The following is a 144179-nucleotide window of genomic DNA, read 5'->3' as shown; positions in this document are numbered from 1 at the left end:
TTAGTGTTACTGTAGCTGTTGGGTAAATAGAGTTGTATCAGACCCAATAAACAGCCTCAACATGTCAAGGTGTGCAGCAGATGCCTGGATCACTGTGTAAAATTATGTGAATTGTTTACCTAGGCAAGACAAAAGTGTGTCAGGCCAGGATTTGGGAGCAGAAGCCTGGAAGAGCCTGCAGAACATGGAGGGCACCATGGTGTTGCACCATGGTGTTTGGAGGAGTAAGTACAACTCCTCCAAAACAAGGTCTCAGTTTTCAGTAATCTGTATCTTGGGGATGCTTCTCTTTTTACTTAATAGCCTGGTGGTTTTCACTCTCCTATCAAGTAGTCCAGCCGCTTGGGGATGTCTGTAAGTCCCAGTGCCCCATGGCAAGGATTTCCAAAGCTTGATTGATGTGATGAATGCCTGTTGGAAAGGGTAAGCAGGGGACACACGCACCACCTTGGTCGTGCCACTGCTTTGCTATTCCTTGGGATCTCAAAGGTTAGGCAAAGCCTGTTCTTTCATTTCTCCAAGTGGCATGAAGGACCTTGTAGGTCCCTCCTAGCAAACCCTTCTCCACTTTTCCCCAGACTAAAGAGACCTTGCTTTTCTAGTAACCCCTTAGGCAGGTGCTGTCTACCCGTGATCATCTGTTTTTCTCCTTCTAGCTTATTCTGTTTGCACACAGGTCCAGAATTACATGCAGCATCAAAACATTTCTGTCCCACGGATCTGTGCTGAGGCATATCACTCTTCCCTGGTTTTGGTCACTATCCTTTTTCTTAAGCAACACAGTTTCAGGAAGTTAAGGCTTCTGACCACCATATAAATTACTGACTTGAGGTAAAAGCAATGGGAACAGGACTCTTTGTAACATCACAGCTATCATACTGTCTTCCCACAGGCTGAGTATTAAAATGTCTTATGTTGCTACCTGTCTTTATGTTGAATCATGTAAATTCTCTAAAAATTAGTGAAGCTTCAGATACTATACCTGTATCTAACAGATATTATAAATTATTTAAATATTTTATTGTTACACCCTGTGAATGTAAAAGTTGATATTAGAGGGGCAATATGAGCCTTCTTTTTAGTCTTAAAATATAAAGAGAAATTGCTACTCTTTGAACAACCATGTGGGTTTTTTGTACAAGTTCAATTTTCAGCTCAGAATCACCACAAAATAAAACCACACCATCTTAACAGCAACAAACTCCTTATCTGTGCATAATATTCTATCTCCTGGGTGTAAATAGCTATTAATTAATAAAAAAAATTATGTTTCTTCCCATTCAAAATAAACAAAATGTTATATGAGTTAAGCAAAGACATTATATTTTGAATGTCTACACAAACGAAAACCTGGACTGTTCGTTTTGATGTAGCAGTTACCAATCAAAAGGAGAATTTAGGACATGTTAAATTATATGCAATTGTTTTAAATAGATATTATTTTATAAGTGCAGTATCAGATAAAAGTGCTTTCTAGCTTCAGGCATAAAATAAAATTCCTAATATCAGTTTCCCTTCTCTCTGTACATGCTATCAGCATTCAGGGATGCAGTAAAACTTGCCTTCTATTTGAAAGGGCTGTTTTGATGTATGTTATCTCCAGGGGAAATTGCAGAAATCCTCAATGTTTCATGAGGCATCTTAACTTGCTACCAATATTGTAGGTACACCATAGATTTTAATTTTCTTTGGAGATTTCTTAGTTTGTAAATTTTTACATGGATTTTTTTTCCCTAATGGAAACTGTTGGTCTGAACTTCAGTATAAAAACAAATATTTATCCCATAGTTATTTTATTCCAGTTTTAGTGGACTATTCACAGATTATGGATATTTTGTAGCATTTACAAGGGACATGGAGTGGATATGAAGTGAAAGAATTGAGAAAGAATAATTACGGGAATAGGGAAAATACTGTAAAACATCAGTACATTTTAATGCCTGCAACTCTTACTTATTAACTTTCCTGCACAAAACTACCCTCTGCAGAAACTTTCAAAAATCTATCGCTAGAAGTACCAACAACTGCATCCATCAGTTTTAGTATCCCCCAGATACTAAAATCTGTGGGTCCGCATTCTCCTTGATGTCCAAGATTTGGCGCTTTTTGTTTTGCTTTGTTTCTTAAAATTAAGCCAATGCATTGTCTGCCATCACGCCTGTATAAAGTTTGTGTGATCTTGTAGGGTACATTCTGTGAGTAGTCAGGAGCGTCACTGTGTCTCCTGCAGACCCCGTCCTGATGTAACGCTGACTGCCTGCAGGGAGGTGTTAGCTGTAACATTACAAGGCAAGGCACAGGCTTCCTCCTGTTCCCTGTGCCAGGAGAACATGTCTTCAGCTCATTTTTTTGGCCAGCTGTTAGTATTTTCCTGGCACAACTGTCAAGGAACTGGTTTGAAGTTAGCAATGACATGAATTATCACACCCTACCCCTGGTATGAACACCCTAAAATAAAGCTTACACTCAATTTTTCAGAGAGAATGTTTTCGTTGAGTGCTTTCTGGGTGAACTGATGCAAGTCTACCTCCTGGCAAATAAGGCACTCTGCTTGATGATGATAATACATAATACTAGATAGTGTTAAAGTCATTAGTGGCAGTGGGTTGTCTTTGATAATGGTGACTCCTGTGGAACATCTTTACTGCATTATGAAAAGCTTTCAATATAATTGTTTATGCTTTTGGATATTCAAGAAAAAAAAAAATTTCAATCTGGTAGTATTCATAGTTTAGCTCTTTCATGCCTTAGAGGTAACTTGTCAAACAGAAATCAAAAAATGCTTTACAAAGAACTATGATAAGAAACAGATTCTATTCTTGTTCTGTGCTCAGGTCTGGGCCTGTCTCTTTACTATAATCTGATAACACTGATTCAACCCTTATGCAGAACACAGCCAGCTTGCTGGATTTCTGTTGTGAGCATGATTCAGCATTTGTGAGCTGCAACAGCCCAAATGATCAATAATACTTGTAGCAAAAATGCTGTCCTCTTTTATGTAACTTTGATATATCTGAGTTTGAATGTTAGCTTTACAGTTTTCATATAAATATGTTTTCAAGAAAATATGTTGTTTTGACAATGCAAACTCCAGATGTGTTTTCATCTTCTGAGTCTCTTGCCACTCCTTAAACAAAATATGCAGAGGTTCTAAACAGAAAAACACAATTTTAAATACAATTGGAGTTTATGAAAATGTTAATATTGGGTTTTTTTGAGTTCTCTTACTCCCATTATTTCTGTATAAGAAAAATGACAAAATTGTGATGAAACTATTACTTTTCTTCATAATTCTCTTAGAAGTTAGTGTTAGCTCTTCTTTTCTGGTTACCAGGGTGTTTTTTTTGCTATTGTCACTTTTAATAGTATCACCCAAAGTAAACCAAACTGAAGTTATGAACCTGCTTTGGTACATCAGGCTTACTTCAGAACATTTAACCTGTTTAGTTGATGAAGAAGCAGGAAATACTTTTAACTATTTTCTGAGTCAGAAACATCTTTCTTGGGTGTCTTTCCTGTCACCAGTTGGGCACACTGATTGCCATTTCATTTCTCCCACTCAACAAAACAGATTTTGGGCTTGAATGCCATTGTGCTTTCCTAAAAATGAAATTTTTCTTGTATTCAGTGTGAGGCGCTTGAAGGAAAGTCTTTCTTGAATATATTAATAACATACACTGGGAGTCTATGTGAATAGCAAATATAACTAATATGATTTTGGAATTCTCTTATAGATTGTTCTTTAAAGAAAAAAGTATTTTAGAACAGTTTTAAGTAATTTCTTAGATCTCGAAGTTCCTTGTGAAGTCATGGTAGAGCTCTATCTACTGATTTGCAATAACTAAAGGTTTGCATTTTTATTTAAAGCTTTTTATTTACTAATTTTAAAGAACTATTTTATTCCTCAAGATATTTTCTTTCAACCCAAATCTCCCAATGGAGTTGAAAGTAACTTCACAACATGACTGTGACAGAGCTAACTAGCCCAAAGGCCAGAGTCCCAGATGAGTGGGAGGGAAGTTGAGGTCATCCCCTTAATCTTCCTGGGAAGAGTTAAACTGCCACATTGCTGTATATTATTTAAATTCTCTTTGTAGGCAAATCTGAAAGAAAATATGCTGTCTCAGCTGCAACTGCTTAACATGTGTTAGTTTTTGATCATTTTTTTAGTCATAGGACTTTTAACAAATGCAGAGTTTTATGCCCACTTTGCGGTCAAAAAGGTACAGGGGTCATTCCCTATGGAAGAGTCCTGAATAGTGAGGAATATCTAAGCAGACCTTTTCACACTCCCTTCTCTTGCAAACTCCCTGCTGCTCTACTCTCCTGTGCCATCCATGCAGGAAAGCTGTTGTAGTCACGGGGAGCCTGTCTTCCTGTGGCAGAGAAGTGAGCTGGATTTGTTTTCAATCTTTATTTTTTTTACTTCAGAGGAAGCAGTAGAGGCAGACATGGAGCTGAAGATGATTCCTCTAAATTGGTGTTTATTTTAAAAGTCTTGTTGAATTCCTCACTGAATTTGCTTTTCTTATGTGTATTCTTTCATGTTATCAGACTTCTGTATTCCTTCCACTATCCACTTTTACTCTCATTGCAGAAGTTTTATGTGTCTTTTTCCCAGTAAAAAGTGTCCGTTCAGCAGCCTTTGAGCTTGTCATCACAGATTTAAAAGGAGAAATTTACTGGCTTGTTTTCTCTTTACTCTTTGGCATTGTCCTTGTGCAGCTGGTTTCTGCAGATGTTTTCTGAACAGAGCTAGAAACCTTGCAAATATCATCAGTGTTACAAGTTTCTACTTTGCTTGGAGCTGCATCATACCAGATATATATGTCCTTTGCAAGATCTGGCTGTACTCCTTGCCTTAAATATAACCTTCACCTCGTTGTCAATATGTGTTTTCTCACAGCAGTAGAGTAAGTAAATGTGTATTTGTTATTGATGCTGGAATCCCCTGTCTAATGTGGAAACCATGTTTTCAAATGAGCTGTATGTTCCATTCACAGACTAAACATGCTTGGTCCAATTACCTTTGTGTAATTTTATACTGCATTGATTTGCAGCTGAAGTTCTCATTAACTATTTTTTTTTAGTTTTAATTCTTCTTTACCTTCTGCATCCTTTTGTGTTATTCCTTGTTGTCTATTTCTTTCCTCAGCTTTCTCCATTTAATTCCCTTCAAATGAAGAACACTTCTGCACATGAATATGTTTCATGTGTCCTTTCTTCTTCTGACTCTGAGAATTCCCACCTTCTGTAAAGGATTTTTTGCACACCACATCTGCCAAGTGCTTTACCATTTGAGCTTTTGAAGGAAAATATATTAGAAAAATGGAAATGCTCCTGACAAAACCCCTTTATTCTGTTACACCTGCTCATTTGTGAGTGGCTGATTACGGTATAGGGAACAGAGGTCATTTATTCAGTAGCTGGTATCTGTGTAGGCAACTTTGTGTCTATTTCTAGACATTGTAAAGCAAATAGTAGAGAGTGGAGTTTGGTTCTTGTTCTTGTCTGTGAAGAACTTGACTGGCTGGAGTATGCATCCTAAGGGGAGGGGCTGATGTATTGCCTAATCTTGTATGGTGTAAAATCCCCAAAAGTTAGAGCATTTGTTTTTCATTATTTGGGTTTTGTTTTGAAATAGTGAGGCTCTTGCTAGTGATGACAGGCTGTATCTCCTAGTTTTAGAACAGAACTATTCTATCACTGGTGGTCCATTAAAAAAAAAAAAAAAAAAAAAGTCATGGGAAGCCAGCCTAGAGCCCATTGCTCCCTTACATTTCAAAAATTCTTACCTTTGGGGGAGGCTGTTTGACCTAAATTTTACAGGAAAGAAAAGGCATTTCAAATGCTGACTTGAAAGTGTCCCACGAAAGAGCGAAGATGCCACTGGTGAAAGGAGACAATTCTGGCAGCTTCAGTCTTTGATCCCAAATGTAGAGAAGCCAATGCTACCTTCAGAAATCAATTCTTTCTTCAGTCTGACCGCTCTTATGATTTCATAAGAGGGAGAGAAGGACATTTGATTTGTTACTAGTTGTGGTTGGGTTTTGTTTTGTACTTTTATAATATAGCAGGTACCTTCAAAAAGTCTTATGAAGAAATCTCCAGTGGTTTTTGTAATTGGTTAAATATTTTCTTGTAGAAAAATATGTAATTTTCAGAGAGGGAAATATGGCAGGGATAACATGAAACAAGCAAGGAAAAGGAAGACACAAGTCTGCTTTATATTCTTTTATTTTGGGAAACTGCTCCTAGGTGAGATGCTGCAAGGGCACTGTATCTCAATAGCACCAATTGTATTAGAGATTGTGATGCTCCCAGAGTGTGGAGAGCTCTGCTCAGAGTAACTATGTTATAACTCTTGAGCTATTCCATATGGGATTTGCCTGATTTGGATTTTGTAATTTGTAAAAATGGTATTTTAAATTGCTTTCTTTACTTCTAGAAGCATGGATTTTAAGAGGGTGCTTACAACTAATCTAGGATTTGATATGACAGATATTTATATTTGATGCAGAGCAAAACACAAAATACACTTAACCTTTATTCAGTTGCATTGTAAATGTATTCTATTTTCTTTCAACTGAAGTGAATTATATTAATAATTTGTTATTGTTAAAATGTCAAGAGTATTTTCTTTCTCTTTGAATTATCATTTCTTTGCTCAGGGTATTGAGTTTTACTTATCGCTCCTGACATGGAAAGGAAGAAATGTAATCTTACGTGAAACGTTCAGACTTCTCCTGAATAGGTAGGTTATTTCTTTTAGATTAGCTCAAGTAATAGTTACAGAGCTGACATATGGAATGTGGAAGGAGACAGGAACCAGACAATGCACTGAAACTGAAACGCTTCCTCGCTTAAAGACAGTCTCCCTGGGACTAATAGAGTGATGAGCACAACATGTCAGGCATTGCTGTATGTGGCACTTCTTTTTGTTTTCACCAAGCTGATTTCGAGCATGGTAGCTTTTATTTTACTGTGACATTATCAAAACAATTTACATTCACCTCGCAGAGTTGAAGTATACCTGTTTGGGGATGAAATCAGAGAAGTTCAGGAAGAAGAAACATACCACAGGGAGTTTTGAATTTCACTCCATCTCTGCAGCTGAAAATAAGTATCCATTGTAAAGTATCTGGTTAATCAGATTGATTTTAAATGGTTCTCCCCTCTAACCACTTCAGAAACAAGTCATTCTGCCTCTTAAAGGAAAGCGACAATATGGGAAATATGTTAATCCACTGCTAGTCTGGAGGGGTTGAGGACTGGGTGGATTTTGTGCTCAAGAGAACTTTCCCACCTAACTTAAAAAGTGAAGTGAAGAAATGTGAAGTTAAATCTTTGAATAGTGGTATTGTTCATAATCAGAAATATATGAGATACTCCTTCTAATGGGTTTAGTCCAGCAAGTCAAAACAAGTTCAAATAGCTGTCTTCATCACAAACTCTCTTTGTTTCAAAGATGGATGAAAGGTTGCACTTAAATTATTGTCCTTCCTTCCAGCTTCATAGAAAATAGTACAGCTTTATATTTCATCAACAACGACAACCTGGATACGATGCTGGCAAAATTTTCCTTCCAGCAGAGTTGGTTTAAGCCAACATGTGTATATTTTTACATCCTTGTTTTCAAATTACTTTAAGTTTCCCAACAGCTGCTACTGATTAATTTATAAAACTATCGGTGAAAAAGCAAGGTCAAGGATAACCTTTATTCTGTGCATTTGTCTTTAAAGTAAACATTTGGCCCAAGAGCGACGGTATGGCCCAATTTTGCCCATTAGCAATAGTATTGTTTTCCAGATGGAGTGCTTTGTTTAAATATTTATTAGCTATTTTTATAAATTTATTAAATTGAATTACAGTGTACTAGACCTGGGTCATGGCAATCCCAGACACACCCACCGGTTGGGTGGAGAAGGGATTGAGAGCAGCCCTATGGGGAAAGACTCGGAGATGATGGTTGATGGAAAACTCAACATGACCTGGCCATGAGCACTCCCAGCCCAGAAAGCCAAACGTGTCCTGGGCTGCATCCAAAGCAGCGTGGGCAGCAGGGGAGGGAGGGGATTCTGCTGCTCTGCTCTGCTCTGCTCTGCTCTGGTGAGAGCCCACCTGGAACCCTGCATCCAGCTCTGGGGTCCCAGCACAGGAAGGACATGGACCTGTTGGAACAAGTCCAGAGGAGGCCACAGAGTTGCTCAGAGGGCTGGAGCACATCCCAGAGCCAGGCTGGGAAAGCTGGGGCTGTTCAGCCTGGAGAGAAGAAGGTAGCATGGTGACCTCACAGAAACCTTCCAGTAACAGAGAGGGGCATGCAGGGCAGCTGGAGAAAGACTCTTCACCAGGACCTGCAGTGACAGGATGAGAAATAATGGGTACTAATTAACACAGGCTAGATGTTAGGAAGAAATTCTTCACTGTGAGGCTGGTGAGGCACTGGAATAGGTTGTCCGGGACGTTGTGGATGTCCCAGCCCTGGCAGAGTTCAAGGGAGGTTGGATAAGGCTTTAAAATCAACCTGTTCTAGTGGGAGATATTCCTGCCCTTCACAGTGGGGGTTGGGACTATATGATCTTAATGGTCCTTTCCAACTCTTAACATTCCATAATTTTGGCAATGAAAGGAATGTAAAAGTAAATCTTACTTTTAGTATCTAGATCCTACAGTGATGCCAGAAATTTTCATGTGCTGTCCTACTTATAAGAAGTTTCCATGCACTATAACACTACTGGTGTGATATCTTTTGTGAATTTAAATTCCAAAGAAATATCATTGTCCTGTCTAATGTCAATTTCAGCTCTTATTTTTAATTTTTATGACCTTATATCTTCAAAATTAAAACTGTAACTGGGAACACCATTGAGAGATGGGGAAAGCACCACTCAAACCTCATGCTGACCCACCCACAGAAAAAAAACAAGTAAACAAACAGCAAACAAAGGAAATGAAAAAGTTATCTTTTATTTTAAAATCACTGTCATGTATTGTTCTGCGCCAGAGAAGGAGGTTAGACCAAAACCTGGGTTCCGATATTGCAGAGTCTGGGTGAAGTTCTGAGGGTAATCTCATTTGTGAACTTCCAGGCATGCTTCCTGTTTCTTAAACAGAAGTGCTAAAATACGAAATCAATTTACTTTGCAGAAAATTTATCCTGGCTGTCTGACATTTGCAAATTTTACTGGATTCCTGTGGGATGGAGAACATATTGCAGAGAGTCCTTGTTTTAAAATATTGTCCATTGTCAATGAGAGATTTTTTTAAAGTGCACTCACAATTTATCTCCCCTACCCAGCCCATGGAAAGGAGTGAACTGAATATGTTTTGGAGACTGTTGTTCTTTGTGTGACTGAAAGGGATAATAAGAAGCATTTTACTAGTTCTTAAACCATATTCCAGAGAACAATTACTTATCATTGGATGTGTCTGGAAGAACAGAAACTGCTTCCATCATCTTGTCTTGTAATACTGCAGCTACAAACAGCACCTCCCCTTAGTGGTGAGCCAGTTTGAAGGACAAATTAGTCTTGAGCTTTGTGCTTCCCCAAGAGCCTCCCAAATGAATGGGCCAAGATGTTATTATGGGCAAATTTATACTGTGTTTAAATCCTCTTTAAAATGGCATAATTTGAAGTTAAGGATTGTTAATGAGTTGGATTTTTTTCCTAAGATCAAGTGCTTGCATGAATATAAACACAGAAAAATCCTGCATTCTTCTTTCCACCCAATAAAAAACATAATTATTTGAGCTGAAAAATAAAGAGAAAACAAATAGGTATATTCCTGTAATGGTTTGTAAATAAAAACAAGCTTCCATCTCTTATCTACTTAAAAGCACTATCCTTTTTGTTTTTATTGTGTTTATTCTTATTTAATGTCCTAGAAAAAATAATTTGCTTGTGGGGTAGATAGAACTGCTGGAGGAAAATTCTTATTTAATCTGCCAGAAAATGTCTTAATGAGTTGTTAGGAGGCCCAAAACAGTGCAATTTTGCTTTGTAAAAATGTATACATTGTATAAAAATCGGTTGTGGAATGAACAGCTGTCTAGACATTTCACATATTAAATGGTAAAGAACTGAAGACCTGGATTTATTTAATACAACTGCTTGAGTGGAAAATCTTGTATTTTATATATGGGGCCAAGAACCATGAAACCCTGGACTCTGGTCCCCTTTTTGATGTTGAGTGACCTTAATAATTCTTTGCTCTTACCTAGCACTTGGCAAACATTATTAATTTAAACTTCACAGAGTCCCTGTGAGGTACAGAGGTGTAATTATCTGGCTTTTCCAAGTGTGAGAATTGAGACTTGTAGAGGTTATGCTCTGCAATAAAACAAGTTGAGAAAGAGGGTGGAAACCCAGGTCGCTTGGCACTTACTCCTGCTCCTAATCTGCTGGAGTTCTGCTAAAAGCCTCAGCTCCTTAGCCTAGCACATGGGGTTAATGCTGCTTCCCAGGCTGCAGATGCTCATGCTTAACTGTGTGCGGAGATAAGGAAGATACACATCTGTGACATCTGTCTTCCAGAAGGTACCACTGACTGGCTTTGAATTTCCTCAGAAATTCCTTGCAGGCAAGGATAGGCAATTCTAGCCCAGAAGAAGGCAATGAAAGGTTCTTTTATTTTGACAGATATTGAAAATCCAAGAGAGGATGCCACAAATGCACTTGAAGTGGATGCAGAGCAGGGCAGTAGATTGATTGCACAAGCAGGACCTAAGGCTGTCTTGGTTACAAACTTCATGAGTCTGAGCCAGGCACTTGTCCTTTTTGATTTTTTTTTGCATGTTCTTAATTTGCTTTTAAGCCATGCTGTGCTGCCAAAACATGAGGTTAGGAAACGTTGGATTTTAATGTGGTGTTTTATGGTTTTCAGATTAATCTGACTGAATTTCTAATGCAGAAGCTTTTTCCTAAGGCTTTCACTTATTTGTTTGCTGTTCCTAGGGCCAAATTGCTGAAATCAGAAGACAAGATGACATGATGTGAGTGTATAACCAATTTTTTTTGCCAGCATTTACATCTGCTGGAGGTGCCTATGGGTGGTCAATTTGCAGGAGGGACAACATAGGAAGCCTATCTGGGCCTTCCAGCTCATACACCATGAGGTTTTCCATTCCTGAGCTTCATTCAAAGGCACTGTGGAAAGAAGAAATTTTAATTTACCTTTCTGACAGATCCTGAGTGCCAGCTACGGAACAACAGGTGCAATGGTACTTTTAATTTATCATAATACCAGCCTGCCAAAGTACCCTTAGTGCAGCATTCTAAAGTTATGTGTCTTTTCCTTGCAATGTACCTGGATCATGGTGTTTCCCCTACTCAAACAACATTTTGCATTTTTGTGGATAAATTTTACAATAACAAAATATGCTACCCCCTTTGCAGGATTCAATAAAACGCTTCTGTTTATTCCTGTGATTTATTTTTTTCACCTTATATTTTTGTTTTTTCTCATTTTGTTATTTTGGGGGTTTGTTTTGTTTTTCCCCCAATTAACAGTATTTCCTTTTGTGAAGGTGGTTTTATTTGCTAGTCATCCCAACACTTCTTATATATCACCTATTCATAATAATTTTGATATAGTGAATTATTTTTTATGCAAGTGTGTGTTTCTTTGTATTTTTCAGAGTCTTCTGTTCTCTTGGTTTTTCAGTAAATTATTATTTTCTCTGTATTACTTTACATGCTATAATTGCTTTGTTATCTATAAAATAAAGGTAGGCCTAGTTTACTTCTTTCATCACTGCCAGAACCTCAGTGAATGAACTGCAGTTCCTCTCATTACCATAGCTTTGTTCTGCTTTGTTCTAGTGATAATTGCCCTTGTCATCCTCTTGTAACATTTGCTGTGAAAACTTGTGTTTAAAAACAGAGAGAAAGTAATAGGTGGTGTTGGAGAGGGATTAATTAGGCAGAATAGTTTGCAAAATGAGTTGATAAAGAAATGTTTGGATTTCACATCGTTAAATAACTGAGTCAGAATTGATTATGTAAACAGCAGCAGACATGAAGGAGAGGCTAAGCTGCTTTCCTGCAGCAGATACAGTAAGAATATGTCTGAGACAGTTTGCACTGTTGATTCATAGTGTATTTTTGGTCAAGTGAAGACAAATGAAAATTTTCAAATGTCTGTCTTTAAAATTGTTTTTTTTCTCTCTCTGGTGTCCTTGGCTTTTCTTTCTTACAGCCTAATCTCCCTGTTTTTACACTTAAGAGTTATTTTTGTAAGGTGGTTATACTGCTTTTTAAACCATGTCTTTATGAATCCCTTTCCCAAATGCAAAGAAAGAAATGCGTTTTGCTCACAATGACCAAATTAGTGAGCAAGTTTGAAGTTAAGATCTGTTTTGTGCTGCTGGGGGTGGGGTCACAAACACTGTCAAAACCAGTTTCTGGGAGCTTGCGGCCACAAAATTTAGGTGAAGCCACTAAGACAAGAAATGAAATAAATTTTTTTTGAGAAATAGGTGTGAAGTGACCAATAGAAAATACAAATAATAAAAATATAAATAAAATAAAAGATTCAGCTTCATTGATATGTATACATTGTTTCCCTAGTTCTGGAATGTTTAGTCAAACTACAGTTTTTTATAATATCCTTCAGTAAACACAGACTTCACTGCTCCTCATTCAGCATTATTTGTGTCCTGGGAGTCTTCCAAAGGAAACTAAAGATTTGGCAAGGCCTGGAAGCTTATGCAGCAGACTGTTTATTGTAGGGGAGTTTGGAAGATAAACTTGTCATCAAGGAAACTAAGGTTACCAGGTGAAAATGTAAGATAATGTTTCTGTATAAAAGGACCCGTGAGGGAGGAGTTCCAAAATTGGAACCAGTCTGGGAAAATGCCTGAGACAGAAGCCAGAGAGATAGTTCCAAGGGCAGTGGGTGTGTGTTGCTCTGGTTCTGTGTCTCTAATGTCATTGTGATGGAGCCACCCTGTGTCTGAGGTGTAAATCTGTGCTCTTTAACACGTGGGTGTATCTCCTCCTCGGCACTTTTCAATTAAACACAGATCAATGCACTTTTAGGGGACCCGGTTGCTGAAATTCAGTCCTCTCTTCAACACCTGTAAGTATAGTGGAGCTGATACAAGTCCTTATTGTGAGCACAGCCACAGTGCAAATGTAAAGGTGATCTGTTCTTGGAGGACAGCACAACAGTTTTTCACAAGACTCACATCAGGCTGTTGGTAGAGCAAGGGAATGTGCATTGGAAGATGTAAAAATTCTACAGACCACAGATGTGGTCCTGTCTCCAGCAGTGTTTCCAAGCCTATATCCATTACAACAGAGAGCAGCAGCTGCTGTCACCACAGGGTGCTTGCTCACTTCATATGGAGAGGCGTGGAAATCCACAGCATATTTTTTCGTCTTGCTCCCTCCAATGGAAGGTGTGCTCAAATGGAGAGAGATATTTAGTGATTGCATTCATCTGTTGAATACTGATAATTACATATTCATGATATACCATCGAACTGCACAAAAATCAAGCTGAAAAGTCAACCCTGTTGATTTTGGAGGCTGTTTATGTGTGTGGTATGTGATGCAGAAGAGGAAGGAAAGCACTCTGTGCTGTGAAACAGCTGCCAACTGCACTCCGGTGCTCTGGAGCTGTGGTGTCTGGCCTGTGACCTAATTGCCATGAATAAAATGAATATATCCCAGTATTTTCATAATTTTAAAAGAGCCTTTGGTTAGATACATAAAGTCTCATAGAATTCAGTAAATGAGAATAAACATCTACATTTAAATTTTAAGGAATGGGTAAACTAATTGTGATTGACTGTTACAAATGTACTCATTTTTTACCAAAAACATAATTAAAATACTCTGAATTAAATCAGAACATTTGACCATTGATAAAGAAAAAAGCACAGAAAAACCTTGGAAAGACAGGGCAAAATATCAAATAAGTGGAATGGCTTCCCTGTATATAGTTATGATTTAAGGTCCAGTATGGCTCCAACTAACTTACATTTCAACTGAGGAAGGAAATATTTTTTTCAGTTGATTATAAAGGCAATTGATTTTTTCCTAATAGATTGTATACCCTGGTATTTGTCACAGCAATGAGAAGTGGATCAACTGAGAAGCTTCTAAAGCCTGTTAATTAGGAATGGACTGGATACAGCCCTGTGCATCTGCCCATAATCTCTGAGAACCAGGCTAACAATATTCTCTCTGTAGATGGAGTTCAAGTCAAGTTAATAGTGTTTGTCTTTCTCTATATTTTTATTTGCTCAGTCTGCTTCAGTTCTTTGGCACTTGCTAAAGAGCTATTGAAAATGTTGACCTAATACTCATATCAAAGTTTATTTTCTTTTTTCCCCCCCTGTGTTTAAGCATTACATCTCAATTCAGTGATGGTTTTCTTATCAGAGAGGTAAGTGCTTTTCATGTAAGAATCTTTATATCCAGTAGGAATTCCTCATGCACATAAGCATTTGATGAACCATTAACAGGGTGTGTTTGTGCAGGGAGACTACAGGATGTTTATGAGACCACAGATTTTACCCTCACATGCTTTAGCTTTCCATGTGTTTCCTCCCTTGCTCTTTTATTTTCATAGGATAATTTTTTTTCTTATGAACATTTCCTTTTCACTACTTTGCATTTTGTTTAACAAGAAGGAAAAAAAAAAAGCATGTTTGTTTATATTTAAAATGAAGAAAGGTTTATGATGCAGATAAGTGATGCAGATGAATAATACAGAAATGAAAAATGGTCTGACCTCTCTGTTTTGATTTGTAGTCTTTGTGAATTACATAACTGTCCCCTAATAATGCTGATCTCCAAGAAGAAACTCCTGCCAGTAGGAGTAATTTTTGATATGAAATGCAATGTCTTCTTAATTTTACTACAAAAAGAAATGAACATATTTTTTGGCTCCCTCTAGAAGCCCCATTATTTTTAAGAGGGACTGAATCTAATTATCACAGAGGGTCTCTTGAACCACTTAAGGATATCAGTACAAGAGTATAGCAAGCAGTCCCTTGACCTGTAGGTAATAATTTCTAGCTGTGCTATTGTAATAGATTTAAGATTCTTCTCCTGGAAGCAAGCTGAGTATAAGTTCTATCAAATTGTTCAGCTTTTTTTTTTTTAATGCAACTATTAGTAGGAAAGAATGCAAATCACAGTTTGAACCAGGAATATTTCTGCATTACCATCAAGTAAGTAGTCTGTTACCACCATGTAAAAGCATAATCACATAAGTTTTTCCTTCTCTGAGGAGGTGAAAAAACTAAAGAAAAATTCTGCAAAGTCTTGCCTTTAATGATATTGTTTATAGCTAAAATGTTAGAAGATGAAGAATTGGAAAAAGCCCTTTATTAAGCATACAAGTTTGTGGAAAGCAAAAACATGTACATTTGTTAAAGGCATCAGAAAGAACCAATGTACTGCTGAGAAAAGCTGTTGTAGTCTTGTTGACACCAGCCAACAATGTATTTCTGCTAAAGCCCTTTTCTGGGCTTTTTTAAGATTTCCATATTTATTTTCATGGACAATTGTATACCTTTCATGGTTTTATCACTTTTTTTTGGTCTTGCTGATGATGGGAAACACCTCTAAACTGATTTTGGATAGTGATTTATTTTATTCATTATTTGCAATATCCTTTTTAAACCCACTTCTATTTTTCATTTGTGATATCATCTTAGCTGTGGCATGTTTGTTCCTTCAAGTCATCAAGGGTATTTAAATATGTGATCTGGGATAAATATATAGCGTTATGATCTCTTTCCATACATAGTTTTAATTTATTCTTATTAATTTTGCAATAAGTCTACATTTATGGCATTACTTGTATTGCATAATTATGCTATTTTGTAGCTTTAATTTTGATTATAGCTGGACCCATGTCACCAAAATTTAATTTAAATTATTTTTTAATATTGTTTGAAAATATTTTCCCTCTATAACTATTTTTTCACAGCCTAGAGAAATAGAGTAATTCTTTCTTCAGCTGTATAGAAGAGCATTTTATTGCTATGGCTTAAATGTTAATTCCCCTCCCCTATCAAGAACTTAATATTTTAAAGAAGCAATTCAGCTTTTAAACTGAACTATATTCCTACCTGTGTTTCTGTGAAGGATTTCTCAATCCTTTTGCTTTATAATCTGAAGAAGCTGATGTATTCTCTTGTATCTCTTTCACCGATTATAAAAGTAGCACTGTGAGGCAAGAGTGTTCAGTTTTTTGATTTATGCAAATAACTCAGTACATAAGTTAGGAGTTCCTTCCCTGATGGCTACATATTACCTTTAACATACTCCGGAGGACTGGGCTCATTGCAGCTGTATTTTTAAAGTCTAAAACTACTAAAGAACAATAGTTTTACTGGTGCATAAAGCCACGAATAGCAAATGCTCGGAAAGTGAAAACTAGGAGCAGCAGTAGTAGCAGATTAGCTGAGAGAGAAAAGAAAGAAAGAAAGGAGAAACCTCTTCCGATAAGCCGGCTGTAATTTTATATCTAACTATATCTATTGACAAAATGGGGGCTTAACCAAAGGTGGAACAGAGGAATTACTGTAATATTTAAGTGGCTGTTAGTGAGTACCCTCTGTCTTTTCTGTAGCAGTATCCAAAAAATATTTCTGAAATCACTAGGAAAAGTATACCAAAGATTGTAGGTTATTTGCTAAAGCCAGCATCAATATCCAAGAAATTATCCATTATGAAGTTATTGTGAGAGATATTTTCTGAATTAGGGCACTAGAAAGAGCTATTTATAAGAATTCCTTCATTTTTAATTCTATGTTTGTAAGACAAAAGTGGGAATTTTCAGTAGTAGTAAAGGGTAGTATTTAATTTGTCTGAGTGAGACGGTAAAGTCAAAATTCTGGCTGAAGAATTGAGTAAAATAACTGAAATCTGTATTAACAATTACTAATAATTTTAAATATCTAGAGACCTCAGTGTCTGGAATTACTGAGGAATTTGGCAAGTCTCTTTTCATGTCTGCACATAAAATCTGTCACAGAGAGGAAGCATTGAAGTGATTTCCAAAGTGCTTGGAAAGGTTAAACCAAAGGCTATGTAAATGGTGTCATTCTCATATGTCTACCTCCACAATTGAGTCTCCTGTGAAATTATTTGTCCCCTGAAGTCCTTCGGCCTTGTTGACCTTCAAGGGGTAAAATATTTTTTTCAATGGCTTCTCATGGTTGTGGTTTGAATATTAATATTATGCATAAGTCAGGCTTGCTCTCGTAAGGAAAGGCTACATTCTTCAGCTGTTCCTCAGCTGGGTAATGATGCTATGCTCCAAGGTCCTGTTGCTTCACAGTGGTAGTAAAGGTGACATAAAATCACTGACAAAGGGCTTGGCTGAGAGGCTTGGATGCTTTTGAGGAGAGTAATGATTCTGTAACTTCCATAATTTAGGCTTGGGATGATTTGAGTACTTTTGCTCTGACTCTTGGAATCATTTTCTTTTTACAGAGTGCAATATAGTAGCCCATTTTTTTTAAGGAAAGGGTTTTTTCATATAGCATGAAGTGATGATATTAGTCATACATCATATATGGATGTCACTAGATACACTGAGTGAAATAGAGCTTGGATTTCTGTATGTGACCTGAAAAATTTATGTCAGAAGTAATGGGACTTGCGGAGAAATTTCAGAGAGATTGAGGAGGGTTTTCCCTGCTTGGTTTCCATTGGAAATTCACAGTTATCAGTGCTTTTCCATGGATTTCAGCAAACCAATGCAATTATGCAATCATATTAACTTGAACAATGTCTGTTGAACTTGATTGATCTTTAAGTTGTTAGCTTCATTTGCAACATTCTTCTATTGATTTTTATGCTCTTTCCCACTGCCTGTTGAGGTGTTTTCAGTGTCCTTGCAGTATTTTCCCTCCTGCTGTTATGTATACAGCTCCCACCTGGTTAGTTAAGCTGACAACAAGGTGTAGCTAAATATTTGCAGAGAAAGGCTATTTTGTTACTCTGATCTTCCACCACCTGTGCTCTTTGTTCATGTATGTTTTATCTTAGGCTAACCTTGCTTTTGGCATCTGTGGTTTTACAGCTCTGAATTTACTTACATTCGTTGGTAGAAACTGGGCCTTTGGCCTGACTTCAGGAATAGTAGTTTTGAGTATTTTGAGTGAATACAGAAAAACAAAATGTTTCCAATGAAGGAAAAAATATCTTTCAGAAAAATATTTTTCAGAAAAATATTCTGGAAAATAAGTAGCAAGTTTCTTGAAGAATGCAGAATTTTAGACTAAAACAACAATACAATTGTGTCCTGTTGGATTTTTTCTTTTTTTTTTTTTTAATATGACTATTTCTGCTAGCAAATTGCATAAAGGTGTGATGGGGACCCGACAAACAGATGGATTTGAACAGGAATGATGCTGAAAGGGAGACTATACAAATGTCACAGTAAGGGAGAATTAATTAGCCTGATAAATGTGATGGGCACAGCTGTCCTTTTTGTCCAGCAGACCACTCTAGGTCTGGAAATAAATGACAAAAATCCAAATAACTCATTTGTGAAAGGAAGTTTAAATTTATATCTTTCTCCACAAAAACATTGCAGAAAATTGCAAAGCGCAGTGATTACCTTTCCAAGGACCCTTGACTGAGTATAAACAACCATATATCAGGGGCAAATTGTGAGGAGTGTGGGACCTCAAAGGCACTCCCTATCTGATTCCAAGCAGGGGAAGTCCCTGTGTCTCAGTTTATTGGGAAATAAAAAAGAAATATGTCCTTTCTTCCCCATGATTTCCAGGCTTCAGTTTTGAATTTATTTTGCTGAGACAAAATGGGAGAAGCAAAAATGAGGAAAAAATTACACTCTTTGAGGTGATGATTCAAAGCAGGTGCTCTGTAGTAGGAGCAGGAATGAATGGAAGGTTTGTAGGAAAGCTTAACTACAAGAACTTACCATTTATAGCCATTCAGCCCCAGGCCTAGCTCTTACTATGTTTTTCCAGGAGTTGAGATAATGTGACTCTGTGAAATACTGCAAGGGAATCAGATTCAGTTTCAATAAATGTATTTAAAACACTATTAGGCATATATCATTTTTATATCCACTAGTAGAAACATGTAGGAAAATGAGGACAGATGTACTCTGCTCAGGTTTATTCTAGACTTCAGTGGGTCATCCAGAGTGCAGGGAAAAAGTATTTAAGAAAACTTGCACTCAGAAAGATGAACATCTACTGAAAATCATTGCACTTATTTACAAATGAGATCATTGTAACGTTAAATGATGCTTCTTTTTCTCTCTCATTTTTTCTTAGACCTGAAAGCCTCTGCTCTTTTACTTTTAATTGTATGCTGAATTCTGAACCTGAAGAATTTTCTTGAAAAAAGACTTCTTGAAGAGAAGGAAATTAGATAACCAGCAGACAATTTGAAGCAGTGATGGGAGGGATGGTGAGTCATTGCTTTGTAATTCCCTTGCAAATGGCAATGAGGTTTACTGCACAACAACAGAAATACTAAAGAATATCTGGACTTGCAAGCATGCATGAGATTACAAAAAGGAGGCATTTTTTGCCACTAATCCAGTGCATCTGGTTGAAGAAAAGAAGCTTGGGGCCAGAGCTTTAAAAACTGGACAAACATCTGATAAGGGATATCCCTTATTTTTATTGTCCTTTTTCTTCATTCCTGAATGCTGTTTTATATTTTAAGTAGAGTGCAAAACTCTTGCTCATGACAAATCTGTTGGAGAATAGCCTCTTTCATCATATATATTGAAACAGAGATTTTGGCTAAATTGTTTACCCCAATTTCTTTTTCATTTCTTTTCCTAAGTCAAAGGAAAAATGCTGTTTCCTACAGCAAGTGCTCTGCTTCCAATTTTCATGCTAAAGGCTATATTGACTCTAATCATCATCAGTAAAAAAAAAAAAAAAAAATAGACCTGAACATGCCTGTATTATTTCTGGGTAACGTTCTCCTGCTTCTGTTTGATGTGAAGGCTACAAACACTGAATGAAAGATAAAATATCGAAGTTTTGTTGACATATAGTGGGCAAAAGTATGCCTTATTATCACTGGAATTGTTACTCTACTTGTGCATAAATTGCAGGAATTTCATGGGTTTCCACAAAAATACTGGAAGAGCTAGATCCAAGTAATTTTGGCTCTTTTGACTTAGAGCTAGTTGGTTTTGGTTGTGGGTTTTGGTTTTTTTCGTTTTTTCCCTTTTTTTTTTGTTTTAGGGTTAGAAGGAATGCAAGTACTGATATCACCTTTTACTTGTTCTTCTCTAAACTGTTTGATCCATACACTTTTGAATACAATATACATATATATGTTACCTTTTTTCATTCATCATTTTTCTGAATTTATTTGATAGTTTCGTTTGCACCTGAACATTGGAGGTGCTTATATTATAACCTTTCACTGGCTAAAAGTCAGAATTTGTTTCAGAGATTTTCAGTGTTTCTTTTTCTGATGGTGAATGGCAACTAAATGGAAATAATATTGATGTTAAAGGAAAAAGCTGTTCTAATTTAGTGGGTTTTATGCATAGAGAATATTTTCTGTTGAGAATAACAATGTAATTTTATGTTGCACACATATCTATGGCAGTTCTGGAGGATTTTTAGATTTCATTTACCTAAAAAATTAAGATTTATTTGAATGACTGGTTTGACTAACAGAAGTGGTTGTCAATGTTAGAGAAATTGCTCCAGATTTTGAAGATGTGGTGTATTTTGTTTTGGAAGGTTAAAGTCATTAACTGTAAGTCTTTTTCAAATGATCCCATTTGAAGGACAGCCAAAATGCAAAGAAGCATATGTTCATATGAATGAGGAAAGTAGAAGATAAAAGTGCGTAATGTACATGCTCTGCAGGATTTGAAATAAGGTATGTGGGAATATTAGAGTGTGCAGCTTTATGTGAAATATGCTCTAAGGCAGGTGCAGAGATTAACAGAAATTCCAGGATTCTTTTCACCTGCACAAATCCTTCTAGAGGCGTTGACATCAGTCTTCATTGTTGTTTTTCTGTCATACTTAATAATGAGAAAAATGGTGTGAAAATGACACCCCTTCCTCTCTAGCATTTTGGTAGAGGGCATGAAAGCAGCTTCATTCTGCTTTTTGGAACTATTTTGCTTTTACTGAAGATGCCAAAGTGGGGAGTATAGCTGGACGTGCATTTGTTGGTAGGAAGTGATTGTCATAGAGTTGAAATGTTAAGGCTCATTCATTAAAAAGAATCTCCAAACATTTTGATGGGTTAGAAGCTACGAAGAAATATTTCATGAAGATACCATGGTACTTGGGTGCAAGAATAAACTTTAGTCAGGGCTTTTTATATCCTCTTCCATTCTGTTTAATTCTCCTGCTCACTGCTCCAAACTTACTTTCTAAAAAACAACCATCCAAACCACCTTTCTTCTTTTTTTCTTTTTTTTTACTTCTGTTATGACTATGTCCCAGACTGTGGTGCAGTACACTGATCCCATCTGGGCAGCTTAATACAAACTCAAAATCTAACTGCAGTCACGTGAAGGTCTGTCAGCAGATTCATCCAATGGGTACATTTCGGGGGCTACAATGTCTAGATTGGAAACACATACTATTAATATTTTATCTCCAACATCTTTTTGGAGAAGCAGGATAAACTGGTTGTCTGTCGGCCCAAAAAACAGCTTTAGCATATCCTTTATTACCCCAAGCACGGATAAAAATTAAAGTGTCTGTTGATAACTTACACCTGGTTGGAAGCATTGAGCTTCATCTGTCTGCCAATTCACTTATGATTTGTAGAGGAAACAGGGAATTCTTTTGCACTGTGTGAAAGGCTGTTGTGGAAAACAGGCAATGAGTGCATTGAAAACCAAACTCAGAATACCATGTCCTCATGCAGCTCTTAAAATAGGAGTAAGAGACAAAGCAAGAATCAGTGGATAGAATCAGCATGCACTCTTGTTCTTAGAATATTTTCCTCTTGCTAATTTTAGGTATTTAGATTCTCCAGTTGCTTGTTCATTACATGAAGCCTTAAACTAATCTTCCTTAAACTTGCCTTGTTCAGAGGTCATGTTGGAAGATTGGATGCCGAAACAACATGATAAATTTAATGATAAAGTGGCTTAGATACTCATGGTCAAATGTAAAATAATACATTCATAACAAATCAAACTGGACTTAACTCTTTGGGTGCTTTGTTTTTGTTTGGTTGCTTGGTTTTTGGTTATTTTATTTTTGGTTTTTGTGGTTTTCTGTTGTTTTTTTGGGTTTTTTTTAATTTTCCCCCATGTATTTGAACCCTTGTCTACTTATGGGCTATAATTTTATGGAATTTCAGTTTTCAGTGCATGGAAATAAATGTTCTACATGGTACAGTGCCTCAGACAACCCACATCTCTGTGTCTGTTGAGATTCAGAATATTTATGAAAAGTGCTGGAAATCTGTATCCATCAATATGAGAAAAGTCATATCAGTGATCATTTTGATGAAAAGATGAATCATTTTCTACACAGCTGGTCCATGCAAACAAAAATCAGTGACATTTCACTTCTAATGCAAATTAAGGAGAATAAAATTCAGATGTCAATTTTTACACCTGTTATGCATGCTGCAATTAGTGAGATTCAAAAATATCAGTTCATAATGAATAAATTTAGGAGGACATGATATGATGTACATATTTTCCATTTGTTTTCTGACCAATGAATGAGACCTTGTTCTTAAACCATTATCATGATTGGGCATCAGCATTATTTAGACACATTTGTTGTCTTGCTGCCACATGCTGATTTTATGTCAATAGAATAGTAGCCCAACAATAAATAGCTAATTTGAGTTAAACTTGTCCTGCTGTATGCGTATATCTGCTTGTCTTAACATAACAATGACAAGTGACATGGATATAATTCAAAAAACCCTTCCCTGTACAGGTTGCTCAGAGCCCTGCTTTAGCTCAGCCTAAACAAGAATGTTTTCAGGAATGGAGCCTGAATATATCTCTCTGGACAACCTGTGCCAGTGTTCCACCACCCACAGTATTATTTTTTCCTTTATTTCTAGACTAAATCTACCTTATTTTGGTTTAAAACTGTTACCCCTTATCCTATTACTATAAGCCCTGCTAAAAGTTTGTCCCTATCTTCCTTATAAACCCTCCTTAAGTACTGAAATGTGCTATAAGTTCTCCCTGAAACTGCTTTCTCTCCAATCTTGACAGCCCCCAACTGTCTCAGTCTTTTCTCATAGATGTGGTGTTCTATGCCTTTAATCACCTTCAATGCACTTCACCTAAATGTCTTAAGTAATTTCAACTTGTCCTTTCATTTTTCTATATGTATTTGATTTCTATTATTTTTTTATTGGTTGATTTGATAATCAGAATTTTCAATGGGCTAAATATTCCTCGTGCATTAAGCTTTTGTAGTGTGGAGCAAATGTGGGGTTTCACCTTCTTGGAAATGAGATCCTGGCAGTTGCAAATGAGAGTGTCTTGGAGCATGAAGTTTTTATGTCTTCTGTATTTCATGTCTTCTGTGTTGAGACAAAGGCATCCAGCTACCAATACCTGTCACACAGATGAACTGACTTATGCAGTGAACAGTCAGGGGAATAAAATAATTGAATTCAGCTGCTAATTTTTTCTAAATACTCCAGGTATTAGAAAAATCCAGGAATTCTTCCCAAACTGCCTTCCTTATGTAGAAAACTGCAGTTTAGGTTTTTCTTTTCAAGTTTCAATATAATTCAGACCTGGCAGCTTGGCCTGTCTCTCATTCCAGAGAGAGGGTGAAAACTCTCTGGACATGTGAGTTTTCCAACACTCTGTTTTTTGATCCTACAAGCACTGTCAATTAAATATTTTTTACCTAGTCTTCTCGTAGCAGCACTTGAAAAAAAAAAAAAAAGGGATATGTGAAAAAAATAGGCAATATCTTCTGTTTAGAATTGCACCCAGAGTGATGTTAATACATCAATTCTGCCTGCCCAGTCTTCCCAACTGTCTTGTGTGTTTGATATAGTCTCACAGCAGAGTCTTTTTCACTCTTCAAACATCAAAATTTGTACCATAATATCTAGCACATGTCATTATTCTTTGGAATGTCACTCTATTCCCACCCTCCTTCTTCCTGGCCACTAAATGATAGATTTGGCATTTTTATAAACATAGGAAGTTTACAATAGGCTCTCAGATTTTACTATAGGAAATTCAATTTACATTACTTATAACTTTTCTGTTTCCAGTATTTGTCTCTTGTAAAGTTGACAAAATTTAAATTTGTGAGAGTGAATACAAAAGAAAACCAGCCAATTTTTAAGGAGTCACTCTGGAGGCAGGCAAATATGAGACAGTTATGACTGGCTTATATTGATTGATGGTGTTGTACTTTTTAAAATACTTTGCTTGTGCTGATGCAATGATTCATTATCCCTTATATTGTCTTCTGTTTGGACTTTATAGATAAAATTTTTACTACTCCTGTTAGTACTGGTACTGGTTTTCAAGATGCAAACATCTGTCCTCTGGGAATGGGCTTAGACTTGGAGCTATCAAACAGCTGTCAGTTGAGAATTATTTTAGTAAGGAAATCTCCTCTTCTACAGAAAGACCTTTAAAACATATTGAAGTCTGGTTCTTTGAATTCAATTTCCAATACTGTAATACTGGCCCATAAATACCAATCATGTATAATCTTGTTTTAGTTACAGATATTTCCACATTTGAGAAGCATTTGTAGCAAGAAAAATGCCTTTTAACCAAACTAATTTGATTGAGGCAATGTAGTATTTTGAATTGCTGGAAAACAAAGAAAACCCATCAATTTATGACTGGCAAAATGTTTCAGGAACTTTATTGTCTGGTCTTTTTCTAATTTAAAAAATATTAACTCACATCATTCCATCAGAATAGTGTTCAAGGAAAGATATCCAAGCCAAAGATGGGTTTATAGACTATCAATTGAATTTGATTCTTCAAAAAATTATTAATGCTGTAGCCTTAATTTAGCTGACTCTCTTAAATGAGGCTGAGGGAATACTTTCACTTGCATTTTTGGTAATGGAACTTCTTACAGATGCAGGTCTCCCACCATCCTCCCCCTCCCTCCACCCCCCCCCCCAAAAAAAAAAAGCCAACCCCAAACAACAAAACTAAAACCAACAAACCAACCAACCAACCAAAAAATCCCCAAACCAAATTAACCCCAAACCAAACAAAAAAACCCTTCAGGACTGAAGAATAATTCAGGACTTTAAATCATCTTTTGGCATGACCTACAATAGTACTATTCTGCCCACCACCTCCTGTAAATTACTGAGCTGTCAGTCTTCCATGTTTCTGCCTGAGTAAAAATAATTATAATTGAATGAAATATGGGACAAGTGAAATGGCAGTAGAATGATTCCTGTCTCAGATTTACTACAGTTTTGTAGTGGGAAAACTGAATATTTTCTTATCTGAATAGCATAAGTGTGAGTTTTCTAGGTAGATTTTAACTGCACGTGAAACCTCCTTAAAATGTGTAGAAAACACTGCATTTTCCTCTTCTCCAACACCCCACTCCTAGGCTAGATCAGTAAAGCAGAACACTGCAGAGCATTCAGGAGAAGTGTTTGTCATGTGTGATCATCAGCCTCGTCTTGAGCAGCAAAAAGCAGGGTCCTCAAAACTTGTGGGAGTCTGACTGGAGGTTTAGTAAAACTAATTTCACAAGCAAGTAAATTCTCTGTGTCCAGCAGAGTGAGGCTGGGCAGATATGGTCATGTCTTACTTTCACCAGTACTGAATTGCCCTCCAACATAAATATTAAACAAAAATGTTAGCAATAGAAATTCACAGTGAATATCAATGCAATTACACATGCTTACTTCCTTTATTTTCACTTTTCTTACTATATGTCTGCTCCAACCAGACATTGCACACTAAATCAAGAATTCTGTGAAAAAAACATTTGTTTGCTGAAATAGCTATTTAGTCTGAAATTTGTCTGTGCTGGAGTGGGAGGGCAGAAAGAGCTGGAAAGACAAAGAAATTAAGTAGATGGAAAATAAAATTGACTTCTTAATACAGAGGGAAGAATACAATGCTTTCCTCCTTTGCTCTAATGTATAAAAATCATTTAATACATTTCCAAGCACTGGGATTGAATAAATTGATTATAAATAATTTCCATTCTGAATTTGTCTTCCTTCATTATCAGCGAACTGTCAACTAGAAGTTTGTCTATTTCTTGCTGTTTTCAAGGGCAGTTGTCAGGGGAAACCATTTTGCCATGCAAAATGAGCAGGCATTGTGCCATATATCCTCAGCATCAGCTACAATCTTCTTATCAGTTAGCAACCATAAAGAAGCAGACTGTGGAATGTTTCTCTACAGTTTTCATAACTTAGGTCACTTGTTAAATAACTTCTGCAAATGCATACCAATTACTTTTTAGCATCTCATTTTTGGGTGTACAAAACTCAATGTCAGCATTGATGAGTTCCAATTTCTCATATATATGTCATTATTCTCCAAATCATGTGTAATAGGAATAACAGAGTTGATAAACTAGAGAATCCCCTCTGTCATGGTTTGACCCCAGCCAGCAGCCACCCAGGCAGCCACTTGCTCATCCCTAACCAACAGAATTTAATCTAAAAGTATATATGTCTGTCTGCAGAACAAAGAGAATGATTCTATAACTTTGCAGTCATAGAAAATAACAAAGTCCATAAATGTGTTCATTAGAATTATTTAAAAATTGCTTGCATTTTAACTAATAGCAACTTATGGGTTCTAGTTTCCAGTGAAGTGCCATTACAAAGTGTGCTCTATGCCTCAAATGAAAATATTGAATGAAATTGTCAATTTTTTGCATGATTAGAAAGGAAATAATTGATATTTGCAAACTTTATTTGTCTGTTTTCTCCAAAGATTAAGATTTTTACTGATTCTGCATGTAAAACATTGTATTTGAGTTTCAGAAGAAAGCCATAATAAAAAAAAAGTAAAATTTGGTGGTTTTTTTTTTTTTTTAAAAGACTGTTTAGAGAAAATTATTTACTTCAACTTTATTATTTTTTTCGGGACCCTTTGTTTTGGCTGTACTGGGCTAGGATATACTGTCCATTTTCTATGTAATTTCAATTTCAGATGTTTTGATATAGGACAATTTTAGTGGAGAAATTTATACGTATAGTCTTGTTATAGATTAAATGACACAAAATGTGATGTAATCTCCTAGTTATTTTGACTTATGGTAACTGTTGGTACACGATTTAGTGAGAGGAAGCAAGACTGCAGCTTTTAAATACAAACAGAGGTTGCCTGTGTTTGTGCTACCTGGGAGGCTTGTGGAGGTCTATATTTGGAGTGTAAATTTTTCGGGGTAAGTCAAAGTCTGCCAAGAGCATTGCCCATTCAGATGGGAGTTGACTCATAGTCTGGAATGTGGAACCATAACACACAGTTATTTGGATAGGATGAAAATTATTTTGCAACTGGTGCTCACAGCAAACTTTTAAAGGCCTAAAATAGCACAAAGTGGCTAACCAGGGGAAAACTGTTGAAAGTATTTGTGTTTTCCAGGGGCTGATTGCTGAAATCTCCTCAGCACCAACAATTCCACAAATGCTTATCTTAAAAGCCCTTGTTGTCTGTATTGTCCCACCACATTTTTGGGATAAAAAAGACTGCTGAAGTCCAGGACATACAGACCACAGTGAGAGAACAGTCAAAGAAATGGTTGCTTAGTTACATTAATGCCACACAGACTTCCAAGAAAGCACTTGGGGTTTCTCTGTCACAGTGACTTGTACTGGAACTAGACGTGCTTTCTGGACCATATGGCAAGACAATCACTTTTTTTAGTCTGCCAACCACTCTTACTTGTAATGGAACAGATTTGATTTTTTTTTTAATGCATTTCTATACTTCTGTGAAGGTAAGCCTGACTCTAGCAACAAATAAGAAATGAACACATAATGCTGATCTAGAAAAGAAGATGCAGAAGAGATAATTTCCAGTACGTACATATCCACTAGCCCACAAACGTGATACTCTGAACATTGAGAAAAAACAATATTATTTTGTGACACGATGAAAATAGTTTACATCCCTAGCTATTTGTAATCTAGACATCCTGATTCAGTAGGTTGACTTATTGTGTCAGCAACTACAGGGCACACACTAATAAATGAGGAGAGAATGTCAGCTATGTTGGCAGGAAATGGCCAGTCATACAGCTGACAGCCAGTCTTGGCAAGGAATATATCTAATGGCTTGGTACTGCAAGCTGTTCGTAGTTAGCATTACCAAAGCTGCCAGCCAATTGCCTCATAAGGTCTGCTGACAGGCAGTAATCTAATCTGGCCTCCCATTTGTTATTTCTTTTTATCTGCTAAACACGACTTCATCTTTCCCGTGGTTGAATTGTATGCTGTTTGAAATCTGAACATTGCGTTTAATTTTGTGGACGTGAGAATAGCAGAGGTGTTATAATCAAAATCATATAGAACTGGGCCTCTGGAAACAATTTTTCATGAAGATGTGCTCAGATTTCAAAATAAACTTACTATAAAACAGGAAAGAATGTGGTTGCATTATTTTACCCGTATATGTCCTCTTTCAAGCTGAAGTTTTAACACAGGGATTTTTACATCATAAGGAATTCTAAAATAGATATCAGGGATAGACTGGACGGAGGATTGCAGGGACAGTGGAGAACAGATTCAAGGTTGTTGGCTTGATCAAAGCACAGAAATAAGTAGCATGCATTGTGCTCAAACAGGGTAGCTTACCTGTAAAATAAGTGAGGTTGAGCAAGATATGTTCAAATTTGCTGGTTTTATTTCATGTTATTGATTGAAAAGCTGTTGGCTTAAGATTCATCACTGAGGAGTTAATGTGTTCTTGCCTTGATTAATGAAATGTTATGTGCCTTGAGTTAATGTGCCTTGATTGACATGAAAACTATTATTTCAGGTACAAAAGTACTACTCTACTGTGTCTGTTCATATAAAGTCAGAGCGGCCTAGTGGGAGTGGTGCTAAATTGGTGACATTTCTTTGCTCCTCCAGAAGCTCCCTGTGTTGTTGATGGCATATTTGACTAGGACTGGCTCAAGAAAAGTGTTGTGCATCAAAAAGTGTTGCTAATAAATATTGACTGCCTCTGCCTAGCAATTCATTTCTCAAAGCAGCCAGTTTAGTAGAGCAGAGCCTCGCAAGTGCCAGTACTTTCAGATGTAAATTTCCAGTGACTCAGTTCTGCTGGCCCTGTGCTTGTGCCCAGGTGTGACTTGCTCTGGTCAGCATGTAGCAGCTTGGCGTTCGTGGCAGCATCCTGCTGGTATTCCAGACCAGGTGTTGCATGGGTCTTCCATGCAAAGTGAAATGAGCCCATCTGGTTTATCGTGCTTACCTCTGGCCAACTGATGTTGGTGAGGAAGATGTAACCCCAGGAGATGCAGGGTCGTTTCTGTTCCATGGTGAAGCCAACTGACTCTGGATTTTCTTTGTTGGCTTCCCTTTCCTCCAGTGTGGTGTTATAAGACCCACTCTGAAGTGCTCTTTGGAAACCTTGTTTGGGGCCATGCCTTCCTTCCACCCTGGTCTTCCTGCCTTTCTTTCCTAATACCATAAAATCAGTGGATAGGAGTGTTCTGTCTTACATGAGCTCTTGTGAAAAAAAATTGTGAAAAATTGATGTCTTCAAGAGTAGATGCCTGCTTGCCAGAATATACCTTGGTTTTCATTGTCTACATTCCTCAAGTTTGGCAGCACACTTCATACTCTTGAAAGAACACAGATGATAAAGGTGTTCAAGCTTGGGAATTGTTTTTTCTGTAGTGTCAGATGGGTTGCTAAAAAATCTGAAACTGTTACCCAGAATCAGCAATTTTTAAAGCACTGCTGGTAGCACAGCTTATGACAAAGTTCTGTTTCCTGACCTGGAAATATTAGGAATCAGCTGGGTGAAGCCTCTGGGCATCAAGGAAAAAGTCTTTATCTGACAGCACAAATCTTCAGAGATCAAAAATAAATTTTCCAAAACCCCATTAATATGTGCCAAAGTTAATCTCTAAAATAAATATTAAGAACAATTTATATATTAGAATATAATTTACATATATCATATGTTATACACCTGTATAATATATTTTTATATCATCTATGCATCAGAACATAAATTATAAAATAACCTAATTTTAACAAGTAAAATAGAATGAAAAATTACCAGTATGGGTCATTGCCTGTTGCCAATCTATTACTATTTACTACTCAGTAAGAAAATATGCAACAATTTAATGCAAATAACAAATGAATATCCACTTTTTCCCCCTCTAATTATTTAGTGCCAGGTGTCACACAGACATTTAAGGAACTAAGTATATATACAGAATGAAATGCTGAGGAAGAAGGTGCAGTCAGCTCTAGATAAATGTGAGGCTTTTTCACTCACTGATAGGAAAAGAAGTGGGGATTGATGCTTGAGAGAGGGGAGCAAAAACTGAGGCCATTGACATGTGTTCTCACGGAAGACAGTCTTATTCAGAATAAAGAGGATTTTTTTTAATGCAAACTCCATTAGAAGTCTCCTGTTTTGCAATTTTCTTACAGTAGTGGGAGAATAATTAGATGGGCAATTGACACAATACCATTTGATCTATTTACACGATTTCTTTTTATTTCCTACAGCTTTTCCCTTTTCCTTCCTAATACAGGTGGTGTTTGATCTTTCTTGAAAGGGCAAGATGTAGCTCCCCACTTCAATGAAATGCCTGCAATTTCTGCTGCACCTGCTGAAGTCTTCCCCTGCTGTCTCCATATTCTAACAAGATCTCAAGAAAATCAGGCATTGATAAGGAGATTTGCCTGCAATAGACAGAGTTCCACTTTCTAGGAGCCTCTCAAATACATAGAAACCTCTTTTGTATAATCTGAAACATATATTCCCCTATAAGAACTATTTCTTTTCAGAATTTATCCCTCTTTTCTTAGCTCAAAGGGAAAAGCAAGCATCACCAGGCTCAAAAAAATTACTGAAGCCCAAAAGAATTTGCCCAGACCACAGATCTATTTTTCAAAGTACATCAGAAATTTGCAATAGTAAAATACCAGAAAAGACAACTAAGATGAAGTATGGATACCAGTGTGTCCTTGTTCCTTTGTGCCTGTAACTTCTTTTTCCCAATCAATAAAAATGTCAATGATAAAAGTGTATGTGTTAGACTGGAGAAATATGGGAGGTTTTAATGGTTAAAGAAGCATTACAGGAACTTTTTAAGATTCTGTCAGTTTTCCTGGCTAGAAAGGAATTCCAAGTCAACACAGCTGTTTTGGCTTAATATTTGTAAACTTAAATGTTTTTGAAAAATGCCAGCATTCTCTCTTGAATGTACCATGTCCTTGCATGACAACCAGGCGAATTGCACATGGAAAACAAGAGACAGAAGGGGCAGAGAGGAAAGAAAGAAAGGTCTACCAAAGTAAAAAAATTGTATCTTTACTGATTAGTGGTCTGGTTTGCATCTACTTAAATTTTTCTCAACGTATTTGGGGCTACAACAGCTATGAACTGACATGATGTAAAACCCCAGTGGGGAAGACACTTTTGGGATGAAATCTTTCAACAAACAGACTTCAAAAGGCACAGTCACATTGTTCTTCCCATACTTTGAGCTCATAGGAAAAAACTGGACCCCACATCAGTCAAAATGTAATTAATCATGAAAATGAATTATAAATTTCAAGGGAATAAGCTTCTCTTTACCACTACATGAAAACCAGAATGGGTTGTATCTAAAAAGCATTGAGTAATTCTTCCAAGCAATGCAGGGCAATGCTTATTTTTGGGGTTTGACTGAAGTAAAATTTTATTTGTGATCTTGTCCAGATTATATTATTATAATATAATTTATATATTTTGTTTTTCTGACCATGATGATGATGACCATGGAGTCATTCTCCAAAATGCCACTACAAATACAGGCTCCAGTAGAAGGCAAAAGGTCAGGGGTAGTTGCTTTAACTAGGAATATGCTGAACGTGATCAATCTCTATTGATGATTGCTGTAGGGATAGTGGAATTCATACTAGGGGCCACAATCCATAATATATAATCTCATTGTTCTGAATTATTCTTTGCATAGTATTAATAACACTCTTTACTCTTAATTTCCATACAGTGAAGTGACTGCAAACTTTTATATACTTGTATTAAAATTTGTTTGTGCAGAGATAAATTTGAATATGATGTTTTAAGTGATCAAAATACTCTTATGTCTCACCTTGAAAGTGAAAAAATGAATAATTGCAGGTTTTAGGCTTCTCAAATTCTAAAATGGCTAATCATTTAAAAGAAGAACAGGAGGAGAAGAGAAGTTTTTGAAACAATTCAAATTTTGAAGCACATTGTGACAGACTAAGATGATGAGCTTCAGAGAGTGATTCAAATAATTGCCCCACTCATTGTGTGATTTTCACATCCTATTTGGCTATCACTTTGTCCAGCATTTGTTGCTAGCTTCAAGCCTGAGTGAGACCTTTGTCATCAAAGTCCTGCTTTAACTTATGATCTCCTCCAGCCTTAGGTATTAAAGCATTTTACCTATAAATAAAGAATGAGATGAGAGGTCTGGGAGGAGGTTTTAGTTTTTCAAGATGAATTCAGTAATTGTGACAGAAGTTATTTTTCATAGTTCCAGAAGAACATGAAATATGAATTCAGAGCTGACTAAAAATTCTCTTTTAATGGTAACATTAAATTGTTGAATTAAAACCCATTTAAGTCCTTCCCTTCCCTTTCCTTCCCTTTCCTTCCCTTCCCTTCCCTTCCCTTCCCGAAACCTTCCCGAAACCTTCCCGAAACCTTCCCGAAACCTTCCCGAAACCTTCCCGAAACCTTCCCGAAACCTTCCCTTCCCTTCCCGAAACCTTCCCTTCCCTTCCCTTCCCTTCCCTTCCCGAAACCTTCCCTTCCCTTCCCTTCCCTTCCCTTCCCTTCCCTTCCCTTCCCTTCCCTTCCCTTCCCTTCCCTTCCCTTCCCTTCCCTTCCCTTCCCTTCCCTTCCCTTCCCTTCCCTTCCCTTCCCTTCCCTTCCCTTCCCTTCCCTTCCCTTCCCTTCCCTTCCCTTCCCTTCCCTTCCCTTCCCTTCCCTTCCCTTCCCTTCCCTTCCCTTCCCTTCCCTTCCCTTCCCTTCCCTTCCCTTCCCTTCCCTTCCCTTCCCTTCCTTCCCTTCCCTTCCCTTCCCTTCCCTTCCCTTCCCTTCCCTTCCCTTCCCTTCCCTTCCCTTCCCTTCCCTTCCCTTCCCTTCCCTTCCCTTCCCTTCCCTTCCCTTCCCTTCCCTTCCCTTCCCTTCCCTTCCCTTCCCTTCCCTTCCCTTCCCTTCCCTTCCCTTCCCTTCCCTTCCCTTCCCTTCCCTTCCCTTCCCTTCCCTTCCCTTCCCTTCCCTTCCCTTCCCTTCCCTTCCCTTCCCTTCCCTTCCCTTCCCTTCCCTTCCCTTCCCTTCCCTTCCCTTCCCTTCCCTTCCCTTCCCTTCCCTTCCCTTCCCTTCCCTTCCCTTCCCTTCCCTTCCCTTCCCTTCCCTTCCCTTCCCTTCCCTTCCCTTCCCTTCCCTTCCCTTCCCTTCCCTTCCCTTCCCTTCCCTTCCCTTCCCTTCCCTTCCCTTCCCTTCCCTTCCCTTCCCTTCCCTTCCCTTCCCTTCCCTTCCCTTCCCTTCCCTTCCCTTCCCTTCCCTTCCCTTCCCTTCCCTTCCCTTCCCTTCCCTTCCCTTCCCTTCCCTTCCCTTCCCTTCCCTTCCCTTCCCTTCCCTTCCCTTCCCTTCCCTTCCCTTCCCTTCCCTTCCCTTCCCTTCCCTTCCCTTCCCTTCCCTTCCCTTCCCTTCCCTTCCCTTCCCTTCCCTTCCCTTCCCTTCCCTTCCCTTCCCTTCCCTTCCCTTCCCTTCCCTTCCCTTCCCTTCCCTTCCCTTCCCTTCCCTTCCCTTCCCTTCCCTTCCCTTCCCTTCCCTTCCCGAAACCTTCCCGAAACCTTCCCGAAACCTTCCCGAAACCTTCCCGAAACCTTCCCGACCGAAACCTTCCCGAAACCTTCCCGAAACCTTCCCGAAACCTTCCCGAAACCTTCCCGAAACCTTCCCGAAACCTTCCCGAAACCTTCCCTTCCCTTCCCGAAACCTTCCCTTCCCTTCCCTTCCCGAAACCTTCCCTTCCCTTCCCTTCCCTTCCCTTCCCTTCCCTTCCCTTCCCTTCCCTTCCCTTCCCTTCCCTTCCCTTCCCTTCCCTTCCCTTCCCTTCCCTTCCCTTCCCTTCCCTTCCCTTCCCTTCCCTTCCCTTCCCTTCCCTTCCCTTCCCTTCCCTTCCCTTCCCTTCCCTTCCCTTCCCTTCCCTTCCCTTCCCTTCCCTTCCCTTCCCTTCCCTTCCCTTCCCTTCCCTTCCCTTCCCTTCCCTTCCCTTCCCTTCCCTTCCCTTCCCTTCCCTTCCCTTCCCTTCCCTTCCCTTCCCTTCCCTTCCCTTCCCTTCCCTTCCCTTCCCTTCCCGAAACCTTCCCTTCCCTTCCCTTCCCGAAACCTTCCCTTCCCTTCCCTTCCCTTCCCTTCCCTTCCCTTCCCGAAACCTTCCCTTCCCTTCCCTTCCCTTCCCTTCCCTTCCCTTCCCTTCCCTTCCCTTCCCTTCCCTTCCCGAAACCTTCCCTTCCCTTCCCTTCCCTTCCCTTCCCTTCCCTTCCCTTCCCTTCCCTTCCCTTCCCTTCCCTTCCCTTCCCTTCCCTTCCCTTCCCTTCCCTTCCCTTCCCTTCCCTTCCCTTCCCTTCCCTTCCCTTCCCTTCCCTTCCCTTCCCTTCCCTTCCCTTCCCTTCCCTTCCCTTCCCTTCCCTTCCCTTCCCTTCCCTTCCCTTCCCTTCCCTTCCCTTCCCTTCCCTTCCCTTCCCTTCCCTTCCCTTCCCTTCCCTTCCCTTCCCTTCCCTTCCCTTCCCTTCCCTTCCCTTCCCTTCCCTTCCCTTCCCTTCCCTTCCCTTCCCTTCCCTTCCCTTCCCTTCCCTTCCCTTCCCTTCCCTTCCCTTCCCTTCCCTTCCCTTCCCTTCCCTTCCCTTCCCTTCCCTTCCCTTCCCTTCCCTTCCCTTCCCTTCCCTTCCCTTCCCTTCCCTTCCCTTCCCTTCCCTTCCCTTCCCTTCCCTTCCCTTCCCTTCCCTTCCCTTCCCTTCCCTTCCCTTCCCTTCCCTTCCCTTCCCTTCCCTTCCCTTCCCTTCCCTTCCCTTCCCTTCCCTTCCCTTCCCTTCCCTTCCCTTCCCTTCCCTTCCCTTCCCTTCCCTTCCCTTCCCTTCCCTTCCCTTCCCTTCCCTTCCCGAAACCTTCCCTTCCCTTCCCTTCCCGAAACCTTCCCTTCCCGAAACCTTCCCGAAACCTTCCCGAAACCTTCCCGAAACCTTCCCGAAACCTTCCCTTCCCTTCCCGAAACCTTCCCTTCCCTTCCCTTCCCTTCCCGAAACCTTCCCGAAACCTTCCCGAAACCTTCCCGAAACCTTCCCGAAACCTTCCCTTCCCTTCCCGAAACCTTCCCTTCCCTTCCCTTCCCGAAACCTTCCCTTCCCTTCCCTTCCCGAAACCTTCCCTTCCCGAAACCTTCCCTTCCCGAAACCTTCCCTTCCCGAAACCTTCCCTTCCCTTCCCGAAACCTTCCCTTCCCGAAACCTTCCCTTCCCGAAACCTTCCCGAAACCTTCCCTTCCCGAAACCTTCCCGAAACCTTCCCTTCCCGAAACCTTCCCTTCCCGAAACCTTCCCGAAACCTTCCCTTCCCTTCCCGAAACCTTCCCTTCCCTTCCCTTCCCGAAACCTTCCCTTCCCGAAACCTTCCCTTCCCTTCCCGAAACCTTCCCGAAACCTTCCCTTCCCGAAACCTTCCCGAAACCTTCCCTTCCCTTCCCGAAACCTTCCCGAAACCTTCCCTTCCTGAAACCTTCCCGAAACCTTCCCAAAACCTTCCCAAAACCTTCCCAAAACCTAACCTTTCCAAGGAAATTTTGGAGAGAGCAAATAGATCCCAAGTGTGAATAGGAAGCAATAAGATATTACATATGTATTTCATATGTTGTAAATAGGTTCAAAATTAAGAAAAAAAATGGATTTATATGCATTATTTCTTTCATGTTTTGGGTACTTTTTTTTTCTCTGACTTAGGCACTATAGTTCAACCATCTCCATGACATTCTTACTTCTGACAGGATTTACATTTATTAGGTTTATCTTGACTTAACATTAAACTAGTACAGATGAATATCCTGGAGATAGTGATAAAAGCATAGTGCTCAGCACAAAGGACAGGTGAAATATTTGTGGTAGTTTGTATTTCGTTGGAACTGAAGGTATTCCAAGGATACTTTTGATATCTTCCACTGGGAGTGTGTTTACTTTACACAGCAATAGCTTTATTTATTATACTCATTAGGTATGATGATTAGATATGGGATTAGATTAGGATCCTATACAGTTAGTAGCAGGGGATAAATGAACATTCACTTATGATTTTTTCACTATACTGGGAGGGAAAATGAGAGAATTTTTATTGTTGGTTAGGTAATTTAGAGTGGAACTAGAGTACTAGAATTTAGAGTACAGTATTGGTAGCAATTTACTGACATTTTAAGTGTTTCTAATTAAACATTAACCTTGAAATTATTTCCTCAGAATATCACATAAGGTAAGCAGGCAGTAACTGTTGGATCTGTTTCCATCACTGGCTATGAGTTTTATTCCTTTAAAAGTTGATGTTTTGCATGGCAGTAAGTAAAGAGCTGCAAAATAAAAGTATTTTTCTTTAGTTTGCAAATGTCTGAAGGCAGTTCTCATTAGTTCTGGATTCTTTTGAACCTCCATCATTAGGAACAGCTCAGAACTTTAACTCAGTCATTTGTGATAGAACATCAAACAATCAAATGGAAATACATGAAAAACACATGTTTGTAAAAAGCACCCACATGTGCAAAAAACTCCTTTAATGGTGCTCATCATGTCTTATGTAAATTCAAATGAAACTTACATTTTTAATGCTTTTCCACTGCACTATCATATTCAAATCTGATGGTAACAGATTGATCAAGAATAAAAAATTTAATAAAGCAATGTATTGAACATGACATACTCTATTAATTTAGAAATTCAGTTTTTATTGACTTCGGTTTTCTGCTTCCTCTTTTTCCCCCAGCTGAACTTTGAAAAGGGCACTTTTGACCTTTCTTTTGTGCCCATTCAACACTTCTCTGTAAATTAGTTGCATATGTACGTTTCTGTGTGCTTTTTGCATGTAGATGATGGAATGTAAAAGTGGGAGAGTTCTCTCATGTCTTCATGAGGATGGGGTCTTAGAAATGCAGCCTTGGTACAGGAAATATATTTGACTGCAAACTGTTTGATTTATTTATATAGAACTTGGAGGAAATGCTTATAAAATCAGGTATTGATTCTGTATTGAAAAACTGTACAAAAAAACGCTGATAACTTATTTGCCCCAAGTTATTTTGGAGAGACTTGCTTCTTTACTTTATTCATCTCCTGTAAAGTATATCTTTTATTGTGCAGATAGGGGAGCAGGTAAGGGAAAATTGCGTCATTTGCAAAATTAGAACCTGCATCCTGAAAATTCTTTGTCTTGTTCTTTTTCTTTCCCCTCTGCAGTTAATTGAAAATATCCTTGGTTTTATCATCTAACTGAAGTTTACAACCGTAATCTTGGAGTCTGTGATTTGGACTCCTGTTGTGGGGATGTGGAAATGCTGCAGGGTCTGTGTTGTGCTGTTTTTCTGTCCCCTTGCTCTTCTCCTCTCAAATGTTTGGAAAGCAAGAATGCAGAGAGCTTTAAGACTTACTGTGATTTTGAACATCTCAAGCTCTATTGAAACTTCCATGAAAATAAAGCATGCCATTATTAGATTTTTTTTAAAATTATCTTCTCCCTTAGTTCACTTAAAGGCATTTAAAAAGTAATATTTTAACCACGAAGTCATATAGTCAGGTATTAGAAAAGACTAGTCTGAGTCTCATGTACAGATACATCCTTAAGTTTATTCAAATTTTTTGTGTTTTATAACAAGACGTTTTTCATATTTGTCTGAAAAATTGTTGGGTTTTAGCATTAGAAACATTTTAAGAGTGGATGTTATAGTTTCAGTGCACAAAAACTTGTTAGTGAAAATGCAGAATAGAGGAGCTAACTGAAGTTGTTTGAATGAAATTCATTTGTAGACATAAAAGGTGCCATGGATATCCACTGCAGCTCTTTGTGGGATTAAATCAATGCAAGTTAGCGTGCTGTATGTTCACTGATGGCAATAGAATGTTATTGCTTTCTGGATATGTCTGTTTTATGTGAATCTGACTGCCAGGCAGCAAGAAAATCCTGCCGTATTCTCTGGATGTCTGTTTTGTGTTAAAAAGAATTTAAAATATTAACTTAAGCAAAAAAATTCAAAATACAGAAAGAAAACAACAGTTTCGTTTTTTTTTAGAAAACTATTTTTTTCAGAAAAAAGAACTATAATATTTTATAGAAATTTATGACTTTGTTTGATCATGCAAAATTTTAGTCAGGGTTGGTTTTTTTTTTTGCCAAGTCCAAACTATATTTGGCAATAAGGGGGAAACTAATTTGATTTGCATTATGCTTTTTTGTGTTGGGTGAAACTGGAGATTTAGAATGAGATTCAAAGTAAATTTACTACTCTTTTCTTTCCTTTTTTTTTTTCCTCTCTTTTTAAAAAAAAATTCATTCTTCCAGAGGAAATACATGCAATTTTCCCACCAGAAAAAAAAAAAAAAGGTAGAGTTTTTTTCTTAAGATCAAAACAGCCTCATTATATATTTTAAAAAAGATTAAACAAAGACATTTTCCTTCTTTTGCAGCTGCTAATTCATCACACCTTATCTTTACACACAAGCTTTTACCATAAAAATAGTCATTTCCTTTATCCATCATGTCATATTTTAAGACATGCTAAAAATAACACAATGAAAGGCAGGATATTGCCACAGTTGAAAACGTCTTGTGTTTTCCACATTTGGATTATATTAACCTTGTGGTCTCCTTTCATTGCAAAGGTGTAATGTTGGTTTCCCTAACCTCAGAACTGTGTTAGAAGAACTGCATCCAAGCTTGATTGCCAGAATAATGTAAATATTACTTCATGTCCTTGGAATTTCTTATTGCAATTGCTGTTACTTCATATGTCTACTGTGTTGGGCTTTCATTTTTTTTTGCGATAGTGAGCACTGATTGGTTTGCACTAGAAAGTCCCTGTGTTTCACTCTGAACTGCTTATTGCTATGCTATATACAAAAAGACAGCTTTATTTATTTTTTTTTTTAATGTGGGTGCATGGCAGCAGAAACGTCTCAACAGCCTTTTGTAAAAGTCCTGAGACTCACTGTATTATTGTGAAACAAATACGGAGTAGAAAGATTCGGAGTAGACAGAAAGGAAACTTGTCGAGAAACAAGACTTCTTCCTTCTTGGTTACATTCTGAAAATCACACTGAGTTGTGCTGGCTGTGATTCTGTATCAGTAGAGGTGCTGAACACGTTGTGCATTTGGTCACAACCTCAGCTTTGGTTTTGCTGACAGTCACATCACAGAAGTCACTTACTGCTTGCTGTCTATTAGAGCTGCCTATTGCACGCCTCTGAAAGGCAACCAGGGCTCTCTTGCAGCTTTATTAGACACAATGGAGGTTTGCACTTTAGTCTCTGACTCTCAAAGAATACTAAAGCTTCTCTGTGCATCTGTACAAAGGAATTTTTGTTTGTGCTAATTTAACACAATGCTGTAGATGCCAAATAACTAAGTGAACTTGAATATTTTTTCCCAGTGCATCACTAGTATGGAGTGAATTTTTGCCACCTCTGTGCAATTGTCCATGGTGTTAATAATGCCAAGGTCATGGGTTTGACCCCCATATGGGACATTTACTTAAGGGTGAGACTCAATTATCCTTGTGGGTCCCTTCCAACTCAGAGTATTCCATAGTTCTGTGAATCTCTTGCAAGAAGGTTAGCTATGATTGCCTATGTCATGCATCAGGAAGGAGGTACTGACATGCCCAAAATGTCATCTAGACCTCTGAACAAAAATATATAAATTGAGAAATATAGAAATAAATCATAGTGGTGAAGAATTGTAGGGCCAACAAAGCTGTCTAATATTTAAGTGCTGCCAGAATTTGTTCAGCAGCAATCTTGAGCAGAAAGTAACAGACAGTGGATTAAAAGAATTTTCTATGATTCCACTCTAGAAAACATAAAAATTAAGCAATTATTAATTGTGAAGCAATTTTTTCCTCTTCTGCTTGACAATACGACCTGCCATAAATGTGGCAAAACTTTTATCAGACATTTATGAAACATTGTGATCTACTGTCCTGCTTGAAGAAAAGGAGGTGAGACTAAAAGTTGATTATGATCTGGAAGATGAATTAAGCACTAATTGCCTGATTTTTGTGGGAAACTAGAAAAGTAGAGAAAAATATCCCATCCTTTAAAGCTCTATAAAGTTTAGAGTATCTGAAATTAATTTGTATCATGCTTCACATATCACACACATCAAAGAACTTTCTATGTTGTAAAGCCGTGCAGGTTACTCTGTAGCTCCTCATTTCAAGAGAAGCTATTCTTTAACAACTTATTTACACTGTATTTAATGACACACAATGCCTCATACAGGAGTAGATGCAAACAGACAGAAAATTGTAAAAACACACTAAAGTGAAAAAAGAGATACTAAACAGAATTTGTTTTTCTGTAATTAGGACTATGACACCTCTGGATGATCTTTCATCCCAACATATTATGATATGATAGATACACATTACTGTGATTTCTCTAGTGATGCTCACTGTTGCTTTCTTGTTGGCTTTAATAGCAAAACAACAGGACAGGCTAAATTGAAATGATTTATCCTCTCAGAACTTCATAGTCAAAACAGATTATCACAGTAACAGGTTAGGCTTTCTCCTGTATACACAACAGATTTTTCTCTGGAACCATGTCATGCTTCATGGTGTCACTGATACTGCTACGCTTTACAGAATGACTTTCTTGAGGTCACTTCCTCTGCCCTGCACTCTGTCTTCTGCCTCCTCCTCCTTTCTTCTGTTAAACAAGAACAAATGTTATCCTGTATGTTCTCATCCCATTCCTGCTTAAAAAATCTTTTTTAATAGTTGAGCTAATAGTCTAAGTGACCAGATGTTGTCCTTCTGAGTCTGTGAAATAGTTTATCTGGAAAATACAAGACTGTTCTCTGTGTTCACTGAAGGGGAAGAAAGGTATTGTTTGAAGATTGAGAGGAAAGTGCAGAATCTGGGAACAAACTGTTTCACCTCACGCTTTTAGTTTTGAATTCTATCCATGTTATAGTCCTTCTTTTTCTGAAGTTTGTGGAATTTAGTTTCTTAAATTCCACAATATATGCAATTGTAAATTGCATATATTGTGGAATAAGTATATCCAAAATTATATGCATATATTGGATATACTTATTGCAAATAAGTATATCCAATATATGCATATACTTACTGCATATATTACACAGAAGTAACTTTCTGTGATGACTTCTAGCTGCATCAGTGAAATAACAATTAAGCCATGTCAAAATAGTTTGAAAAGGAGGACAGTCTCTCATGGGAGGGATCCTCTCCTGGAGCAGGGGAAGAATCTGATGGATCATATCATGGAAGAGGGAGAATTGCAGCACAAGGAAGCAGAGCAGCAACTCCCCTTCAGCCCAAGGTGATACAGGCTGTCCTGCAGCTCACACATGTTGATGGGGGAGATTCTAATGGAAATATCTTCAAACTGTTGCAACCTGTGTTTTGAGTTGCATATTATGAAAACTACTACAGCAGGAAACCCTTGCTGCAGCCAGACTAAGAGAAAATGTTGAATCCTGTATCCTGATCCAAAGGGATCAGGGGTGAAGAATGTAATGCAATGAGGAATGTAATGGAAATACATCTTGGTTGAAAGCCATGATTTGAGTTGCATGTTACAGGATTGTAACAGGAACAACCTGAGCCAGCGGAGGAGAAGCCTTACAAAAAGGAGTGCAAATTACAGCAAAGACCTGAGATGACCTCAGTGCCCAGGAGCTCCCAGAAACACACCACCTCTCCCATATTGAGAGACCACTTTAATAGGTGGAGCCCAATGACGTGGATTAAATGAACTCAAAAGACACTTTGTGAACATTTGTGGATATTTTATAGACATTTTTTAAGGGTGGTCCATAGATCCAAGGTAATGATATCTGTGTATTATATTAAAGAACAAGAGGAGGGAGCACGGTTAATGATGGTGTATTGAATAGGGTGGGACCTGATCATAACATAAATGGTATGGAATTAGGGTGAGATAAAATGATGGTTTTGTCTACGCAGAGTTAATTTTCCTACAGGGCTGTGTTTTGGACTTGTTGATTAAACAGGAATGTTTTCATTACTGAAGAGCAGAGCTTACACAGAGCCAAGGCCTTTTTGGCTTAAACCCAATCTACCAGTGACGAGGCTGGGAGCAACAGGTTGCTGGGAGGGGACACAGCCAGAGCAGCTGACCACAACTGACCAAAGGAATATTCCAGGCCATATGGTTCATACCTAGCACATAAAGCTGTGGGGACAAGAAAGAAGGAGAGGAGGGAGACATTTGTAGTGATGGTGTTTGTCTATCCAAGTAAGTGCTACACATGATGGGGCCCTACTATCCTGGAGATGGCTGAACACCTGCCTGCATGTGGGGAGCAGTAAAATAATCCCTCGTTTTGCTTTGCTTGTGTGTATGGTTTTTGCTTTCCCTTTTAAACTGACTTTATTTCAACTCTAGGGCTTTCTCAGTTTTACTCTTCTGGTCCTCTCCCCAGTTCCACTGAAGCAGATGGATTAAGCACCTGTGTGATACTTGGTTATTGGTTTGGGATAAATCACGACATGGGAAAAATATTTATTGCTGTGAATTTAAGACAGATGAAGGTGATTCCTGAGTGCCTGATAAAAGTACTGATGAGTGGCAAGAGGTACATTTCAGATGCCCTACCTTAATATTTTACTGTGGTTATCTCAGTCCAGAGCCTGATGGGGATGCTTTTCAGGGGTCTCAACTTCAGTGACTACCAAGCCTCTTGATGATGATGAATAGGAGAGACAGAGTTTGCCATACCTAAGATTAGGGTATTTAGGAGTTAGACATCCAAAAGTTCAGCACTGTGGGCTCCTACTTCTGTAGGTTTCAGACTGGAACATTAGTGAAATCCAATTTATGTGCATCTCTACAGACAGCAGTGTATGACAGCAATTACTGTTCAAGATCAGATAGTTAAGTGGTACAAAGAAATAGTTTGATCATGATAAACATAATGCTGCACAAACCACCTTTGAATCTGAACCCATTTAAACCACTCAAGATACGTCTGTACTTTAAAGTTCTTGAAAGATGATGATCTTGTTTAATTTAATTGCTTACCATTCAGCAGCTTACTTCTGCTTGTGGACAGAAGACTATTTTGGTCTTTATTTATGCTTTCATTTTTAATAGCAGCCATTTACCAATTTCAAACATGTTTACCTAGAATTGTACCCAGAGGGAAATACACCCAGCTAATTGCTATTAGTGTTTGCAATGCATGATTAAGTTATAATAATATATTAGTAAGGCTGTCATTAAATATTAGGATTGACGTAAAGAAAGGAGGGTGGGTGACGTAATTTTAATAAAATCCTAATTATTTGCAAATTGAATGAACGGACAGTGTGAGAATTATTTATTCATTGTAAGTTTTCTGCAATGAGAGACTAAATTCTACTTGATTTTCTACTTTTTGTTTTCATTTATCTCTGGACTAAAGGAGTGCACAAAGCAAAGGCAGAACAGTAGTACACAGTGCATGTATGAATGGCTTGTAAATTTGGTTTGGTATGTGAAATGGGATGAAAAAGTATGTCATGGTGCCTAAGTACGTTTTTGTTTTTATTTTCATAAAACATAATTATTCAGCTATTAATAGTTAATGGGATACTATGTTTATGTACTGGCATCATAAGGGAATTGTTATGTATTTTAACTGAACTTAAGTTTTCCATGTAGAAATTAGTAAGAAGTAAGAAGGAGAAAGATCTGGTAACTAAATGAAATGCATAGCAGCATGTTTTAAGTAGAGGCTGTGTTTGATGAGATAATTGCAATTTTTATTTTATTTACAATGTTATGCTACAATACTGGATCTGTTTCTGTTGTGGCTTGCCACAAAGGTAAAAACCACCTTTCACTACAAATTGGAAAATTTTGTGAATCATGAAGTAATACAATTGAGTTGCACGAAAGAAAAATACATTAGCTTCTCAATAATCAATTCAAAATTTTGTTCTATTTGGGAATAAAGGCTCCTCTGAAAAAATAAAAAAACTATCACCCTGTGAGTATTGTATGCATTTTGTTGGTAATGTGATAATTAACTGTTTTTATTTTCTTGGTTTCAGGGAAACAATTTATATTGGAAAGCCAGTCTGGTAAATGCTCATGAACTGTAGGCTAGTATAAATCATTGAGCAGCCTGATAAATAATATTTTATATGAACTTATCAGGTGAGATTCTGCAAACTTATTGGACATATTTTTTCTTAAATTATGTTAAGCCTCACACTGTGCCAAGTCAAAGTAACTTTCCTAGAAATAATGACTTGCTGTATGAAAATAAATCAGAACTTCATTTTCAGTCAGCACAATTTTGCACCCAGAAAAAGAAATTAAACACAAATAAACAGTTACTTCCCTCCTCCCCGCCCTCCCACCTTCATTTATGGGCTATCCTGACTGAACACACCAGAAACCATTTCCATATTACAAAACAAGACTTTTTTTCTGTGAAATTTTGAAAGATTCAGTATTGTAAACCAGGACTGGGAATATGCATTCCTTAATGATATAAATCAGAGTGGCTTATTTGAAGGCACAGGTTCATTCATGTTGTAATGTCAAACCTGTGATTTTTCAATTATACTCTAAACTTCACTTGCAAGAATGAAACCCCAGAAATTAGATAAGTGCTCTTTGCAGTGTTTCCTTACTTTAGATGATGTGCTACCTCCGTGCAAGTTCTTCTGAGAATTAGTAAAATTAGTGTAGATTTATGACTAGAATGGAAAGAGATGATAATTAGTTTTCTACACCTTAGAACTGATTCTACCTTCTGATATGGCCACAGCTGCCAAACTTGCTGGCAATTTCAGATGGGAAGCCCAGAACTCAATAGAGCAGTCAGGGCAGACACTTCTTCCAGCAGACGATTCCTTCACATCTGGCAGGTGACATACTGGTGAGGAGGAGAGCAGAGGCTGGTAGCACATGTTTTCTGTGTTTAGCAGCAGAGAAAAGTTAATGCTACTTCAGACTGTTACCTTTCTTGGGTTAAATCTGTGGTGACATCTCTGCAGATAGGACCATGTGAAAAAGTGTGGTGGCAATGTGCGGCTCAAAGCAAAATAACTCATCAGAAAATTCATGCAATTGATATTTACACAAATCAGCAAGCATGATGATCAGTTCATAATGAACTTTTAATCATATTAAGGAGTCCACAGTGACTTATCACATGCTTGTCTCACAGTTTGTGAAGAAACAACACCTCAAACCATAATAACCAGATGATCTCAGGATGCAAGAATCCTTCAGATGTTTCTAGAGTCCTCTTAAAACATGCTTGCATTTGGAAAAAGTAGGAAATGTTAATTTCCAGCCCTTTTACATGAGTAGGAATTCCCTGCAAAGGGAATTCTGTTACCCAAGTAAATGCACACTTGAGTGACTCCAGCCAAATTAGTGGCTTATGAGGTTCCCTTTGAGTATATTTACTATAGTGACATCTTAAAAATCAGCTGTTTGAGTTTGTGTGTGAGATAAATCCACTTCTTTACATTTCCAAGATATTTCTGATTTCAGCTCACTCACATCCTTCATATGTGAAATTTAGAAAGCATGCATCTATTCCTTACCCTTCCTTCAGACTCCTTTGTTCTTTTCTCTTCTTCTACCCAAGCATATAACACTCAAATATGTGCCTTTGGCTCATACTATTTCTTTTTTCCAGTGGTAAAAAGAATTATTTTGGCGAATCAGACGAGCGAAATACCTGTATAATTTGCAATAACTCTATTTGCTAGAAGTATTTAAAGGAATTCAACTACAGCTTCTCACAGATTTTCTTTATTTCTGCTAGCTGATGTTTTCCAGGCTGCTTGCTGTATTAAAAACATGTTTTTGCAATGCTAGTAGCCTGCACTTTGTTCCAAGAAAACTGAAAACACATGTAAGAAAGATGACTTAGCATTCTGTAGCTTCTATATGGAACAAAATGGTGAATGTTTGTGTGTGAGCATAGTATAAAAGTTAGTTCATGTGTTTATTTCATAGCAAGGAAATAGTTGCTGAATATTTTCCATACCAATATAACGGAGTAATAAATGTGCTGTGTTTAATTGACGGGAAGTCATTAAAAGTGCTTTGTGGCTGGTAGGAAGTTTTATTCTCAATTCAGCTGTTCCCCCATGCAGCCTATTGTTAAGGACACAATAATACACTCCAACTTTGTAGTCTGGAACCACATGCCTAACTCCACCACCCTCAGAAGTAAAGCAAACAACTTTGGGTATCAGTGGGAGAGCAAATAGTGTCTTACACTTTTCTCATATTTTCAGTCACAAACGTGAAAAGATGAAAGCTGATTTTGATGATTGCAAGCTGGTGGAATATCTTCACGTACAGAACAAACCATGTATTTTTAGTAACAAATCAGGGCCAGATTTTCCAGGGAATATATGCAGACTGTATTCACCAAAAGAATGCATGGGCTCTTCTTCTTCTTTAATGCTTTTTCTTTCTCAAAGCCACAGTCATATTTACAATGACTTGTAATATTTTGGAAAAAAAGGAGATGTGCACATGTGGGGAACAGAGAAAAGAAAAGATGGTTTCCATTAGAAGTTGTCAGAAATGAGTACACTCGCAGTCAAACCAAAACAAAAGCTTTCTACTAAAAAAGGTAATGCATACATTTTCCTATATAAGAAGGCAATATTTTTGAACTATGGCTTTTGTAGGCCTGCATTACTCCCTACACAGGCTTTTTGCTTCCCTAAATCACTTTGAAATTTAAAAGATAATTCTAAGTATAATTGCACAAACTTAATAGTCAGGCCTTTTGATAGTCTATAAATACCAGTTCTTCCCTCCATAGGATTTGCATTATTCTCTGTCCCATAGGTTTGTGTTTTATTGATGTTAGAGTATCTATCCTACAGGTATATATTGTTTTACATATATTTTAGGAAATAGCAAATTCTATTGGCAGTAAAGAAAAATTTCTTAAAAATTACCCCGCTAATTCAGGGTAATTTAAGTTTAATTTAGAAACCCCAACTATCAAACAGTGAACTCCTCCCTTCCCCTCAGAACAATCCAAACTGCATCAACGCTTTGTCTGTCTCCTGTTTTCCAGGTTGATTTAGTGTAGGCCCAGTTAAGCTACACTTCCATTGCAGCAGTGATGTGTTTCTCAGTTAGTTCAGTTCTTCCTCTAACAGACACTGTCAATATTCCTTCACCCAGACTGACTCACAGCATGGTATTTCCTTGGCATTAAGGGGTGCAGGATCTTCATTCCTACAGCTGGGCTCCTCAACTCCTCAACCTTCATCAGTATGGGAGAGAGTGTACATAATTACAATTGCAACCAAGCCAGTAAACCAAGCCTTTCTGCTTCCATTAGGTAGGCCTTGGTTAAAGGATGGAAAATTTGAGTTCTGAATTACCATTCAAATTTGGATTTTTCTTTTACTCTCTGCCTTGTATAGATGGAGAAGTCCTCTGGCCTCGAGTCGTAAAAAGCCTATCAGAGGTGCACAGTAAGTTTTCTTTCGTTACTTTCTTCTCAGGGTGTCAGGTACCTTGAACAAATCATTGACTTCCCCTGACAATAGACTGGTAAATACTTAGGCAGGTTTCCTGTGGCAGATGTGCATCAAAACACACTAAGCTCTAAAGCCCCATGTTTCATGGTGCTGGCAATGCAGTCTAGAATGAGTTCAGCTCCACACTACAAGCAGTATTCATCTGAACAGCATTTTTATTTTGTGAAAAACTTGCATAATTTTGTTCAACCAGCCTGACAAAAGCCTGTGTTAGGGGCTCTACTTTGAGAAGTAACATCAAAATTCGTCAGACAAAAATGCCCACATGAGCAGCACAGCTCATATTTGACTGTTGAGATGCAGTACTAAAAGATATATGTATTAAGAAATTGTGGCCACCAAAAGTTTTACACTTTATAATAAAACTAATATAAACTAATTAAAACTATATAAACTAATTAAAACTAAATAGTATAGGTTGGCAATGTTGCAATTTCCATTTAATGTGCAATAAGTGTTTCATTGTTGAAGCATTATGATAGACTTTCACTGATGTTGCAGTGAACATCACTGTAAATTATATACAATCCTGAAAAGTATTTTGTGAGAACAAAATTTGTTATTGACTGGTTTTGTATAGAAATTGCGTTTGTGAGCTGACTCACTGCACGATCTGCAACATTAATGAAGCACTTACCTCGTGTTCAGTTCAGTATCTGTGCAAAATTTTTTCTGTGAGCTCTGCCACTGAGAGGCCTGGTTGTAGAAGTCACTGTATAATCAAATTTAGGTTCAGGGATCAGAATAAATCCAGTCTGAACTAAAATCTCAAATAGAATGTAAGGTAGATGCTATGTGCTCATGCAATCAGAAATTTTGTGGTAGATATTATAAAATCAAAGGAAAATTAACTTGGACTACTTTTAGTAAAATAGTACAAAATATGCAGTTTAACTTGAACCTGATTTTTCTGGAATTCACAGAGCCTTATAAGAACAGAGAGGCAGCCCAAGAATCATATGAATACAGAACGCAGCTATAATCAGACCGCATATATGAAGGCAGGAGGATTAGTTCAAGGCGGAATGGGATGAAGTCACACAGGATGGAAGGATAGCCTGCTTGAGCCGTCCATATCTGAAATTCAAAACAGACTTGAGAGAAAAATGAATAAAGCACAGATCACTGAACTTAAAGTGAACCGAAACAAATGAGATTCATATGTCTCTAAGAGCCAGCTGATGAAATCTTTAAATACATGAATATTCTTTTAAATGTAAGTGCAGCTGTGACTGCTTAGGAGCATGTGGTTTTGCTAGCTAGCAAGTACTTTGTGCAATGATTGATCTCTACAAATTAATTTGCTAAGAGAAACAAATAATGGAGTAAGTGTTCCCATTTCTCAGGACACAGCCAGTTTCTCCCTGTTGGCTGCTGCCTGAGTCCCTTTCTAATGAATCAGCGCAAGGCTAAGGTTAGTGCTATAATTAGGTGATTACAATCTTTGGCTGTTTAATTAAATATGACTTTGTGCAAATATTTTGTCACCAGGCTGTTGAAACTTGCTAGGTACACATTTTTGGAAAGAGCATCTAAACTTGGGAAATTATAGTCTTTGATCTTTGAGATTTTCTGTTCTTTGAAGTTTTTTTCTGAAGTCAATGCAATACAAGTGTTAATTTAATACAGCAGAGTGGAAAAATAATCTTAAGTCGGGGAGTATTAACATACAAAACATCCTAGCTTTTCATGTGTCTCTTAAATTTAGTAATCCTCCTTTTTCTAAAAAAAGCTCTCCTAGGAGATTTTTTTTTCTGAACTATTAGGAGCTCCACTATAACCAATATTTTTAAATCTGTGTGCTTTAGCTTATTCTTTCATTCTCCATTTTTTTAACCTTTTAGTTCACTTTGAGAGTATGTTTTATTCTATACTTAGAAACATTATTGAAAATATAAATGACTATTTGTTAAAATTCCTTATATCTTTGACAACCACTCCTCTCTTCCTGAAGTTTCCTCTCTGAGACCTCTATTGCCACGATTCCAGAGCTTCTCATGGTGTTTTCAATGATTATTTCCAGAAATACTGTTATGAGTCTAGCAAATATTATTTTTAATGTGTGAAACACAGAAGTAAGAACTCTGAATGCAGGGTTTCCAAAGCCTGAAGTCAGGAACCTCAGAGATATTTCATTGTTGTTTTTTTAAACTCTCCATGTTTGTGATCTTACATGCATTATGTAAATACTTGCTTTTTCTAAAAATATCTCTCATCATCTCCTAATTATATATATGGTAATACTCTAGTAGTTTTTTAACACTAGAAGTTTCTGGGGTATCTCTTGAGCATGGAAAGCTTGTTTTCAAGGGATATGTTTATTTTGTCAAGATTTTGAAAACGCCTGTGGACTTGGGAGGAGGATACAACCTAATCTTTTTCCTATTCTTTACTACCGTGTAAAAGGAATACTGAGTGCACCCCATAATAAAGTGGTGGTAGGGACAGAGATTTTTCTGTAGTTATTTGCTCCAATTCAGATGTTAGAGGTTAATAATTTATGATATGGGTAGAGCAGAGTTAAGCAAATGGAATGTTTAGATTTCAGGGAGACACAATAGTTTCACTTTCAAGGGTATGTGAAAGATATGTTTTTCTTCCTACATAATTCTAAATGGGTCTTTCACTCCTTAACTGTGTCTTGCTGGAACAAAACTTAACTTGCTCATAGCTTAGAACAAATGATTGACTGATGGCTAATGTGATTCAGCAGGCTGCATTACTGAAATAGATCTCCTTGCAGTTCTCTGTGCTGTTTTTCCAGCAGAAAAGTCTCTGTCTTCATGGCACAAGGCATCACACCTCTGTTTCGGAGAAAAATCTGCACTGCTGGGGCTGATGTGCTTTCCTACCACATCCAAACTGCTGCATTTTAAGAAATGTGGCCCTCTAGAGATAGGGGCAACACCTGTTTAGCAGTAAGTCTTCAAAATAGGGTGTGAAGGTATATTCATTTCTGCTTCAGAATAGTAGACTCTAAGTTAAAGAGTAAATATAATTGAGTTGTTGCAAACAAGAGAGCCTGCCTCTTTTATAGGAAGTTCCTTGTATTTGTTCACTGAGTTTTTCCTTCAGACGGATTTTTTTTCCAGAAGTAGCCAGAATTACTTGAGTTTGCCCAGTTTTACTATATGATTATTACATCTTTTTAAAAATTTCCTTCTGCTTAGTGATGTTGAACAGTGTTATCACTTTGTCTTGTAAACTGTATTTTCTAATCTTGCATCAAAATCATGACTGGATTTGAAACTGAACAAACTTTTTACTCATCAACAAATTCTTGTTTCTTTTCTCTTAAAGAAAAGAGATTAGTAAATTGACAGACAGAACGTTTTGGCAGAAACATTCTTCTAAATCTGATTAAATTGCTGTGTTTTGCCATGCGAGTATTACTGAAAGTATTGCATTTTCTGAGTGAGTGCACCAGTGTTATTAGCTATCTTTATGCACTTTCCACATATTTTCATATGAAATGCTGATAAAATCTGTGCAACTGAAGGAAAGGAGGGTTTGGAAACAAAAAGGGATGAAATAAGAAAGAGAGAGAGAGGGGGAAAAAAATCTTTAATTCACCAATTACTTCTATATTCAGGAGCATAGTGGTTAGAAATGCATGAAGCATCCTTCAAAAAAGGTCTCCTTATAGCAAGGCTATTCCCTGCCTGAAATGCCTGACTTTCTGCTGTACTGAAATGCTATTTTGCATCTGAATTAAGCTTTCCGAATGGAAACTCACTCACAGCTCGACATTTTCAAAAAAGCATTTTATTTTAGACAAAGTATTATGTTTCTGAAGTAGAAAATTGCACAACTACTACCTGAATACCTTTACTAACTTGGATTTAAAAATTGCTGACCTGGAGCATAGGCTTTTTTTACCCATATTGGTATCTGAATATTTACAAGCGAAGATTATGTTCACATTTAATGTTCCATCAGGAGATGTTTCAGTCCACTGACATTTACTATATATCTTAAGATGAAACTTTATTGATTACCACTTGCACAATTAGGAGGCAGTGGGATCCTGATAACTTGGTGTTTCTGGTGTACTCAGTACCTGCATTAGCGTGGCTGGCATCTTGGAATGTGGCCAGCAGGACATGGCTGACTATAACGCAATTATGTGAGGAAAGCTTTTTTTTTCCCCTTGATTCCCAATTATTTTTTTTTTAACTTGGTGTATAAATAGTTATATGAGATTAAGAGTGGGGTCCTAACAATTCATGCATCTAATTTTTCTGTTATTTGCAATGTCTCTATATTTTCTGTTTCTTCTATTGTACATTTCACTTTTGCCTGGTGCTAGTGTGGGAATTTCCCCAAGATTTCCTTTAAGCTTTAAGTTACCCACTCTACACAGCATTAAATGCTTTAGACAGCTTTAATTTTAGCTCATATACTATTTTTGAATCATTTAATTGACTGAAATACTGAATGTTTTAAGAATTGAATGGATTTAATATAAAATTCCTTCAACCATGACAGGGAAAGGGTGATTGGTTGGGTAAGAATGGATAACTGAAATTTGTTTCATTACTCTTCAAGCCTTTTGTAATGATGGTTTAGTGAAGTTCAAAAGGCAAAGAGCACAATTTTATTTAAAAACTAAGGATTGTCCCTTTTCAGTAATCACCTTTTTCCCCCTAATATATCTGCTGTGTTTAGAAAAACACATCATTTATTTGGGAGAAATAGAATAGAGATGGTCTCAAGAAGGTGTTTTCCAGACTTCAGGGTTGGAAGATAAAATTTCCCTCTCTGTGTAAGTAATGCCCTTAAATGACAGATTGTGAACCTGGTCACTTCTGAAAAATAGCTAGTCTGACATGCTGAATTCTGATTTTTTATTCACTTGTAGATGCCTACTACTATTTCAGATGCCCACAGTTTTCTGAGGAAACAGTACAGGGAGAACATATAAGACACTAGAACTGTGAAGAAGAGCTTTTCTGGTTGGCATTTGAAGGCTGATAAAATTATACTGGTTTATCTGAAATGGCACCAAACCTGTATGATTGATTTTAAAGGGATCTTCATATCTAAGGTCTTATTTACCGACTGTCATGCTCTTTTATTTTAATGTTTTGAATCGACAGGAAAGTTAATAGCTAGATGGCAGTAAAATTTTTGTCATTTTATCCAGAAGCAACTCTGTACTTTAGACCTCACTGTAGGAAGAAAAATGACTGAGCCATGAGGCTCAACCACAAAGTTCCTAGATCCTACCCATATCTAATACTCTTTTCAAGAGGGACCTGCAGAAAATGTCTATATGGGAGTAAGTGGGGGTTAGAAAATGCAGGTCTTTCTTTCCTTTGACCTTAATTTCTTTTCATAACTCTTCCTTTGAATGCTATCTTATTAGGAACTCATTTTTATGCAGTAGAGGAAAATTATTAAAATATGTTTTATCTTTTCTTTAGAATTTTTATATATATATATATATATATATGTGTGTGTGTGTATATATATATATATATATATATATATATATATATATATATATATATATAGTGTAAATGTGTGATGATGGAGGCCCAGAGCATCACCTGACTTTAAGTGAACAGCAGTTTGCAGCTCAGCAGAGACTGGCAGTCTCCTGGGATCCATACCAGTCAAAAGTGCTAAGGGTAAGAATAGATAAAAAAGTGCTAATGCGGTGCAGAATTAGATCCACTAAAATCTCATCTATATCAGCAGGATATTTTAATGATTACTTTGGGCTTGAGTTCATGTGAATGCAGACATTTAAGGTTTTTTTTCTTCAGGCTGCACCTCGACAGAACAAGATTTTTTCTGCCCAACATTTGAGCAAGAACAAGATTGCATTGGTGGGAAATAGACACTGCAAATGTAACCTTTGCTGGCAATGACAAGGCTTTTTTTCTAGAGCTATTCTTGTTAGCTGTGCTTATCTGAATGTGTTAGCAGTTGACTCATGGAAAGATACTTATTGTTGTCTGCAAAGTAGTTTTTGAAATTGAACATTTAACTCCTAAGGATTTTCTGCCTAAAGGCAAAGGTCATAAAAAGGTCTGTGAGCCCTGAAATCTCTTTTTACTGCCTCAGAATAGGAAGTTGCAGAAATATTGATCTTGGATTTGCAGTCAGATTTCACTCTTTACAGAAATTAATTTAATTCCAGTTCAGAATCTCCCTATGATGTTACAGCATAGCCATACAAGTAATTAAAGTAATGAATTGTGAATGTTGCTGACTCTTCAGGTAGGATTAGATCATCTAACAGTGTAACAGGTTGGAGAAAATCATGAAGATGCCTTAGAATGGAAAGCTGCATAAACATCCCAATTTATAAGAGACAAAGAAAACTCCTGTGGCAATTTAATTTAAGATGCATCAATAGTCCTTGGTGTGTGGACAGGTATCATGTATTCATATCTCAAAGGAGCTGCTTCATAACTCCAAGGAGTTGCTTTCAGCATAGGTGATAATTTCCTTGCACTTTCATTCCCTTCTGGATGAGTCTTACATTCTCTGTAGCAATTGCTCCAAAATACTTTTTTTTTCTTTTTTTTCTGTAGCGAGTTGGGTTTATAAGACACTGATTTATGTTTAAGAGGTTATTTACAATTCTCTATCAATCTGTCCCTGCACCTGAGTCCCCAGCCTTTTAAGTATTGTAGTACTGAATTCAAGGTAAACTGTGACTGCTAAATATTGAAATACCATTGCAAGGAGTAGAACTCCTCTAAGTACTCACATTTCCCAGCTGAAATATACCTGCACCAATGCACACGGTATGGGTAAGAGGAGAAGCTGAAAGCTGTGGTGCAGCAGTAAAGCTGTGGTATAGCTGCCATCATGGAGATGTGGTGTGATCACTTCCACGACTGGAGTTCTGCAATTAAGCTCCTCAGAAGGGACAGGTGAGGCAGGAGGGATGCCTCTGTACACTAGGGAGAGTTTTTGCTATATGGTGATGGAGGTTAGGACAAATGGAGTCAAGGAAAAACAGATTTTGTTTTAGCTGGATTTATGATAAAATGATAAACCAGAGCTGTTTGTTCATATTATCTATCATTACTGTGAGCTCTGTTGCACTTTCCTGTGTAGACTTCTTACTAAGTAAGACTCCATGGCATAGGATGTATTTCAACGAGAGAAATGCTGTCTAAAATGCATTCTCTGAAGACTACATAGACAAGAACTTTAAGATACAGAAGGAGAGCAAAGTGGCATGGCCTCCTTAGATTTTTCTTTTCTTTGAGTTATGTGTTTGGTCTTTTCCCCTATTATTTGGCTATGAAGTTAGTTCTATATGTGAAATAGTTCATGTTTCAAGTTTTCAAGTGTTCAAGTTTTTCAAGATTTCACTGTTTCTCACTTTAAAGAATCCTTATGGAAATCACTTTAAATAAGGTTGCTGACTTTAGGTGGCAAATAATGAGTCTCATGTCTCAAAATACAGTTCTGCATAGTAACTGCAAGTCAATTCACTTGGTTTCCTCAGTTTTAGTTGTCATAAATCTAATCAATAACATAAATAATATATTGCTTTTGATCACTTCTATGTATTGACTCTTATGTGTATATCTGAACGTCCCTTTTGTCAAAACACAGGATACCTATCCTACATGTTTATCATCTGGTATGCATATAGATAAAATTGGCTGAAGGTACACGGTCAAACAGCTCAGCTGAACATAGGCTGTTTTTCACTCTGCATCATATAAATAACAAGCCTGCATCAACATTACAGCATGTATAAAACATATGCATAGTTACTATGCTTCAAGTCCTGACACATTTTTTGGTAGTTCCTACCATGTGTGCCTGCTTCCATGCTCTACTCCTTAGATTGCGTCAGTGCAGGGCGCAGCTGTTGGGACCTTATCTCATTAGCATGAATTTATTATTTGTTTTCTGTGTAATTGTTATCCTGGAACAGTACAAAATTACATTAGATGTTAGAATTTTAGGTGTCAAGATAAAAACTACAGCTTATTTTTTCTTCCACAGTAGCTGATGTTTTCATTGCTTGTCACCTGGATCGGCTGGATAAGCTGAATTATAAAGCTCCTTATGGAAAGGCCAAATGATTTTTAAAGATCTTAAAAAGAAAAGAAAAAGTTGCTCCATTCTATTTATTTCTAAAATTTGTTTTCCTGGTGCTGACTATATGTTGTTTTGGAGAAATTAATTTCACCTTGGACATTTTCAAATTTGTGTTTGATTTTTTGTTGAAATACATTTGAATTTGAATCTTACAAAGATATTGGCAAGTATAATGTCGCAAACATTTGGTTATTGTTTATATTATTGGAAAGGACTACAAGTTTTGATCAGATCATTGGGGAGTGGAGGGGTTGGGGTGCAGTCACTTTCTGATATAACTGCTTTATAGTGTTAGAGTTGTAGAAGCAGAGTAAAATGATCATAAAGAGTGAGAGGTCTATTTTTTGTCAGAAAATTGAAAATTGTGCCCATAGACAATGGAAGGAATATAAATTATGGTAAGTTGTATTTGAAATAACATCTAATCTGGCAGGCAGTGATGTTTTTTGAATACTTGATTGCTCTAAGCATAAAAATATGTAATAAAAATATTTTCAAACATACCAAAAACTGGAAGCCTGCACTTTACTCCATAAGGCTGATGGATGTCTGGCATATAAAAATGGGAACTGAGGTTAATGCTGATAAAATCTAAATGTTTTCTTTATATTTGTGCCCAAATTAGTCTTAAATAGGCACATCATTGGAAAAATATTTTGAGCAAAATATGAGAGTAATGAATTTCAGAGCAAAATATTTCACCCAGGGGGTCTGGAGTGAGTCATTACCAACTTTATGATATAGAACTTGTTGCTTGAATCCTGAAGAGAGTAAGGAAGCAAATGAGAACAAGGTTTCAAGAAGGGCTTCTAAAAGCTATCTGGGGATCTACAGGCCATTACATCTTACTTCTATATCAGTCATACTGGCAGAAACTATAAGAAAGGACAGAATTAGTTAGTCAACTGGGAAATAAATGTGGCAAGTCACATCTTGCATTTCTGCTGCTGAGCTTTAAGATAGACCATCAAACAAAGATGAGGGCAGCTGGCTGACAGAACATTGGATTTGCAGAAAAATGGTGATTAATTACTGAGCTAAAGTAAGGAAACTAGTAATAATTTTCCACTTTGAATGTATGCCGTCATTGGTATTCCTTGATTACCACTGCAGACAACAATCCTATTTGATGCTTATTCTCAGAAAACTTCTAGAAATGGGATGAACAATGAAAAGGCAAGGCTTCAACATTAGAACTCTACTCAAGGTAGGGAAGAATTGCAAAAGATTGTCAATAAACAGTTGAGTGATAAAGTGCCAGCTAATATCTAAAGTCAATAAATATGAAGCAATGCAGTTGCCAAGACAATCTTGACTGTAGACACAATTAATTGTCTTGAAATTAGTAGTCCCCCATTCCTGAGTCAATAACTGAAGTAACTGTGAACAGCACTCTGAAACACTCATTTCATTTCTTCACAGCAGTGAGAAAAGTACATGAGGTGTTTGCAGCAGAGTGGAAATAACAATGTGGCATCACACAACTAGTGCATAGTCTGCAGACATTTTAAAATGAGCATACTACAAGAAATTCAGTTTTAGAAACATTTTAATGGAACTAGGGGGAGTAGAGAATCAAATGGGAAGGATAAAAACTAATCAGATATTTACTTTACAGAGTCTAAGAGAAAAGAGTCTAAGTTTTCTCACTACAGAAAAGAGATGATGGCAGGTGATTTTGATAGATGTTCACATAATCACAAATTGTATAGTCAGAGTGAACAGGGAGCTATCGTTCACTGTTTTTCGTTACAGCATATATACAACATCCAGAGTAGCTACTTTGCATGCAATAAAAAATAAACCGAAGAGACACTACTGAAGTGTGGAATTAATTTCTAAATAAGAGTTTTAAACAGATTTAAAAAGTCATAAGGAAATTTTGTGAAAGAAAATGTCAATCCAAAGGATTGTAGGCTGTAGCTGATGTTTCAAACAGATGATTGAAATGGAGAGGATGTTGTCAGCACAAGATAAACACCATATATCTTTCCCCTAATTTTTTATGCACTGCAATTATTATAAGATAAAAATGAAATTACTTTTCTTGGTATTTTAAAACCTTGTTTTATTATTGTTATTGTTGCTGTTGTTGTTGTTAATTATTATTACAACTAAATAAAGTGTCAGAATATCGTTAGCTCAAGCCCTATATAATAATTGTACTCTTTACCTCTCTGTTGAATAGTCAAAAACACAACTCAAGAGTTGCTGGTGTACCTGTATGTTGCTGACTTTTTAATCTTTAAATACTCACCAGGGTTGGAAAGTGTCTGAAATATTTCCGCAGAATTTGTTAAATACTGTTCAGTATTGTATCATGGTAAGGATCCTTTAAGTATGAAGAAGTTGTATTCCTCTTCTTCCATATTCCTGCCAGGAAGCAGCCATATTCTATTCTATTCTATTTGAAGACAGTTTTTGTGTGATCTGAGGTTTATAGATTTTTGGTTGGGACTAACACCATATGATGAAATCTAACGTAATCTAGCACTCCAGTTTGCTGTGTATGATTGGATTTTGGAACATTACATAATATATATTCCAAAATACCCTTTGGATATCATATATTCTCAATTGAAATATTTCTAGGTATGTCAAGTCAAAATTTCAACACTGCCAAACTTTATTAAAGTTATTCTAGTGCCACAGTGAAATTTAAAAATAATTTTGGTAATGAAAAATTGACCCATATTTTAAGCATCACTATGAACAATATGTTAAAGTAAATGCATTCTTAAAGCAGGTGAAAATATGGGTTTGAAGTTAACATTTTTTTAGTTGAATGGAAAATATTGTGCCTTCTCTTACACCAGCCTTATAGAAGAATGTTCTGCCTAAGTGTGTGTAAACCAGCTTGAACCCTACCCCCCTTGCAAAAGTTACTATCTGGAGAAGTTATCAGATGGAGAAGGGTGGGTCATACTGCTTTTGGTGTTGAAGACTATTGAGACCAGCCTGATTCTTCAATCCCAAATTTATACATTCTGAGGAAGTGAAGAGCAAAGTTTCCTGACAGATTGTGGCAGATGCGGCAGATGAAATACCTGATAAAAGAACCATCTCTTGATAGTAATTGATATCTTATCTGGAGTGGCTGACTGAAAGGCTGCTGAGCTGACAGAGCTGGCTTAGAGACTGATGAGTCACCATCAAACCCAGTCCTACTTTTTAAGAGCAAGATCTAATACACTCTCTTCTAGGGAGATTCCTCCTCGGAGGGAGAACTCAAGTTTGCTCCTTGAGTAAGGGCTATTTTCCCATGGTCATTGTTATGGGTGAGTAATATCCATCTCTACTCAATAATTACTTTAATACCATTGTTTTAATATTACTTTAAAAAAACCTGCATTCAATTACACCTATACATAAACGTTAAGACATAAACCATTGATGAAGTCTGGGGCTAGGATTAGACCCAGCTGCTCCTCTCTGAGAAGAAGTGTAGAAAACACAGTGGTCCTTTCTGCACCTTATGACTCAAAGGAAAAATCTCCCTTATAAAACATGTCCAAAATTTCCATTTTGTCTGCAACAAGCCCCTTATAGAAAGCAATAGATGTTAAATGTAGGTCAAGGATACTCTTAAATTTATTTTTAAGATACGCTAGCAATTAAATTATATACTTGGACTTCTGTGTCGGTTTTGATTATCTGCTGTGTATTCGTGTTCACATATGCCACAGATTTATGTCATACATGCAAGAGACACCTGTACTACCACTCTATGTAGGAGTCAATCAAGTGGATTGACCCTCAGGCACTGGAGGGTGATTAAGGCTCTCAGCCCCAAACAGGCAGCATTTGGTACAGGCTCCAAAGAAGGCAAAGACCTGCACAGTTACAGGAAGAAAAGGAAATAAACTAAATTTTGAGGAACAGATGGAAATTATGTTCATGCAAGCCCTGTACCTGCCAACCTCATGCAAATTAGGAAATTAATAGTGTCTCCAGAGGGCTGGAATGGTGATATTTGGGGTTGTCTTAATGACCATGGTGAAGGAAAAGAAACCTCTTGTTTCCTCAGGTTCCTCTGAATATGGGTATGGACCCATCATTACAGAAGATACACAGATTCCAGTTGGTCGCCAATGACAGTTGATAAAATTTCCAATAGATGCAGGTGCACAATAGTGAAACCCAACTCATGGTACTGAAAAGGTGGTGGTGTGACCCAGACAGAAGGGAATTAAAGTCACTGAAGTAAATGGAGCACATTATTCTTGAAACCACAGAAGTTAATTTATGGCTCTGGGGGCAGAAGCACAAACTCTCTATTTGCTTTGTAATTAATGAACATAAAAATATTTGGGGGCGTGATGTTTTGACTTGGTGCTTTCCAGATGGCACCATGTGGTTCCTCAGTACAAGTGCCAGCCACAGCCCTGGAAGAAACTGTGAGGCTACAGTGCAGATACTACAACCAGTTTCTGTACTGACAATTAAAAAATTACCTATGTTCCATAGTATCTGATTCCTGCCATCTGTGCTGTGGAACAAAATGGATTTTCTGGTGTAATAACAACCTTAGGAAAATGGCACAGTATTTCTATAACCCACTCCCCATACAATTCACGGCCAGTCCAAAATTCATAGGGGAGACAGCACCTACCAAGTGATTACCAGTGCCTTAATGCCATACGTTTCCAGTGATGGCTGCAGTACCCAATATTGCAGCTTACAGCCATACTACAGAAATTGCCCTTTCATCCACTAGAAACAGCCTGTGCAAATCAGAGAACCAGTTAATTCCACAGAAGCATTTCTAGAGGGGATTGCTGCTCCAGAGGGAGTTGCACAAATACCTTTGGTCAGAAAATGGTCTGCCTACTTGACAATTAACCAGAGAACATAAAAGAGTTTCCAAATTGCAGATGACTTTAAATTCAGATCTACTGGCACTACAACAGCTTCATAAATTATCACCAATTTTAAATGCACCTCTCCTTGCCAAAGAAACACCACAGTAAGACATCTGATTCCCTGATACCTCAGCAAAAAGGAAACATAAGTCTGGTGCATGAATCAATGCAGATGGCAAAAAAAAAATAGGAGGTGGTGGATGTAACACATAAGTAGGAGTATAAGAACCAATATTTTGCAGCACCAAATGAAGCAAAAATTATATATGTAAAGTTCTATGCTGTATATGTGGGTTGGTGCCACACAATGACAATGGGAATCACTGAATTGAGAAAGTTATGTCCAGTTTGGAGAAATAAAGCTTGGCAATTGTTACCAAATGTAACCAGGAAAACACCAATCAAGATGAGATATGTGAAAATTCATGGAAAGGACAGTAAAACAGGCTCAAAATGGAGCCAAAATGTAGGTGCATTTACTAAAATTGTGAAAATAAAAATAGGAACTCCTTAAACCCCAAGTGGTATCAGCTGAGAGAACGGCTACACCAAAATTTGTGCCACACAGGTAAAAAAACCCACATTTTTTGTTGCTCAGAGCAGTGTTTGTCCCAGACACAGACACAGAGTTACTGCCTAGTGGGTTTTTCCTTCTTCCTAATAGGGTGACCGGTTAGGATTCTCCCCTACAAAAATGTCTTTATTTTTCCTTGCAACTCTAGAGGATGACAGCCAAAAATTCTGTGTCCATGTTAGTCCAAAGCCTGAGAATGCTGTTTCTCCAAACCAGCGACTGAAGAGCCCTAGAGTGACTATGATCTAAAGCTCATATTAGCTTTAGAACCAGGAGTGTTGGAACACAATCTGATGGGAGAAATTGAAATCTTTCCACAACTACCAATGGCAATCAATGTCTCTGCAATTAAATACCTGCTCACCATTCCTGAATTCACGTTATACAGGATGGTTAGCTGGATACATGGACAAACCCTCTCCTGTCCAAAATTATCCAGGAGTGATGTTTTTAAAAGTACGTAGTACTTCAGTATATAACACATGCCCTATAATTGTGCTGGGATAAAATCACTATCAAAATGTCCTCTATCCATTAGTACATAAATTATGAGCCAAACTAATTGGGAACAAATGACAAACTGTTGGTGTTGATGCATGGGTTCAACGTGAACAACAGGGATTTATTTGAGAAAATAGTTCCACTCACTCCCAAGAGATTTGTCTTGACACTGAACAATGTATTTGTCACTTTAAAATACATCCTTATGAAACCCCTGAGACTGTAGTTGTATTTACTGGAAATGGATGTGTTTGTCTCAGAGCCTTTCATGAATCTATATTTACAGACAGCACCACTGTAGAAATGTGTAATCACTGAAATACCCATAATTGTAATCTTACTGAAATTGTGGCATGTGACTTTAGCTATTGAGCTCCTGTCACAATCTACCAATAGCTACAATCTAAGTATAGATTGTTTCAAATGTTCCTGCCTACCTCCATTGGAATGAAACTCGCTTTTGTAAGATTGCAATTGCAATATGATCACTTGAGTACATTGCTGAAGAGAATCCAGAGCAGCAAAATATCCTGATTAACATCTATCTTCACAAAGTAAAGATACACCATGTCCTAGCAAGACTGGAATGGGATGGAGAACATAATTGGTGGGACATCAGCAAGAGGAACTCTGAATCTAAAACTTCATCCAATTGTGGTTTTGTTAGCTCTAACATTATGCTTATTGCTTAATATAATTTTATATGCAAAAGTCTAGTAAATCATGAAGCAAATGCTCCTTATTCATTACGACAAATTCCCTTATAATATAATTAATCGTAATATTTTATACTAAGAGCTATTCACTTACTTTGGGTCTGCAAGTGTGCAAACATAGTATGTAATTAACATTAATTTTGTCACTTAAATGAAACAGTTTATCATATAATTGGACGCTCACCACTGATCTGCCATGTACTTATGATACAGAGGCAAGATGTAACTGTATGATGCCTTTATTAATCAATTAAGTAGATTGACTATATTCGTGGGTTGGTCTGTGACTTTTGGGCCCCACTCCTTAATAAAACTCAAAATAGTTGGTAAAGGCTCTAAAGGAGGTACAGTCCTGAGTGGGAGCTGGGCCAATAAAACCTCGAAGAAACCTAAAGAGGAACACAGTGACTCTATGATCATCAATGCGCATGAGAATGGGAACACCAATCATACAGTTAAGGGGTGTTTTTTCCAAGATTCCTTTTTAAAGAAGCAAAAAAATAATTGTGGATGTAGGGAGCTTTATTCATACCCTTCCCATTGTAAGCAATTTGAGCATGAGGATACTTTATTCCATAAATAAAATAACCTAAGTGAACCCTTGAGCTCTTCTTGCTGATCACTGGGGCTGGATGGTGATGGTGTCCCCTGGATGGAGCTGGGATAACTCTCAAGGTTGCTCCTCAAGGCAGAGAGACCTTTTGCCAATGATAGATCTTTGGGTGAGCCCAGTCTGAGTTCTCCCTAAATTGCAACTGGACTGCACTCCAGGTGACTCTGCTTGAGCCTCAGAACTGTAGAGATGAGGAAAGGGAAATTTATTTCAGGCTACATCTCACCTGTTGTCACTGGGCGGCTGAATAGCACTAGCCTGAGAGAACTAGAGCACTAGCCTGACTTCTTCAGTAGTTTTGTGGGGCTTCTTTTCTGCCTGAAAGCTATCCCAGGATTTTACAGCATGGGCCAGGTAATGAAATACTCAATGAAACCAGATTCTGAAATCACAGACTTCAGCAACTGGCAGATCAGGTAACAAACAAATGAAATATCTTGGAAATAACTCAGAATTGAACAAAAGGTTTATAATTTCACTTTACAGTGGCACACAAGAATGAGTAAACAGTTAATTTAGATCAATAGCATGTCAATGAATTTAAGGGCAATACTGCAAAGTGTAGTCTGTAGGAGACAAGCATCATGTTTTTCCAAAAGCTACCTCATTAAGTTATTGAATAGACACATTGGGAATGTACATTAAAAACTCCTGCAAGTCAGATATTCGTTTCACCCTTAGAATGAGATTACTTTCTTGGTTTTAGTTATATGTTTTCATCATCTGTCACTGCACTGCATGCAGTATATTAAAATTCATATTACATGGTCCAAAAGATTTTTACATTGTAGGCCTATATACTTGTTATATTCCCTAAAACATGAGTCCTTGTTTGTCCTTTTGCAGCTGTATGAAATACTGCTTCAGATTCATCTCTGTCACGATCTTCAATTATCAAGGCCATATTTCCTTTGCATGAGCAACAAATAGTTCAACACCCTGAAAAGAAAACTGCATCACCTTATTTTTTTTGTGCTTGATTATGATAACAAAAAGTTGGCAGAGTTAAGAGTATGGGTTTTCTGGGCAGAGAGGAGAAATGGTTTGAGCCTCTTCTGAGTCCCTGGGAAACATCTCAATGATACAATTTAATGCATTTTTCTTTCCAAAAGGATGTATGCTGAGGGTTTTTTCTTCTCTTCCAGGGCTTGTGAATAGCTATATAGATCTATGACAAATGAAGGTCCATTTATCTAGCTGCTGTGTTACTTGTCAAAGTAACTTAAAGAAATGAAAAGTAGATTGAAGACAAATAGAATAAGACTAAGATGCTGAAAGTGATGTGATTTTTGAAATGTGCTGCTTTTATGGAAGCCTTCAAACATGCATGTAATTATTTCTGTTTCTTGGATAAAACTGAATGTGCACTTTCCTACACTTTTTATAGCTTTCAAATTTCTAGCATATAAAGTATATTGTAAGAAAAGTAACTTTATTTTTTCTGGGATTTTTTCCAGACACACACTATTTTTTTTTCTATATTATTCTTTTTACTTTCTTATGAATTGGTCAGTGGAAGTTAGAAGACTTTAATGTACATCTACAATGAGAGGAAGACTCTCTGGAAGAATAGACACAACTGTGACGCAACAGCTTTTTTTGCTGCCCAGTTAGTGCAGAGCAGTTGTATCTTCAGGTAAGTGCTGATGACACCCAGTTCAGAAATAACCACCTAACTCATTGGGGTGGTTTAATGTAAGTTTGGTTTTTAGTTGTGGGGGAGAGGGGTCCATGACCTGTGGAAATGGTTCCCTGTGGGGACTTGGTGGAACCAATCAGCTTGTTAATTTTAAAGACCAACACCTGGTTAAACTACTTAAAAGACCAGAATATGCCTCAGTGAAAGCACATTTAAGGATGGGCAAGCCTGCAAAAAGCTCTCTTGCTGCTGGCCTTTGAAGGGGTAACTGGGTGGTGGCTGGGCTGGCCCCGTGTGGCCTGGCAGGGCAGGGCTGGGCTGAGTGTGGCAGGCTCTCCTGCCTGCTGGCTCCTTCCCGGGAAGCCCACCGGGCCCCGTCTTGGCAGTGTGGCTGGAGCCCCTTCCCAGTGATTCTGGGCCCCTTCCTGGTAGCCCCCACCTGTCCTCAGGAGCAACCATGTGGCCGGGACCAGTGCCAGGAGTGGCTCTGCATCAGCGCTGGGAGCGGCCACGTGCTGGGACTGCTCAGCCAAAATCGGCATGGCCAGGGAAACATTGCGCAGCCGTGGCTATCTTGGCATGTCTCACAATGGACTTTGTCTGCTTGGCTGCTTTCGGCCAGCTGTGGAAAGCCAAGGCACCAGGAATATTTCTCTGTCTGCTCTGGGATGTTCTGATCCCCCAGGGAACACTGACTGACCCTCATTCATGGAGAAAGTTTCCTAGACTTCAAGATAGACTAGACTCCACAAAAGTGTGAAATAGTTTACAGAGAGTAGTGTAGGTGTATCACTTAGGTGAGAAATTTAGGTTTTGGGATTTTTAGTATGTTGTGGATGGAAGCAAGATGGAGGCCACAGGGTGTCATCCTGCGTTTCTTCTTCATGCTGCTTCTTCTTCCTTCTCCATGGGTTTGGGTGGCATTTTGTAATTGGACGGAAAAGTCCGCATTGCGTGCTTTTAGGGATCAGTTATTGGATTGAAAGGGAAAATAATCTAGACATCCTTTCTTAATTGGACAGTTTAGTCTTAAAAGACCTTGTAACAAGAGATAGTTAAATTTTGTGCCTTGCTGCCGAACTCATGGTTGTGAGACTGTTTTACTGATAAGAAATAATAAACGCCTATACTAGGACAGTTCATCCTTAAAATTGTACCCCAATAAGCTGAAATGGCCCATGGTACTAGTTATGAGAAAAACTACCAAAATGTGGGAGGGACTTCATGATTGCAGATTTCCTGGTGGCTGCTGATTTCCTGTGATATTAAAGCCATGAGAGAACTGTTTCTTGTGAAGATGTCTCCCTGGCATGGTAAGAGAGACTCCTCTCCCTAAGAGAACTGAAGAAAGACTATTTTAGAAGTGGTAAACTGACTGAAAGTCCCAGGTTTTGTCTCTTTGTATACTCAGTTGGAAAGAAAAGAGGGTGCGAGGGGAGGAGAAGTGTTCTGAAGGTTTAATCTGGTTTTCTTATTATTTTTCTTTTAATTCTATTTACAAAGTTTTCTTTATACCCTTTAAAGTTTGAGCCTGCTTTGCTCTTCCTCCTAATCCTTATCTCACAGCAGAAAATGAGTAAATAATTCTAGTAGATGCATTAGCATTTGGTCAGTGTTAGACCCTCTACATTAATTAGTGCTTTGGCCGGGAAACTCAGATTAGCAAACCAAAACCAGAACACTTAATTAGTGTTTCTGCCCAGTTTCTGAAACTGCTACACGCAGGTGTCAGAGTTGTTATTGGTGGTATTGTTTTCTTCCCATGGACAGCTGAATCACCTATACTTCTTAATCAGGTCCATGAAGTTAATTACAAGTTTACTTATGTGGTAAGAATTTAATAATGAGAGTTACAAAATGGATTTGGTCTGTGTGAGGAATTACAGCAGCTTCTGAAATTTCAGCCATGGTACAGCTTAATATGATATGAGTGGTAAGATAGAAATTCATGAAAAGGCTGAGGAAAATACAGCTACCTAATGTGACATCTTTCAAAAGGGTGAATAAAAGGAAGTGGCATTACTGCTGAGCTTAAAATTCAATGCTCCTTTAATCTAATTATCTTCAGGTAGTGAAGAATGTAGAACAAATCAAAATTTCAATTAATATTATCTAACAGTTTGTGGAGTTGTCTACAAGCCTTACTTGCATTTAATTTAAAATACTGAGGCAGTATTAATGATTTTCCTGCAAACTGGTGCTGAATCAAAATTCATTCTAATGTGTGCTTGGTGCTTCACTAAAAATGGCTGGCCATGTCCCAGCAAGTTTACAGAGAAATCAATGAGATGGAAGTGTTGGGAGGAATATTTATTTTAGAAGTGTGAAACTATGCTGCAAAAGGATAAAATAATTTTCTTAAGTTTTGGAAATCTCTGTCCCAGAGGGAATTCACACATTCCCAAGTGTGAATTTATAGGTCTGAACTGTATTCTAATGCTTGGAACTCCTTCTCCTTGGCCCACTATATTAAAATTTGGTTGAAGGAATGAACAAGTTCCTTAAACCAAGACAAATTTCCCCTTGGGATTATTTTACTGTGTGTAATCTATCATGTTTCCTGTCCTTACGAGAAATCATCTAAATAAAGAAGTCTGGACTTCAGAAAGGTCAAGTATTTAGTGGTCCCATGAAACTCACAGAAATCAGAGTTCAATGTGGTCCTGAAAACACTCCGAAAATTATTGCAGAACCTGAAATTTGATGAAGAATAGAGGCAAGAGAAAGAAGGATGATGATGATGAAGTAAGGAAAACTTGTGATGTTTCTGTTGGTACAAATACATTAATGGTGCAAGGCCTGTTAATTTTAGGATAGTAGTCTGTTTATGGCCTGGAATTTCTGAATCCAAGTTTTTCTGATGGGGATGTTGGGCCAAAACTTTGCTGCAGACATGGAAAGTATAACCACTTTTTAGCAGGATAGGTTCCTTGTAAGTTGTCTGAAACCAAGCTTTAATTTGACTTGTATCCAGGGTTTTTGCACGAAAAGCAGTCTTGTGATCACCACTGCCTTTCAGAGAAAGCTCCTTCAGAAGCCCAAGTAAATGTTTTGAAGAAAGACTATTATCATGCCATTGTTGGAAAAGATGCTAAATTTCAAAATCTATTAGGGATTTACTTTGTGTGCATTTGTTTTGGTTTGGTTTGATTTGGGGTTTTTTTTCTTGGCTTTGTTGGTTTTATTTTTTTTTTTTATTTATTTGTTTTTCCTAAATAAACTAAAAGTTTTTTAGAAAATAAGAATATTTCAAACAATTTTAATATTTTGGTTTGTTTGGGTTTTTTTTTTTTTTTTTTTTTTTTTTTTTTTAATTATTGTTTCTTTGTGAAGAACACTGCCCAATTCTTTCCAGAAGGTGATTTATTTTATGGAATAGAACCTCAGTGTTTCTGCAAGTATGACTGATTGTTTTCTCCTCCAACTCATGTGAAGTTTAATGATACCATTTAATTTAGGTTTATTGTGCTACACAAGTTTAGCAAGCCCATTTGCTCGTGGCTGGGAGAGCATCGCTTTCATCAGATCTCTGAAATATACATTGTGTCAAAGAACTGTAATTAAGCTCTGCCATTGGCTCTGTATCATCAAAACCATACTTCAGGTCTATGTGATCCAAAAGTAGTCCAGTTTCAGTTTACTGAGGTCAGTTAAAATTAATCTTATTACAGTGCTTTGTCAGCCCCAGGGAATCTCAATTTATTTTGTGATGAAAAGTTAAATTTATCTGTGTTTTTAGGAAAATCTTATCCATTCCAATTTTTTGATTTTTTTGGTTTGCTTTTTCTCTTTTTTTTAATTTTTTTTTCCCTGTGGCTATTTTATATGCTGCTTTTTACAGCAACCATGTAAGGGCAGTGTGTGCTATGGAGGTTGGGTGTAGAAGTGGTTGGTTCAACCCTTGCTTTATACTGGTCATGTGAACATAAGAGGTTGTGTAGAGTGAAAGTCACTCTCATTTTGTTCTCAAGACTTACATGAGGGCATATGTCATTCAAAAGTGGCAAATATGAGGCAGATTTGTATACTGATTGCTGCAGGACTTAAATTTAATTATTCATTATATTTCAGTTGAATCTTTAAATCATTACCTCAAGATGCATTTATTATATATTCAATTAGAAGATCTGCAAAATACATGGACTACATGAATTCTACAATTACTCATAGTTCATGTGTTCAAAAATGCAATCTTGTTCATCAGACTAGGTTTCAATATGAAGTAACTATCAGATTTGCACATTTTCATATATTGACTTACAGAACAAATTATCTCTAACACCAGATGTGTGTAAATTACTTTGACAGGATATTTCTATAGCTGTAATGTTGCTTTTGTGTACTTTGTGTTATTCACTATAAAACTCCTGACTGGTAACTAAAAAGCTTTTGTGACAACATTCTTTAATCTTAAAAGATAAATTTGGGTTCTGATATTTAAAGTAGAATAAGTATAAAACAGGCATTTGCACAACATGCAGCTTCCTGAGAAACACCCTTTTAGCTGCCTCATATGCAACTGATTCCTGTAAAAATGCACCTGTAAAACATCTGTGCAATATGTATCTTTCCAGGTAGAAGGAAATCCCATGCTTTCCAGACTTTTTGAAGAGTCTATAAATGTGTCATGACTGCATGCTTCAAATGCTGAAATTCTCATGGGCAAGGGGATTGTGAGGGGTGACCACTTGGACATTTGTTAATGAATAGTACTATAGTACTAATAGAACTATAAAGAGAGAAGTGAAGAAAAGATATAGTGAGGGCTCTGCTAGCAATTGTGTCCATACAAATTTACATCATTTACATCAACAAGGATTTCATCTTAAGGATCTTTGTGGCACAATAGAGCTGAGGATTTATTTTCTTCCCAGCTGCCTACAGGAGCTGACCCAAGTGGAAACCTCTAGTATCCTTTTAGAGGTGATTGTGTCCCCTATGAATATTTCTTAAAATTTCACTATCATATGCTTTACGTTGTAAATGATATGACATCTGTTGACTGTGGACTGTGTCAATGTGATATTTATTTATGCTTCCTGCCAGATAAGTCTACTACATCATAAAACTTTATTGCCAAAGCACAAATGCATCAATAATTGAATGCCAGAAAAGGAAAAAGGGGCTATAGTTTCAGCCATTAATATCAGAGTTTAGGGTATTGCGTAAAGCATCATCAATTATATATATTTCTCTTATATGTGGCTTGTGACAATCACAGTTCTAAAATTGGAAACTGATAACTTTTATCAGCACTGGCAATTAATAACTGAGCATAAAATTGAGCCACTGATAACTGAGACCATGAAATCTGTAATGTTTTATGTTCTAGCTGTTTTCCCTCTGGACTATACTTTGCCTGGTTGTGTTTGCTTTGACATGTGGTGCTCTCTTCCCAAAATCAGTTTTTAAAGAGTATTTAAAAATTTAGCTCTTTTTTCCATTTACATGTGTTTTGATACTTCCGTGGTTAAAAATTTTATCTTTGTTGCAATAAGAGCCCTTTTCATTAAAGTTTTTGGAAGCCATTGAGCTTCAGTTCCTAAAGTGCTCTTCAAAACTGCAAACCATACAAGTTTCAAGCATCTGCTAGCCTGAAGATAGAGTATTAAGATATATGTGGGTTCTTCCCTGCCCTGTCCCCTCTTCACTTAAAGAATATTGTCTTGCATTTCATCTTGTGCATCTCAGTGTGAGGAGAGGTAACTGGACACCTGGCAACCATTAGTGGTATTGATGCCAAGATGATTTTATTGTCTTTTCTTTTATATACCTTTTATATAACTTTTATGTATCTTCAGTATTCTTAGCATGCCTACTTGTAATTCCTTAAGTCTGATAACTCACTCAGTCACAGAAAAGTTGCTATGGACTGCCTGTAGTAGAAATATATGTCTATCTGTAGTAAAGATGCACTTTTCTGGAAATGCACCATCTAAGAAGGAAAATGAGTAAGTTTGGATTTACCTTGTCAGTGCTGGTAGAGAATAAAATTAGCACAACCCTATTTAAGTTTATCCATGTCCCTATGGCATTGCTGAAATTAATTAACAACATTCAGATATATACAAGCAGAACATAGTGAGAAACAGGCAAACAGCAAAATGACAGGGTTGTGTTTTATCAAGACTCAGTGTTGTACTTGGATGCTACACTCTTTTTTATTGTTTACTTTGTTCATTGTTTTACTGCCCCATTCCCTTTAATTTAAACACCTGATTTCTTCAGAAAAGAAATAGCATACTTTTTGGTTATTAATGGTCTGTGGTTTGAGCTTTTCTGCGTCTCTGTTATATAAAGGGCCAGAGTAGTCAGCAAATGCATGCTCATCCATCACTTTAGTTTCATCTTTCAGACCTTGATCTGTTGTTCTCTTTGTATATCACATACACCTGTCCTCATTACAGCAGATTGGAATCAGTGGTGCCGAAATCTGAATTTTTATCTGTAGCGGCTACCTTATATGTCAAGCTAACATCACAGCATTTGAGATCCCACTGTGCAAATTCATGGGGTAAAAGAAAAACCTGCATTATCCTGGTTTAAGATTTCTATAAGGACCTATAGAGAGATTTTCTTGTATTTGAGTGTACAGGTGTTCTGAAGTAACAGACAAAAAAACCACCTCAAATATAATTAAATGCTTATTCACCAGTAAATGACACATGAAGCATAAACATTTGGGAACAGAATGATCTTATGTGTAAAACTAATAGAAAATAGCCTATGTGTTCACCTTGAGGTGCTAATTCCATTTTGGTTTGTTTTTTTAATTTTTTTTTCAATTCCTTATGAAGATTTATTAACAGTCAGTCATGCTTGGTGCCAGACTCTGATAAGCTCTTGTCCACACTGTAGTGAATTCAGATGATCACTGGAATAAATTATAGTCTGACTTTCATTCTCTGAGCAGCTCAGTATTTTGTGAGCAGATTTACAGTGAAATTATTATATTAGAAAATTTAGCAGTCTTATGAATGCAAAGCTAAGTTCCACAGGGTGATATTAAATACATGTTGGGGGTGAGCTGCCAGGGAAACACTTCTCGGGCAAAGAGGGATTGGTTGTTTTGAATTATGGCATTGAGAAGTTTCTTTTAATGGTCAGGAACAGTGATAGAAAAGGTATAGCTGTGTTTCTTAAAATGCCTTTGGAGATCAGAGGAAAATCGTGTCTAAAAAATTGTCCACATCTCTTTTCCTATTGGTCTGTTTCAGGTTCTCGTTGTACATTGACTCTATACTAGAACTAAAGGTATCAGCAGAATTTTAGGCCCTCTGTGATGAAGCAACGATTGAGATTGAGTATACTTGTTACATTCAAAATTACAGATAAAAACCAATTTCCAAACACAAATAAGCATGTGGAGTCATGTCTCTGTGCCTTGTCAAGGATCTTTATAGTACCTATTAAATCATCTTTCTCTTTCAACTGTGTTGTAATTATAAATAAGTTCACAGTGAATTCTCAATTCTGCGCATGTAAATCATGCCACATATCATTATCTGATAGAGTTGAGTAAGGCACGCATGGCTGCTGAGGTGCTAAAATATCAGGCCAGGCAGTCAGCTGTATCTCTTAGCAATAACTGCTGGGTGTTACAGACTAACAGAAAGGCAATGAATAAAAAATTCAAAATTTCCCTGAAACCTGGAGCAATACCAGAGATGAGTAATGATTTGCTTGAAGTTAAATGCAGACAAGAGTGAAAAAGGAAAAAAGAAATCTCAGCAAAGGGGTAAAACCTCCAATTAATTGTAGACAAAGTCTATTTATGACTGATATGACTGGTATGTTTACTCCTTCTTTAGATGCTTAACTTTCTCCATTACTCTTCTATTAGTCATTTTAAAAAGATGCAGCTTTAAAGGATGAATTCAGTATGTTTTATCACTAGAGAAGTAGTACCTGATGAGATTTATTCTTTTAGTGATACAAGCTTTTTGTGGAGGGAAGCATGCTGGGAGAGGGGAAACCTCCTTGTGTGTCTGGTAACAATGCTCCATTACAATATGGACTGCTTTATATTAGCTTTCTTTTTTAAATTGAAATTAATTTACTGCTTAACAGTAAAGCTGCGGAGAGAACTTTTTGGTGCAGTCCTTTTAATTCCTTATGGGCTGCAAAACAACAAGCCTCTTTTATACCCTTCTGTGAGATTATCTGTCTCCCCTAGCACTCCAAAAATATACATGTGTAGCAGCTGAATTAATGATCCTTTAATGAGAAGGAAAAACTAACTGACTGGAGTTTATAGAAAAATAATTTTCATTTCACTTGAGTGTTGCTTTTTATGCCCAGATTGTGTTTTAATTAACTATGACACAGAGACTTAGCTGGTAAAATTTATTCAGATAACCACAGCATACAATGAAAATGGCAGGATTAAATGTAACACCACACTTTTCTGTTTTTCCCCTCCCCAGATTTTCCCTAACTATTGTGTTCCTCCATGAAACCAATATTAGGAAAAAAAATGAAGACAGAAGATGTGAGACTTTCCATGTTGAGAAAAATATTGTTGATTCTTCTGGTGGAGTAATTCACCAGCTCATTTCCATCAGCTTTTATTTCATGGCAATTGTAAAATAAACCACTCGTAGCACATGCTGTTAATCTCTAGTCCCTGGGGTGTAACTGCTGTTACACAGTGTGGGTCATGTGCTAGCTAAAGTGCGCATTAAAAAGGTAGAAATTAATAGTAGTAGATCTGATTCCAGGCTAAATGGTATTCAATGGACAAGGTAATTCCCTTAATGGCTGCCACCAATAGATTGTTGTGCATGTTTCTTTTTTTATTCCTGATTTTCTCCATTTGCATAGGAAAAAGAAAAAAAAAACTGTTATCACAGTAAAGTTTAAAGAAAATTCATTCAGGACAAAGCATATATGTTACGGTGATGCTCAGCTGTCCTCAGTTTCTTCCCTGGTTCGTCCTGTGCAACTGCAAAAATTTGCCACTAGTGTTAATATATCAATATTATATTTCCTGTGTGGTTGGTTACATCACCTAGTTTCTTTTGCCAGTCTCAAAAACTTTGGCATTAGATTATATGCCTATTCAGTGGCTCTCTCATAAAATTTATTGCAAGGAAGAAGGGTTTTTTCTTTCTATAAAATTATTCACCTATAAAATAAGCATTGAACCAGTTTCAAAACATACAGAAAATTTTGTACTACTGAATTCTTATTCAACTTTTCTTTACAAGAGTACTTGAATTTTAAGGAACAATGAAGCCGTTGAGAAAAACAGCAAAGTAGGAAATAGAGACAAAAAATATGTCCACAAAGCTGCATTTCTCATTGCACATGTATAAATAAATTAAAACTCAAATCTGGGTTTGGAACGCATTGAGAGTCTTGGTCACACTTTGCATATCTTTGAGAATATTGTGGTCTCAGGGATTTGTGTTTTGTTATGAGAATATATTCAAACTTCCTTTCCCAAAGCATGAAACATCCAATCTGGTTCTTAGTGAAGTGAGTAGAAAAACAGGCATTAATTTCCATGTGGGACAGGGAAGATTGGTCCCCAAATGAGTTTACCACTTAATGCTAGCTTTATGCACTGTAATACAGGATAAAATGTTCTGAATAAAATAACTCTCTCCTTTTTGCCTACTGCACATCTCATAGTACTGCTGAGTTGGCATGTAAGGAAGGAGCGATAAAGAGGAATAATCAACTACTAGCCTACATTTACATTGACAAAAGCAGACTATTTCCCTCCTGAGGCAAAGGAGGCAGCAAAGAAAAATATGTAGTTCTTAACTAGACTGTTTCAGTAGCTGCTCTGTCTCTCTGCAAGGAAGATTAAGTCATCATGAACCCTGAAATTCCATAAGGAGTGAAGGAACAATAGAGAACTTCAGACAGAAAAACCCCCTAAAATAACCATTAAACCCTAAATTCATAATCACCAATCACCTTTTTTTTTTTTTTTTTTTTTTTTGTCCTGGTCTGTAATAGAATCTCATTGCCATGCCTTTCTACCAATTATTACTTTATTCTTGGTGCCTCCTAGATAAGTAGATATTTTATATGTGGTAATGTGTGTTTGGGCTTTATTTTGTAGTTTTCTTGTTCCGCATCAAAAATAAGTTACCTGGAAGGAAATAATGCTGTACTAGGTATTCTTAAATATTAGAAATACATGGTCCTCTCTCTTTTCACTAGTAAATTATAATAGTTACAGAGCTGCCTTTAAAAAAATTTTAAATATTGGAAATTTATCATCCTAAAGCTTAACACCATAACAGTATTATTCTTCTTATTTCTTAAGCCATATAGGAAAAATGTCTGGAATACTGTTATTACATGCATCTAATGCTATTAAACACTTGTATAAAGAGTAAATAGATAGGTTGAGAGAAAAAGGATACTTTATATTCAACAGAAGAATGTATTAGTTAAAAATTTTTGAAGTTTTGAGTGTTTTCAGACAGTTGAAGAAGGTCTATAATTTTACTGTGTATGTGTTTGAAATCTTAATGTCATTTTTTAGTTGATCTGCTTTACTTTAACAGAACTCCAGCAAACTCAAAAACTACGTTTTATAAATACAGAGACATTTGATTTCTCATAAGAAAACACTTTTGCCCTCTACCTCTATTTTGAGTCCTTTTTTTTCTTTAATATGTAGGCTCAGTTTCTGTGTGACTGGAGAAATGTCAGTGTTTCTTGAACTCAGAGAAGCCTTCTAAAATTATTTTTCCTTTTAAGGCAATTGTGTAACTAAGAATTCACACAGCTGTTTTTGCAGGACAATGTCAGACCAAGGTTATAGAAATTTGCTTGTGTTTGGTTATTATATAAATAAGTCTTTAAAAACCTTGATTACTATGAGTTTGCGGGTCAAACTGTGGTACTTTGTTCCATTGTGCTGGTCTTCTCAAGTCAGTGTACAAGTAAAGAACCACAGTATGTGGGGAACTTGCTGATTGAACTATGTAATTGAAATATATCTGCTTTCCCACCACTAGTCTTTGTCTTGGCTTAAATGCTGAGTTATATATGAGCAGCAGTAACCTCTTGCTAGTTGGATTGAATTTATTAGGAGTTCCAGGTTTTTGGCTTTTCATACGAGTTAGAACTTTAAAAACAATATTTTTTAAATGAAGTTGAGCATGGGGAGGGCAAAAGAAAGCAAGGGTACTAAAATGTCACATGGAGAGGTTTCCTATTGAAATTAAATACTTGAAATCTGTTTCTTCAGCACTATAGGTATGCTTTACCTAAAGAGTCCCTTGTTCCTCGGGCTCAGTATCAAGTTACTCACACCATGAGTCTGAGGTGTCTACTGGCACCAATCCACAGGCAAAACATTCACCAGAGGGAAGAGTTCAAAAGGCCAGTTCTGCCTTCCTTCTGGGATATGATGCTTTCCAATGTATCTCTCAACTTTAAAACAGAGTGGTTGCACGATCAAACCAGGAGTGGCAGAGATTAAAAGATTCTTTCTGTTCTAAATGTATTCTGTATTTCTAGCAACAGCATACTTAAAATATTCACATATCTCATTTCAGTGTTACTTGTTTAAAGAAACTCAGCTGCCAGACCAGTGGGTATGGTCCCACAGTCCATGCTGATGGAGAATACAGAAGGTGGAGAAAAATATCACTATTATGTATTTGGGACACAGAAATTTATAGCATACTTCTTGTACTGAGCATGCTCTGTTACACATTGATGATTACATATAGCTCAATATAGAGTTTTGAATAAGAACTGATTTCTCCACAGGTACTTTTTTCAAAGAATTAAAAAATGTGACTTCCATGTGCATTCAATATTTGACAATTAAAATCCTCAATGTTATACATTCCAGTTACAATATTTTTAAGTGAATGCTTTATTTTGTGCAAGGACTACTGAAACATATGGCAGATAAGTCACAGCTATTTATTTCAAGTATATTCCAGTGTAAATTTTCCCATACTTTTTATGTTTATTTTTTTTCAAAAGGAGTCCATTTATGTTTTTAATTCCTTGATTGATTTTTCTGGTTTCTTATGATATGTATATCTCAAAATACAGTAGTAACATTTCTGTGTCTCTTTATTTCCTTGGCAAATATGTGGTTTCTGCATGGAAAATGGAAAGATACTCAGGATGTTTCTAGAATGACTTAAAAGAAAACTGGAAGTTATACCATAAGCAATCTGCTCTGTGAAATGAAGAGCACAGTAGAAATAAGGTAAAGAATGGAGATGTAGAATGCTGATGGATAGTACAGTATCAGACAAGTCTTCTAAACTTTTTATTCACACTGTAGTCTAGGATGTTTCTAAAATCCTTCCCACTATTAATATACAATAGCTTCACCCAATTTCTTTATTAGGCTTGTAAATACTTTTCTAATAGAAAGAAGTCATTTATGAGTACAGTTGTGTTGATAAAGACTAATTTGGAATCTGCTTTGGACTCTTATAAATTCATACTCTGTGTACCTGAATGTAGTTTTCAACTACCATCCAACTGTTTATTATCTTTTCTAGAAGAAAGACGTGCTCCTCAAAACCAAAATGAAACAAACCCCTTCATTTTTTCACTTGTCTACAACTTTTGTCCATCAAACTGGTGTTAATTTTTAGTACTGAAAGCAGTCCATCATCAAATGGGCTCAACTGACTACAATGTTCAGACTGTAGAAGAATTGTTTCTGCTAAACCCTATTATACTCAATAATATTAATAATGAAAAAGCTCATATATATATATGTATAAATAATGCATACTGTACAAGCTTCAGAGGCAGCATCACTCTGAGTTGACATCTAACACAAATTTTTTAAGGTGTTGTTAGAGAGTGTGACTTGTGTTATTAATCCTTTATCTTTTTCTTCCAACTCCCTGAACAAGAAACAACTATTTCTAAGTATGTTTGAAATTGCTAGCATCACATGGTAACACAAGTGGTGCCTAAGAACATCAGATGGTAAATCCAAGCATATTAATTACATCATTAAACTAACATTTGGTATACCACTGAGATACATTACAATAACAATAACCTTCATGTGTAATAAGATGCACAGCCAGCATTTAATGTGGGAGCTATGTACAACTGAGAGACTCTATTCTATACTTGCATGGGGTAATTGAGTTGACACAAAAATAAGAAAGTGCATACTGCTTCAAAACTAGCACTCTCCTACTTTTTATATAAGTCTCTATATATGTAAGGGGGTGTGGGTATTTGTGTCTGAATGTTGTCACACTGTAAAAGCCAGATAAACTATTTCAGAGAAGTCAGAGTTGCTTGGTTGCATCTGTTGAAAACAGTCTGTTCTGTGTATGAGAGCTCATTTCAGTACAGTAATTACCATAGCTGAGATAAAGCCTGTGCTAAATGCCATTTTCAGCTGACAAACGCATGAAACCAAGCACCACTAAATGATTTGGTTGTGCTGAGAGTGCTTAGCTCTATGTCTGGGATAAAATCATTTGTCCTGACTGCAAAATAAATAAAGGCAAAACCAGAACAGAAAGAAACAGCTTAGACCAGAGGGTGGAAAAAGTCAGTTAATGTACCTAATCAAATGAAGAGAGAATGAGAAATATCTAGTAGGAACCCTTAGCAATTATATTAAACACTTTTTCTTTTGCTGCAAATTGTTTAAAGGTCATCAGGATGCAAATTTCCACCATGTTAGCAAGTAACCAGAAGAATGTTGTTCCTTAAATTGATAGCAGTCTAAATGTGTTAAAAGCAGCATTTTTTTAACAGATTGCCAAGAGATGAGGCATGCACATATTTCAAGGAGTGGGGTGTTGAGAAGTTATACATCATTGCTAAAATATTCCTAAGTATTGAAAATAAAAGAAGGAAGTAGTTTTCCATTGCCCTTTGCATTAAAAATAACCAGTTTTTTAAAATGTAAGAAAAAAAAAAGGGGGGGGGCGGGCTTGGGGGAAGTCAGATGTCTTTCCTCAAAAAAAGGAACTGTTAACTCCAAGCAACATTTTTTCACACTGGAATAATGTCGGACAATTCCCATTGAGCTAGAAAAAGATTTATTGACTTCAACAGGTTACTGATGCCAGGTGACATTTGCTAAATATTTTATGTTGGAGGAGAGGAATGTGATGTATCTGCCTCTGAAATACACTCACAAGCTAAGTTACTACAGCTCATGACAGGGTGTGATACAATACAGACAACTGAGCTTGGCTCCCAAAACCTGAGTGAAAGGACTAATATAATATCATGTTAAAAGTAAAAAGTCCTTCCTCCACCCAGTTTGTGCTCTCTTCTTCACCTAGATGTGATTCACAGTGATTAAAACTGGCAAAGGTGGTGTGTGCATGGTCTGTAGGATTTCCTCAATTGTACTTCCAGACTCAGCTATAGAGGTCTTGTTGGCCAAATGCTTGGCAGGAGCCTAAACTCAGCATCCATTTAATTTTATTTAATGTCTTTGAAATCCAGGCTTAATTTTCTGTTTCAACTTTATTGTAGAAAGGAGAAAAAGTTTTGCTTCTCATTCAGCTTTTTGTGTAATAGGCAGGACAGGAGGTGTTTTCTCTCTCTGAAGACTTAACAGTGTATTTCTTTCAAACACCTGGCCATTTGCATCCCCTGGGTGCTGACTGTCATGTAAAGAATATGTAATACCATGCTGTTATATGAGGAAGGATACTAGAGCTGAATGGTGTGCTGTTAGTACCAGGAGAACTTCAGTAAGGAGGGAATGTGTGGAAAAAGTAATTCAGTAAAGGCAAGGACAAGAGCTATTACATCTAAGACAGAAACTAGTCTAAACCTCTTTCTAAATGTCTTTCTTTCTCCTTCTAAACGTTTTATCTGTTAATGAATGAAGAATGAATGCACTACAACTTGTGTCTCTCATCTTTTCTATTAGTGAGAGAAATACTTGTATAAATAATTTATAGTAAATATATGATAAAATGATCAAATTAATTAAAAATTGACCTCAAATTTTGCTGGTATGCAAATTAAACTTGGGAAGGAGCAGATCAAGAACATGAAACACAAAATATAGAAAAGATTACAGGATGATATTTTAAAGCAGTTTGTTTTAAAGAAGTTTGCAGTAAAAATGCTTGTTTTCCGACAAGATTACATTATTATTTTTTAGCATGTTGATTTTGTGAAACATATAATACATGAATTATCAAAAAGTAGTAAATATGCTGAGTTTTCTTTGCATTGTAGAAAATCTCTCATTGCTCAAGTAAAATATATTACTCTTATAGTTTAAATTTAAAAAAATTAAATTTTTAGAAAAAGGCAGAACTCCCAGGTAATAATGAATTAGGATGTTGAGAGAAATTGTTGAATTTTTTCTTTATCAAATATTTAAATAAAATTTTGTGTAGATAGGGCTTTCGTTTTTCAGTAGTCTGTAGCAAACTGTTTCAGATGAGACGGTATGTGCAGCGGGGTTGGAATCTGAGAGGTCTGTTCCCATGGCAAGAATATTTAATACCACTCTATCCTTCCTGTTTTCTGGCAGCAGCCTGTGCAGTTGCACCAGCAGATTTGTGTCTCTGCTGGCTACGTGCATTGTAGGATTTTTCTTTAGCACAAGGGTTTTTTGGGAAGTCATTCTAAAGCAAGCTGCTGTTCTGGTATCTGAAGTTCTGGGTAAAGTGTGCACATTCTTCATAGAATCATATGCCTTGTTTTGGGACACCCCTTACAGATTGTCTAGTTTCAACTCTCACACCACAGGGACATCACCTACTAGAGCAGGTTGCTCAGAGCACCATTCAGCCTTACCTTGAACACTTTGAGAGTGCCAACCTGTTCCAGTGCCTCACCACCACCCTCACAGTACAGAATTTCTTCCCAATACTTGATCTAAACTTGCTGTCTTTTAGCTTGAATCCATTCCCCTTTGTCCAGCCACTTCAGGCTCTTGTAAATAGCCCACCTCCAAATGTCTTGTGAAGTCTCTTCAGGTACTGGAAGGCCTCAATTAGGTTCAAAGCCTTCTCTTTTCCAGGCTGAGCAATTGCAATTCTCTCCTCCTTTCCTCACAGGAGAGGTGCTCCATCCCTCTAATCATCTTCATGTCCCACCTGTGGACTTGCTCCAACAGGTCGATGCTCCTCCTGTGCTGGGGAGCCCAGAGCAATAGTCCAGGTGGGTCTCATGAGAGTGGAGTTCTTCACCTGCTACTCTATGGATAGTTTTCTCTAGGCATGAAAGCAGAATTTCAGATTCTGCTGCTAGATAGGAGGATGATGATGTAGCACTGTTCCTGTCATGAGAAGCAGAAGCTTGTAAGTGTGCCATTGTTTTATGATAGCTTCGAAGGTTGTCAGGTGCACTGCTGGCAAGCTTTTGCTGAAATCTGGAGAGAAACACAAGCATCTGCCCTGCCAGTAGCATCAGGAGAGGGAGTAAAAAGAGGAAAATGCGAATTGACATTTCCTTGGATCAAATTTGTACTCTGGTAGGTCATTTCTAGGCTTTTGTAGTACATGCTGACTAATGAGAAAAGATTGAGCTAGAGGGTTTTGCTGACCAGTACTGGCTACAAAATACTGCAATGGCAAGTGACACTTTTCTGGGATGTGTGCAGAACTTGGCTTCTGCGACAGCCTTTTGACAGCAGAAGGGATTTTTTTTTTCAGTTTGTTTACCCAGATGATTAATTTTAGGTAGTCTCTGCTGTTAAAATAATGTTTCTTGGCCCAGCAGTGGGGAGTGTTAGCCATGGATGTGCATGTGGAATGAGACTTATGGAAACATTTTCAGTCCTTCTGCATTGGGCCTTACACTGACTGGGTAGAAAGAAATATTTCAGTACAATGTTTCAGCATTGACAGATCTATCATTTTCAAGACACAAAGATATGAAAAGGTGTGTTGTACCTGGGGAAGCTGAGAATTTTAAATCTATTTAAATACTGGACAGTTTAAGAGAGACTAACTTTCATTAGCTATGAACATGAGTTCCAGGACTGAAATGTCTTCTTTTTATACGGGTCCTTGGTTATCATATCTAGCTGTATTTGGACTCAGATTGATGATTTTTCCGTATGATAAGGTTAGGGACTCCTTTATTTTACAGATGCAGAGTGTTTACACATTACCTAAAGTAAGCGGTCTGAGATGATAAATGTACTAGCATTTTCTGATTATATGAAAGCAGCTGGTAGAACAACACATGCAAAAAACATGTTCTGCTGATATGTGACCAGGTTAAATCTGCATTTTGAATTCAAGATTAAAAGCTTCTATCCTAAAACCTTAATTTCAAAAAGATTGGATTTGGTGTTATGCACAGGCATTCAGAAGTACAAATATATTTGTGAAATTACCTGAAATAGAAATGGAATTTAATAATTCATTAGTGCTCATATAATTCTCCTGCAATATTTCATACAAAATTGAGAAAACTCATGAAATCATTCCGCCCCTTATAAAATATTTACAAAATTGCAGCTTTTTCAGAAACTCTCCTTCCTCATTTAAGAAACATGCTTTTCATAAAGTTATACTTTTCTTTAATTGTGTTTTACATAATTAAATAATATTTTGTAAAAAATAGTTTTAATTTTTAAATAGGAGAGGAAATTTTATCAAGTTATGCCAAATTGTGATATTTGAATTAGCAAGAAGAAAAGTGCTGTAACAGAGATCAATACACTGAAATAGTGCTGTAAGGTCAATCATCAAATAATCATGACTGCCCAACCCTTTTTGAACAGTGCAGTGTGCAACTTTTTTTGACTCTCAGTTTAAAACGGTATAAATTCAGTCTCTCAGACTTGCCTATTGCCTTACTGCAAACTATAAAGTAGTTTTTTTTTTTTTATGCTCAAGGAACAACTGTGCTCCAGCATGTTTTCAAGTAAAAATTCTGTCTGTCCATGAGCTTTACATTTCCTGGTTCTTTACTCTATTTAACTTGCAGAGAAGTCCTGTCCTTCCCTTGTAAGTACAGGAAATGTCTTTTTTTTTTATTATTGTGAAGACTGCTCAGAGTTTTCTGAAGATATCTTCTTTTCTTCTTCTTTTTTTTTTCTCCTTTCCCTTCTTCGGTTGCATTTGCCAGGCACCAAGAAATAGATAAAGCTCCAATCCTTAAAATCAAGTCAGCCCAGCTGCATTGAATCTGGAAGGTGAGGAGAGGAGCAGGCAATTACTGGGTTTTGGTCAGTTGCCATGGTACCAAATGGAAAATATTTTCCTTTTCAGTTTCGAGTTCCTGTCATTTGAGACTCTTCCCAGTGTTGGCAAGTGATAGCCTATGCCTTGGAGACCCTTCTCTTTTATTTTCTGTAGCTCTGGGAGGATTTGCTTATTATCAGTGTACAGTGGTATGTGATTGCTTTGCAAGTCTGAGGATCAGGATGTTGTATGTGGCTTTAAGAGAACACAGGAGTCAGTGGAGAATGGAGGGAGAGGGATAAAGAGGACCAGGGGAACTACTCAGGGAGAACAGCAGCAGGTTAGCACTACTGGTACTTGTTATGCTAGAGGATGTATCAGTCCTTTACTTGTATGAAAATAAATGTGTCCATTTGTGAAAGCAGAGGCCAGCCTGGAAAGCCTGGAAGCCCATTAATAACATTATTTCAGATGAAAAAATAACCAGAACAGTCCTCTGGGAGATGTGGCAGAACTGAAGGAAAATAGCTCCCTGTGCAGGAATGAGACAGAGCAGTCTGGCCTTCAAATATTAGACCACAAATAGAACTTTTTTTTTGTCATAAAGTTTGCTTTATATCCATTGTAAGTGTGTAAAAAGCTCACTGTGACTATTTTGCAAAGATTGTTTGGAATTTTCAGCAGCATTCTGAGTTTATCATCTCACTGGTGGCATATTATCCCTATGAAGCTTCATGCAATATACCTATTTATCCCGAGAAAATATTTACTCAGAAGAATTGTATTCTCTTCTGGTGTACTTTTATCTATTGCTACATCAATAAAATAATAAAAGCAATAAAATCTCTTCCAGCATTTTAAGACATATCTTAACTCTCCCTTGTCCCAAAGCACAGCTAAACAAATACAAATCCAGTGCTTTAATATTTTGTTTTTTTACAAAAATACTGCTCAGACATTGAGATATGCTAACATAGATATTGTACAGCTTACACAGTATTCAATAAACATATAAAAACAATAGGTCTTGTTACTGATATTGCTCTGACAAACAGCAGTATGGGATAAATACTTTGAATGTGTGTCATGGCACCTTTTCAAATTTCACTTGTAGATTTATACTGGTAATGATCAAAAAACAGTGAGTGTAGATGGTAGCCTGGCTGGCAAAAAAATTCATACACAGTTTCAAAGAAACCATGTACTTTATGAATTTTCCTCCCGCTTTCTAGTTCTCAATTATCATGAGGGTGTGAAATAAAGAATTAGGGAATGACATCTCAGTCTGGTAAATTATTGACAGCAAAATAAATACTCCATATTGATTACTGAACACTAATTATTAAAATGATTGAGTCACAGTGAAAGTAGTTTAGTCTATGGTTTTTCTTCAGGATTTTCCGTTGACGCATGCATTTCGAACATGGCAGACCATTCACAGCTTTTATAGTGCAAGAGAACTTATTTACAGAACAGACTTTTTCACATGAGTTCTTTTCACAGTTTTGCTCCTGGTCCTCTGTGGTAAATATCAGAGATCTGAAACAAGATTCTTCTGTCATGCTTTGAGTCTGCATAGCCAAAAAATGGCACAGCTAAGAAATACCTTATTTTACTTTCCTTTGAGGCTCATTTCAGTGTCTTCCTGGTTATTCAGTCCATCCAGGATCTATTTTTACCCTTTATTTGGAGTTTGTTTCACCACATGGTTTATTCTCCTGGGTGCTTACTGAACATTCACTTGGTGGGGCACAAACTTTTATCAGATAACAGCTCTTAAGTCAGTTTGTAACTACAGAGTAGTAGGATGGATGCAACAAGGATGGCAGGATACTCAATTATGCAGATTCATGGTGAACAAGTGCAGTGTAAAGCAGAAGACCATCTGCATAAACTTTTCTCCTCAGAATTTATTGCACATTGCACTTTGCAGGTTATCAAAGAATGTATGCTGGAGAACTGTCAAACCAATGTGTTTATCCAATGACTAGGTTATTGTGGTTCACTTCAGGATGCAAAATAAGCCTTAAGAGTTATTGAAAGAGGACAAAACTTAGGTGAAAAGATTTTGTAGACTCCTATTTACATTGGTTAGTTTTCAAAACTGAGCCTTTATCACTTATACCAAATGCTGTGGAGCTGAATGAAGAAAACAGGCACATTGAACAGTTATGATTTCAGGTCATATGTTAGCAGGCACCAAAACCAAGACATCATGCACAACAGTTTAAAAATGCAGCAAGCTCAGCTGTTGTCTGTTATGAGACAATGCTTTAGGAATGATTACAAAATAAGTTGTTTGCCAAATTACTGAAACTGTTTGGAATTTCATGCCAGATTTCTGATCTCTGTTCTATGGTGGATGTTTGATGACACTTAAAGGATTTAATTCTGGGAGAGTAAGCTGGGGGAAAAAAGCTGATATGGAGGCCAAGGCACAAAAAGACAAAGATGGTACCTTTGCAGAGTTGGTGGTTGGTAATACTCATCAGATTTATTCTCCAAACTCAGGGATTTCTTAGTAAAACTCATTTTCACAAAGAAACTAATTTTTTTACCTGCTGCATGCTTTCTCATGGCATATAGGATTAATGGCAACTGCTAACATTTCACATTTTTTTTGCCAATAGTAGTCCAGAATTCATCATAGTTCATCTCTTTTCTAAAATGATGTATAAATTTAAAAAAAAAAATCTTAAAATAGAATGACATAAAATACTGCTGTGTGTGTAACTAAAATGTTAATGCCAAAAATGCAAGAAAGAGGTAGAAATGAAACTAAACCTAACAATGACTTGGTGTTATGGACTTAGAGCTGTAAAACTCCTGTTTGGGAAAGAAGATAGGTGAGACTGGAAATATGATACACTACTTTTCTGAATTTAATCCAGGGCATAAAGAAAGGAGATTACAGGTAATTCCATTCTCTCTGCCTTCCAAACACCTGTAAAAAAGACAACAGAATTCACAGCAGATCATTAGATGTTCCCTTTTTCGATGTAGTTTGTTCTGTGGTTTTGTGATCAGAGGTGTTGGTGGAAAGGAGAGGGAGAGGCTGTGCCCCTGCTCCCCTTCACCAGTGCACTCCCTGTCACTTAGGCACATCAAGGGCAGCTGCTGCTGTAGATATCATCATCATTTTGCTGTCTGATGTCTCCTGCCGGTGAGGGTGTGTGAGCAGGCAGCCTGCACAGCAGAGGGAAGCATGCTGGACACACATGAAATGCCTCCATCTCCCATCATCCTCTCCTTCCTTCTCTTCCCACCCTCCTTTCACAGACCCCTCAGACTGAGCAGCCAAGGACACCAGCAGCTAATGGGATGGAGAACAGCAAATTACCTAATCTGCAAAAACACCAGTGCACCTGGTCTGGTCAAACCAGCCAGATCATCTTTCTCTTTATCACAATGCCTAGGTTTTAGACCCCATTTATCAAAGTCAGGAAAAGCTCCTTTCAGTCCTATGCATGAAATAGTCAACAGAGCTAGCTCTTTCTACCTTGGTAAAACAACTGCTTGACTGGATAGAACACTTTGAGATCTCCATTAAAAAGGGGCATTGATAAGTTTTGATAAAGTTTGTGTTGCTTAATATTAAAATATGCTGTTATGTTGTGATTCTCTCTCTTTTGCTTAAGTCATGCAAACTAAGTCATACAAAAGCTAAGTCATCCAAACTTTGCTTGAATCTCTTGGGAGTGTTTGTTACAAAAACCCCAAGGGTGCTGAGGTGTTGGTAGTCAAAATCAAACCTTGGGAGTGAAACACCTCTAACTGAATGTCCTAATTAGTCTGTCAAAAATCAACACTGAACAGACCCTGCCAATGTTGACATCTTGTTGCTTTGTTTTGTTTTTAATTTCTGATAACACCTGGTTTTCTGTTTTTTTTCTCTTTTTAAATGTAGTGTATTTCACTTTCCAAAAAAAAAAAAAAAATCACACAAGTGAAAACTGTTCCCATCTTTATCAGTTCTAAACATTATTTGTATGTGAAAACAGGTGCACATCCTGTGGCTGTAGTGTAGCACAAAGACTGCTCCAGTACAACATACTCAGAGACACAGATCCCAACCTTGTCAGGGGATTGGCATAAATTCAATAAGGAGACAATTTAGGGAGAGTCCTGATGTCCTTGGGATAGCAGGTAGTGGTTATAAATTGAAGGTGATATGCTTGGCCAACAAGAAAGAGAACAGATAACTTCTTGGAGGAGAGCCCAGACAGAACCTCCCCATCTGGTTTATACACAGGATAACAGCAGGGACAGAGCAGTAGAACTTAGTGGGCAATTTCATTATTATGTGAAAATATTATTGATATAAAAAGATTTTTTTAGTAAGCAGTAACACAAAAAAAATGACAGAGGATTTTGATCACAAAATATTTATGTAAGGAATAGAAAGTCAACACTATTTTTTATGGAGTAAAAACAACCACAAGCTAGGTGTACCTCAAATAACTAAAAATGCTGAAGATATCTGAGTGAGGAGAAAACAAAACAAAGAATGCAAAATAGCTATTTCTTGATGTATTTGTCACATTTCAAAACCAGGCAGGTATATTTTGATATTTTACATTGCAGTGTTTTCTCTTTTTTTAGGTTGTTAGGCAAGTTTTTAAAAGAAAAGTTAACAACTACTAGAGCAGATGTGATTTTCCCCTCTCTGTCCCACTGCCTGTGAGCCTTCAGTGCACTTTGGGTGCATTTGTGAGAAATTGCTATAGTTGGACCCAGGTTACTAAGTTTACTCAGGAGTAATTTTTTAAATCTGGAGATGGAGATATCAGATCACCTATTATCACAATTCCATTGGTTGCCTAGCAAATTTTGCTGACCTCTTTGACACACTTTTGTTGACTGATAACAAACTATGCTAGGTGACCCTTCCTTGGCTGGGGTGTTGGCCTAGATGATCTCCAGTGGTCCCTTCAAACCCTAACAACTCTGATTCTGTGATGCTTAGCACTAAAGAACAGTTTTCAGGACTAAAAATTCCTGGATCTTGATGTTTAAATGCCAAATTATGTTTTAATCTACTTGCTGTCCAAAAGGTGTAATTTAAAAAAGTGAGAAAATACACAGGGATCTTAAGGATATACTTCCCAGCTGCACTAATTGCATAAACTCCTTTCATGTGTTTTTTAAAACAAAATAATAATTTTCATTATTGTAAGTGCCCTGAAAAATGCTTAGGTTTGCCTCCAGAGCCTACATCCTAGCAGGGCTGAGTAGTGAATAACTTGCCTGATCAGACATACCATCACAACCTGATTATGGCTGAGCCTGTCATAGGGCTTGATTTGATAAGGTTTCTTGGAGTGCCACTGTGCAGATGACACCATCAATAAGTCATAAATGTGTTACCAGAGACAATGGCTCTCCTTCTGCACTGTCAAGTGGTAGACTAGGCATTTCCCAAAACCAAAAGACATAACCCTCTCTCAGGCATTTTCAGGGAGCAGAACTCTTCTCATCTAGGTATGGTTTACAGGTGTCAGGCCTCTAAGTGTCACCAGTAAGCAATTTTTCTTATTTCCTCTTTGAGTCAATCTTTTTCACAAGGTGCATTAAGAGCAAGGTGAAGAGGGCAGTCTCTCTGCTCACCCATAGCGCTTGGTCACTCTCCAGTCTCTACAGGGACAAACAGCTACCTTGACACCACCTCCACAGGAGCACAGAGTAATAAAAGGTAATAAAGCAGCAGCTCACAAAGACAGTCCTAGCTTTGCAAAAAGAGCTCTGGGTCCCACCTGGAACCCCTCTGACAGGCAGAAAATGAATGCAGAGCATCTGCATTCACTGATACATCTCTAACCCTATGTCTGAGGAACTGTTTCCTAAAAGATCAGAATTTCCTCTCCTCTTGCCTCCTGGGAAAGTGAAACAGCAATTCCTGCTTAATTCTTTGAGTGAGGTGATGGCAGTCATGGTTATGGAGGAGCTTTGGCAATCTTCACCTGTAATAGGGGCCCTTGAAGTGCACGGGTTCAAGACTTAGTTCTAGGTCTCTCTTTCTAAGCTTTACTAAGATGGAAGCAACACCACTTTAGGAACCAGGTGTTTTGGAGCCATTTTTGAAGAAACAAGATCTTTGACTGTATTGAACAGTGCACCTTTTTCAGGCAACTATAAACCATTCATAAGCATGTATTAATAAGATTATTTTGGCAACATAGGGCTAGAATCATTGCAAAGTTAACAGTGGTGAAAAGGGTCCTAGAAAATATATGATCTGCCCTAATATACCAAGAGGAATACCCTTTCTAGGCAATCATCTGCAGCTGGAAAATACTCAGTAATATTTTTCCTTCTATTTAATTTTTTCATGTTCTTCAGTTTAGAGAAAAAAATATGAAGACGGGAAAAATAAGGAAATTACTAGATGGAGGAAAAAAACCCCATTGCTATTAAAAAAATTAAGCACTCTGCTTCTCTGCCCAGGAAGCATGTAAAAGTCTTCCTGCAAAATGGTCAGCTCTGATCCCTTCTGATGGGGTAGCAGGTGCTGTAATGAGCAACAAGAAATGTCAAAGTAACTGGAATTGCTTGACAAACTACTTCTGAGAAGGGACTAAATGAGCTAAAAAAACCTGAAGAAATTTGGGGGGGAAAAAAAGTAAAAGTAACAGTATGGTGTTCTCATTCTTTCATTAGCTTACAGAGACCTTTCCTGGTCATGGAGTTGGGGAAAAACACAGAATGTGTCCCCTGGTGTGACTGCTGAATAGCAACACCTTACTAGAGAATTTCATACACTCAAATATGCTGTGTTAGTGAAATTATATTACAAAAATGTGTAAACATGGTCTTTTTTGACATATCAGGAGACAAGTAACACAGAGTATCTTTCAAGAGTCAGAAAACAAGTTTTTGAAAGAGTCCATTCCAGACCTGGTTTCCTGCATTGCTGTATGTTTCACTTCTCATGTCTTTGATTTCTGGAAAATTTCTGAGGACGACTACAACTTTAAGGAAAAGACCCTAAATTGAGCCTAAATTTGAGTTCAATTGGTTGAATTTCTCTTTCTAGACTGCTGCAGTAAAGGAATACTGTTTTGTTTTCTTGTCTATGGACTGCTGCAGTTTTACATCTTTCAGTAATAAAGTCAAAAAAGGCCAAGACTTCTGTGCATGTCAGTCTATAAGTCATATATATTTTTATGTATTTGATTTATTTATATATTAGCTTTAGATATATTACAAGTGGTAACTGGTTTAGATATAGGTGTCAGAGCTGCTGCAGATTATCTGCTTCAGATTGAAATCCAATGTCTTATGACTTTTGGCAATAGAATTAATACACAAGTATCTTAGCAGACTATACTTTTGACAGTATCTAGCAATTTCAAACTTCTGTGCTTTACTCACCTTAAATTTTAGATTAAAATAGCTATTTTTTACTATTTCTGAATACTTTTACTCAAATGATGAAGTAGTTTCTAGGCAACTGGTACTTTCATCATACAGCTTGCTTCACATTTTGAAATAAGTCCTGTTGTATGCTTAGTCTCTGTAGGGAACATTGTCCTTCTTTCTACCTTCTGAGCGTTTATGCATTTCATTTTTATAAGATTGGATAGTAGCAAAATAGTATTTTCAACTTAAAAAATGTAACTCTAAAAAATGAGGATCCATCTCTCCTAAAAGTGGTAGTTAGCATTGTGTGTCAGATGTTGGAATTTCCGCTACAATAAGAATTTGGAAAATAGGGCTTTTGCTAGCCAGCTCAAAATTCAGAGGAATAGGTTAAAATAGCCTGATATTACAATGAAGTGGCTGGTACTACAAAGGACAGTGATTTACCATAATAAAGAAGGAGAGATCAGTTCTTTTATTCCAATACATAGACTTTTTGTTGAGATGGCTTGTGAAAACAGAATATTTACATTTATTTCCTGATTCAGTTTTCTGGATGGCTCTAAGTATGTCCATCATGTATTCATTCATTCATTCATTCATTCATTCATTCATTCATTCACTCAGAGACACCGTCAACGTATTTCAGGGGCAACAGGTAATACAGTAGTGAATGCCAAACCAAATTTCTATCCACGTATTCAGTTCTTCTCATCTTTGTGTACATTGCAATGCTTGAGATTTTATTGTGGACAAAAATGGGCTTGTGATCAAGACAGTGCAGTTCCTTGGATAGGTCCCAGGTACAAGAGTCAGTATTCTGCAATATCTTTAGTGATTCTGAAAAAGAGACTGGTCTCACAGGAAAACAAATATCTTCCCAGAATCTGAACTTCAGAGCTAACTGTTAAGTACTTCTGAAATCTTTTGATGTCTCTGGGCTGTATGAAGAATTTCAGCATGAGTTGATGTTTGATGGTATGAAGAAGAATGTAAAAGGAATTTTTAGGGACACTGGAAGTGTTTCATAAGGAGAATCCATTGTGATGAAATTGAAAATATTTCAATTGCAATGCAATTGAAAATATCTGAATCTAGAAACTTTATGACACTGCACATCACTGATTACTACACACACTTTTTGTCACATTTCCAGTGGGGGTGAGGCTATTGTTTTCTATGATACATGCATTAGCCCTCGTTGCACACACACAGAGCTACCCTGCACATAAAATTCAAGGCATGGTAAACCTTGCCAGAATATATATGTTTAGTGAAGTCAGTCTAGTTTTAGGTCAATCCCCTCCTGGTATTGTGTCAAAGATTTTTATATCCACAGTGGTTTTCTTTCAACAAATAAAATCAGGTATATCAGCAAAAATGTTCTCCATGGTTGCAGTTCTCATCAAAATGTAAGTTTTAGAGCTGAGGTGAGCAATGATTACAAGTGTATGTCAGCCCAAGCAATGTCATTGGACCCTGTTAACCTAAAAGGAACCTATGGCAAATTTATGGCTAAGTCGTTGGGGATTCCAGAAACACTTTTAGGGGACTGAGGATTTTAGGTGTGACAGGGTCTGTGCTAGATTTCAGACAGTCAAGGAGGAGCAAAGAAGTTGAAAAGATTCAACAGTTCATTAAGATCTTGCTGCCAACCAAATATGTTTTCTGTTATCCCATCCAAAAGACAGGCTTATCCTTCGTCATGGTTTGCAAAGGAAAACTTTGTATTTAAGGCTGTTTTGTACCCAACTGTTTGTGTTGCTTAGTGATGGCAGGACTCACTTCACTACCAAATTGCCTTTAATAATTATATTAGTTCAATAAATATTTTCTAATATTAATTTGTTCATTTGTGCTGTCTATTTGGAAACTCATATCCTAGATTCTGATCTTTTGCAGAGGAGGAAGAATAATCTATATGTCTTAAGCACGCACAAAAGAGTAGTGAAACTGGTAGAAATTGATTTGTTACTGTTCTGAAATCAAGCTAAGAAACAAACCTGGACTTGTATTTTGTCCTCATATTTTCTTGAGGAAATGATCCACTCTGAAAGGGGTTGAGGGGGAGGGGAGAAGACTTGTGTCTACCTCATGTTTATTCTCTCATCCCCATGTTCTTGGTTTGTTTCTCAATGACTCATAGAGAGGAAAGTGTGCCACCCTCTTCTAAGTTCTTCTAAGACTTCTGATGTTTACATTCTTTAAATAAACTTTCTCACGTGCTTTTCTGTAAATAATTATTGTTTTACATTCTTTTCTGGAGGAAGAGAAATTTGATAGACTGCTGGTTTGTCCAGTGTCATTGGAGAGGTGGCACTGTCATTCTCCAATCCACTGTCACTTTTGAAAATCTATAAATGTTGGAGTCAGAAATAAAACTGCCCTTCTTTTACCTTGGAGGTTCCAGTGTCTGCATCATTTTATTTCGTGTCCTATAGTGACAAAAGTGATTCACCAGGTCTTTCACCAAAAGTATCATTTAAGCCACAAAAATGTCTGAGCAACTTTGAGATATTCAGACAGATGTGCAGCAGCTGACAACTTATTATTTAATCAGGAAAAAATATTTTTTGCATGAATTATAGATAACTTGAAAATTCTCATATGACCCTTTTTAATTGTTGTGTTAACTCTAAATTCAGTGTTAATAGTTCAAAAACCTGATTCTAGTTGCCTTCAAATGGCTTTCTACTGTTTCTCTACTCCAACATTTTGTGAAACTACCCTTCGAAGCAAAAAATGTTTTCATCCATCATGATTATATTCATAACTGGAAGTAACAGAAAAGCACCGAGCTAAAATTTCAATGTGGCTATTTTGGTATGGCTCATCTTTCTTTACAAACCAGACTTGCAGTGCAGAGTCTTTCATTGGTCAGAAAATATGCAACAACTCAGTATTTAATGCAATTAGGCCCTGTCTCAACATAATTAAATTACCCAGCATTGCAGGTCTTTAGAAAGAGTGAAGAAGAATATTTCTTATTCTGGAACAGGCTCATCAGCTTAGGCAATTTTGGAAACAAGACAGAATTCTTTATCTACACAGTTTTCCTGCTGTTTGCTCTGAAATGGCCTACTATTTGCACTGAAATTAGATTGTGGAGGAGGGTGTTGCATTATCATCCCACTTTTGAGATTCATGTATGTCACTGAACAGCTTTCAAGTAAAATGACAGAAGTCCATCACCTTTAGCTGTTTAATTAAAGAAAATTAAAGAAAAAAATTGTGTGGATTTATGTTGGGAAGCATATTATATAAATATAGTATTTTAATAGGCTTTTTTCAGCAGAAAGCTCCTATGACAGATTTTTTGCATTAGAGAACATTTGAGAAAATAAGTATTTTGTCAACAGATGACTTCTTCACATTCTTTTGGGGAAGGTGTTTCTTGTGCAAAATTTAGTAAGTATTAATTAAGGTATTTATAAAATAAAATGCTTCAACAGAACAACAAAGCTCCATAAAGTTATGGTATTTTCAGTATCAGCAGTGCAAAAATGAGTGCAAGCCTAATTCCAGCAGTCCAAGTGGCTGGCTTACCCAGACAGAGTGATCTTTACAATATATTTGCAGTATCTGGCTCTAAATAATCATGTAGCTGGAAGTAAATGCCAGAAAAATGAAATTTACTTGCATCTAATGTTACTGCTATACAGGTTAACATATCGTGATATATATCAAACAGGTCATTTTACCTACTTTTTTTTATTTACTGCTACACAATTGGCTCTAACCTAGTATGATTTATACCAGCTGCTTAATCACATGGGAGTATACCTGCCACAGAAATAATAGCATTTCCACCTGCTGGTGGCTTCCTTTACTGTGACATGCATTACATCCTGCAATTTACCTACTGGTCCTTTACCACAATGCTGCAGAATTTCTAGTGGATTTGCTGCAAGTCTACTCCTTTTTTTTTTTTTTTTTTTTTTTTGGTAGCAAAATCTCAGTTTTTTGATTCTGTAATTTGTCCTAAATTTCCAAAAATAAACATACTTAGTCTAAAGAGTTTGGGAGCTTAATTCATAATTTTTAAATTATTCATATTTCCTAAAATTATAGCACCTTGAAATACTATGTGCAACATCTGAACCACTCAAACAGAACAATGCATGTCTCGGTTTATTTTGTAATTTATTCTATTGCATTAAATGGTAGGCTTATACTGTAACTATCTGCTCAAATGGTGATAAGGTTAAATAATTAACTGAACTTGCTTGAAGTCCAAACAGTTGTTATTTATTCTTATAACTTTGCTATGAAAAGTCACATGTAAAACATAAAGAAACTAATTTTTTAATGACGCGTCCAGCAAAACATTTGACTCTAAAACTTTCAATCTTATGCAGGATTGGCAGTCAATTTTTTGGAGGAACTACACCACATCAGTGTCCAAAAAGCAAAGTTTATTTTTCAGATGGGCCATTCACAGTGAGTGTAAAGGTTTTAGTTACCAGTGGGAAAGAGCATCTTCTTGAAGAGTAATGAAGCAGAAAGCTGAGCAGGAGATAGAATGTAAGTTTATTTCCTGTGGCTGTGTCTGGTAATACTGTCCCGATGCTGTAGATGACTGAGCTATGCTCAACACGTAGCTAAGCACAACACATAGCTCAGTGGGTAATATCCATGGCAGTCTAGAAAGCAGGATATATCAGAAACAGAAGCTAAAAATAATTTGAATAAAAAATAGGGTTCATAATGCTGCATGCCTGGGACACCAGGTCTCAGAGTAGCAATATAAAATGGAATAGAATAGCTGTGGTGGAAGGAAGTTGTTCCCCTCATTAAAAGGTAAAATACTTAAAATCATATGAATTACACCAAATATGTCAGCTTATGTTCAAAAGGTCCTTTGGAGATGAGGCCCAGACTTAGAGGAGATGTTCTAATGAATTTAACACATTTTCAAATTCTTTTTGAGAAATAAGGGATAATTGGAACAAGATCACAGACATGCATGTGAGTGCTTTTGTCAAGATCCTTACCTGACTGCAAGGGAGAGGGAATGTGTGTTTACACAATCTGTTTTGCCCAAAGCAGTGGCTGAAGCCATTGAATAGGAAACCATTACTACTGAGCAGTTGGCAAGTTGTCTATCATGGCAAGGGACTGAGCAGTATCTGTTGTTTCATCATGCCAATTCCGCTATTAACATCTGAGTTTTGCCTCAAATGCCAGACAATGGGGAATTCCAAAGGCAAAGTGTGAATACAGTAATAAATACAATGAAGTTAATTTGACATCTCTAGTAAGAAGTGATTATGACTACACTGTCCAGATTAAAAAAGGGATTATTCCACTTGCCTATAAAACACCACCACAGGAGGGCTATATATCTCTCTTCAATATCCAAATGTGAGTGGGAATCATTGCACTTAGATTATCCTGGATTAACATTGTTGACATAATCATTTGGGAATAGATGAAGCTTTGCAGAAAATCTGAGTGAGATGAAATCAATACAATTCTCTCAAATAAACAAGACTTCTGAGGAACTAAGCACTTTGAAGGAGGATTGAGTATCATAGTACTTGCAATGATTACACCCTTTAAATCCAGTTGCTGATTTTAAATTGAATCATCAGCTATTCCAAAGACTCTCAGTTTCTTGTGTAAAGCTATGTAGAAGATATTAAGAGGATAACACAAGAAAATATTAGATTATGGTATTCAAAATAGACAGATTCAGCTCACACAAAAGAAGGAGGGGAATCCATCCAGAGGGGAGTGGACCTATATGAATCTCAAGAAATTCCACAAATCATGGTGCAATGTGCTGCACCTGGATTAGGGCATCTCATAAATAGAGACTGAGAGAAGTCACTGAGAAAGCCCTGTGGATAAAATCCCAGAGGTTCTGGGGGATGACAGGACCTGATAGGTCCTGAGCCAACACTGTGTGCTCACCGCCCAGAAAGCCAAATGTATCCTGGGCTGCATCAAAGCAACATGGCCAGGAGGCTAAGGGATGGGATTCTGTCCCTCTGCTCTGCTGTGGTGAGATCCCACCAGGAGTGTTGCATCCAGCTCTGGAATCCCTAACATAATGAAGATGTAAAACTGTTAGAATGTTGTAGGATGTAAAACTGTTAGAGGGCCACGAAGATGATCAGAGGGCTGGAAAACCTCTCCTGTGAAGACAAACTGAGACAGATGGGGTTGCTCAGCCTGGAGAAGAAAGGATCCAGGGAGAGCTTACAGCACCTTCCAGTATGAAAAGGAGGGTTATAAAAAATGGGAAGATTGCTTTTTGCACAGGTATGTAGTGATAGGACAAGTGGGAGAGGTTTAAACTCAAAAGGAGAGGATTAGATATTGGGGATAAATTCTCCACAGTGAGGATGGTGAGGCACTGGTTGCCCAGAGAAGTTTTGAATGCCCCATCCCTGGGGCTGTTTGAGGCCAGGTTAGTACGGCCTTAAGCAACCAGATCTGGTGGATAGCATCCCTACCCATGGAGGGGGGATTGGAGCTAGATGACCGCCAAGGTCCCTTCCAATACAAACTGTTCTATAATTCAATGTCCAGTCGATGTTCCTTGCTTTCAACAATGATGTACAGCTTGAATGTGCTCCTTTGGAAGATTTTTAAAGGGACTGTTTATTTATCCATTGGGTGAACCTTAGTCATGTGCAAAATATCTTCTCGGTGTGAACTGTGCTATTGACAGTAACTTCCAGAATTCATAAACTTTAAGATTTGTTTAGACTTTTCTGAACTGTTACAAACTCAGGAGGGTGATCAATGGGACTGTATACAAAGTATCAAGACAATAACCACTTTTAGACCATTTCTTTCTTTACGGAGCATATCTGCTTATGAGTGCCAATGAGTAAATGCTCAAGAGAACAGCTATGCCTCATTAATATTTAGCCTCCAAATAAGTGTGATCTCAGAGCTAAAGAAGTCTATACCACTATTCTGCTATGTTTTTAAAATACAGCCTGAACAAGAGAGTGAGTGTGGTATTTTAGGATTATTTCCCTTGTGCTCTGGGGAATAAAATGCATCTGGGAGTTTCTCCGATTTGATGGAAAGGAAATATTAATGAGTAGGTCAGAGTCTCTGACAAATTGATTCCATTTAGCTGGCCTAACACAGATAGCACTTTAGCAAAGTGTTACATTAATAATCTATCCTTTTAGCCTTCCTGTTTTCTTGTGGAGGCAGGTGCCACTGTTTTCCTATTACTTTAAACAAATGTAATTAAGCAATGGTTCAGTGATTTGACTTCATGAGCCAGACTTTGATTTTTTTTCTGTGCTGAATCTGCTAAGTTGCTAAGCTTTTTTTGTTTCTTTAAATAAGATCAGGTTCTAGCTTCATGTGTCTCAACCTTGATGAAACTGCTCAGTGATGAAAGCAGAGAATGGCTATTTGTTTTCAGATGACTCTTCAGTGAAAAACTACCTAATAGCTTGACAGCTTTCATTATCTAGGTATCTGTATGAGTAAATTAACATCTCTTGCAAATCACAGGTTTTACCTGTTGGGAAATACATGAAGACTTGCAGCTGGACTGTAGTTGAGAAGGTTATTCATGGATCCACAGTTTTATTGCAAATTATTCTACTGCCTCATCTACATTTTACTGCCTTTTTCTGGACCATATATTTCAACAGATACCTAGAAAAGCACAGCTATTGTGGTAGAAGAAAGTTCATTGAATACCACCCCAGCTACAGGAAGAGTGGTGGTAGGCACCATGCTTGAACTGCATGGTCACCCCAGCAGTCATTCCTGTGCAGGCACCTTGACTCTGCCTGTGTCCTGAGAGGAAAGATGTTGTCATGTTTCACCAGCCCCAGGGACATGTTTGGTTCTGCATCCAGCTCACAGTATAAGCAAAACCCCAAAGTTTCAGAACTGGATTGGGATCCTTGCAAATTTTTTTTTTTTTTGCTTACCCAGAAAGCAACATTTTTATTGGTCTGTGGGGACCACTAGAATTGGTCTAAGGGGCAGGTTGTCAGAAGGAAGTATAAGAAAGTAATACAAAATTTCATAGCAGCCAGGACAGGCAAAAGAATGTGCTAGAGCTATTGAGAGATGCAGGGTAGTGGGGCCTGCAAGACAGGAAAAAGTGTTCCTCCAGCTGAGATGAGTGACTAGATGCTCTTATGCTCTTGACTATAGATCTAGAGGTTTTACCTAGTCTGGTGATAGAAAAAAACTACAAAACTCAGGGGCAGTCACTTCTGTCCCTCCTTTGCTAATTGAGTTAATAGTGAAAGAATTTCCCACTGAGGCAGCTGTTTCATTAGTTCCGATACTGTCGGATCATCTGCTGGAATTAACAGTTTAAACATCCTGAAGCTCTGCGTGGGTTCATGTATTGAAAATTTATTTTTAAGTGTAGGAGAAAGGGCAGAAATGATAAGTGCTATTAGGGGTGAAAAGACAAACACTTCAAAGCTAGGAATTACCAGTATTTGAGGCAATAGCAAGTAATCATGTAGTAGGTAATCACAGAGATTGTATCAAAATATATATGCACGAGGGAGCCAATTAGGTTTGCTTAAGCAACTTTCACACTATGTTTTTTTCCTGAGTAGAGCACTGGGTTTTGAAACCTGAAGGATTTTAAATGTAGGCAATCATAACCAATATTGCAGTAATGCCTAATCTTGGCATCCTGCTAGGATACTAATTCCTATGTTCTATCAATGATTTCTGCAGATGGAGTTCTGTTAAAGTATTGTTTCCTTTTATCAAGTTAAAATTTTCTGCTTTTCACTGCCTTCTTTACCTCTTTATTCTTATGAAGAATGCCATGCAGCATCTGCTTGATGTATGTTTTTCTGTTACAAATATGCTTTTATATACATCTATCTTATTTTGAACCTGTACAGTTCCAGCTTTCTCAGTTTCTCATGTGTTTTTGTTAGCTGACATCCCTAGGAGGTAAATAGAGCTTTTTTACAGTCTTTATGCCTTTCCAGAAAACTTAAAATTATATTCAACTTTGAAAATTGATGAACTGGTGAGGATGTCACGGAAAAAAACAAATACATTTAAGGAAAAAGACAGATACAAGGATTGCCAGATACAAGAGCAATTTTCTCTGTTTCTGAAAAAGAGGGGGGAAAGGCATGGTTTACAATGGCAAAATATAACAGGTAGTGACTGGAAATGTTAAATATTTAGCTACATAAATGTCTCAGAGTTCTTACTCCATGTTCACATGCTTCTGTTCTTCCACCTGCCTTTCCCACTATATCACAGAGATCATTTATAACTGGATGACAGTCACTTTTTCTGTATCTGTTCACGCTGGTGCAGTATTGAATGACATTCAAACTCACAGCTACAGCTGTTGTGGGTTTTGGTGTGCAGAAGTATTAACAAAGTTACAGCCAGAGGGTTGAGCGAGATCATTGTTCCTATGTGTCCAGGGCTCACGAAACCACACCTAGAGTGCTCTGGAAGGAGTCCAGTGGATGTCCTCCAGAAGAGGTGAGGACTGGAGCATGTGGTACATAGAAAAAGGCTGGGGAATCTGGGTTTGTTCAGGCTCAGAATTAAGATTAAAGTGAGACCATTTTGCAACTTATGCTTATCAAATAGGAGGAAATAGGGAAAATGTAGTCAGACCTGGAGGTGCAGAGTGGTAGGAAAGAGAGTCAGAAGCTAGAAAACAGGAAATTCTGACTGTATCAGAGGAAAATACTCACCATGGGGACAATTAAATTCTGGAACAGGAGGGATCTATGTCCTGGGAGAGTTTCAAATCCTGACTTGATAAAGCCCTGAGCAGCCTGAGTTAATTGACTTTAAGCAAGGTTTGAACTACCCATGTCCTCTTTAAATTCAACTATTCCACAGATTTGTGTGCAATCAAATAGACAGACTCCAGTGGTCAAGAAAAAAAATATTTCTTTAATTTATATTTAAAAATCTAAACAGTACATATACTAAGTTATTTTTATTCACTTAAAATAGAACTGAATGGAAAATGTACAATCAATTGAAATATATATTTTTTTTTCATATCAAAATCTTTTGCAGGAACAACCAACATTTGCTTGTAACATATTTTAAGATTCTTTTGTCAGCATGCCTTCTTGTTATGAAATCTTTTTGTATCATCCAAAGATGCAATTTTTGATATTTAGAGCTTTTTTCTGGTCCATCCTGAGGCATATTAATACATAATGTAGAAAATAAATAATTTTGATAATATCCTGACTAAGAGATTTTTTCTGTTACCTACTTTTTGTGTGTGCAGTCTTGTATGTCTGGTGATTTGTTTCTCTGGAATCACACAGTATGTTCCCAAAGTACACCATAAAAATAGCATAATCATGATGTTATCTGTTATGTTCCAAAGTATATGACAATATTGTGTTTATTGTTAAATACAGCCTCAAGGACCTCATGACAGTGCCAAACAAGTAAGTTGTTTTCAATTAAGGACATCGTCTCAGTGCTCAGTAAACACAGAAGATTATTTATGTATGAGCTTGATGCTGTTAGAAAATGTGTAGCAGAATCATGCAGTTCAGCTTTTGTTTGGATGCAACTAAAAGCAAAAAAGACCAAGCACAACTATAAAAAAATCATGCCTACCATAAACCTAGATCATAGATGGTTAGTTCATTTTGTATTGCTCATAATGTATGGGTACCCCTAATGATTCCATTAGAGTTCAAATAACAGAATTCAGCACAAATGTATTTCTACTGAGCAGTGGAAACACAATTTCTCTGAAACTGCAGCTGCTGTAGTTGAAGATTAGTCTCTTACTATCCCTTAGGGAGATGACTGTCTCTGCCAGCTGACTTAGTTTTTATACTGCCAGCAATTTATTAGATTGCTTTGCTCTTAAGTGTGATAATAGGCCTTATGCTTAGCAAGGTTTAGAGACTTCCAGTGCATTAATATTTTATGGCAATGACAGTCAAGACACATTTTGTTTACCTAACAAGACAAGCCAAGCTACAGCTGATGTGTACTGGAGATTAGATTTAACTGGTAGGAACTCTGCCAATTATGTCTTTAATGCTTTGAAATGATTTTTATAATTGTAATCTAATAATTTACATATTTGATGCATCAACATTTTGTTGCAATACTGTTTTGTGGGACTCAAGTGCTATAGAAATCTTTTGTCTGTAGCCATTTTACTCAGTTTTTGGTATCAATATATTTTCTTTAGATAGTTTATTCAATTAGATATAACAATGTTTGGAGACTGGGAAAACTTCCAGCTAGGATCCCATATAAACCTGCTTGGGGGATTCCTCTGTTTACAATAAAATTGATTGAATGTTTCAATCTTGTGAATATACCCCCCTGTTGCTGCACTTGTTCTGTATAATGGTCAAAATAGTACCCTGGTTTGCTGTCACTCAGTTTCAGTGACAGTGATAGCTTTTGCTGCCCAAATAAATATTGCACATGAAGGAGTCCTGTCCTGATTTCTTTTTTGCCATTTCTCAACAAAGCAGATTTATCAGCTATTAGCGGTGGAAGACAGAGAGTGAAGATCAGTGGGTCAGGTGTCTGGCATTGATTCACTGTTATCTGCAGAAAGCTCCAGGGACAGGATTGAGCATATTTACCCAGCAATTGCATATGGAAGGCCTTGATGCCTCAATTACTTAGGCTCAAGTATATCAGAAGATATTAGATGAAGGTTCAAAAGTACTGATATTAGCAGTTGTACGGTTTCAGCTGCAAATGTGTGGCGCTTGAGGCAAGAGGTAGTGTCGTGGTTTGAGAGCAAGTGAGGTTTAGGGATGCTGTGGTCAAACCAGTAGGGGCTCAGATTTGAATATTGGCACCTGGTGTGGCCACTGAGGACATGGATACGCCTCTGAGGACACAGTGGGGTTAAAAGCAGAGAACGCCCGGGGGAAGCTCTCTTGGGTTCAGTCTGTGAAAGAAATCAGACCTGTCCTGCCCGGCTCTGGGCTGGGCGGGGGAGGGGAAGCCTGGAGGCCTGAGTGAGGTAGGTTGGGCCTGGGACAGAGAAGGGAGGTGAAGGCTCCTGCAGGATGGAAGGGTGGAGGAACCCTGAGAGACATCGGGCAGTCCCCCATCCCCTGAGGGAGAGAGAGAGGGAGCCTGTGCCTGTGCTGGTGCCACCTTTAAATTTGATGGCACGGCCAGCCGAGAAGGAGAAGGGAGGGGGGTGCAGTGAGAAGGTGCCCGGCTGCCCTGCCCTGTGGGAGTTCTGGAGGGGCAGAGCCTACAGATTTGAACCCTTTTCTTGGATGATGGATGCCTTACAAATGCTGATTCCTCCTGGAGCTGAATAAGGAGAAAGAAAGAGAGGAGATAAGAGGAAATGGGCTACGAGATGAGAAGAATCCTAGGTGGGAGGAGATGATGGAGTGGCCTTTGGCTGAACTTCTTCTGTATAGCCATGGACAGAACCATTTTTCCTGGGACACAGAGACTGCATTTAGAGGGAGGCAATGGCTTAGAGCCAAGAGAGTGCGGTGATATGAAGGAGTGCCTGAACAGAGACAACGGGTGTGGAGGGTGGTGGTGGTGCCCTCCGTCTCCAGGGAAGAAGAAGAAGAAGATGATCTCTGTTCTTGAGACCCCTCAGCCCCCAGGGGGGTGAAATTTGGGGGGGACAGGTGTCCCAAAAGAGAGTGACCGTGTTCTTTTTGGAACTGGGCAAAGTACCCTTTAAAAAGGAAAACCCTAGAAGCAGCTCTGGTCCATGCGCAGTGGTGAGAGCACTGGGCATGGAAGGAAGAGGTCATGATGGCAAAATGATCTCCGGGCGGTACCACATGTGACATGGAAACATAAGAGGTTTTGACTGTGTATCCAAGGGAAGCCCATGGTGCAAGAGGGACTGTTGATGAACTGAGAAATTATTATCTAAAGAGTGGTGATGGACTGAGAGTTGCTGATCTGAGGGGTGGATGTATTGGAAATTTGGTGGGGGGGAGGAGGAATGTTTTAGAAGGTTTTTATTCAGTGTTCTGTATGTTTCTCTTTACATATAGTTGTAGGTTAATAAAGTTTTTTCCCTTTTATTCCTAAGCTGGAGCCCGCTTTGCTCTATTTCTGATCACATCTCACAGCAGATGCCAGAGAGGAAGTATTTTCATGGGGGCACTGGCATTGTGCCAGGGTCAAACCATGACAGGTAGAAAAAAGTCAGGGAGGAAAAATTCAGCTTTTTTAATAAAATGTATTGGTCCATTGGTTAACTTCTCTTTGCATCAGAGTTTAAATGGACTTTGTAAGATTTGAGTTCATACAGTTCTTCAAAATCATCTGAAAAAAATTCTCTGCAGAGGCTCAAGGTAACTCACAGGTTGCTAGCACATTTATTTTTCTACATGTCCATAAATAGGATGAAATAGAGTAAGAAGTTGCAACTGATCTATGTTGTTTCTGAGGATAATTTTTAATTGACTGATGGTGTGTGTTGGCTTTGTTTGTTTCTTTTTTAATACCTATATTGAATATAATGAATTTTTATTTTAGTGGTCCAGAAACTGAGACCTGATCCTTGAGTATATATATTCATAATAATGTAGAGGGCAAATGAGACATCCAGTCTGCAGCCCAGTGATGGCTGGTGAGCTGAGCACTGCAGTTTCTCAACTGTAATGATTTGCACAATGTGCTACTGTCTCTTCCCAGACATCCTTGTAGGTGAAGCTGTAGTAAGCTGGGATCTTAACCCCAGAGAGTCCCAGTGGAGTTGTCTGCATGCTGGTCAAGAGAAAATCGATCACATACAAACAGGCACACTTCTGACATAGTAATAATAAGGATGGGTGTGTGCAAATTTCAGGTAAAGTTAATGTAATAGTAATAATGATTTTCTCTGCTAAAGTAACTCTTTTGTCTCAGTAAAATTTGGCTTGTACATTAAATGCTCTTTTGGCAAACCTCTTGGGATGAACAGGCAGAGTAACAGATATGATCAGTCACAGGAATAATTATGAAGTCTGCCTGTCATTCAGCAAGCCTAACAACACAATCAGAAACCATCTCATTTGTGAATGGCAGGGAGCTAGGTAGGATTTTCATTTCCATAGCAAGTTTTAAAAAGGAGTAGACCCAAGAAGCTGCAGTAGGCTGCCAAAATTATCAAATTTTTATCAAAACTCTGTTTTGACAGTGGCTGGTAGGGTTGAAAACTACAGTTTTTCTACGTCATTTGTCACCTATTTGTGTGCACAGTTTACTAAGGGTGGTTAGATGCCTGCTTCCCCATGTTTCTGGCACTGTGGAGGTTTGTGGCCTGCAGGATGCTCAAATACAGCCTGTGGGAGTGCAGTGTAGCAGTGGGAGTAGAAGCAAACCATGGGTTTTCAGTGAATTTAAACAGTCAGGATTATCTTGTCAGTGGTACTAGCCTAAGCAATTGTCATGGTTGTGTGTACGCTTATATTTTCCAGGGATGAAAATGTATGTAGATGTGAATGTCAATTAGGCACGGCCCTCAGGCTCTTGGCAAGAGGCCAGCGTGGCCACTGATGGCAAAAGATATAAGTGTTTTTCCTGTGGGGAATCTGAAAGTGATTTTGGCTTGAGTGGCTTCAGGGACATCGCTGTGTGCAGCCTTTCAGATTCAACAAAAGAATGGTGAAAAGAGAAGGCATCAAACAATAGGTAAAAAGCTTTTAGATGGATGCTCCAGTTTCTGGGTTTTGTCTTTATGGAGTATCCATATCACGCCATTTGATCTTTGTACTGGTGGTCTCCATGTGCTCTTCAGGAATTTTCTAATGAGTCTTATTCTACAATAGGTTTATTTTAACAGGAAAGTATACCTTGTGCATACTTTAAGAAAGTATGTGCTAACATTTATTTGACAAGCAATACAGATTTATGCCCTGCAGCCTACATTTATGCACTTACTTCAAACATTCAGATGAGCAAGTTTTGTTTACTCAATGTGTGTGGAAAGAATGTGTCAGAAGTACTGGTGTGGATAGAGGGGCCTAGCTCATGTGAATTGTTCCCACTGAAAACACTTTGTAAAAGTATGCTGAAAGTTTTCCTGTGTGTTCTGCCAAAAAGGTATAGGGAAGAATACCATATTGTTTAGCTAACCATCTATTTAGACAAATATCATAATCACAGCGAATCATAGGTTAGCGGTAACCTTTGAAAACATTGAAAACCTCTGAGCAACGTAGTCTACATGCACCATTCTGAAAAGCAATTCCACTTTGAAAATTAACATCTCTTTTTATAAAATTTGAACAGAGATTAGTAAATAAAAAATTTGCCTTCAGTAGTTCCTGAAATCTAATTTGGCATGAATATTGTGAAAACTAGCAATTGAATTTATTTACTGTTAAAGTGGATTGAATATCCTTTCAAGCTATTTTCACTTAGACTGAAATATAGTCTAAAGCAATGGTTTCCTTCCATTTTAATTAATTTATTTTCCTGATTACCTCTAAGAATGAAATGAAAGCCGTCAAAGATTGAAATAATTCCTATATTTTATTTTGTTATTTAGACTTATGGTGCTTGATACTTAACCACTGTTTTACATCTAATTGTCAAAACACGAGGGATAATTAGCCCAAATATTTGAGCCCTTTACTTGGAAATATTTGCAAACTGCGTCATCTCAATGTATATATGATATGAATTAAAAAAAGGGGAAAATAAAATCAATTACTCTGTTTTACAGAAAAGAAAATTCCCCTAGAGATCTGAAAAATAAGACCATTCATTATAGAAGGGAACTTTTAAAAAATATATAATTTTATATGAAGTGTACCTTTAAAATCTATTACATGACTAGAAAAACAAAAAGTCATGTCAGAAAAACTTTAAAAAGTTGTAGCACCTATTTATTTTTCAGGAAAATGTCCAAAGTATACAGGAAATAGAAATCTTGCTCAGAGTATTTTAGTTTATTGAGTTCTCTCTGCCTTGAAAATCATAGCAGAAATCTCCAAGGACTCCTATAAAGATGTATTACATCATAAAGCAAACTAAGGATAGCAACCCATGTTATTAAACTGTCAACATACATTATACTGCAATCCATCCCCAATGCAACTCAACTTAAAACCTTACTCTTGGCAGAAAGTTTAAAACATAAGACTACTCTCTAATCATCTAAAGCCCATGGTACTTTGGAAAAAATGTTGTAATAATCGCTCCACTACTCCATTACAGTATGTGTGAATTTCATTGGTTTAGTACTGCAAATGCTCAACCATTACAAGGAAGGGTTCTGAAGGATTACCACTTAAAACGTTTTATTAGTGATGCTGTAGATTTCTTATTTCACAGAATGTTAATAAAGGTTTGGTATAACAGACAAAATGAAAAATAAATCTTAAAGCCCAGTGCTTAAACCTTGCTTAATTTCCACATTAATATTTAATAACAAACCAGATAAAATTACGTTGATATAAAGTCTGCCTTCTCATCTAAAGAAAGTAGGGCTATTGCTTTGAATGATGAAATACTGGAGATCAGTGTTACTTGGCAGGAATTATGATAACTGAAACTTTCAGATCTGCTGATAACGTATGTTGAGAGAAGAAAGTCCAGCTCTAAATATTAATCTACATCATCATTGTTAGTTTCCATTTTGGCATTACCAAGGAATCTTGAGGTTTGTTATAGGTATTCTTAACCCAGAATTTATCATAGGAGGTGTAACATATAAAGGGTTTTGGATACAAAACAGAAGGATAATCAAGTAACTGCCAAGGAGAGGTCAGTTCTGAAGTCTTTGTGAAGTTTTAGCATGAAATCTTTTGTCCTCTACTGCAAGATGGAAGGGATTGGTACTTTCTTTTTTCCTTCTCCTTAATTTCCTTCTTCCCCTCCCTCAGGTGCCTTAGAAAAGGAAAAGAGGAAAAAGAAATGGATGGAATGGGAAAAGAAAGAGGAAAGCAACAGACACTGGCTGGCTAGCTGGGAGGAGTCAGAGTGGGTGGGGATTGTACGGGGCATAGATAGATCTTGAGGTGATGGTCACAGATGTGAAGATAGCAGAACGGCTATGCTAATATATTAATGATGTCTCTTTTTATCTCTTCATAACAAATAATTGTGAAACCTCTTGCCCTAAAATGCCAAACAATGCAATTATGTTATCAAGAAAAACATGTCAAGCTGTTGAAATAATTCCTCTGAGGTATTTTATTTAGCTTAAATATGCATTTCTAAATTGAAACATCAGAATCTAAAATAATGTAGCCTCTAGGTTGTTAGAGATTAGAAGTAGTCAGTAACATGAGTTAAGACAGGAATGTTGGAAATGGTAGGACCTTAAACTCTCTCTGTTCTACCAATCTGCCCACAATCCACATGCAATTAAACACTCCTGCTAGAAATTCAAGAATTAAATATATAGGTAACAGACTTGATATGAATTCTTACCAACATCATGTCAGCAACAGTGCAGTAAAAATGGAATATTTGTAAAACTCCTTCTAAATCTAAAGTTTCACCCCATTGAACTGTCAAAAATTATATTTACCTGTCTCACTCAGAGGCAAACTATCATTCAAACTACATGATATTCTTTTGAAACCATAATTTCTCATTATTGCTGCAATTAGATATAGCTATTCTTTTTGCATGGAAAGTAAGTTAAGGCGGTATTCGGCTTTCTTGGACATATTTCTGTCCATCAGTTCCCACAGCAGGGAGCCATATTAGGAACATGTGAAAATAATTAAGAAACAAAATGTCCAATGTAAAACATATTTACAGTTTTCCTGAGCTAGGCTGTGGTTGAAGGTTTTGTTGCTAATGAGAAAGTACTGTATGCAACACAATGCTGCCGAAGAAAGCATCCATGCAGATCCTGTAGTGGGCATCTGAAGACTAACAATTCCTGAATATATGAATATTTGGACTGAGTTGCACTTTGACATGCTCCTTTCTGGGATCCTTCAGATTTCAGCCCAGCAAATGCTGGCTATTTTTTTCCTCCACAACCTGTTGGGTAAGGAAAGAAACAACAAGCCGACCCACAAAGCGAAACAGTAAAAATCAGTAACACCCTCCAACCTCCTTCCTTTTCTACAGCCAGGGGCCCTTAATTCTTGCTTATGAGCATGCTTGCAGAACAGCTCTTGCTTGCTTTAACACCTTATTAGTGTTTTAAAGATTATGAATTAGAATTGGTTCAAAATAGGACAGCAATTGTGATACTTCACTGTATAAATTTTAACCCTTAGCTGAGAGAATACTTCATTCCATGTTGTGCCTATTGGAAGATATAATTTTGCTTGGAAATGTTGGTGCGTAGTCCTTATTTTGAAATTACAGTGTAAAAGGACTCCACAGTTCATGCAGTGCATGAACTGCGCTTCTAACTGGCTCATCTGTAGGTTAGCTGACCACCCACCTTTAAAGACCTTGCTGTGAAGTGTCACGGTTTTTAGGGAAAGTTCCTCAGACATGTTGCTTAGAGCAGCGGTGTTTATTCCATACAATCATGCCCAGGTGTCCAGCACTGAGAGGTTGGACAAAAAAAAGTTTTCCTCTTTTTTTCAGGACTTGAATGTGAAGGAATGAGTCTCCCAAGAAAAGAATGTCTCTCTAGCAAAATATAAAGCCAAAAGCAAAGCAAAGTAACATAAAGCAAAACACATATATTTATATTTCAGCATCAATTTATATGTCTCATCACATTGATGAATTATGTCTTACTCACCTCACAGAGGTTAGTGGCTGTCTCTGGCTGAGATGACAACCCCAACATGCATGTCTGTGGGCTTGCTTGCTTTTCTACTTTCTGATTGGAAAGTGGATTTGCAGACAAGCTACTCCACAGGGAAGAAGTCCTTGTAGCACGCAGAAGCCCTTGTTGCTGTGAGTGTCATCTAGGATTGGGCTAAGGAAAATTCATCTCATTATCCACAGGTGTGCAGAATTCACTAAAGAGGGGTTTTAATTCATGATGATGCTCCCATTCCACAGGCATTTGGCCAAAACGGAAAGCTTGCTAATGACCTGGGGAAAAAACAAATCCTTCAAAAGGCTAAAACTGCTGAATTTAAAATAATGAAATGGAAAAAGTATTAAATCAAGCATTAAAACAGTCAGGACTGACTTCTCTTTGTTAGTCTTATATTTAGAGTTGATGCTCTGTGGCTACTGAGACAGAAAGACTTTCCATGATGTTCTTTCCCTCTGTCTGGATTGTTATTGCATCACAGAAAAGAAATACTAAGCCATGCCAGATATTCTGTGACTATGCTTGAGTAAAACCAATTACAGTAAATAGCTAAGTGTTTTTTTGAAGCTAAATAAAATGTGTATTTAATTTTTATTACAACTTTAATTTCCTTATTCCAACGTGACTGCAGAATTTTACTTTGCAAAAATGTGAAGGAGTATTCCTAATACCTTGATTTAATTTCCTCTGCACTGTGGGAATGGTTTATATCAGAGGCATTTCTTGAGATGTTGTTGTAACTAGCTGCTCCTCACCAATGCCAAGAGCATTCATGTGCTGGAATTATCTCCAAATACTGGGATAGAAATACACATATCTGCTGAAATAAGCAGTGGTCAAAAGACCACAAAATGCTCTTTTTAAACTGTATTCCAAGATGTTTTTGACTTACTCCCTTCAAAATTATCACCATCAGTCATGGTGAATCTAGCAATACAATGGGGGTGAGCTGCTAAATGTTGCATGCTTAATTAACACACTGTTTCACAAGAGAGACTCTCTCCTCACCTCCCCCTTTTCTATGTTCCACGCACAAAGGGAAGAGAGGTCATTCCAATGCATTTGTTGAAAACTTAGAAAAAGAAATCAAATCTTTCCTGCAGTACTTTAATGTGAGTATTAGAGAATGATGTCAATAGCTTTAGTGAAAACAATACTGAACCAGTAGTAGGTATGTAAGCAGTGAGTATTTACACGCTCTGCAGGAGCAAGGGCAATATAGCAAGCAAATGGCTAAGATTTTAATTTACTTTTTAAGCAAATGTAGTATGCAAAATGAGTTTTTGATCTTTCAAAATTCAGTCAGTTGTCAAAAATCAATTTGAGCAAAATGTTTTGCCCATCATAAACATATAATCCCACAGAATTTGTACTGTTCTTTGCCAGCTAATTAAACCAAAAGGCATCTGGGATACAAAACTTGGTATTGTTTAGTTCTGTGGGAGACTAGGATTCAGACGTAAAATTAGTGTGGGAGGCATTTCCCACACTCGTCTGCTCAGCTCATGAAGGCCAAAAAGAGCCTTGCAGCTGTGAATGCACAATTTTATATTTCTGAGCTAATTTTTCCAAGATCTGGATTTACTGTAGCGTGTTTCTTTACCCACAGAAATCAGATGGGAATGAATAGTTATATGGAAATTTCTATTTGGACTTCCTCTTGTCCATTCTCATCCACACACATTTTCTCAGTTGCTCAGCCATATCCTTTGGTGATGTAGTGTTATGGCTGTTCACAAGGTGGTCTTAACCTTCAATTAGGGCACGGACATCAAATGAACAAGGATTTAAATGTCTAGCCTCAGGCATGACAAAAGGGCTGATTTTCTTGCAGAAAGATATTGCTACAGTCATAACTTTGTTCTACTTGGTCATTCCTGCTCTCTACATGTACCTTTATCTCATTTGTTCCCCTTCCTTTCTTGTCTCATTAATTTCAGTGCCGGTAAACAGGCATCTGGGTCTGCTATTAAAATTGGCTGTATGCCGCCTGTGGGAGAACTTCAAGGTCTGCTTTTTATTTTTTTATTCCAGGCATTTTGGAAAAGACAGAGCTCAGTGATGTCTCATTTACTGGACAATAGTTCCCTGTGCTACACAGCAAGGCCTGGGAGAATTTCAGAAGTATGAAGTGGTTTTCAGAAATGCCAAGCAGGGAGGAAGAAGCAATGCTGGCAGCATCCACATCAGAGATATCCCTTGATGTCTCCATATGGCCTAAGCCTCTCATTTTTGGCAGGTTCTTTCCTCCCTTCACTGCTGCTTCTCACTGACTGTGTGGACTCATTACAATTATAAGCAAGTATGAAGTTCAAAACACATGCTTAATTAAAACAATAAGCCAAAATATCTTTTGCTATAAAAAGTTTTGAAAATTAACTGAAAAATAGCTAGCAAAATCAGCAGCTGGTCACATACAGTTTGTGACTGGAACAAAGAGCAAGAACAAACAGTTAATTTGTTGAGACTGGGTACAGATATGCTCAGCTCAAAATATACTTAGTTTAAGATGAAAACTTTCAAATATTTTCCCACCATCATGTAGTATTGGTACACATGATGCTGGTAGCCCTTGCAGAGACCAAACAATCCTTTTGCTCCACCAGCTCAGGTGGAAATTGATTCTTCCCACTGTATGAATAGATCAGTTTCTGGCAGTGCTTACTGTGGGCTTTGCTACAGAGCTGTGTAACAATCTGGGACACTTCTGCAATCCTGGCTTTGCAAGCCCTGCAAAGCCTGTGTTCTAAAGCTGAAGTCTTTGAGTCAAAGATAGGTGAAATTTAGGTTAATAATGAAAGTATTTGAATGTGGGGTACTCTGATCCTGAACAGGTTTTTCAAGATCTGGCTCAGCAGACCACTACCAAATGAAAAAACTTCTGTTACTTAAAACACACCATATTTTTTCTCTAGGTCCTAACTCTCTGACAGGTGGAAAAAATTCAATGCACTGACACGACAGCAACCAACCAGTTGCAAAAGTGAGGAGGGACTGGTTTCTTTACAAGAGAAAATATTTGGCTTTGTGAATATTCCCAGTGATATCAAAAAAGTATTTGTTTCTGAAGTATTATATAATCTGTGTCTTGCTTACTTTTAGTACTGTACATCCTATGCGTAAGAATTCCTTGTAATACAGAACTTTGGGAAGCACAGTTTGTTCTTGCTAGTAGTCATTATTAATTTGTCCAATTTTTCCCCTCCGTTATTGCATGTATGTTCCTCTGCTCTGTTTTTTTTTTCATTCTGAACATTTAAAAACTGGCTTCTTCCACTTCGACTTGTTTTCTGTTTGGCATTATGTTCAAAATGAGTTTCAGACTTTCTATCAGGACATATGCTCAAAAGTGTTCACCTGTTTCTGCTTCTGCAGGGATCAATATTAAAGTTCCCATATGTTTCAGTGATGCTGGATCAAGCCTAATGTTACGAACATCAAAGATAATGCATTATAATGAGCATTTGTATTTGCTGAAGTGTAGCACATGTTATGTACAGTATGGACATTTCAGTAGCAATCAATTTACATTTAAGAGGCATCTTTAAATCTGTGGCTAGAGGCTTATTAGCAAAAACATAAGTTTATAACTAATTAATAGATCTGAAAAGCTATACAGAATCTTATAATAATTACCTTTTCCCTTTTTGTTCTCATTTTAAATGTGTGTGCCAAATATTTTACGAGCAAAAACCCCCAGATTTTAGGACCTAAATCAACATTAGAACTGATTGCAACTTGTCAGAGACTACTTCAGGAATTTGCTGCACCTCTTTCATTAATGAACTGCCATTTTCATGTTGAGGATGGAAAACAAAGGGAAAAAAAGAGTCTCCTTATAATGACAAGATCTGTTTAAAAGCAAGTATTCTTTTCAGTTTCCAGGTTGTTCATCAGTGCTTAACTATGAAACACACCTCAGGAATCTGTTCATACTCCAGCTGAAATAATCAAGGATGCTGACACATCCACAAGGACAGTATTAGTTCTTACAGCATTTAAAACCAAAGATAAACTCATTGCCAAATGGGCAGAGGCACGAATGTTAAGGAGAGATATTTTGTATCAGACTGAAACATGATATGAAAAGAATAAAATAGCAACTGTGTTGAAATGACTAGATGACCTCCCCAAAAATTTGAAACTATTTTCAAAATAGAGTAATAGAAAATGGAATAAAATACGATAGCAAACAGTTATAAGGGCACCATGCCTTTATTTAAATAAATCTCCAGTAATCACTGTAGTAAATTTCAATATATAGAATATTAATATTTCCCCATTTATCTTTGTTTACTGGATGATCTGAGTGTTAGTTATTAAGTTATTCAAAGGCAACACAAAAGTTCATCTCAAAGTTGTGTATTTCAAGACTGGCATCTGACAAAATAGTTTAAACAAAGATTTATACCTGGTATCGCCTCTTTTGTTTGATGGCATTTAGGTATTAAACACTAGGCCAGTTAAAAAAAAATGTGTGTAAGTTTCTATGTATTTTTGGTTTGAGATTTTTTAAGAGAATATTTCTGACTAACTGAAAAAATGTTTAGAAAGATAACTTTTTAAGATTTTTAAACCTGAACTTACTTTTCAAATATTTCTACTAGCACAGGCATGCCAAGCAGTGACAAATATATCTACAGCCATATATATTACATATAATGTAAGTTTTGCATTATGAAACAGCACAGATGTGGCATAGGAAAAAAAGATTATATTAATATCATCCTAGATAATTGTCACTGATGTGCATACAGCTCTTGGAAAATCTGGTACTTAACAGCTGTGCCACTGCTGAGAGTAAGGGCAGCTGTCAGGTCTGAGGCTTCCCTAGTGTAACATGCTGTGCAGAGGTGGGAGGTGTAGCAGAGAGCAAAAGTTCTCTCATGTTAATCTCTGTAGGCAGCTTTAAGATGTCCAGAATGTTTCCACAATGTTACAGAAAGTTGTTAGCAAAATGATATGTGCAATTTTCCAAGATACTGCTTTTAGAAAAATAAGAAAAAAACCTTGGTACTGATGACAAGCGTCAACTAAAAGACAAATGGTGTGGCCTGTGTGTGTGAGGGAGAAACAGGAGGGCTTCCATGGGGGAAGGAGGAATAGTATGGCTCTTTTCCAGAAATCACTGCCTAAATATTTTCTTATTAAAAAAAATGTAGAAAGTAGTTTATAATTCTGTACACTACAGTTATAATAAAATATATGTTAATGAAACACTTTTGAGGAAAATTGGGTGTCCTAAGTCTGTGGGTGGTTGCTTGTCTGGTATGATGGGCTTTATTTCCTCTCCTTCCTTCATCATGCCAGACCACAATTTGCCAAGAGCTACCACACTGGTGATCTCATTTGAAGTGGGTTTTCTCTAAGCAAACTGTAAGAGAATTTTATCACAGGCAGAAACTGCACCATTTCCTGGCAGCCAGGGTTTACTTGAGCTACGCTACTCATCTTCTCATGTGTACTTGGACTTAAACAGCACAGAGTCCTCCTGTCAGGAGCAGTTTTACACCCAGGTGAGCAGCTGTGTCTGCCAGCAGCCAGAAAGCCAATATAAACGAGAGGGGGTGGGGAGGGCAGGCGGTGTTTGCTTATTGCGAGGGAGGAAGGGTAAGCGAACTGTTGCTAGGCAATATGTTTCTGGATGACAGATCCTCTGCTTTGCTAAGTGACCACAGTAATTATTTTTGGCAATTCTATGCAGTACTCTGCAGGCTGTCATTGGCCTGTAAAGAAAGAAATGGGAGTGTATAAATATACAAAATGTATTTGATCCTTTTATAAAATTGGAGGTTTGCAAGAATTAGTCATCTGGCACACATGCACTTTCCTTTGCCTGTCTGTTTTTTTTCCCCTTTCTGAATTGGTTACCTTGGTGTGAATCAAGGTTTTTCTGATCCTTCTCTAAGATCTCCAGCTGCCGTTGAGGCGTTTGATCCATGCCATATTTGTTGGCACTTCCAGTCAGAACGATGGAAACCCAATGAGCCAGTACTGCTCTTGGATAAGCTGCAGCAGCAGCAGGTGCTAACAGTGTGAATTGATAAAAGCCACTTAAAAGCCCGGTGCCCTTGCCAGCTTTATCCCAAGCAGAATTTTGCTGTGCTTGCTGCTGGCTGCAAGGAGTTCTTCCAATCAACACTGAAATGAGAGATGGAGATAAATAGCTCTGATCTTTACTGATAGTGTGAGTTAAATGAAGAAGCCTAAAAATACACTTTGAAATTTTTTGGTAGCATTTCCAACAGCCATTAAAAACTGATTTGGACCCTGAAGATGAGGACTTTGCTTGCTTGGTAATCCTGCTGAAGGATCTGCAGGGCATGCCCTTTAAACCCTATGCCAGAGATATAAACTCTTGTTCTCAGACTCCAGAGACTCAGTGACATTTTTTGAGTTAAAAAGAATTCTGAAGTAAAAATCTTTCCCATAGTGATGATGTTTTTTATCAGAAGGACTACAAGACATATTGTAAATTAATGTGCTTACTTATTATTTAAGGGTTGAATATAAACCTGTAACTACCACTTATACTGAAACCTTAGAAATCCCCTAAACATAGCTTGTTTTTGCATTCAGCCACAGACTTGAAGCTAAACTTTTCTTGGGTTCGGGGAAGGGGTGCTGTGGTAAATTATTTTTCTTTCCATTGAACCATTTTTTTTTTTCCATAAGGCTTTTTAAGAAACCTGGGAATGATTTTGAGGTTTAATATTCAAAACCCAGAGAAAATCAGCCATTCTACTTTCCTTTGTGGGAATATTTTTTAATGCTTCATTTGAACTTGAAAATGACCCCAAGCCTCAGGAAAAAATTTTCCCAAACATTAGAAGTGGAGACGGTTTGTGTAAACATGTGATGAGCAAAACAACTAATTTTACTCAGCCTGTGCATTTGCATGGCTGTGTGAGATGCTGTTCTCTCATGCTGAGCTCCATCCCCATCTTGCCTGTTTAAGCAGCATATTGGCACTGCCAATCCCAAATCCTTCTGGAAAAAATCCCAATCCAACCCGTGGCAACTTGCAAGTGACGTGGTCAGGGGAATAAAGTGAGAAAATTATGCCAGGAAGGGCCAAGTGACTACCAGAGTGTCTGGGAGAAGTGCTGCCACAGGACATCAGCCTTGTGTAATTTATCACAAGGTGTGATCCTTGCAGAAAGGATGGCAGAGAGTGGAGGAGAAATGCCTCTTTTTCTTTACTGAAATTCATGCTTGGTCATTTAGGTTGGTGTTGTGGTGCAGTTCCCCTTGCTAAGGGATGGAAATCAATCCCAAGTATCTTAAAGATTGGAGGATGCAGCACACTGTAATTACCTTTGAAGCATGTATTTTTTCCTGCTGCACGGTGCTGCTCGTACAGCTCTGACTAAAGGAGCTTGCCTGGAGCATCAGCACTTCTTTTTCATCTGCTGCTTTGTTCTCAGGGGGCTTTCTGTAGTTGTTGAAGCCTTAGTGGAAGAAGATCAAATAGGTATGGCAGCTTTCGTAGCAAGGTAGGATGTCATTTAAATAAAATGATGCACATGTGTGGTGTAAGCCAGCCTCCCTGCTGAGAGGGCATAACAAACAATTAAAGAGCAGTTTCCTCTGGGGATGAATGGCTTTTGGGAAACTATTTCAGTTATATGTGAATTATATATGTATTACTAAGGACAAGTGATCTTGTAAAGTGAAACAGCTGAGAAAATACTCTGATGAAACTGTGTGAGGAAGCAAAGGAGCTTTCCTGTGTTTGCTGAAGATGGGGAGAACTTTGAGTTGATTGCAGTCAATAAAATACGTTAAAACCCAGAATAATTATAACTCCTAGTTAAACAGCAGAATCTGATCTGATAAATAAAAGTAAAATAAACTGTTTAATTCTAGCTCAAAGATCAGAGCAGATTACATCCAGTTTATTGACAGCCATGCTGCTGTCCAAATGGAATATGCATCAAAGCCAAAATCCAATATTAGATGGAACTACATGGAAACATCACAGAGTAAAGGAGTGTGTCTCTTATTTGCTGGAAAAAAAACTAAAATGAGGGATATGGGAGCAAAATAGAAGAGATAAGAAAACTACTGTAATGGCACTCATCTTCTTGTAAAGAAGAAATTTTTCCATAGCTGACTTGAGGAGCTGCAACATAGTGTTGGGTCATGGCCCTGTATATATTGCAGAGGAAAAGCAATTGTTGTTTTATGCTTACAACAGCTGATGGCTGCTAATGTGGTGACTGTGAGAACTGCTCAGTGGTGTAGATACTGAATTAACAAACAGCAGGAGTCCTCTAAAGAGGTTTTAACATCTTTTGGTAAAGAGCTCTGGTATGGGTTGCTATCAGAGATGTGCAGAAAAATTGAAAGGGAGGTCCCTCCAAAAAAACTTTTAGAAATATACAAACCCTGCAAAACCTTTTCTGAAGTACTCTTTGAAGTTGCATCTGTGGGAACAACAGAAGAAAGGGGACATTTACTCCAGTCTCAAACTGCAGATGAAAGGAAATTGAAAAGTATTTTGACATTTTTAAGAGATGAGTAATATTAAGAAGCTTAACCCTGTAAAATAAGAAAGCTGCTGTTTCAATGATTGTGGAATTGAAGACTCAAATTTGAAACAGATAAATGGAACCACTTTTTATACAGAGCTTAGCTCAGAACAGTGCATTAACTTGTGTAATTCTTTATTATGTGAAGGGCTCTACAGGACTATGAGAGGAACACATTATGCGAACAAATATATATCCAGTGGCATGAGTATTTTCATAGAAAAGGATATAATTTCCTGTAATTTGGGGCTCAAGGCTATTATTTTGAGAAAATAGCAGAGGAAGAAACTTCCCTGACAGGGAGCTTATTTCATACTATTTTGTGTTTTGTGTTATAGAGTTCTCTGGGTCTTTACTGCATGCTTTGCTGCATCTTTACTGCATGCTTTTGTTCACTGTCAGCTCTGGGCTAGGTTACACTGTCAAATACCTTCTAGAAGGTAAGAAAAAGGTTTCCAGAAGCTAAGAAAAAATGACAGTTCAACCGTCTAAGCTGAATGGCCTTCTCTGAGAAACACAATGTGACAGAACAATTAGTTTATCCTTCTGTCCTTTCTCTTTTTTTTTTTTTTAATAGCTTAAAAAGATTCTTCAAAAGTTTCTACATGACCTTCATGTTTGCAGTCTGATATGCCAACATTGCATGTTAAATCATTGCTTCATATTTTATAAAGATTGAATCACGAAGGATTGCCTAGATACAGCATTTATTGCTGATACATGATAATTAATTAAGACGCTATTTTGGCATTAGTGTTTAATCCCATCTGCCTGCCTGAAATTTAGTTGTTCATGGGAGCAATCAACCAGCATTTAATTCTTTCAATTTTGATATAGAAAAGAACAGAAGTCATAATATATAAACACAAATACGTGCACTCTCAGATCTGACTTCAGAGCTTTCATCTACCAGCGAGCACTGTAGTCTTGCTACTGTTGCCCTTTCACTGAACTCTTCGAGATGTTTTATTTTATGGAAAGCTACTTGGCACAACTTGCTTCAATGTGCTCTTATTTGCTTTCTTCTGATCAGCATGCTCTATGACTTGCAGCACTTTGAAGTAAGAGCATTTCAGCTCTTTCACTGTTAATGTTAACTTATCATTGTTTCCAGGTTTTTTTTTTAGCAAGCACACTCTTCTGCTGTTTTTTCTGCTGTACGTAATGTTTGAAGTTTTCCATTGGCAAAAACCCAATCTGAACTGACTCCTGCAAAACACCTGAAAGACCTTTTTTTGTAAAGTATATTTTATACCTTTCTGTTGTTCATATGCAGCAATATTTACTGTGACCATCTCTTATGCCTATACTGAATCCTTATGAGTATTTTGTTTTGAGACCATTTTCCAGATAGCGTCCTTCTGTTATTGATAGAAGAGACTGAGAAATTATATACTAAAGAAGTGCAAATGTACATAGAAGTTGTAAAAATCTCTAATGGGATTACATTTAATCATGACTGTGAATAACCTGGAAAAACAGTGATTTATTCTTGTATTATTCTCTCAATTTTATATATGAAGTTTGAGCTGAAAATTTTTTATTCATGAAATTAATGTCTATCTAGTGTTTACTAAAAAATTAAGCTGTACATGAGGAAGGCTGATTTTGAACATAATTAAAGATTCATAATATGGGCTCATAAAAATATTCTTATATAACCTCTGTATTTTTATGTAGGTATTTTGATTTATTTTTATTCCTGGGATAATATAAATCAGCCTTCTTCAAAAATTTAAATTACTATTCTGTCACTTAAAAGTCTTTTTTACAGACTTGGAGTGAAAAATATTTTTAATATAAGAAATAAAGTTAGATTTTTGAGCATGTCCATGCATAGTAATTTACAATTATTGAAGCAGTTTGATTTAATAGGCTGCATCTCTCTAAGAATAAGAAGCACTTGCATTACAATGCACAAGCTCACAAGTCAGAACCCGATTACTTTTAAACAGAAAAGCTTATAAAAAATGTGAAGTACTCTAATAATTTTAAATTACTCTATATTGCACATTTTCAGGTCTCTGATCACCTCCAAATTCAAGTGCTTATAAAACTGCTCCAATAATTTTAAATTGCTATGTGCTGAGTGATTTAAAATTGTTAAAGTGCTTCAAAGTTTTTTAATAATTGCTTTAATTTAGAAGTGAGTTGAGCAATACTCCAGTATACCTTCAAGAGATTATTAAACTGATGTAAAAATTTACCATCTGGAAAGAAAGTTAAACTATTTCTTTTAAAAAAGGAAAAAGAAGTGGGGGAAGGAAGAGAGAGGGCAGAGGCACAGGTGTAAGAGGTAGTAACATGTGAGTGGTGAAGAATACAAGGATGAGAAGAAAAAAAAATACAACCCCAAACCTCACAGAGTAACAGGTTTGTATGCTGTGTGAGAGACAGGACTTCAAAACAGCGCAGCTGCCTAAACATGGCCATAAAGCTCTCCTTAAAGTTATTGCAGCACCACCAGAGGGTTAGGTCAGATCAACAGTGACAGAGAAAAAAGGTCTTTGCAGTTCAGGAAGAGCACACCTGACAGACACTGCATCTCTTAGGCTTTCAATGCCTACACCATTGACTGGGCTGGTATGCAGATGCACGTGTTTTCCTTACCATTCCTGATGCTTGTGAAGTTGTGTGGCACACTAAGTGGCAATTATTTGTGTGAAATAAACAACTGATTTATTAACAGATATCTGAAGTAACGGTTCTAAGAAGAGCATTCCTGCTTAGTAAAACACCCTTCCCATAACCACATTTCCTGCTTTTGTCGTATCCCAGCCCGTCATGTTATTCGATTTTTCTGCTAGAAATTTGTAGCAAAGATACAAATTTATTAAACACAGCAAATATCTAATTGCCATTGAAGTAATGAAATTTGCACTTCAGATGTTTCCTCAGCTGATGTAACACTTTTTTGGTTTTAATAATTTGACTTGAAAGTTGACATATTAATGATATGCCTAGCAGGAAGAGACCCCTCTATAAAAAGTAAGAGAGGTGAATTATCAGACCATCTACTTGTAAACAACCAAACCAAACATACAGCAATCAGTTTCATATGAAATTCTCATCCAAGTAGGAGTGTTGATGTGATAGCCTTAGCTGAATTACCTTGTATGAATATGCATGTTTCCTGGATGTATCTTTGCTACCAATCCTCAGAGCCTGGTCCAGGCAGTTTTGACAAATACAGCCTGTGTTCAGATTTCTGAAATACAAGAAAAAATATCCATATTTTTTTTCTTGAGAGATACCCAAGCAGGTAGTGAGGTCAGTTGGCTGCACTGATCCAGGAGGAACTGGCAGGGGCACAGAAAGGACAGGGACCGTGTTGGCAGCTGGGGCTTAGAAGGCAGAAAGGATGAGACAAGCTGCTATTCCCCCCTCTGTTCTCATTTTCTTTTGCTATGAGAAGGACAGTCCTTTGTCTGGTGGAAGTGTACACTGTTTTTTCAGTACTTGCTTTGACCTTTAATCAATATTGATTGATTTTGTTAAGGCCTGAAGTCTCTGACCTCTGGCTGGCTTTGTAAAAGTAAAGTTAAAAGGTGCTAATACCTTTTAGTTACTGAAAATGCCATAAATACATCAGGGACAAAACCAAACACTGCTTTCAAGCCCATAGGATAACTCTGTCATCATTTAAGGCGGGTGCCCAAAGCAAAATTTTTAATTTTCAAACTCAAGTTATGGAAGTGTGACATAGAAGAAGGACCAGGTATCATCCAGAAAACTATAAACTCTTTCATAAACAGTTAACAATTACACAGTTCAGAAGTGTCAGAGACCATCAACATGCCTTCATAGCCTTATTTTAAATTGGCCTAAAGAAAAAATTGAAATCAGGCTGTATCTCCTTTATTATAGTATGGACCTGTCTTCTCTCATGAACTCATGAGAGAACTAATTCAAGAATCGTATTGACTGTCCCTTTTTCTACAGGAAACAAGTATGAGAGAATAAAAAAAATCTTTCCTTATGGCCATGAAATAAAGAGCACTGCAAAAACTACTTGAACGGTTAGTCATACATTTGGCCTTTAAAGAACTGAACAAAAAAATCAATAACCTGATTTCCTTTTCATCTGCCTAGACTGTGAAGCATAGACCTCTTGCTTTGTTTTTTGTGTAATGAAGGAGGTAAGGCAGTGTTAGCAGAAAGAAAATATTATCTCCCTCTGGTAAATATATTGATGTTACAGACAGAGGCACAGTACAGCACAGAGAGTAATGAGAAATTTGACTGCTTTTCTTCCTTTCCTTCCTTTCCAGCTTAGCACTGCTGCATCCCAATGAATTAGCTGCTACAAAGAGAAGGAACTCTTTAAAGACTGGCAACTGAGAGCATTTACAATTAGCTGAATTGATTAACCTTTACAAATGCTGTTACTCTACAAGGTGTTTTTTCTTCCACACTAGTGTAACAATATGCCTTATTGATTAAACATACTTCTTTATGGTAGCACTGATTTGTCTATGGCTTCTCCAGTCATAAAGCTGCCTCTGTAATAGCTGCTGCCTGTTCCTGTGCAGGACTTAACACTGGAGACTGATGGGCATTTGACTGGAAAATGGAGACAGATGCAAACACTGGAACAGGCTGCCCAGGGAAGCGGTGGTATCACCGTTCCTGGAGATATTTAAAAGATGGGTCTGATGGGCAGCTAAAGGATATGCTTTACTGGTGGCCTTGGCAGCGCAGGCTTAACAGTGAGAGTCTTAAATGATCTTATGATTCTGTGATCCTATGATTATGTAAATAGCTCTCCATGTCTTTAGTATCACACTGCAAAAGCAGAAGAAGAAAATTTGCATTCCAGCTGCTCATCTAAAGCCAGGGCTTGCTGAAACAAAGGGAGTTATTCTTTCTATTATGTGTCACCTACCCTGCACAAAACACATTTTTTGTCTAGCTGGGAAGACTGACAGCTAAACATAAATAAGCAAGGAATATTATTTGTAACAACATTGTTTGTATTTATGGCTTAGGTTATGGTATTTCTTTGTGTGTACATCACATGGGAATTAGCTGATGACAAGATTCTGATTTTTGGTGATATGCGTTTTTAAATCTCTTTGAGAGATCTTTTGGTGGGGGTGTGATTGGCAGTGGATTGGCCTTCCTAAAAGAAAGAGCTCTGAGAGAACAAGATCTCTTGGAAGATGTATGTGATGAGTTCCTGAGCGGCCAAGTGAGTTCCTTCTAACCTTGCAACCTGTGAAGTTTCATGAGGATGTGTGCAAAATACCACTTGAAGTTTCATTCTCATTTTTGGAGAAGGGGTGTGTGTGGGATTCTCGTGATTGTGAAGGCTATGACAGCAAAGGCTGTTTCTCTAGAAATTCATCATGCTCTGCCCAGTGTAAGTGCTCACTGTACCTGGGAGGACTCTGCTTTAAGAAGGGAAGAGTAGAAATTTAATTTCCCTGCCAGTTCAAGCTGAGGCTTCTTCTGTACAGTCTTTGATGTATTATGAATCATGCTGAATTACACATGTTGTTCTACCATTTGCTTTTCAGCTCAGCAGGGACTGAACAGAGAACACTAAACTCATTTCACTGAGGACTGTATGTGGGTTCAATGAAATATCCTTCAATGTGTAAAAAAGACATCAGGCTTTATTTGTGTATATGAATCACAAAGACTCAGGATTTTAGCAGCACTCTTCCAGATTTTCAATGAAAAATGACTTGCAAGTAAAAATTGAGGACACGCAGATCACGAAGGAGCTTAAATTAGGCATTCTTTCAAATGTAGATAAACTGAAGAGACCTATATTCTAATGAATGTTGACAGGGAATGTTTAAATAGTACACATATACGTACAGTTTGTGTATTGAGATGTATGGTAGCATGTACATGTAATATATTAAACATTTATCATCGAGTATTTAATGGTTAATACAAGGAAACTGATGTCATTCCATGGATCAGAGGAACAATGGTGGCACTCAGCCATTTCTTTCCTGAATAGCTGCTGTGTTTTTAAAAATAAAAAATCAGGGAGCTGCTGTAGCATAGTCTGTAGCATTCACAGCATGACAAACAAATTAGAAAACAGCAGATGCAGCACAAATTAAGATGTATTTAGCACAGCAGCCCATCAGATGTGTGAAAGTCTTTTGTATATCAGCTTTGCAAGGTTGATGTATTGCACTTTAGACAGCTGATAATGAACCCTTCTAGCAATTAGAGGTGGAAATACTGAGGATTTGAAATTGTGCTGTTCCCAGTGGGGGCAGGGGGGAAGGGGGAAAACCCTTAGTGAGAAATTTACTGCTTTGTGTGTGTGCACTGAGCAAAACAAAGCAAATGTTTCAGTTTATGCACATGTAGATTTTGAATTTCTCATTTTTATTTTTTACATTTAATACTCATGTAATAGTTATTTCATTTTTGTAATTTTAAAAATGTGTATTTCTTAGTTGAAATTATGAGTTTTATGGCTGGTACAATCTCTCTTGGTTTATGTGGGGCTTTATTTAGTCATCTAATGGGAGGACAGTAATCTCACTAATCTAGTCTTCAAATAGCCATAATGCTTTTAATGGTTTTAAGTAATTTACATCTTTGCAGTTCTATTGAATTTTGCTTAATTTTTTTTTCCTCCAGTGTTTCTGTTACCCCTCCTCTGTCTACCTGGCTTTCCATAGCCAAAATCACAGTTTAAAAAATATGATGGAAGCTTTGCATAAGTAAAGGTTGTGAGATTGAAGCCCAGAATCATTTCCCTGCTTGATCCTCCTAGGGGCTGAGTGCTCTCAGCTGCAAGGAGTTGCAATGGAAATGGAGAGTACTTAGCAGCTCACATGCCTGAGCCCCCTGAGGAGAACAGCATATTACAGCAGAGCTGGGATCTATCTGCTATATAGATAATAATAGTTTCCACTTAAATAGGGTCTTTCATCTGAGAATCTCAAAATGCACTACAGATTATGGATGTGCTACAGCAGTGACTTTGTTATGGCTGCACAGAGATTTGAAACTGAGGCAGGCGTTAAAGCTCTTTGTTACTTGTGAACAAAAGAATGTATCTTAGTGCCCCTCACCAGGCTTATTTTGACCAGGCTTTATAAAAAGTAACAAACGCTTTTTCTGTGAACTAGCATATCTATTTAACTTGAACTATGGTTGCTTAAAAATGTCCTTGTGCTGGTGTGTATGGCTATTATTTTATTATTATTAGACATGGTATTTGTAACTCCCCACTCTCAGCTGCCATGCTGCTTGAAGGTGAGTGCCTTTTGAGAAAACACACCACCAGAATCAGACGGGGCAGCAGGGAAGCTCAGGCTGAAAGTACAGCCTCGTCACAACCCTCTGCATAGCAGTGTTGATGGCAATCACTATTTCCCACAGAAAGAGCAGCAGTTGGTCTCACCATTGATATGTGCAGAACAGTGGTATTGTGAAAATGTTTCAAGGGTGTCAGACCCTGTATTGCTATTATGCAATCAGACGACTGAGCCAAAATTACATGAACTATGCAGACCTCTGCAGAGGGAGGGATTTCATGAAAACTCTGTTCTTTTACACTGTAGAGAGTGCATACTGCTAGGATCCTGCACTTGGAGGCTGTGGGGAAACTCTGAGGGATCTTGGGCAGGAATGACGGGGCCCCTTTCCTGCCATTCAGCACTGCCTCTGCTTTCATAATTAAAACTTGCGGCTGATGACAAAACAAACAAAAACTGTGTTTTGACTTCTACTTATGTTTATTGATTGTAGGAGAAACTTTTCATCTTTCCTTTGTGTTATGAAAAGGATGAGAACCGCTGGCATAGGAGTGGTGTGAAACCTGCATGTCTAATGTGATACTAGACTTGTCCACTGCCCAATAAAACTAGGTCTAATTGGTTGAACCAGAGGTAGTACCTCCTCTATTTTTTTTGTACTTACTGCTCTTTTGGCTTCTTGGTGCTAATTCTTTGCATATTCAATGGAAATGCACTTTAATGATACTTTTCCCTTCCCCATAATAGACTTGAGGACAGTCTGGTGTACACACAATTTTGATGTACTCTTTCACAAATTCTGATATGGAATGAGTCATTCTATGTAGCTACAGTAGGAAATTCTGTTAAATTCCATAAGCAGTATAATCTGAGATTCTGAAAGTAGAAGGGCTGAGAAACCATATTGTTCCATTGCACTTTTACTAGTGTTTTTTTTTCGAGGGGTGAATAAAATATCTGCTATGCACACTTGGCATAAGAACCATTTGGATTGTATATCAGGGCTCTGAGCAAAGTGTAAAGGGCTCTTTCCATCAGCAACTATAATCCTATCTTGGCTTTCAAACCATAGCTTTTGACCTTCATTTCAAAGCTGTATAATACTAGTAGTTATTAGCAGTGATCACTTGGTATGATAGTTTTTAAATTAGACCAGATTGCCAGCAAAAGCACTCTGATTGCATTTAATCAGGAAATGAAGATTATTCTCTCTGGGCAAACGAGTTACCTTTACATCACTAAAAAAAAATTAAAAAGCAATCAGGCAAGATTCTGTCATTTCCAGTTTTTGTTTATTGAGATCCAGAATAACAGTAATGTCCAATACATGAAACGCTGCTTAACTCTTTTGATTTTATGAAGCCATGGTACAGAATTATTTCCCAATGCAGGCTAAGTATCACTTTGACAGTCACCAAAAAGGTTACTTTCTGCATCATACATTGTTCAATTTTTATACTTAAGGGTTTTTTTCTGCTGACTGTGCTCTGAGTGATTGTCTTAATTTTCAGCTTTTATTACACAGATGTAAATAAGCCATGGCAGTTGATTATATACTAGTGAATTAAATGTTAGAAGTTTTAATAATGGTATAATTCCTAAAGTACTTTTAATTATTATTGAGTTTTAGCAAGCATGTACAAATGTAAAAATTAATTATGCTTGTCATGAGTAAGTTTTCTGCATGCATAAAAGGGAAATTTATTATTTTGGAGGATTTTTTTCTTCATCATTTTGTTTTACTGTATCTTGAGATTACTTGCAAGAATGGAAGACATTGCTGGTAAAATCCCCAACCCCCCAGGATTTTCAGTAAATAGCTACAGAAAACATGGAGTTACTCACGTGATAGACCAGCTTATCAGAGTAAGCAGTAAGTATTTTGCTTTTGCTATTTTATCCTTGTTTTAAGATGAGGCTGGAGAATAACTCAAGGTCACATGAAATTGCTGAGATTCTTGAGGAAGTATCAAGTACATGCAGATTTATAAGCCAAGCTTTTTCAGCTGTTTACCTTCCTCTCTGAACCTGAGAAACAAAATGAAAATTTTTGCAACTTTCCCTTTTTCATACCCATTGCATCAATGTAGGAACATTTTCCTTTTTATCATTACCAGTATTAGCTCTCAAAATGTGTGAATAGTCTTAATGAAAATATGGCAAGTTTTAATCTGAGTGGTTGGCATGTTTATATTGTGTTTGTAACAGAGAACGTAGAGAAGGTTTGTGTTTTGTGCAGTGTGCTCGACAGCATACTTTCTGGTATAAGATGTCAGAAGAAGGGCCAAGCTGTAACATTTCCAATGCACAGCCTCTTTCCTACTTAGTCAATGATAAGCCTTTGAAAGGGCCATTGCTTCCTGTGAAGAAAACTCAACAGCCCATCCTCTCGTCCTGATGAAAATGCAGACACTTAACGTACTTTATCCTCCACAATTGCAAATAGCTAATCATAATTAGGAACCCTGCTGTTGGGAAAACTGCTCACCCTGGCATTAAAAAAAAAAAAAAACCCACTGAAGTTGCAATTTTCCTTTCTTGTATTCTTAAAATCTTTCTAAAGCTAAGTGTAGACACAGTTTGCCTGAAAGTAACACATGGACTCCTGCAGAAAACCTCTTCCATTGACCTGTCTGTGCTCCCAACTCAATTTTCTGCTTCTTCATTTTTCTGCTTTCTTACTGTAAATGAAGGACTAATTGCATATGATTCATTCTCCATTCATTCCTTTGTAGGAAGTGCCTTGGCATGAGACTAGAGCATGCATTTATTTCACTTCTATTTTTTAAATTTCCATATAAAATGCCCTGATTGGTTGTGCTTACCTGAAGAATATATCTCTGTAAGCAGAATCTTCTAGTTAAAAGTATGTAAGTATTGAAGAAATAATGATTGAGGTGTTTAGAAAGGATTCATGATCACTGGAAGGATAATAATAGTTTGAAGCATAGTCAAGGACAATTCATTCCTGCTGTGCAATAAGTCTTACAAAATTCCCTGTGCCAGTTCTAATGTAGTTACAATGTTAGCAAATATAAAACATTTGCTTTCAATATTTGCCTCATTTCCCATGTTTTCAGGTACAAGTCATGGAAATCTGTTTTGGTATCCTATCTATGTCGCATACTAGAGACCTGTGCCCCACACATTGGCCTGTCAAATCATGTACCTCCAATCAGTCTGCAAGTGTGTGAACTCTGAGGCAGATGTGCACCCTAAGACTTAAGGAGAGTGTTTGCTGCACTTTGAACCAGTTCAGCAATATTTATAACAAACCCCTCTTTGGAATTTAGACCATGGGGATGTAAGCTGGATGCAAGTGCCAGCTTGCCTTGTTTTCATGTTCCTGGTTAAAGATGCTTCTTTACTGGGGGAGGGGACACAATAAACTGAATGATGCAATTTTTTTCCTGCTATCTGCATTCTTGTGACATTCTGTTGAATTTGATTGGCATGCCATTAGCTTTACATTATTTAAAAGAAATTCCTGCAGTATTTCCAGCGCAACCAAATAATTGAAAGACATGTCATGCAACATCTTGGTTTAATGACATACATCACCATTCAGTACCATTGTAATGACATCTCTGCCACTTAAGATGTCTAAACCAATATCTGTGGTTTTCCAGTCACCCTATATATCAGTATACAGAACCAAAGTTTTTTAAATTTTGTGGGTTTTTTTTTTTGTTTTGTTTTTTTTTGTGGGAGGAGGGGATAAGAAAGTTAAATATAGCCCTTCAAAACTGAACCAGGTCATAGCAAATGTCAGTGTTTATTTGATTTGCAACATTAATATGTTTTTTTATGTCATCACCAAGGAATTTTGATCACCAAGGTGATCAAAACAGGAAGACAGTTTAGCTCTATAAATTAACTACATGAGATCTGAAATTTCATATGAGCAGGAAAACAAGGTAGTTGTCTCCTCAGACTGAATCACAGAATCTGCTAGGTTGGAAAAGATCTGAGATCATTGAGCCCAACTTATGACCTGACACTACCTTGTCAATTAGACCATGGCACTGAGTGTCACATCCAGTCTTAAACATCTCTATGAATGGTGATTCCAGCACCTCCCTGGGCAGTCCATCCCAATGTCTAATCACTCTTTCTGTGAAGAACTTGTTCCTAACGTCCAGCCTAAACCTCCTCTGGCACAGCTTAAGGGACTCTGTCCTCTCATCCTGTCTCTGAGAAGAGGCTGACCCCCACCTGGCTAAACCCTCCTTTCAGGGAGTTGTGGAGAGTGAGAGGGTCTCCCCTGAGCCTCCTTTTCTTCAGGCTAAACACCCCCAGCTCCCTCAGCTGCCCCTCACAGGGCTTGTGTTCCAGGCCCCTCACCAGCCTGGCTGCCCTTTGCTGGACACACTCCAGCATCTCAACATCCCTCCTGAACTGGGGGGCTCAGCACAGCACACAGAACTCAAGTTGTGGCCTCACCAGCGCTGAGTACAGGGGAAGAATGACCTCCCTGGTCCTGCTCTCCAAATTTTTTTTCCATAATTTTTTCCAAATTGCTGCTTTCCAAATTTTTACTTCTGACATCAAGTGCCCATTTTTGGCTCCCAGTGTTTAGGTGGGAAAAACAACATTGATGTGTACACACTGTATGATATGTATACCTGCACAAAATCTCCCCTCTATAAGGAGTAAACAGATGCTTCTTTAACAAAAAGAGAAAGGCTAGAAGAGAGAAAATGCAAATTCACAGAAGAGGTCTTCATGTATAAATATTCCTGATACTTTAGTGAGTAAAACTTAGAAACCTCTAAAGCAAGACAAATTCTTCCTTCAAGAAAAGAATTTTATGAGCTGACACTTGTCTGACACATTTATTAGTGTTCTGGATTAGAACTTCTATTGTAAGTGAAAAAAGAAAAAAAAGAAACACTTTCAGAAATGCACCATTATTTAAATTTAATTTTTTTAGGAAATTTTGTTGGTTTTAGAACCTGTTAGGTTTCAATATTTTGTTAAAAATATTTTGCAAAACATATCATGTTCTTATGAAGAAAAGCACCATGGGATTTAGGGAGTTGAATAAATGTGTTCTTCAAAGTGTGCACTTGAAAAATTAAAAATATCTGTATTTTGAGTTTGGGTTTATTGTTGTTTTTATTTTCATATGCAATTAGCTAAATGGAGAATTCCATTAAAAATACTGTTTATTCAGAAACTTTAACTAGGTAAAGTGTGATCAGAAGTAAAGCAAATTAGAAGGACTACCAGTAAAATCCATAACTGTTGTTTGTAAAGTGTGTCTTGTTCAGTGTTGTGCTTTTCAGGGCAGAGTAAAGGAATTAGTAAAATACTCTGTTAAAACACTCTGATGTGACAGGACGGTGTTTGCATTGCCATGATATTTTCTTACACCCCTTTCATATTGAAATTGTCATCAAATTATATTTTCCATTTAAACGTAAGAAATTGAAAAGCCAATTTCTGATAACATTGTGACATACAGTTCTGCCTCCTTTACAAAGCAGTGGTACTTGGCTGTTATGGGAATTCACTCTGGTGAAGGACACAGGTTTGTGTCCTTTAGTATGAGCTTTTGGGTTTACATCTCAGATTTAGCTAAAACAAGCATAAAGTTAAATGTACCTGGATAGTTCCCTGTTGGTTCTGTTTATGAGGACGCAAAAGTATGTATATTATTTCTTTTGCTCTTCACTGTAGTTTGTGCACATTGGCTTCCTTACTTGCTTTTTATTTACAGAAGCATTTTTTAGTGAAATGCTCATTTTGGAGAGTCCTGTTAAGTTTCAAGATACTCACAATCTCATGGAATGAGATTTTTAGGAGACTGAATACTGGTATACTCATAGCAGAAAATGAAACTCAGCATTCTGTGAGTATTACTTTTATCTATTAATTAATTTTCAGTGGTCCGTACTCTGCAGGCCAGAGCTGCCTTGTTTCATTGTGAATGCATAAACACATATTTGTCACTTTTTCCTCAATTTTTTAAGGAAACTGGAAAAGTCTAAGGCCTAAGGACTGATATAAATATCTAATGTTAACAGCTGTAACTGATATTCTCAACAATGCCACCCTTATTGAAATTATTCTGAAATTCTACTTTTCGAGGGGTTTAAGTAAATTTAAATTCCAGCAAGCTGTCTTCAGCCCTGCACTATGGAGTGAAGTATCCGCCTGTATTTCCTCTCTCTCTGATTTCACAAATATTGCATAAACTGCATAAACCAGCATGTTCCCTTTATTAGGACAGTCAGCTGGGCAAATGAGTGCCATGCATTTAAGTTCTTCATGCTGAAGTGACAAATTTTGGTCTCCTGTTTCTTGGGTGAGATCTTGAGTGTTAAAATAATAGCCTGAATGTGGAAGGAAGCATTGCTTTTGTTTTTAAGAACTCTGGTAGTGACATCAGTGTTTGGGTTGAACCTGGCTGCCTTTGAAGGGAAAGATATGAACTGCAGAATTTATAAAAATGGGGACACCTAATTTGTGAGTCCAAAATGACATTGAAAGAGGGAAAAAGTGCTCAAAATATCTGCTTTATAATAGGTGGATTAGTCTTTTCTGGAGTGGGTGAAGGGGAGGATCCCAACTAAAAATCCTTCCCCAAATGAGAGATGGGGTAATCTCTAAATTGGAAAGAGATGGATTTGATGAGTGGACTGTTAGATGAATAGGAAGATGGTGGGATGCCACATCCAAAGGGCAGTGGTCAATGGCTCAGAATCCCAATGGACAAGTGCATTGACAAATGACAAGTGTTGACCTCAAGGGTCCGTTTTGGGACCACTGTTACCTAATATCCCCTTTAATTTAACAGATTAAGGTATTGAGTGCAAATTTGCAGAAGACATCAAGCTGAATGGTGCAGTTGACACATTTAAAGGACAGGATGCCATCCAGTGGGACCTGGAGGCTCCAGAAGTGGAGACAGGGGAACATCGTGTGGTTTAACAAGACCAAGTGCAAGATGCTGCACCTGTGTTGGGGCAATGCCCAGTATGGACACTCTGAGGGATGAACAGATGGAGAACAGCCCTGCTGGAAGGACTTAGGGACTTAGGGAGCTGGTGGATGAGAGTCTGGACATGGCCCAGCCATGGGCACTCACAGCCCAGAAAGCCAAATGTGTCCTGGGCTGCATCCAAAGCAGCGTGGGAAGCAGAGGAGGGAGGGTATGGGGGTTTGGTCAGTTTGTCACCTGAGATTTTTCTTCCATGGCACTGGGATAGAAGTAGTTTGGATACCTTGGAATGGGAGAGAGTTCTCTGCGAACCTCTCCAATGTGGATCAAAATTCATGAGCAGCAGTTCTCCCAAAACTCTGCAACTTGAGTCAATCCCTTGGGCGCTGTCCTCCCAAAACTGCTGCATCATGGGTCTACCCCTCAGTCACAATCCTCCCAAAACTGCTCCATCATGGGTTACTTTTTCCACAGAGTGTAGTCTTCCAAGAACAGGCTGCTACAGTCTGGAGCAAGGACCCTCTCTCTCCACGGGGTCTCCCACTGGGTCACAGCCTCCTCCAGGCATCCACCAACTCCACTGCAGGCACCTTCCCCATGGGCTGTGTGGGAGAATCTCTGCATTCCACATGGATCCCCATGGGCTGCAGGGGCACAGCTGCCTCACCACAGTCTCACCAAAGCCTGCAGAGGAATCTCAGCTCCAGTGCCTGGAGCATCTCCTGCCCCTCTTTCTGTACTGACATGGATGTCTCCATGTTGTTTCCCTCACATGTTCTTACCTAATCCTCTTTGGCTGGAATTAAAACTGTACCACCACCTCTGTTTTGATTTTCTTCTTAAATATGTTATCACAAAGGTGTTAACAAAATCTCTAATTGGCCCAGCCTTGGCCAGCAGCATGTCCATCTTCAGAGCCCTCAGAGATGGACTCTGCCAGACAGGGTGGAAGCTTCCAGCAGCTTCTCACAGAAGCCACCTTTGTGGATCCACCTGCCCCTCCTCCCCCTCCACCAGAAAGCAGGTCATGCAAAACCACCACAGAAGCTCTTGCCCGGGACACACCAAACACTTTCAAATGACCACAGGAAGCCACACACTGGTGAGAATCTGCCTGGTCAGGACTTGCAGTAAAAGTGTGCTTGAAGCCTGGGAGTTTATATGTTCTTCATAAGAACATGATATTTAAGAAAATCTCATGAGCTCATGCTCCGGCTACTTCTGCTTCCCTAACCTTATGGTTGGTGGAAACGAGTAGAAGCAGAAGTGATGTTAATTGTCCTTGCTCTCACCTAAGTTTGACTTTAAGTAAAATATGTATTAAGAACTTACTTTTATGTGTCTGAAGTTGTGAAGCTGTCTGCTAGCTTTCCAATCTGCTTTTTTAAACAGAATTTTATGTCATAGTACAGGTGTTAGAAGTGGTACTAAAAATGAGCTTTAGGGCTATCAGTGGTTCCTATTACCCCCTTTCTCTTTCTTGCTTGCTTGTTTGCTTCTTGCATGTACAATATAGTTTTTGCACATAATGTAAAGAAAGTACTTAAAAGATATGTTTATAAACTTGATGTGATTTGTCGGCAGGCGAGCATAATGTGAAAGGGTTTAGGGAATTCAAATTTGAAGAAGGGGTGTCAGAAAGAAAAATATTCAACATGGGGAAAACATGGATTTAGAAGTGTCACAAGGCCACTTGTGAGAAAGAGGAGAGGAGCTCTTAAGCACAATGCCAGAGTGTGAAGATCTGCACTAGAAAAATGTACTATCCATCAGAGAAGGAGTGACAGAGACAGCTAAAATATTTTATACTATTCTGTGGTCAGTGTGGAAGCACCAGAGTTGCTGATACTGAAAAAAATAGGCTTGAGGAAATTCTGTAGGGGCAATCCAAACTCAGTTAAACAAGTCTGCTTCACAAGTTTGCTATGATTAAATGCATTTTGAGGCTGGAGAATGGAAATATGTGAAAAGTGTGTGTGATGCTCCTTAGTTTAATTTCAGAATTACAGAAGAAAGAGATACCTCCAACACAGCTTTTCTAAAATTCAGACCCAGGAAAACATGTTATCACTACAGAAAACAAGATATATAGCACAAAAATAGCATGTCAGTGACATTTTTTTTCTAGTGATTTTCAATTTTGAGGGAAACTCTTGATGTTTTAAAAGGTGAAATATTAATCCATAAGAATATTTTTCCCCCAACAGTTTTTTAGACTCAAACCCAACCATTTCCACAATATTCAACTTTATTATAATAAACTCCTGTTTGTTTGGGTTATTGTTTACTTTTACAATGCTGATTTGTTTTAATGTTTCATTTCTATTTTGTCTTTAATGTCTTGGCAGTGTTAGGACAAGAAAGGCTTGATCTTGGAATGATTATTCATTTTATTATGCAGATGAAGAAGTGAAGAAAAGGTCACTGTAAATTTTTCCTTGCTAGGTTTACAAATATTCCAAGTAGCATATTTGTAATTTCAAGTGCAAGTATTTGCATTTTTTCATTTTTAGTAACTATATAACTACTAAAACCCAAATACAAGTGTAATCTGTATAAGAAAAATCTATGTCTGAAGTTTTTCAGACCATCCAGCTTTAGGACTGTTTCCCTAGTTCCTGTCTGGCAGCTGTTTGGTGCAGGCATTGTCACTATCCTGCCAAAGAGCTTCATTCCCACCATTGACTGGAGCTGACACTCCTGATCTGGTGCTTGCTTCAGTCAGGTCCACACAGCTGTGGGATGTGAAATCCAGCTCTTGAGAGTGTTGGGTATAATGAGAAGAGAAAGGACTTCAAAATAAAGATTTTATACCCCAAATATTTTATACCCCAAAGACTTTATAACAATCAAAATCAGCACTTATATAGGGAATAAATTTGTGAAAGTGTAGTTTGGTTGTGATAATAATTTCTGCAGGAATCTGTGTAATATGTGGGAAGTTTGTAAGAAGCATTGTCTTGCTTCTTTGCAAGAGGAAGGAAAAAAAACTATCAAAGCATTACAAATTGAATTCTTCTGGTTATTGCATTCAAACATTAATTATAATTCTAAATTTACCTCAACCCAAACCATCTGATTGAATTATATTCTAATTCACAGTATGCAGCTATGAATGAAAAAAGTGATGAAATCTCAGCATTAAATTTCCTAACTGGCAGGCCTGTCTCTAAAATGTAAAGCCAGTTTTGGACATATCGGTATTTGTAAGGATTGGTCCTCAGCAGATTTAGTCAGAATTTATTCTCCAAAGTGCAATGGTGAGGGGTTTTTATTAATTCTCCTTTCAGATGGTGATAACAGACATGTGAGGGTCCAGTTTTTTGCCGTCCTGGTTTCCTAAAACAGTGTGCTTGATGAAAGTGAACGAGGAAGTCTGAGCACTTGTGGAACAATTGTTAATTGCTTTCTGGTTGTTACTGTCATATTGTAATATTTTCATCACAGTTACCTGTTGAATAGAACAGCAGATATATTTTTTTTCTTAAATAATTGTATTTTCTGGTTTTATATGTTGAGATAGAGCATTCAAGGCAGGCCATTTAATAAGCCAGTGTTAATATTTTCCGCTGAATTATACTTTTTGTAGCTACTCTATTTCCTCGTAGAATATATACATTGTTGAGAAATCTCTTCTTGAGATACTGAATACTGATTTATTGATAAGGGCTCTTTTCTGTATCAGAAAAAAAACCTCTTTGTGATAAACTGCTTCAAGCCAGACAATGTAGAGCTAGTGAGAGGTATCAAAATTATGACCTTACTTTATTGTTTGCTACATTTTATTTCATTGTTCACAAATGGGGAATCTAAAATATCTTTATTGAGCAAAGAAAGAGTAGTAATTAATCTTTCAGCCCTCAGATATTACTCATTCATTTTTCACAGCATTTTATCAAGGTCATCATAACTCCATATTGTAGGTGTTAATACTTATAACTTGTGGGTTTTGTGAATTTTAAAGGTGTGTAAAAAAGATGAGTACTTTAATTGCTTGTCAGTCAGCAAAATTGCAGATGAAATTACAGGCTAGCAGAAGATGACGGTGGTGATAAGTCCTCAGTGAATAAAAGTTCTTGCCAATGTGAGTCTCATAACATTATTTCCTTCAACCTCAGTGGAAAAAAAGTGCATGAAAAAACAAATCTGCAATGAAATAAATTTTTTCAGTCTATTGCAAAAATATGGGAAGCAGTCTTGTGTTCAGTGATCGATGGAGTCAGGAAGAGCTGAATTTTGTACATTATCATAGGTATCATGAAACTCATACTTCAAAAAAAAATCTTGTGTTGAGATGAATGTAAGACCATTTTTATATTTTGAGCTGGATATAGTCCATCAGTGAAAGGAAACCTATGACAGCCAGGAATTCTTCCATACCTAAGGTGGTTTCTTTCTGGTCTTTGTCTACTAATACCATTTCCATCTTGCTTGTGTTTGTCTTCATCCACATGTTAATCAATAAATTTGTCTTCTACTCCTGATGAAGATGACTAATAGACAGTATTGGCCTGTGACAAACATGGATCTGAATATTGGACCCACACTCAAGTTTGTCTGATTGATGCTTACAGATCTTGATCAGGACCAGATTGGAACTAAACACTATGAACCTGTGCATAAAGAGATTCTGTTACAGATCTGTCATCAAACTCTAGTCACCCTGCATGAACTGTTAAGACAAATGGTGTTCTCAGAAAATAATATCTAAATCCTTGCATGCCATCACTCTCAAGCACACTTTCTAACAGAGGTTGGGTGTCTTAAAAGGTTTTATTCTCACATAGTTTGGAGTATATTAGTATAGTATATTTCATATACTGCAGACCTCGGATGTTGTCACTTAGTGACTGAAGGTCACTTCCCTCATTGTTCTGATATCTATCATAAGAATTTATTTTCCATATCCTCACCGACTTTTTGTTTGTTGTGGTTTGTGCCAGTAACTAAGCCCTACTCAGCCACTTCCTCACTTCCCCACAGCAGGATTGAGAGAGAAAAAGAGGCAGGGTGAAAAAACTTGTGGCTTAAGATAAAGACAGTTCAATATGTAATCCAAAAGCAGTGCAAAAAGGTGAAGCAGAGCAAAGAATTCATTCCCCTCTTCCCATGGGCAGGCAGGTGCTCATCCATCTCCAGGAAAACTGGGCTCCATCATGTGTAATGCTCACTCAGGAAGACAAACACCATCACAGAGTGTCCCCTCCTTTTGTCTTCTCCTCACAGCTTTATATGCTGAGCATGGCCTGTCTGGTCTGGAATGTCCCCTTGGATCAGTTGGAGACAGCTGTCTCCTCCCAGTGTGTCCCTTCTCAACTCCCTGTGCACCCACAGCATGGTTGCTGGTGGGGCGGGCTGAGGAGCAGAAAAGGCCTTGGCTCTGTGAAGCCCTTCTGAGCCGTAATAACAACATCCTTGTCTTATCAGCACTGTTTCCAGCACAAATACAAACCAAAGCCCCACACAAGATACCGTGATGAAAATATCTCTATGCCAGCTAAAACCAGCCCATCATTTCATGATACATGTAATGATATTTATGGCTATCAGCTCTTGGATAAAGGAGATGTTGGTTCCAAGGAAGATTAAGGTCAAAGCTCACAAAGGAAAAACTATATTGCTGAGAAGAGAGTAACAAGATCATAGACTCATCAAATCAAAACTGGTTCAGGTAGAAGGGACCTTAAAACACCATGTGGTTCCAAGCCCCATGCCATGGGCAAGGAGACCTCCCACAACACCAGGCTGATTGAAATCTCATCCAGCCTGGTCTTGAATACCTCCAGGGATGGAACATCAACACTTTCTATGGGCAACTGGTTCCAGTGCCTCACTACCCTCTGGGCTGGATCATCATATACATTTGCCTTTTTAATAATGAAATGGAAAATGATGAGCTATTTTTAATATATGCTATTAGCATGTCTCTTTCTACATGCATGAAACCATTCAGTTAGGAAAATATAAATGCACCAGCAGATGAACAAGCTTGAGATAATCTTGCATCTGTCACCTATAAAAGAGAAGAAAAATTCCTTTGTAATTTTTGGTGTGGAAAGTGCTTGATAAACAACAGTTTTTATTGAGCTAGCTGGGAAACTTGAACAAATACTGTTCAAATATGAGCTTAACTACTTTAGTTTTGAAAGGGGAAATTACATATGTGAATCAAAGCTAGTCTCAACAACAGTAAATCAAATTACTGTGCCTTACAACTCTAAATTACTCACATAATGTAAGCAACACTAATCCTAAATATATTCAAGAAATAGAATTGAAAAAGAAATATTTGTGCATGAAGAAATATGGAATTCCTTAAGATGGAGGAATGCTTACATTGCATCAACTCTGGGACAAAAAAAAAGCATCAGGATGTTTTTATCTGATATGTAGTCTCTGATACTTAAGATGATAAGTGGCATTATTCAATAACTCAGTTCAAATTGTCGGTTAAGGTTCCAACTAACAGAATTGTAAAATTACTTTGACTGTGATTTAATGCAAAATCCACCGGGATTACGTAGTTAATACTCTAAGCAAGCATTTATTGCACATTGCCAGTTCACATCAGACAACTAGGGTTACCAACCCAAATAAATCTGAAGCAATTCGTAGAATCACAGAATGGATTGGATTGGAAGGGACCTTTAAAGGTCATCCAGTCCTACCCTGTTCTGGGCAGAGTCATCTAGATCAAGAATCTCAAAGCCCTGTACAGCCTGGCCTTTAATGTTCCAAAAGATGGGGCATCCACAGCTTCTCTGGAAAATCTGTTCAAATGCCTCACCGTCCTCTTTGTTAAAACTTCCTTCCCCTTTTCCAACCTAAACCTATCCTTTCTCAGTTTAAGACTTGCCCTTTATCTTGACACTACAGGTGTTTGTGAATAGTCACTCTGTGCCTTTCTTACAGACCCTGTTGATAGTAGGAAGATTGCAGTAGCTCTGAGTTGTCTCTTCTCCAATTCTTTCAGACTTTTATTATAGGAGAGCTATTCTAGCCATGTTTTTGTGGGCGTCCTCTGGATTAATTCCAAGAGCTCCACATCTTTCTTTCACTGAGGACCCCGGAGCTGAACACAGCACTCCAGGTGGGGTCTCACCAGAGCAGAGGGGCAGAACCCCCTCTTGCCCTGCTGGCCACACTGCTTTGGTTGCAGCCCAGGTTTGGACTAGCTTTCTGGGCTGCCAGTGTGCATGGATGGCCTATGTTCAATTTTTCATCCACCAGTGTATTGGGTCTGGCTGAGATGGAGTTAATTTATCAGGAAGGGGTTGTGGGTGAGCATTGTGAAAGGCCTGGTAGAAGCACAGATAGAGGACATCTGTAGCTGTTCCCTGGGATTCTGGTGCAGTCACTCCATGACAGAAAGTTGCTAGAGTGCGTTATGTATTTATGTTCAATGTAGCCTTTATTACATAAATACGTAATGTTGAAAATTGAAAATTTATGTTCAATGTAGCATTTATTACATAAATAAAAATGTATTTATGTTCAATGCAGCTGATTACAAGTGGACTACATGCTATTAGGAGGTTTTCCATAACTCTCTGTGCCAAAGAAGCAGAAGTGAGATGCGATTTATTACTGAGGAAATCCATATATAGCACTATTTCCTGCACACCATTTTAAAGATAAGCTTTGTGATATCTATAGGGCCAGACTGTGCACAAACTGGACGTGTTCATTCCTGATGGGATGGGCAGCATATCCTTCCATACTCTCTCTCTATGCTTGGGAAAGGCTTGGAAACAGTATAATATCTTCAGAATCAGCTCTGATTCACTGTGGTTATGCATGTTGTTTGGGATGGAATTAGAATGAAATATAAGCACAAAATTGGTAAATCAAAAGGACAGAAAAATGACAAGGAAGTATAATTTAACATTAACAATTACCTCTAGTATTTAAAGATTTTGAGATTTCCCCCCATCAAAAAAAAAAAAAAAAAAAAAAAAAAGGAGGGAATTTCACAATATGTTTTGGTCAGAAAATATCTTCTTTTTTCAATTTGGAGACATTTAAGAAATTTGTAACCCAATTTCTACTCTAAAGAAAACAGGTTATAGGACTGGTTTGTAGAGTGTTTTCGGAGTGTGGTGTTCCATTTTTCACAAAAATCTTCTCTCTTTATACTTGCCTTGATCAGAATCTCTCAGTATCCACGTAATTCCAGACTTACTGAATGTATTTCGTGCTTCATATTGCTTAATTAGAAGTGAGAAACATAAGCTTAATTGCAAATATTCATTGGTGTCTGAAGATACTGTCCATTTTCACACAATCTCTTGTCTCTTCACATGTTCAATTTTCCATTAAGTTGAAATACTGTAAATAGATTTTTAGCTACTTTTCTTAAACGAGAAAGAAAATAATTCCTAATGTAAATTTTTTATAAAATATACAGACCCTGGATTGAGATTTGATGCCATAGTCATGAATCATATCCAATAACATCGTAAATGAGATAACTGCAGCCTTATATTCTCTGGGCAGACTTAACAGATTCAGTAAAACACTAGCAAGATATTGTAGCTGACATTTCCCTATTTTTTGCAGAAAAGCCTTTATAAATCCTCAGTTTGCATATTGGACCTGATTAAGTCCCACTAGAGAAAATCTGAGATTTAGTGGTTTTAATTTCCTAAGTTACTGAGTAGGAACCAAACTTTATAACTATTGTCAAATTTTACTAAGATAGTCCATCAGCTTTCTTTCTTATTCAGTGACAAAACATTTCCTAATAAAGGAAACCTACTAATATTCCTAACAAATGTTAACTTGCAATGTCTCCAAAACTATATATGAAGGTGGCCTGATTATTTTATTTTATTTTTTCCTATTTATTATTGTGTGATTCCTGAAAATGCCTTAATGTGGAATTGTCTTTATTTCTCAATGAATTTTGTAGAAAATAACTATTTATGTATCAGAATTTTTTTCTTTTTTGACAATTTCCCCAGCCTCTTTCCTATCAGTGCAAATGTTTCAAGCTGTACTAATGTCCTTGAAGGTCTCCTGTTGACTTGGTCTGTTATTAAACACTGGTACACTGTCCTCTCTATAGAATTTTGGATGTCTAATAAAGGAAAGACAGTGCCTAGAGATGAAATATCCAGGCAGATTTAAACAGTGACCTCACAGGTTCCTGCAAAAATGTCAACTTCCAGAAGTCTACCATCTTTATTTAAGAAAGCTCTTTTTCCTTCACAGAAAACAGAAGTGTTTCAGTGGTGCAACCTCACGTGCAGAGACTTTTTCCTCTTCAGTGCACATAATTGTGGTATCTTCTAAAAGATTGCATGGCAGTGTGTTTTTCTTGGGTGATTCTTGCACCCCACTGCTTTGTATATGTTTATGTTACTTAAAAGAGTGGAACAGAAACATTTCTAGGAAAAATATCCCCATGAAGTCAAGATACTTAAGCATTTAAAATATTATATAGAATTTCATAAATTTCCTCTAATTTATTTTTAACTGCAGATTGGCTTTCAGTTCTGGGACACCTACTAAACATTTCAGGAGACCTAATTTTTCTGACTACCTTTGCTGTTTTATAAGCAGTCTACTTCATCACAGGGAAATATTTAAAACTAACTGCATTTTTGACACAAAGGTAATCTGTCCTTTTGAAATATTTCACATACAAAGATTAATAAATTACACATGTTGCTATAGCAACTATGAATCAAAGTATAGTAAGTCTAGACAGTGCTATTCATGCCCTTTGAAAAGAGAATCAAATACAAATATCAAGTTTTTGGTTCATGCTGCCTAGAATAATTTAGCAAAAATTAAAACAATAGTGATTTATTTTACCCTGGTCTGTCTTCTTGTAGAATTAATTTTAAAGGCTCATGTTTAAACACCCATGGTTTTTCCTGTGTATGTAAATGTGTTATGCTCTCTATGTTTTAGCATAGGTGTCCCTTATGGGCCTTTGTAAAGTAAAAAAAATTCTGATTCAACAGTGACATGAAAAAAATCATTAGTATAATGATCAACTATTTCCTAATCAACAATAGACACAAGTGATTTTCATTTACCTATGGGGCAGGTGAATGCAAAATGTCCTTGAAAATAAATTGGCTCCCTATATTACATTCATAATTTTATAGAAAGTCTAGGATGAAATCTATGCCCTAAAGTCAGCTCTCTAGCCTCAAATGATGGTGATGACTCAGTCTAAGAGAAGGATTGACTAGGTAAAAATCTGAATACCGCTTTTTACAGTTCACTAGGTGTGCTTTGTTTGCATTTGCAAAATAAAAAGGCAAGTGCTTTAAAAACTGCTTCCAGTTAATTTATACTATTTGTGAAGAGTGTGGCAAGTGGGATAGTTTCTAGTGAAATAGACCAAAATAAGAAGAAGCGTCTGTCATGGGTTTTGAGTGCTACTTAGTAAATATTTGTTGCATCAACCACGGCCTGAAGTTTTTTGCCCATGAGAACTGTAACTCCTGAGTTTAAAAATAATCTCTGCCCAGGGACTGAGTGACAGCGAAGACATTACAACATAATACTCACTTGTGAGTGGCATGGAAAATGTGAATGAGAAATTACTATTTATTCTCACGGTACAAAAACAAGGGAGCATCACACGAAATAACAAGACAGTATTTTCAAAATAAAAAGGAAATTGTTTTTCAGTAAATGTGTAAAGTTCTTTCCACACAGCACATGAATGCCTGAAGATTACAAAGATTACAAAGATTGCCGGAAGATGTTCAAAGCAATTGAAAAATGAATTGGGAAAAATTGAGTGTGCTTGGTTAAATACAGATATGAGACATTTGGCTCAGGAGGTCCTGCAGTTAAAACCATGGAAACTGGAAGGGGTTTTGGAGAAGTTTTGTTTCTGTTTCTTATACTTCTCCTTAGGTGGACCCTGTTAACCATTCTTAGGGAAAGCTTACTGTGCATTATAGATAATAGGTGTACCCTTGTAAGGCATTTCTTGATGTGTTTATTATGTCAAGCAGTGAGAACAAAGTTGAGAGAAGAGAATAAAAGAGAAGAGGGATTTAAAAGTATTTTTAAAAGAAGATTGTGCAGTCTAGCAACACCTTATCCTGTCAAATTAGTATGCTTTTTTATGTACTTTTCTCTAGGACCTTGTGTTTGGTGGTTTTGATTTCCATAAAGCCAGGAATATAATCCATACGCCTCTAAAATTAGAAGGAGGTTTAAGACTTTTTGTCCCTCAGAAATATTGGATCCAATTTTCTGTGTCCGGAAGACCTTGTCACTGGAACATTTGGGAAAATGACATTTTTGCAAAATGTATTCAAAGTTGTGTTCTAAATCTGTTTCTTCTGTAAAGGAGAGATGTAGTCAAAATTCAGTTGAAAATTTGGACTACATGGTCAAAATATAGGGTACTTTCTAGGAGCTGATACACATCTAGTCTTTGAGTAATTGAAAGCTAGACCCCCATATCTCTTATATGATGAGTTTTGTAAGCTGGAAACTAACAAAATGATGAGACTTTCAAGGAGCACAGAATCTATGGAGAAAAGCTAAGACCTATAGTTTAGTACTTTGCCTTGCCTTCTCCTCACATTAGCCATTTGCTCTGCTCTGCCCTGAAAAAAATGGGACTGAAAGAATGACGATGAAAAATTATATTCCAATTAAAAACTTCCAGGGTTTGGTTTCTTTTAAGTAAAAGTTACTTGAAAATAGGATGACAACTTATATAGTAATAGTTGCCTCCCTGCCCACATTTTTTTGCCCAGTTTGTAAAATATAAACATAGTAGTATCAGTACATTATTTGTGTGGAATTCAGTTTAGCAAGAATTAATTTTTCCTCATAAATGTTTGACTAATCCTATTGACAGAAGTAAATTACAGAATAAGAGAATTCTCTCTACATGTATATATGTGTACATTGAATAAACAAATTTTAAAAGAATATATGGGATGGGAGAAAAGAGGCAACAAATGAAAAGCCCAGGGCTGCCCATATAGCTGAAAGTATCAAAGAGGTTTTCTTCAGATGACATATCATGGAGTAGCTAAGTAAAAGGAGTAGCTAAGTAAAAACTCTTCTGCGTTTTCCAAAGCTAGGTGGGCTGGCACACTGACCTTGAAAAGGCCCAGCCACGAATTCCCCTAGTAAATTTATCCCAAATGATTAAGAAATCTGTCTAGGCTGTAAGGGATGAGGGTGGGGATGGAGTTTCCCTACTCAGAGCCTATTGGTGGAGCTAAGCCCAGTCTCAGAGTGAACAGTCCAAATTGTCAGGCACTGTGCAACTTCCAGCTCTCAATCAAGTGAATGAATTTCAGATGTTTTCTGGGAATATAACTCTTCTGTGACTTACATATTTGTGCTGCGGAATCTGGGTGTTTACTGAATCATTTTGTTTCATACATAGGAAGAAACAAGACTGTGGCACCAGTGACAGTTCCGTGATCTCTG

The sequence above is a fragment of the Haemorhous mexicanus genome, chromosome Z (assembly GCF_027477595.1).
Source record: "Haemorhous mexicanus isolate bHaeMex1 chromosome Z, bHaeMex1.pri, whole genome shotgun sequence".
In the NCBI taxonomy this organism is placed as follows: Eukaryota; Metazoa; Chordata; class Aves; order Passeriformes; family Fringillidae; genus Haemorhous; species Haemorhous mexicanus.
This window is presented reverse-complemented; position numbering follows the sequence as displayed.